This window comes from Pseudophryne corroboree, chromosome 2 (genome assembly GCF_028390025.1).
Source record: "Pseudophryne corroboree isolate aPseCor3 chromosome 2, aPseCor3.hap2, whole genome shotgun sequence".
NCBI classification, from domain to species: Eukaryota; Metazoa; Chordata; class Amphibia; order Anura; family Myobatrachidae; genus Pseudophryne; species Pseudophryne corroboree.
In genome coordinates, this window is record NC_086445.1 from 1,042,298,031 (window position 1) to 1,042,442,209 (window position 144,179).

General features: G+C 50.7%; 1 protein-coding gene and 1 pseudogene across 1 annotated transcript; one reads left to right on the forward strand and one right to left on the reverse strand.

Moving 5' to 3' along the window:
• The first annotated feature begins 53,309 nt into the window (after positions 1–53,309).
• Positions 53,310–119,244, forward strand: LOC135030608 (uncharacterized). The gene is made up of 6 exons (XM_063953946.1): positions 53,310–53,462; positions 89,051–89,279; positions 102,840–103,103; positions 116,201–116,283; positions 116,978–117,066; positions 117,784–119,244. Exons 1-6 carry the CDS (start codon positions 53,310–53,312, stop codon positions 117,827–117,829), a joined length of 864 nt encoding a protein of 287 aa, XP_063810016.1. The 3' UTR covers positions 117,830–119,244.
• Positions 80,804–80,922, reverse strand: LOC135052176 (5S ribosomal RNA; annotated as a pseudogene).
• Positions 119,245–144,179: the final 24,935 nt, after the last annotated feature.

Genomic DNA, 144,179 nt, shown 5'->3' on the forward strand with positions numbered 1-144,179 from the left:
TCCTTTCTCCAGGAGGGTCTTGACAAGGGTTTGAGACTTTCTTCCCTGAAGGGTCAGGTTTCGGCCTTGTCGGTTCTTTTTCAAAAGAAATTAGCAATCATCCCAGAGGTTCAAACATTCCTGCAGGGAGTACTTCGAATTCAACCACCTTTTGTTCCTCCGATTCCTCCCTGGGATTTAAACTTGGTACTTACGGCCCTTCAAAATTCTCCATTTGAAACTATAGAATCTGTGGAACTACGTTATCTAACACAAAAAGTTGTTTTTCTTTTGGCTATTGCCTCAGCTAGACGAGTGTCTGAGTTGGCGGCTCTTTCTTGCAGACCGCCCTTGTTAGTGTTTCATGAAAATCGGGTGGTTCTGCGGACAAAGCCTTCATTTCTTCCAAAGGTTGTTTCAGCATTCCATTTAAATCAGGACATTGTTCTTCCAGCTTTTAATCCGTCATCTTCTCAGGGGGAAAATTCCCATTTGGCCCTCTTGGATGTTGTTCGGGCCTTACGTATTTATTTGTCTCGCACGGAGTCTTTCCGTCGTACGGATTCCTTGTTGGTATTGATTGATGCTCCCAAACGAGGTTGGCCTGCCTCTAAGAACACTGTGGCCTGTTGGGTAACTTCGGCCATCAGACAGGCTTACGTATCCTCAAACGTTTCGGTTCCTGACTCAATTAGGGCTCATTCGACTAGAGCAGTTGGAGCGTCTTGGGCTGTTCGCGGTGGTGCATCTGTTGAGCAACTATGCAGGGCGGCGACCTGGTCGTCAGTCCATACGTTCACAAAGTTTTACCGGTTTCATACTTTTGGTTTGGAGACTGTCTCTGTTGGGCGTCGTATTTTACAGACGGCTATGCCGTCAACGTCTCCCTCCTCTCATTAGCTTGCTTTGGGAAGTCTCACAAGTAACGGCGCAGCGTCCCCCAGATGGAGGACAGAGAAATTGGGATTTTTGTTTACTTACCGTAAAATCTCTTTCTCTGAGTCCATCTGGGGGACGCTGCGATCCCTCCCATAGTTTGTCTGGTTTAATTGGTTAATTTTTTTATTCTGGTCTATCTCCTTTGGCTTGGCTAAACGTTAACTGAATATGGCTGAGCAGGAAGGAGATGGGAGGGGTTAGAGGGGGGGAGGAGTCAGCTTTTGATAGTTCTGTGCCAAACTCCACTACCACACACCTCTAACCCACAAGTAACGGCGCAGCGTCCCCCAGATGGACTCAGAGAAAGAGATTTTACGGTAAGTAAACAAAAATCCCAATTTTTCCAGAAACGGCAGCGTTTTTTCACACACTCCAATAAAACGGCCAGTTTCCGCCCAGAAACACCCACTTCCTGTCAATCACACAACGATCACCAGAACGAAGAAAAAACCTTGTAATGCCGTGAGTAAAATACCAAACTTCTTAGCAAATTTACTTGGCGCAGCCGCAGTGCGAACATTGTGCATGCGCAGTTTGCGGAAAATTGCTGCGATGCGATGAAAGAACGAGCGAACAACTCGGAATGAGGGCCTCTGTGTCATATGCTGCAGAAGAGGTTTCCTCTCAGGAGGGATCCATTCCATGTACAAAGGATTGTAATGCTTTGTCTCAGATCCCTATTGTTGAACCTGAGGGGTTAACATCTATCAAAGGAATGATCTCTCGGATTTTTACTAGGGTAGCTAATACTGAGATTGAAACTCGGGTGTTGAAGAATTCTATGGCTGTTTGGTCAGGCTCTGTTCCTATTCTTGCAAAATCCCCTAGCATGTTCCCAGAGAAACGTGCACTTGCCCAGATTATGCAAGATGATACTGATACCGCTTCTGATACTGCAGACATTGATGGGGATGTGCTGAGGGGGGCGACATCCCTTGCTAAGGGAGTGCTACTCATGATTGAGGCCATTAGAGATGTGTTAAACATTGACACGCCACCTGAGTAGGTTGAGGAGGCTTACTTCACTGACAATAAGAAAGCCTCGCTAACCTTCCCTGCGTCTAAAGAATTAAACGCTATAGTTGAAAAATCCTGGGAAAACCCGGAGAAAAAATTCCAGATCCCAAAAAGGGTTCTGGTTGCGTTTCCCTTCCCTGAGAAGGATAGGAAAAAATGGGAAAACCCACCCATAGTTGACGCATCTGTCTCCAGACTGTCAAAAAAAAGTGGTTTTACCTGTCCCTGGATCACCCGCGTTAAAAGAATCGTAAGATTGACACTACACTCAAATCCATATACACTGCTTCAGGAGTGGCGTTAAGCCCACTATTGCCTGTGTATGGAATTCTAAAGCCATAGTAAAGTGGTCAGGCAAATTACTAGAGGATTTGGATACAATGGACAGAAGTGACATTGAATTGTTTCTACGTAACATACAGGATTCTGCGGGGTTCATAGTGGAATCCATGAAGGACCTGGGTATGCTGACTGCACGGATATCTTCCATGTCTGTCTCCGCTCGCAGGGGACTCTGGCTACGCCAATGGTATGCAGACACGGAATCCAGGAGAAGTGGGAGAACCTACCCTACACAGGGGAAGCGTTGGATGCGTGAATTTCCACGGCAACCGCAGGTTAGTCATCTTTCCTTCCCTCTGCAACACCTTCTACGAGGAAAACATTTTTTTCAGCTGTGTCTCAGTCCTTTCGGACCGCTAAGGCAAAAAAGTCCAAGCCTCCTACAACTTTCTTTAGAGGTGGTCGTGCAAAATCCAAAAAGCCTGCACCCGCAGGCTACTAGGACCAGAAACCTGCTTCTGGTTCCTCAAAATCCCCAGCATGACGGTGGACCGCACAGCCTGGAGGACGGGCTGGTGGGTGCGTGACTCAGACTTTTCAGACACATCTGGGTGTCATCTGGCCTGGATCCCTGGGTACAGGATATTGTGTCCCAGGGGTACAGACTGGAGTTTCAAAAACTTCCGTCTCACTGATTCTTCAAATCAGGCTTGCCAGCTTTGCTGACGGACAGGGCTATCCTACGGGAAGCCATCCTAAAATTGGAAAAGTCACAGGTCATTGTCCCAGTTCCACCTCATATGCAAAACAAGGGTTATTATTGAAACCTTTTCGTGGTACCAAAACCGGATGGTGCGGTCAGACCAATTTTGAACTTGAAATCGTTGAACCCTTACCTTAGGGTGTTCAAATTCAAAATGGAGTCTCTCAGAGCAGTGATTTCAGATCTAGAGGAGGGAGAATTCCTGGTATCCCTGGATATCAAGGATGCATACCTCCACATTCCGATTTGGCCGCGACACCAGGCTTATCTCAGATTTGCACTGTTAGACGTTGTTGCAGTCCATTGTTCTCGCGACTCATCTGCTCAGGGAACGTGGTTGGATCCTGAACCTTCCAAAGTTACATTTGGAGCCGACAAGGAGATTGTCTTTTCTGGGAATGATCCTCGACACGGAAGTGCAGAGGGTGTTTCTGCCGGAGGAGAAAGCGTTGGTGATTCAAACAATGATCCAGGATGTCCTGAAGCCAACCCGGGTATCGGTTCATCAGTGCATCTGCCTTCTTGGGAAGATGGTTGCCTCCTACGAGGCTCTACAGTACGGAAGGTTTCATGCTCTGTCCTTCCAGCTGGATCTCCTAGACAAATTGTCGGGTTCTCACCTACACATGCATCAGAGGATACGTCTGTCGCCAAAAGCCAGGATTTCACTCCACTGGTGGCTGCAAATGCCTCACCTTCTGGAGGGCCGCAGGTTCAGGATTCAGGACTGGGTCCTTCTTACCACGGATGCAAGTCTCCGGGGCTGGGGCACAGTCACTCAGGGGGAAACCTTCCAAGGACGGTGGACAAGCCTGAAATCCAGTCTTCAAATAAATATTCTGGAACTAAGAGCCGTCTACAACGGCCTTCTCCAAGCGACTCATATTCTGCGAGATCGAGCCATTCAAGTGCAGTCGGACAATGTAACGACGGTGGCCTAAATAAACCGACAGGGCGGAACGAAGAGCAGAGCTGCAATGTCAGAGGTAACAAGAATCATCCTCTGGGCAGAAAAGCACGCAGTGGCGTTGTCTGCAATCTTCATTCCGGGAGTAGACAACTGGGAAGCGGACTTCCTCGGCAGACATTATCTCCATCCAGGAGAGTGGGGACTCCATCCGGAGGTGTTCACGGAGGTAACAGATCTTTGGGGTGTACCTCAAATAGACATGATGGCCTCTCGTCTCAACAAGAAGCTTCGGAGGTATTGTTCCAGGTCAAGGGACCTGCAAGCTGTGGCGGTGGACGACCTAGTGACTCCGTGGGTGTTCCAGTCGGTGTATGTGTTTCCTCCACTTCCACTCATTCCAACAGTTCTAAAACTCGTAAGAAGAACAAGAGTTTTCATTGCTCCAGACTGGCCAAGAAGGGCTTGATACGCGGATCTTCTGGATCTACTGCTGGAAGAGCCAAGGCCTCTTCCTCTTCGTGTGGACCTGCTGCAGCAGGGGCCGTTCGCTTATCAAGACTTACCGCGGCTACGTTTGACGGCATGGAGGTTGAACGCCAGATATTTGCTCGGAAGGTTATTCCTACCCTGATACAGCCTAGGAAAGGAGTAACGTCTAAACATTACCATCGTATTTGGAAAAAATATCTCTTGGTGTGGGTCCAAGATGTTTCCTATGGTGGAGTTTCAACTGAGAATGTTTCTCTTCTTGCAAGCAGGTGTTGATATGGGCCTGAGGTTGGGATCGTAAAGGTCCAGATTTCGTCCCTATCCATTTTCTTCCAGAAACAATTGGCTTCCTTCCCTGAGGTTCAGACTTTCTTGAAAGGGGTTCTGTACATCCAGCCTCCCTTTGTGCCGCCTACGGCACCCTAGGATCTTAATGTGGTGTTACAGTTCCTCCAATCGGATTGGTTTGAACCTCTACCGGAGGTTGAGGTCAAGTTTCTCACGTGGAAGGCTGTCACTTTGTTGGCCTTAGCTTCTGCTAGACGTGTGTCGGAGTTGGGGGCTTTGTCTTGTAAAAGCCCCTACTTGATCTTCCATAACGATAGAGCTGAGCTCCACACACGTCAGCAGTTCCTTCTGGAGGTTGTGACGGCATTTCATATCAACCAACCTATTGTGGTGCCAGTGGCTACTGACCCCTCAATTTCATCAAGGTCCTTGGATCTGAAAATCTATGTGAAGAGGACTGCTCGTCACAGAAAATCGGACTCTTTTTGTCCTGTATGATCCCAAGAAAATTGGGTTTCCTGCTTCTAAGTAGACTATCTCTCGCTGGATCAGGGTCACTATCCAGCATGCATATTCTACGGCAGGATTGCCGTGTCCTACGTCTGTTAAGGCCCACTCTACTCGTAAGGTGGGTTCTTCCTGGGTGGCTGACCGGGGTGTGTCTGCTTTACAGATTTGCCGACCGGCTACTTGGCCAAGTCAAACACGTTTGCTAAGTGCTACAAGTTTGATACTTTGTCCACTGATGACCTAAAGTTTGGTCAATCAGTTCTGCAGGATCCTCTGCGCACTTCCTCCTGTTTTGGGAGCTTTGGTACATCCCCATGGTACTAATATGGACCCCAGCATCCTCTAGGACGTTAGATAAGATAGGATTTTCTCTTACGTCCTAGAAGATGCTGGGGTCCACATTAGTACCATGGGTATAGACGGGTCCACCAGGAGCCATTGGCACTATAAGAGATTGAGAGTGTGGGCTGGCTCCTCCCTCTATGCCCCTCCCACCAGACGCCGTTTAGAAAATGTGCCCGGAGGAGCCGGTCACAGCTAGGGGAGCTCTACAGCGCTTCTTTAGAAAGTTTTTTTCAGAGTTTATTATTTTACAGGGAGGCTGCTGCCAACAGCCTCCCTGCTTCGTGGGACTAAGGGGTGGGGTGGGGGGTGGGTAGTGTCTGCCCTGCGGGGTCTGTGCCACTATCTCCGCTGACAGGACACTGAGTTCCTGAGGGAATCGATCGTTCCCCGCCACAGGGGATCGCTCACCCCAGCTGCACGCCGCCACCCCCTTACAGAGCCAGAAGATTGGTGGCGAGTGAGTCACCGACCCCCCTAGCAAGCAGGGAGCCGGTGTAAAGATGGCGGCAACAGGGTATGGAGCGCAGTACTAACTGCGCTCCGGCGGTCATCGGTACGCGGTGCTGTGAGGGGCGCCCTGAGCCAGCGCCTACACTGACCTTTCAGCCTGTAAGGGTCCCTGGATCGCTGCCAGCATAATTCCTCAGGCCAGTATAATCTTATGAAGAGTAGGAAGACAGTGCCATTTTGGGGGCGCAGCTTCTCCTCAGAGTGGACCCAGCAGCGTTCTGCGCCATTTTCCTGCCTGCACAACGCTTTCAGTGAAGAGCAAGTCCCTCCAGAACAACTCCCAGCTATCTCTCACGGTACCAGGGGGTTGTAGAAGAGGGGGGAGGCTGTGTAACCTATTAAGGTGCACATTCAGCGCTGGTTGGGGGTCTCCCTTTACCTAAGAAGCGCTGTGTGTGGGTTGGCTCCAATCTCTGTGTCTCTCTTGCCATTCTTGGGGGTGAAACTCTGTCTGCCCTCCCCTGTGTGTGTGGAGTGTCTGTGGTCTCCATTAAGCTATGTCCAGGGACACTGTGTCATATGCTGCAGAGGATATGTTCTCTCAGGATAATCCCATTCTATATAATCAGGATTGCACTGTTTTAGCACAGATACCAGCAAGGGAGCCTGAGTGGTTATCCTCTATCAAATCTATGATTTCTCAGATTTCTATTAGGGTTGCACAGAATGAGTCTGCAACTCAGGCTTTACAGAACTCTATGGCAGTCTGGCCCAGTTCTGTTACCTCAGGGCCCCTTCTGTATATTCCCAAAAACGTGCTCTTGCACAGATTATGCAAGACGACACGGATACCGATTCTGACACTGCGGACGGTGATGGGGAGGTGTTGAGGGGGGCAGCATCTCTTGCAAAAGGGGTGCAGTTGATGATATGGGCCATTAGAGATGTGTTGAATATTGCTGATACAACACCTGTGCAGGTTGAGGAGGCTTACTTCACTGACAATAAGAAAGCCTCGCTAACCTTCCGTGCGTCAAAAGAATTAAATGCTATTTTTGAAAAAGCCTGGGAAAACCCTGAGAAAAAGTTCCAGATCCCTAAAAAGGTCCTGGTGGCGTTTCCTTTCCCTGAGGAGGATAGGAAAAAATGGGAGAACCCGCCCATTGTTGATGCGTCGGTATCCAGACTCTCAAAAAGGTGGTTTTACCTGTTCCAGGATCTACCGCCTTGAAAGAGCCGGCTGATCGTAAAATTGATAATACGCTCAAATCCATGTACATGGCTTCAGGGGCTATACTACGTCCCATTATTGCCAGTGCTTGGATTGCCAAAGCTATAGTAAAGTGGTCAGGCACGTTACTTGAAGATTTGGATACTGTGGATAAATCTGATGATGAATTGTTTTTGCGTAACATTCAGGATTTCTGGTAGAATCCATGAAAGACCTGGGTTCCATGGCTGCAGGAATTTCTTCCATGTCTGTCTCGGCTCATCGAGGACTGCGGCTGCGACAGTGGTCTACCGACGCGGAATCCAGGAGAAGTATGGAGACCCTACCCTACACAGGTCAGGCTGGTTGGATGCGTGGATCTCCACGGCTACAGTGGGTAAGTCACCCTATCTTCTCTCAGCTGCACCAGCTACGAAGAAACCCTTTTCTTTAACTGCATCACAGTCCTTTCAGGCTGCCAAGCCATGAAAGGCCAGACCGTCCAACACCTTCTTTAGGGGAGGTCAACCCAAATCCAAGAAACCTGTTGCTGCGGGTTCCCAGGAACAGAAACCTGCTTCTGGTACGCCGAAGTCCTCCGCATGACGGTGGACTACACGCCCTGGAGGTGGGGCCGGTGGGAGCGAGACTCAGGCTTTTTTGTCACGTCTGGGTGTCGTCCGGCCTGGATCCCTGGGTTCAAGATATCGTGTCCCAGGGGTACAGGCTGGAATTTCATGATCTCCCTCCTCACCGATTCTTCAAATCAGGCTTGCCAGCTTTGCTGGCAGACAGGACTGTCCTGCAGGCAGCCGTCCAGAAGTTGGTGGAGGCATAGGTTATTGTACCGGTCCCTCCTCATATGCAAAACAAAGGTTATTATTCGAACCTTTTTGTGGTACCGAAACCGGATGGTTCGTTCAGGCCCATTCTGAACCTAACATCGCTAAATCCCTTTCTGAAGGAGTTCAAGTTCAAAATGTAGTCTCTAAGGGCGGTGATACAGGTCTGGAAGAGGGGGAATTCCTGGTATCCCTGGATATCAAGGATGCCGTACCTCCACATTCTGATTTGGCCACCGCATCAGGCTCATCTCCGATTCGCACTGTTGGACTGTCACTATCAGTTCCAGGCCCTGCCATTTGGCCTCTCCACAGCACCGAGAGTATTCACCAAGGTGATGGCGGAAATTATGGTTCTCCGCAGACAGGGGGTGAACATAATTCCATATCTGTACGATCTGCTGATAAAGGCATCATCCAAGGAGAAGCTGTTACAGTCCATTTTTCTCACGACCTGACTGCTCAGGGAACACGGTTGGATCCTGAATCTTCCAAAATCACATTTGGAGCTGACCAGGAGGTTGTCCTTCCTGGGAATGATCCTCGACACGGAGGTGCAGAGGGTGTTTTTTCTAGAGGAAAAAGCGCCGGTGATGCAAACAATGGTCTAGGATGTTCTGAAGCCAGCCCGGGTGTCTGTTCATCAGTGCATTCGCCTTCTGGGAAAGATGTTGGCCTCTTACGAGGCTCTGCAGTATGGGCGGTTTTACACTCTGTCCTTCCAACTGGATCTCCTGGACAAGTGGTTGGGATCCCATCTATACATGCACCAGAGAATACGTCTGTCGCCAAAGGCCAGGATATCACTCCACTGGTGGCTGCAATTACCTCATCTTCTGGAGGGCCGCAAGTTCGAGATTCAGGACTGGGTCCTTCTAACCACGGATACAAGTCTCCGGGGCTGGGGCGCAGTCACTCAAGGGGAAACCTTCCAAGGAAGGTGGTCAAGTCTGGAAGCCGGCCTGCCGATAAACATTCTGGAACTAAGCCTTCTGCAACGGTCTTCTCCAAGCGGCCCATCTTATGAGAAATCAGGCCATTCAAGTGCAGTCGGACAATGTAACGACAATGGCTTACATAAACCAACATGGCGGAACGAAGAGCAGAGCTGCAATGTCAGAGGTAACAAGAATCATCCTCTGGGCAGAAAAACACGTGTTGGCGCTGTCAGCAATCTTCATTCCGGGAGTAGACAACTGGGAAGCGAACTTCCTCAGCAGACACGATCTCCATTCAGAGGAGTGGGGTCTCCATCTGGAGGTGTTCAAGGAGGTAACAGATCTTTGGGGCGTACCCCAAATCGACATGATGGCCTCTCGTCTCAACAAGAAGCTTCGGCGGTATTGTTCCAGGTCGAGGGACCCGCAAGCAGTGGCAGTGGACGCCCTAGTGTCTCCGGGGGTGTTCCAGTCGGTGTACGTGTTTCCTCCACTTCCACTCATTCCAACAGTTCTCAAACTCATAAGAAAAACAAGAGTTCAGGCAATCCTCATTGCTCCGGACTGGCCAAGAAGGGCTTGCTACACGGATCTTCTGGATCTATTGCTAGTAGAGCTGAGGCCTCTTCCTCTTCGGGAGGACCTGCTGCAGCAGGGGCCGTTCGCCTATCAAGACTTACCGCGGCTACGTTTGACGGTATGGAGGTTGAACGCCAGATACTAGCTCGGAAGGGCATTCCGAACAAGGTTATTCCTACCCTGATACAGGCTAGGAAAGGAGTGACGTCAAAACATTACCATCGTATTTGGAAAAAATATGTATCTTGGTGCGAGTCCAAGAAGTTTCCGGTGGTGGAGTTTCAACTGGGACGTTTTCTCCTCTTCTTGTAAACAGGTGTGGATGTGGGCCTGAGGTTAGGATCCATAAAGGTCCAAATTTCGGCCCTATCCATTTTCTTTCAGAAACAGTTGGCTGCCCTCCCTGAGGTTCAGACTTTTTTTTGAAGGGAGTTCTGCACATCCAACCTCCCTTTGTACCGCCTACGGTGCCTTGGGATCTTAACGTGGTGTTGCAGTTCCTCCAGTCGGACTGGTTTGAGCCTCTACAGGAGGTTGAGGTCAAGTTTCTCACGTGGAAGGCTGTTACTTTGTTGGCCTTAGCTTCTGCTAGACGCGTGTCGGAGTTGGGGGCTTTGTCGTTGTAAAAGCCCATACTTGATCTTCCATGAAGACAGAGCTGCGCTTCGGACACGTCAGCAGTTTCTTCCGAAGGTTGTGTAGGCATTTCATGTCAACCAACCTATTGTGGTGCCAGTTGCGACTGACTCCTCAATTTCATCAAAGTCCTTAGATGTTGTATGGGCTCTAAAAATCTGTGAGGTGGACTGCTCGTCACAGAAAGTCGGACTCTCTGTACTGTATGATCCCAAGAAAATTGGGTGTCCTGCTTCTAAGCAGACGATCTCTCGCTGGATTAGGTTCACTATCCAGCATGCGTATTCTACGGCAGGCTTGCCGTGTCCTACGTCTGTTAAGGCCCACTCTACTCGTAAGGTGGGTTCTGCCCGGGGTGTCTCGGCTTTACAGCTTTGCCGAGCGGTTACTTGGTCTGGGTCGAACACGTTTGCAAAGTTCTACAAGTTTGATACTTTGGCCTCTGATGACCTGAAGTTTGGTCAGTCAGTTCTACAGGAGCCTACGCGCTCTCCTTCCCGTTCTGGGAGCTTTGGTACATCCCCATGGTACTAATGTGGACCCCAGCATCCTCTAGGACGTAAGAGAAATAGGATTTTAATTACCTACCGGTAAATCCTTTCTCTGACGTCCCAAGTGGATGCTGGGACTCCGTAAGGACCATGGGGAATAGCGGCTCCGCAGGAGACTGGGCACAACTAAAGAAAGCTTTAGGACTACCTGGTGTGCACTGGCTCCTCCCACTATGACCCTCCTCCAGACCTCAGTTAGATTCTTGTGCCCGGCTGAGCTGGATGCACACTAGGGGCTCTCCAGAGCTCCTAGAAAGAAAGTATATTTAGTTTTTTTATTTTACAGTGAGATCTGCTGGCAACAGACTCACTGCAGCGAGGGACTAAGGGGAGAAGAAGCGAACCTACCTAACTGGTGGTAGCTTGGGCTTCTTAGGCTACTGGACACCATTAGCTCCAGAGGGATCGACCGCAGGACCCGACCTTGGTGTTCGTTCCCGGAGCCGCGCCGCCGGCCCCCTTACAGAGCCAGAAGCAAGAAGTGTTCCGGAAAATCGGCGGCAGAAGACTTCTGTCTTCAACAAGGTAGCGCACAGCACTGCAGCTGTGCGCCATTGCTCCTCATGCACACCTCACACTCCGGTCACTGATGGGTGCAGGGCGCTGGGGGGGAGGGGGCAATATAAGACACCTTGGCTGGCAATTCATCACAATATATAGTCCCAGGGCTATATATGTGATAAATTACCCCTGCCAGAATCCATAAAAAAGCGGGAGAAAAGTCCGCCGAAAATGGGGCGGGGCTATCTCCTTCAGCACACTGGCGCCATTTTTTCTTCACAGTGCAGCTGGAAGACAGCTCCCCAGGCTCTCCTCTGTAGTTTTCAGGCTCAAAGGATTAAAAAGAGAGGGGGGGCACTAAATTTAGGCGCAATATATGTATACAAGCAGCTATTGGGGGGGAAAATCACTCAGTTATAGTGTTAATCCCTGCATTATATAGCGCTCTGGTGTGTGCTGGCATACTCTCTCTCTGTCTCCCCAAAGGACTTTGTGGGGTCCTGTCCTCAGTCAGAGCATTCCCTGTGTGTGTGCGGTGTGTCGGTACGGCTGTGTCGACATGTTGGATGAGGAAGGTTACGTGGAGGCGGAGCAGAGGCCGATAAATGGGATGTCGCCCCCTGTGGGGCCGACACCAGAGTGGATGGATAGGTGGAAGGTATTAACCGACAATGTCAACTCCTTACATAAAAGGCTGAATGACGTAACAGCTGTGGGACAGCCGGCTTCTCAGCCTGCGCCTGCCCAGGCGTCTCAAAGGCCATCAGGGGCTCAAAAAAACGCCCGTTACCTCAGATGGCAGACACAGATGTCGACACGGAGTCTGACTCCAGTGTCGACGAGGTTGAGATATATACACAATCCACTAGGAACATCCGTTACATGATCTCGGCAATGAAAAATGTGTTACACATTTCTGACATGAACCCAAGTACCACATAAAAGGGGTTTTATTTTTGGGGAGAAAAAGCAGCCAGTGTTTTGTTCCCCCATCAGATGAGTGAATGAAGTGTGCAAAGAAGCGTGGGTTCCCACGATAAGAAACTGGTAATTTCTAAAAAGTTACTGATGGCGTACCCTTTCCCGCCAGAGGACAGGTCACGTTGGGAGATATCCCCTAGGGTGGATAAGGCGCTCACACGTTTGTCAAAAAAGGCGGCACTGCCGTCTTAGGATACGGCCACCTTGAAGGAGCCTGCTGATAAAAAGCAGGAGGCTATCCTGAAGTCTGTATATACACACTCAGGTTCTATACTGAGACCTGCAATTGCCTCAGCATAAATAGTGCTGCTGCAGCGTGGTCTGATACCCTGTCAGATAATATTAATACCCTAGACAGGGATAATATTTTGCTAACATAGAGCATATTAAAGACGTCGTCTTATATATGAAGGATGCACAGAGGGATATTTGCCGGCTGGCATCCAGAATTAATGCAATGTCCATTCTGCCAGGAGGGTATTAGAAACCCGGCAGTGGACAGGTGATGCTGCCTGTAAAAGGCACATGGAGATTCTGCCTTATAAGGGTGAGGAATTGTTTGGGGATGGTCTCTGGGACCTCGTATCCACAGCAACAGCTGGGAAGAAATTTTTTTACCTCAGGTTTCCTCACAGCCTAAGAAAGCACCGTATTTTCAGGTACAGTCCTTTCGGCTTCAGAAAAGCAAGCGGGTCAAAGGCGCTTCCTTTCTGCACAGAGACAAGGGAAGAAGGAAAAAGCTGCACCAGCAGCCAGTTCCCAGGATCAAAAATCTTCCCCCGCTTCCTCTGAGTCCACCGCATGACGCTGGGGCTCCACAGGTGGAGACAGGTGCGGTAGGGGCGCGTCTCGGGAACTTCAGGGACCAGTGGGCTTGCCCACAGGTGGATCCCTAGGTTCTGCAAATAGTATCACAGGGATACAGGCTGGAGTTCGAGGCGACTCCCCCTCGCCGTTACCTCACATCAGCCTTGCCTGCTGCCCTCGGAGAAAGGTAATTCACAAGCTGTACTTCCAGCAGGTGAAATCAAGGTACCCCTCCTTCAACAAGGCCGGGGTTACTATTCCAAAATGTTGTGGTACCGAAACCAGACGGTTCGGTGAGACCCATTCTAAAATTGAAAGCCTTGAACACTTATATACGAAGGTTCAAGTACCTGCATCTCCCTATTTACCCTCTTCACCAGGAGTACCTCAAAATTGTGGTACAGGATTGTCATTACCAATTCCAGACGTTGCCGTTGGTCTGTCCCCGGCACCGAGGTATTTACCAAGGTAATGGCCGAAATAATTATCCCGTACTTGGACGATCTCCTTATAAAGGCGAGGTCCAGGGAGCAGTTGTTCGTCGGAGTAGCACTATCTCGGGAAATGCTACAACAGCACGGCTGGATTCTGAATATTCCAAAGTCGCAGCTGGTTCCTACGACGCGTCTACTGTTCCTGGGTATGGTTCTGGACACAGAACAGGATAAAAAGGGTTTCTCCCGGAGGAGAAGTCCAAGAAGTTGTCGTCTCTAGACAGAGACCTCCTAATACAAATACAGGTGTCGGTGCATCAATGCACGCGAGCCCTGGGAAAGATGGTAGCTTCTTACGAAGAAATTCCATTCGCCAGGTCCCATGCAAGGATTTTCCAGTGGGATCTGTTGGACAAGTGGTCCGGGTCGCATCTTCAGATGCATCGGCGGATAACCCTGTCTCCAAGGGCCAGGGTGTCGCTGTTGTGGTGGCTGCAGAGTGCTCATCTTCTAGGGGGCCGCAGATTCGGCATACAGGACCGGGTCCTGGTGACCACGGATGCCAGCCTTCAAGGCTGGGGGGCAGTCACACAGGGAAGAAACTTCCAAGGCTATGGAAAAGTCAGGAGACTTCCCTACACATAAATATTCTGGAACTAAGGGCCATTTACAATGCCCTAAGTCAGGCTAGACCCCTGCTTCAACACCGGCCGGTGCTGATCCAGTCAGACAACATCACGGCGGTCGCTCATGTAAACCGACAGGGCTGCACAAGAAGCAGGATGGCGATGGCAGAAGCCACAAGGATTCTCCGATGGGTGGAAAATCATGTGTTAGCACTGTCAGCAGTGTTCATTCCCGGAGTGGACAACTGAGAAGCAGACTTTCTCAGAAGACACAACCTCCACCCGGGAGAGTGGGGACTTCATCCAGAAGTCTTCCAAATGATTGTACACCGTTGGGAAAGGCCACAGGTGGACATGATGGCGTCCCGCCTCAACAAAAAGCTACAAAGATATTGCGCCAGGTCAAGGGACCCTCAGGCGATAGCTGTGGACGCTCTGGTAACACCGTGGGTGTACCAGTCGGTGTATGTGTTCCCTTCTCTGCCTCTCTTACCCAGGGTAATGAGAATAATAAGAAGGAGAGGAGTAAGAACTATACTAATTGTTCCGGGTTGGCCAAGAAGAGCTTGGTAACCAGAACTCCAAGAAATGATCTCAGAGGACCCATGGCCTCTGCCGCTCAGACAGGACCGGCTGCAGCAGGGGGCCTGTCTGTTCCAAGACGTACCGCGGCTGCGTTTGACGGCATGGCGGTTGAACACCGGATCCTGAAGGAAAAGGGCATTCCGGAGGAAGTTATCCCTACGCTATTTAAAGCTAGGAAAGAAGTGAACGCAAACCATTATCACCGCATATGGCGGAAATATGTTGCGTGCTGTGAGGCCAGGAAGGCCCCAAAGGAGAAATTTCAGCTAGGTCGATTTCTGCACTTTCTACAGTCAGAGGTGACTATGGGCCTAAAATTGGGTTCCATTAAGGTCCAGATTTCGGCTCTATCGATTTTCTTCCAAAATAGAACTGGCTTCACTGCCTGAAGTTCGGACTTTTGTTAAGGGAGTGCTGCATAGTCAGCCCCCGTTTGTGCCTCCAGTGGCACCGTGGGATCTCAACATGGTGTTGGATTTCCTGAAGTCGCATTGGGTTGAGCCACTTAAATCCGTGGAGCTATAATACCTCACGTGGAAAGTGGTCATGCTGTGGGCCTTGGCGTCGGCCAGGTGTGTATCAGAATTGGCGGCTTTGTCATACAATAGCCCTTATCTGTATTTTATATGGATAAGGCGGAATTGAGGACTCGTTCCCAATTCCTTCCTAAGGTGGTATCAGTTTTTCATGTGAACCAACCTATTGTGGTGCCTGCGGCTACTTGGGACTTGGAGGATTCCAAGTTACTGGACGTAGTCAGGGCCCTGAAAAGTATATGTTTCCAGGACAGCTGGAGTCAGGAAAACTGACTCGCTATTTCTCCTGTATGCACCCAACAAGCTGGGTGCTCCTGCTTCTAAGCAGACTATTGCTCGCTGGATCTGTAGCACGATTCAACTTGCACATTCTGCGGCGGGACTGCCGCACCCTGAATCTGTAAAAGCCCATTCCACGAGGAAAGTGGGCTCTTCTTGGGCGGCTGCCCGAGGTCTCGGCTTTACAACTTTGCTGAGCTGTTACTTGGTCGGGTTAAAACATTTTTGTAAGAGTCTACAAGTTTGATACCCTGGCTGAGGAGGACCTAGAGTTTGCTCATTCGGTGCTGCAGAGTCATCCGCACTCTCCCGCCCGTTTGGGAGCTTTGGTATAATCCCCATGGTCCTTACGGAGTCCCAGCATCCACTTAGGACGTCAGAGAAAATAAGATTTTACTCACCGGTAAATCTATTTCTCGTAGTCCGTAGTGGATGCTGGGCGCCCATCCCAAGTGCGGATTGTCTGCAATACTTGTACATAGTTATTGCTTAACTAAAGGGTTATTGTTGAGCCATCTGTTGAGAGGCTCAGTTGTTATCATACTGTTAACTGGGTATAGTATCACGAGTTATACGGTGTGATTGGTGTGGCTGGTATGAGTCTTACCCGGGATTCAAAATCCTTCCTTATTGTGTCAGCTCTTCCGGGCACAGTATCCTAACTGAGGTCTGGAGGAGGGTCATAGTGGGAGGAGCCAGTGCACACCAGGTAGTCCTAAAGCTTTCTTTAGTTGTGCCCAGTCTCCTGCGGAGCCGCTATTCCCCATGGTCCTTACGGAGTCCCAGCATCCACTACGGACTACGAGAAATAGATTTACCGGTGAGTAAAATCTTATTTTTCTCGTAGTCCGTAGAGGATGCTGGGCGCCCGCCCAGTGCTTCGTGATCCTGCAGTCGTTACTTAGTTCAGTACTGCTTAGTTCTTGGTTAAGTACTATTTTATTACTTGGCAGTGCTGGCTCCTCCCCTCTAAGCCCCCTCCCACAGGCAGTTAAACAAAATAGTGCCTGAAGGAGAGAGGACATAACAAACAAAGACTGGTGAGAGTCACACACCAGCACACCATAACATAAAACAACCATCAAACGGCCGGAACGAAACAGCAACAGCTGAACAGGTAACTTTTGGAAAAGAGAAAACCTGCAAAGAAGTCAATGCACTGAGGTGGGCGCCCAGTATCCCTACGAGAAAGGGATTTACCGGTAGGTATTAAAATCCCATTTTCTCTTTCATCCATCTGGGGGACGCTGCGCTGTTACTTGTGGGTTAGAGTGTATGGGTGGGAGTTTGGCACAGAACCTATCAAAACTAACTCCTCCCCCTCTAACCCCTCCCATATCCAGCCTACCACTAGATCACCTCAGTTTTAGTTTTGTTCCTGAGGAGTTCAGGCACAGATTTCCTTATCTATAGATTTTAGTTAGGTTTTATTTATTTTCTTTAGATTTCTTAAAATATACTTAGTCCCTGTCCACAGGTGACAAGTATAACAGGAGTGGGGTTAGTCAGTATGCATTTACTCACTCCTTTTTGCGCCCCTGGGGAGTCACCATACTGAGGTCACTGGGGCTTGCTCATTCCGGACTCAGATCCGAGGAGGCAACAGATCTGTCGGGTAAGACGAAATCCTACCACCCCCGCTAATATGTATGGGGGGGGACTGTGTTCACAGACACTCTAGCGGACGGGATCACTCAGATCACCGCCGCTAGTTTCACTGAACAGAGCGCTAAGGTCCCTTCACCGAAGGGGACGTATAGCGCGGTGCAGGCAGCACTAGCGTGCGGGATCTCTCAGATCACCGCCGCTAGTGTAACAGCGCAGAGAGCTGAAGGTCCCTTCAGGGAAGGGAACGTATGACGCTACGGTCACTGAAGGGGAGCGGTAACCGCGGCGGGAGGCAGGGGGAGATGACGTCTTTCCGCATCGCACTCCCGCCATGCAGCGTCCGCCGTCCTCACTCTGTGGAGGCGGGTCCCAGCTTCAGGCGCCATCTTCTTGCTTGCTGCCGGAGTGGAAGCGGGGGACACTGCGCTGACGCCACACACACATACAACAGGACAGCATCTCACCCTGTATATCTCACAGGCGGGGAGCAGCATAATAGCAAGTATTGCTAGGTTTTTTAATATTGTAAGAAGGATCCTGCATAGCTCGGCAAGGTTTCCCACATGCTCTCTTTACATTATTTTACAGTTGTTTTAGTACTCACACTGTGAGATTTACAGGAGGGGTACACAATTTTTTTCAGCATATTGTATAGGGTGGAAGCCTTATATAGAATTTTCCTTTATTTAATAAGTCACTGATAGAAAAAAAAAAAGAAAAAAAAAACAATGGGCAGTAAGCCAGACAAACCTACTAAAGGGAAGACAGGCTCAGCTGTATATTTTGCCTGTTCTCAGTGTGGTTCAAAGCTGTCAAAGGGTAGCACGGATCCTGGTTCGCTCTGCACGGCATGCTCCGTGACACCTACAGTTGAGCAGCCTAGTGTTTTAGCAGATCAGTCAGTCCCTCTATGGGCCAGGAACATGGCCGACGCTATTGCTGATTTACGTCAATCACAGTCAGGGGTGGATTCTGGTCAGTCTGCTATGGAGCCACCTTGGGCAAGGAACATGGGAAAAAGTATTGCAGACTTGGCACAGTCTATTAACAAGATGGTGTCCGCTTCCAGTTCGGCGGCCGCTAAACGACAGCATCCGTTGGACGCTATCACCTTCCCAGGAGAGGACTTGGATCCGGTATCCGCTCCTCTGGAGTAGGTGAACTGGAGTCTGAGTGGGAGTATTCTTCCGCCTGGGAAGAGGAAGAATTATCTACAAGTTCAGGTGTCAGATTATTGATTGAGGCCATCCGTCAGACTCTTAATATTCAGGATTCGGCGGAGGCGGAGACTTCGTCTGGTTTCTTCAAGCGTCAGAAAAGACAAGTAATAGTCTTTCCGTCTTATACTCATTTTACAGACATTTTGAAGGAACCTTGGCTTAGGCCAGATTCACGATTTCAGGCTCCTAAGAAATTAAAATTTTTGTATCCTTTTGCAGAGGAAGACACAAAATTCTGGGAAACTGCTCCGAAAGTGGATGCTCCTATTTCTCATTTGGCGAAGGCTACGGTAATTCCTTCAGTACAATTAGTGACGTTAAAGGATCCAACAGATCGGAAGCTTGAAGCTATTCTTAAATCCATTTTTGCTTTATCAGGTATTTCTCTGCGCCCACTACTTGCTAGTGCCTGGGTTCTTAAAGCCGTTGATGAATGGTTGGCCCAGGTGGTATCTGGCATGCAGTCGGATGACCCATCAGAAGCTATTCAGCTGGCTGAGCAGATCTCCGAGGCTGTCACCTTTGTTGGTGAGGCCTTACTAGACTCTGTTTCACTACAGTCGCGGGTATCTGTTCAGGCGGTTACAGCAAGGCGTGCGCTATGGCTTTGTGTTTGGAACGCTGACTCTGATTCAAAACAAACATTGACAGCGGTTCCATTTGAAGGAGAGTTCCTCTTTGGTTCAGAGCTTAAAAAGATTATCTCTGATACTACAGGTGGTAAGAGTCCGTTTCTTCCAGTTGCCCCTCAGAAGTCAAGAGCGACTAGGTTTCGGTCCTTCCGTACTCAGAGTAGAGGCGAGTTCCAGTCCTTTCGGGCCTTTTCAAGATTTTCACGTAGAGGCGTGTACCGTGGTAGGGGCGCACAAGCACCTCGCAGAGCGGCAGTCAAACCTGCCGACAAACCTGCAGCATGACGCAAGGACTCCCCTGGAGGGATCCTTGGTAGTGGGAGCGCGGTTACTACAGTTCAAAGAGGTGTGGCTCCTGTCGCATCCGGATCAGTGGGTGTCTGGAGTCATAACCTGAGGTTACATTTTAGATCTCGAAGAACCTGTTCCAAACCGTTTCTTCATCACTCCTATTCGGGGGATCCCTCCAGATGACAAGCAATAATTCAGGCTACTTCCACGCTCTTGAAACAAGGAGTAATTCGTTCAGTTCCCAGAGCTCAACGCGGTCAAGGGTTTTACTCAAGTCTTTTTCTGGTAAACAAACCGGACGGTTCATTTCGACCCATTTTAAATCTAAAGTGCCTGAATCCTTACCTTTCTGTCCAGAAGTTCAAAATGGAATCGATTCGTTCAATCATCGCAGCCATGGAACCAGAGGAGTATTTGGCATCTATCGACATAAAGGACGCTTATCTCCACGGTCCAATTTGGTCGGGTCATCAATGTCTGTTGAGGTTCGCACTAGGGCCCTGGCACTTCCAGTTTCAAGCTCTTCCCTTCGGTCTTTCCACGGCCCCTCGAGTATTTACAAAAATATTGGGTCACGTGGTGGCGGTCCTCAGAGGCCAGGAGATCAACATTACTCCTTAACTGGACGATCTACTTCTAAAAGCTTCCTCGCCGGAACTTCTTCAACTGCCCCTACAGTGCACCACGACCACTTTGCAGTCCTTCGGATGGATTGTGAATTTCCAAAAATCTTCCCTGACTCCCTCTCAGGAGATAGTGTTTCTAGGTCTACTGTTCGACACAAGGAGGCAGAGGGTTTTTCTTCCTCAGGACAAGATTCAGGATCTCAGGTCCAGGATTCGCTCTCTGTTGCAATTGCCGAGGGTGTCGGTTCTCAGATGTATGCAGGTGTTGGGCAAAATGGTAGCAACGTTCAAGGCGGTACCATATGCCAGATTTCATGCTCGTGCCCTTCAGTCACAGATTCTGGGCTCTTGGAGTCAGATGGGTCCGCATCTGGACTTGCAATTATGCCGACTGTCGGTTCAGACTCGACAGTCTCTACTTTGGTGGCTTCACAGTACAAATCTAACCAAAGGAGCACCGTTCACGGTATGGGATTGGATGATGGTCACCACGGACGCCAGCCTCACCGCTTGGGGGGCGGTATTTCAGTCTCAGCATCTCCAGGGGCTCTGGAGCGTTCAGGAATCAAGGCTACCGATCAACATTTTAGAGTTAAGAGCAATTCGGTACTCTCTGGTTCAGATACAGGACAGTGTCAGGGGTCACCCAGTACGCATCCAGTCAGACAACGCGACAGCAGTAGCTTACATAAACAAGCAGGGAGGAACTCGCAGTTGGAGAGCCATGAAGGAAGTCACACATATTCTACAGTGGGCGGAGAAGTGGATTCCGACCATATCCGCAATTCACATTCCAGGGGTAGACAACTGGGAAGCAGATTTCTTAAGCCGCCACACGATACATCCGGGGGAATGGGAACTTCATCAAGAAGTCTTTCTGACCCTGGTGTCTCAGTGGGGAACACCCGGCATCGATCTCATGGCATCCCGCCTAAACCGAAAGTTACTTCGGTACGGCTCTCGCACTCAAGACCCTCAAGCAACGCTAATCGATGCATTGACAGCCCCGTGGCAATTTCGTCTCGGATATGTGTTCCCTCCAATTCCCTTGATACCGCGTCTTCTTCAACGCATCCGCAGAGAGGGTCTACCAGTCATTCTTGTAGCACCGGACTGGCCTTGACGTCAGTGGTACACTCTTCTTCGCAGCATGGTGGTCGGAGAACCGTTCCGTCTTCCTCTACGACCCGATCTCCTCTTACATGGTCCTTGTCACCATCAGGGTTTAGATCGTCTGGCTTTGACGGCTTGGTTCTTGAATCCAACATTTTAAGAGCTAAAGGGTTATCTCGTCCAGTGGTAAAAACTATGCTTCAGGCTAGGAAGCCTGTCACTTCTCGTATTTATCACAGGGTATGGCGTATTTATATTGCTTGGTGTGAAAGGCGTGGGTTGTCCCCGCACCTCTTCCAAATACCTCGTCTGCTCTCTTTCCTCCAGGAGGGTCTGACGAAGGGACTTCGTTTGTCTTCTCTTAAGGGACAGGTTTCAGCACTGTCGGTACTTTTTCAAAAAAGATTGGCTGTCATTCCGGAAGTTCAGACCATCTTTCAGGGTGTACTCAGGATTCAACCTCCCTTTGTACCTCCGGTTCCACCGTGGGATTTAAATCTGGTTCTTCAGGCTCTTCAGAAGCCTCCGTTTGAACCATTAAATTCTGTTGAGTTACGCTTTCTTACTCTTAAAGTGGTTTTTCTCTTGGCCATTGCCTCCGCTAGGCGTGTTTCTGAGTTGGCAGCCCTTTCTTGCAGGCCGCCTTTGTTGGTTTTTCACGACAATCGAGTAGTTTTACGTACAAAGCCTTCTTTTCTGCCTAAAGTTGTGTCGGCTTTCCATATGAATCAGGACATTGTTCTTCCGGCGTTTGTTCCAGAATCTTCTGGAGGGGATTGCCATTTGGCCTCCTTGGATGTTGTTAGAGCTTTACGCATATATTTGTCCCGTACAGAGTCTATTCGACGTACGGATACCTTATTGATTTTGTTTGCTGCGCCCAAGCGTGGCTGGCCGGCCTCTAAAAATACAGTGGCGCGCTGGGTTACCTCTGCTATTAGACAGGCTTATGTTTCTTCAGCGTTACCTATTCCCGATTCTTTGAGGGCTCATTCGACTAGAGCTGTTGGGGCCTCTTGGGCTGTGCGCGGTGGAGTGTCCGTCGAGCAGTTATGTCGAGCGGCAACCTGGTCTTCCGTGCATACCTTCACAAAGTTCTACCGTTTTCATACTTTTGGTTTGGAGTCTGCCTCTGTTGGGCGTCAGATTTTACGGACGGCTATGCCGTCCACGTCTCCTTCCTCTAATTAGCTTGCTTTGGGAAATCCCACAAGTAACAGCGCAGCGTCCCCCAGATGGATGAAAGAGAAATAGGGATTTTTGTTACTTACCGTAAAATCTCTTTCTCTGATTCCATCTGGGGGACGCTGTGATCCCTCCCGTATTTTTTGTCTGGTTTCCTTGGTCAGGTTTTATCTCATCTCCTCCGGGTTTGCTAAACGTTTAACTGAGGTGATCTGGTGGTAGGCTGGAGATGGGAGGGGTTAGAGGGGGGAGGAGTTAGTTTTGATAGGTTCTGTGCCAAACTCCCATCCACACACTCTAACCCACAAGTAACAGCGCAGCGTCCCCCAGATGGAATCAGAGAAAGATTTTACGGTAAGTAACAAAAATCCCTATTTTTCTGGCATGCATAAGGAATACTGGGGTTTACTTAATACAATGGTAACGTCCCAAAGCTTCCAGATCGGGCGGGAACGTGCAGAGACGCCTGCCCAAACTGGGTATCCTCTTTGGCTAGGGTATCAAACTTGTAGAACTTCACAAAGGTGTTCTTTCCTGACCAGGTAGCAGCTCGTCACAGTTGTAAAACAGAGACTCCACGGGCAGCCGCCCAGGAAGACCCCACAGATCTTGTAGAGTGGGCCTGCAGAGACTGTGGAACAGGCAAGGCTGCCGACACATAGGCCTGGTGGATAGTTAACCTAATCCAATGAACATTGAACTGCTTAGAAGCAGGCAACCCTTTTTCTGCGCATCATATAGCACGAACAAGGAATCCGTCTTTCTGATCCGAGCTGTTCTCTTAACATAGACACTCCGGCGGAGCAGATGTACCAGAACTTGACGGGACTGCAATCGGTTGATTCAAGTGGAATGCCAAGACAACTTTTGGCAGGAACTGCTGTCTAGTCCTGAGCTCAGCTCTGTCCTCGTAAAAGATCAGGTAGGGACTTTTACACGTTAAGGCCCCAAATTCGGAAACACGCCTAGCAGAAGCCAGGGCCAGCAACATCACCGTCTTCCACGTGAGGTATTTGTCTTCTACCGTCATCAAGGGTTCAAACCAGGAGGACTGTAGAAATTCCAACACCACATTCAAGTCCCAGGGTGCCGTAGGCAACATTGTCAACTTCTTCTGGAAGAAAATTGAGAGAGCTGAAATCTGGACCTTAAGGGATCCCAGACGTAAGCCCTTATCCACACCAGCCTGCAGGAAGCTTAAGAGATGTCGTAAGTGAAACTCCGCAGGCGGATATGTGCGGTCCTCACACCAGGAGACATATCTCCAAATATGATGATAGGGGTTCGACGTTACCTGTTTTCTGGCCTGAACCATGGTTGCAATAACCTTCTTAGAAAGACCTTTTCGGGCTAGGATGTTCCGCTCAACTTCCAAGCCGTCAAACTAAGACTCCGTAAGTCCGAGTAGACGAACTGTCCTTGTTGCAGAAGATCTTTTCGCAGGGGCCAAGGGTCTGTCACGGACATATCCAGAAGATCTGCGTACCACGCCCTCCAAGGCCAATCCGGGGCAATCTGAGGAAACGGGTAAACCAACTGATAAGGCCAAGGAGATGTCAGCGCGTCTATTGCCCTTGCTTCAGGGTCCCTGGTTCTTGAGCAATACCAGGGAAGCTTCTTGTTAAGTCGAGAAGCCATCAAGTCTATTTCTGGGCAACCCCACAAGTCAATGATCTGTTGAAACACCTGTTGGTGGAGACCTCACTCTCCCGAGTGGTGATCGTGGCGACTCACGAAGTCCGCTTCCCAGTTGTCCACCACCCAGAATGAAGATGGCGGTCAATGCTCATGCGTGTCTTTCTGCCAAGAGGAGTATCTTTGACACCTCTAGCATGCAGGCTCTGCTTTTTGTCCCCACTTGTCGATTTATGTAAGCCACCGCCGTGGCATTGTCTGACTGAACCTGAGCAGAGGGGAGGCCTGATACAGAGCATTGTAGATCGTCTGAAGTTCCAGAATGTTAATTGGAAGTAGGGCCTCGTGGGTTGACCATCTGACCTGGAACTGAGCCCCCTTTGTGACAGCTCCCCATCCCCTCAGACTCGCATCCGTCATGAGGAGGATCCAATCCTGGATCCCGAAACTTTGACCTTCCAGTAGGTTGGAGGACTGTAGCCACCACATGAGGGAAATCCTGGTCTGAGGAGACAGACGTATTATCTGGTGCATCTGCAGATGTGTCCCGGACCACTTGCTAAGGAGATCCAATTGAAACGTTCTGGTATGGAACCGTCCATACGGAATCGCCTCGTATGATGCTACCATCTTCCCCAACCAGTTTATCAAAAGATGGATGTAGGCCGGAGGATCATTCGGACCATCTCCTGAAGTGTTCTCGCTTTGTCCTCCGGGAGGAACACTGTTTGGGCCGCCGTATCCAGTAACATAACCAGGAACAGGCGTTGCGGAGTCTGTTCCAGTTGGGGCTTCTGGAAATTGAGGCTCCACCCATGGCGTGATAGAAGTTGGATAGTGCGGTCCATATGGAGCAACAAAAGCTCCTTGGATCTTGCTTTTATCACAAGATCATCCAGATAAGGGATAACATTAACCCCCTGGACTCAGAGTTGAAACATCATCTCCGCCATCACCTTCATGAAGACCCTCGTAGCTGTGGACAAGCCGAAGGCTAAAGCCTGAAACTGGTAGTGATTGTTCAATAGCGCAAACCTCAGGTAAGCTTGGTGAGGAGGCCAAATGGGGATATGAAGATAAGCGTCCTTTAAATCCATAGACCATGAACTCCCGTTCTTCCAGGCCCGCAATCCCCACTCGCAGGGATTCCATCTTGAACTTGAAAACCTTGAGGTAAGGTTCAAAAATTTGAGATTTAGAATGGCTTACCGAACTGTCCGGTTTCGGAACCACTAACAGGTTGGAGTAGTAACCTTTCCTTTGTTGCAACAGTGGTACTGGAATAATGACCTGGGACTGGACCAATTTTAGGATAGCCTGTTGTAGTGTAACTCTTGAAGCTTCCAAAACTGGTAAGCCGGAATTGAAAAATCGTTGGGGAGGAGCGCTGTCGAACTTCAGCTTTGTAGCTCTGGGAAATGAGGTCTCTGACTCGGGTATCCTGGTAGGAGTCTGCCCAGACATGGCTGAAGTGACGCAGACGAGCTCCCACATCGAGATCCCCTCGGGGTGGGGAGGCACTGTCATGCTGAGGCTTTTGTGGAAGCTGCAGCTGGTTTTCTAGTCTTACCTCTGGTGCCTCGTGCCGCATTGGAGGCACCTCTGGCTCTTGACCTGAATCTAGAGGTCCGAAAGGAATGAGTAGACTGCCCCGGGTAGGAATGCCTACCCAGTGGGACCGCAGAGGGGTGAAAAACGTGGACTTCCCCGCGGTAACCTTAGAAATCCATGTTTCCAACTCAACTCCAAAAAGCCATTCCCCTGATAAAGGGACAGACTCAACACTCCGTGTCAGCAATCCACTGACGCAGCCACAAAGCTCTGCGCGCCGACACTGCCATGGTAGTAGTTCTATCATTAATAGTGCCTATTTCCTTGAGAGAGTCACACAGTACTCGTGCAGTGTCCTGAATGTGTTTAATGAGGGTCACCGTAGTGACCAGGTGCATATCCCACCCAAGGAGCTCTTGAATTTGAGTTGCCCAGGTGTGAGTGGCATGTGTCATCCAGCAACCCACTATCACAGGTCTTTGTGATACGCCAGCCGCTGTGTAAGTAGACTTTAGTGTAGTTTCTATTTTACTATCCCCAGGGTCCTTGAGCTGAAAAGACCCAGGGGTCGGTAACGTCGTCTTAGAGAGGCGGGAGACTGATACATCTATGGCTGGGGGTTCTTTCCAATGTTTTCTACCATCCGGTGTAAATGGGAAAGAACGTAAAAACTTCCTAGTAACCTGAAGTGACGCAGACGAGCTCCCACATCGAGATCCCCTCGGGGTGGGGAGGCACTGTCATGCTGAGGCTTTTGTGGAAGCTGCAGCTGGTTTTCTAGTCTTACCTCTGGTGCCTCGTGCCGCATTGGAGGCACCTCTGGCTCTTGACCTGAATCTAGAGGTCCGAAAGGAATGAGTAGACTGCCCCGGGTAGGAATGCCTACCCAGTGGGACCGCAGAGGGGTGAAAAACGTGGACTTCCCCGCGGTAACCTTAGAAATCCATGTTTCCAACTCAACTCCAAAAAGCCATTCCCCTGATAAAGGGACAGACTCAACACTCCGTGTCAGCAATCCACTGACGCAGCCACAAAGCTCTGCGCGCCGACACTGCCATGGTAGTAGTTCTATCATTAATAGTGCCTATTTCCTTGAGAGAGTCACACAGTACTCGTGCAGTGTCCTGAATGTGTTTAATGAGGGTCACCGTAGTGACCAGGTGCATATCCCACCCAAGGCCCTCTTGAATTTGAGTTGCCCAGGTGTGAGTGGCATGTGTCATCCAGCAACCCACTATCACAGGTCTTTGTGATACGCCAGCCGCTGTGTAAGTAGACTTTAGTGTAGTTTCTATTTTACTATCCCCAGGGTCCTTGAGCTGAAAAGACCCAGGGGTCGGTAACGTCGTCTTAGAGAGGCGGGAGACTGATACATCTATGGCTGGGGGTTCTTTCCAATGTTTTCTACCATCCGGTGTAAATGGGAAAGAACGTAAAAACTTCCTAGTAACCTGATATCTTTTATCAGGAGTTTTCCAGGCTTGTTTAAAAACCTCATCTAATTCTGGAGATTCAGGGAAGGCGATGCTGATTTTTTTTTTCTGTGCAAGTAAAAACGACTGCGCAGTTTCTTCCAAAGGGACTTTCAGTACATCCCTGATAGCAAGAGTAAGGGGCTCAATACCCTTTGCAGGAGTGGAATCTTCTATTTCAGGTTCCACTTCCTCCCCCTCTTCCAGAATATCCTCCTCGGATTCTACTAGAAGAGCAGGCAACCTACGCTTCAGTGGCCTTGAACTATGGAGGGAAGGATGTCTGTCATCAGCCTTTGCTGCAAGGTCTGCAACTGCCTGTTGCAGTTGTTGTGTTTGTTTATTAGCATCAAGCTCATTTGACATATCTGTCATCATAGTCTTCATGGCACTGAGTCAAAAAGGCTCCTGACCCTCTCACCCAGTCTCCATGCTAACTTGAGAAGACTGACTGCATTGGTCACACGATAGGGAACAAGTGGTAGAAGGGAAGAATCTGGTGTGACAAACTTTGCATAATGTGTTTAACCATAGTGACAGTGAAACAACACTCACAAGTACAATACAAGCCTGCCCTTTACTGTGTGTGAGCAGGAGACCCAGAGTGAGAGGAGGACAGCCCCCCCACCTGCAGACAAGAACTGCAAGCTGAATATATTTGTATCTCCCGTGGAGGGTCCCGTATGCTGCCGCGTTGCACTGCACCAAGAACTGGGGGACCCCCCTAGCGCGGCCCCCTGTTTGTACTCACCACGCTTCTCACCTTCAGGCTGTGTGGTGTGCTGCGGTTGTGACCACCAAGGCGCAGTGCCCCGCAGAACAACAACCTCTCAGGACAGCGGTCCTGCAGAGGGGAAGCGGCTCTGACGCCTTACAGAGGCCAATGACAGCAGGATCAGGTGCGATATGAGATTTTGAAATGCCTTTATGCCAGGTTGAACGGCTGATGCAGATAATAGTAACCTAACCAATAATGTGATCGCAATAAAATGGCGACAATTCAGCTGTAATGGCAGAGCATACATGCTGGTCTTCCAGCTTATTAGACTGTAGAAAGAGCCCAGCAATTCAATCCTGCTCATCTAATTAAAAACCAGCTTACCCTTGCTGTGTGGCAGAGAAAGTTCAGCACTGCTAGTTTGCACTGCACTTTACACTGGGGGCCATTCTCTTCAATGGAGCGCGGCTGGAGGTCGCTGCAGGTGATGTGGCTGCCAGTCCTTGTATCCTCTATCTTGCTGTCTGGTTGTGCCTGGTCTCCTTAGCGGGGTGCTCGTCCACTGTCCTGCATTCACTCCAGCACTTGGTGGAACGCAGTCCTTCCGTCCCGACTTCTGGATTCCCAGAGTGCTCCTCTTCTGATCAACAGGATGCGTAGAACTCCTCCACGCGTGGGCTGCCGACAGGTGCCTGAGGGCTGCATGTCAAGCGAGAAGGTTGATGAGGTTCAGGGGGCAGTGGCGGAATTAGTGAGAGGTGGGACTAGGTGCAACAATTTTCTTTGGGCCCCTGCCATCCTATTCCCAACGCCGAACCTCAAATTAGAGACTTTTTTTTAATTTAAATGGGAAGGGTGCGTGGCCGCACTGCATACAGGGTATCAGTATTATTAATGTACAGTGCAAAAGAGTCATCAGTCAAACCAGGGGGTGGTCTTCTGTATGCCGGCGGTCGGGCTCCCGGTGCTCAGTATACCGGCGCCGGGAGCCCGACAGCTGGCATACCGACACTTATTTTCCCTCGTGGGGGTCCACGACCCCCTGGAGGGAGAATAAAATAGTGTGGTGCGCGTAGCGCGCCACCGTGCCCGTAGCGTGGCGAGCGCAGCGAGCCCGCAAGGGGCTCATTTGCGCTCGCCACGCTGTCGGTAAGCCGGCGGTCGGGCTCCCGGCGCCGGGATGCTGGTCGCCGGGAGCCCGACTGCCGGCCAGCCGTAGTGAACCCAAACCAGGATAAGACTCTATTGCATTGTACATGAATAGTACTGATACCCTGTAAGGAGTGAGCGCTGTGTCTTTAGGAAATGGGACAGAAGACACAGCAGAAGTGCAAATGGGGTGGGCTGAGTCGCTGAAGGGTCATTACTAGCCTGGGCACACACCAGAACTCAGCACGTTGAGGGCGGAAAAGAGAGAGAGAGCCAGGGACTTGGAGAAATGAAAGGAAGGGGCTCCTCCTCCTTTTCCTCCTCACCAGGGGTGAAAATATCCTTCCTGGCAAAGTCTCATCATGGCAACCCTTGTCCTAGTGGATAGCAGTCAACCTTTACATATATGGTCACCATATATTACAGACGGCATCAGTAACCCCTATATACTACAGACAGTATTAATAACCCCCATATACTACACACAGCATCGGTAACACCCATATACTACACACAGCATCAGTGATCCCCATATACTACACACAGCATCAGTGATCCCCATATACTACACACAGCATCAGTGACCCCCATATACTACACACAGCATCAGTGACCCCCATATACTACACACAGCATCAGTGATCCTCATATACTACACACAGTATCAGTGACCCCCATATACTACACACAGTATTAATAACCCCCATATACTACACACAGCATCGGTAACACCCATATACTACACACAGCATCAGTGATCCCCATATACTACACACAGCATCAGTGATCCCCATATACTACACACAGCATCAGTGACCCCCATATACTACACACAGCATCAGTGACCCCCATATACTACACACAGCATCAGTGATCCCCATATACTACACACAGCATCAGTGATCCCCATATACTACACACAGCATCGGTGACCCCCATATACTACACACAGCATCGGTGACCCCCATATACAACACACAGCATCAGTGATCCCCATATACTACACACAGCATCAGTGATCCCCATATACTACACACAGTATTAATAACCACCATATACTACAGACATTATCAGTGACAACCATATACTACACACAGCATCAGTGACCCCCATATACTACACACAGCATCAGTGACCCCCATATACTACACACAGCATCAGTGACCCCCATATACTAGACACAGCATCAGTGATCCCCATATACTACACACAGCATCAGTGACCCCCATATACTACACACAGCATCAGTGACCCCCATATACTACACACAGCATCAGTGACCCCCATATACTAGACACAGCATCGGTGATCCCCATATACTAGACACAGCATCGGTGACCCCCATATACTACACACAGCATTGGTGACCCCCATATACTACACACAGCATCAGTGATCCCCATATACTACACACAGCATCAGTGATCCCCATATACTACACACAGTATTAATAACCACCATATACTACAGACATCATCAGTGACAACCATATACTACACACAGCATCAGTGATCCCCATATACTACACACAGCATCGGTAACACCCATATACTACACACAGCATCAGTGATCCCCATATACTACACACAGCATCAGTGATCCCCATATACTACACACAGCATCGGTAACACCCATATACTACACACAGCATCAGTGATCCCCATATACTACACACAGCATCGGTGACCCCCATATACTACACACAGCATCAGTGATCCCCATATACTACACACAGCATCGGTGACCCCCATATACTACACACCGCGTCGGTGACCCCCATATACTACACACAGCATCGGTGATCCCCATATACTACACACAGCATCGGTGACCCCCATATACTACACACAGCATCGGTGACCCCCATATACTACACACAGCATCAGTGACCCCCCATATACTACACACCGCATCAGTGACCCCCATATACTACAGACAGTATTAATGACCCCCCATATACTACAGACCGCAGCAGTGATCCCCATATACTACAGACAGCATCGGTGACCCCCATATACTACAGACAGTATTAATGACCCCCATATACTACAGACCGCAGCAGTGATCCCCATATACTACAGACAGCATCAGTGACCCCCATATACTACAGACAGTATTAATGACCCCCATATACTACAGACCGCAGCAGTGATCCCCATACACTACACACAGCATCGGTGATCCCCATACACTACACACAGCATCGGTGACCCCCATATACTACACACAGCATCAGTGACCCCCATGTACTACACACAGCATCAGTGACCCCCATATACTACACACAGCATCGGTGACCCCCATATACTACACACAGCATCGGTGACCCCCATATACTACACACAGCATCGGTGACCCCCATATACTACACACAGCATCGGTGACCCCCATATACTACAGACCGCAGCAGTGACCCCATATACTACAGACAGCATCGGTGACCCCCATATACTAGAGACAGTATTAATGACCCCCATATACTACAGACCGCAGCAGTGATCCCCATACACTACACACAGCATCGGTGATCCCCATACACTACACACCGCATCGGTGACCCCCATATACTACAGACCGCAGCAGTGACCCCCATATACTACAGACCGCAGCAGTGACCCCCATATACTACAGACAGCTTCGGTGACCCCCATATACTACAGACAGTATTAATGACCCCCATATACTACAGACCGCAGCAGTGACCCCCATACACTACAGACAGCATCAGTGACCACCATACACTACACACAGCATCAGTGACCACCATACACTACACACAGCATCAGTGACCACCATACACTACACACAGCATCAGTGACCACCATACACTACACACAGCATCAGTGACCACCATACACTACACACAGCATCGGTGACCACCATACACTACACACAGCATCGGTGACCCCCATACACTACACACAGCATCGGTGACCACCATACACTACACACAGCATCGGTGACCACCATACACTACACACAGCATCAGTGACCACCATACACTACACACAGCATCAGTGACCACCATACACTACACACAGCATCGGTGACCACCATACACTACACACAGCATCGGTGACCCCCATATACTACAGACCGCAGCAGTGACCCCCATATACTACAGACAGCATCGGTGACCTCCATTTACTACACAGTATTAATGACCCCCATATACTACAGCCCGCAGCAGTGACCCCCATACACTACATACAGCATTGATGATCCCCATACACTACACACAGCATCGGTGACCCCCATATATAACAGACAGCATAAGTGACCACCATATACCACAGGGTATCCTGTCTCTAGGTCGACCACACTTAGGTTGACAATGTCTAAGTCGACAGGGTCTCTAGGTCGACATGGTCTAGGTTGACAGGTCAAAAGGTCGACATGAGTTTTTCTTTTCTTTTCTTTTTTTACTTTTTCATACTTAACGATCCACATGGACTATGATTGGGAATAGTACCTTTTTCCAAAGCATGGCGAGCGAAGCGAGGGGACACAGTGCACTAATTGGGGTTCCTGGTCACTGTATGGAGAAAACGACACCCAAAAAAATAAAACTCATGTTGACCTTTTGACCTGCCAACCTAGACCATGTCGACCTAGAAACCCTGTCGACCTAGTGACTGTCGACCTAAGTGTGGTCGACCCTCCGTACCACAGACCGCATCAGTGACCCCCATTCACTACCCACAGCATAAGTGACCACCATATACTACAAATTGCATCAGTGACCGCCATATACTACAGATTGCATCAGTGACCGCCATATACTACAGATTGCATCGGGGACCCCCATATACTACACACAACATCAGTGAACCTTATATACGACAGAAAGCCTCGATGATCGAGATGCACATACTACTGATTTCATCAAAACCCTGGAGTTCCACCTATTCCTTTCAACAGGGGTGTGAGTGGACGCCTTCAGCCCTCACTGCCAGCACCCTGCGATCACAGAATGGGTTGGGTCACACAGGACCTGGCCAATAGGGAAGTCCCTCTTACCGTCAGTAAGTGCCTCTTACTGACTCCACCCACTGTGCAGTGGGTGGCTATGATGCCGCCACCACCAGACTCCTTATTCCTGTGGCGTCTGGAACCACGGTTCTGCTCAGGCTCCTACCCCCAGCACCTGAAAACCGCTTGCTGCTGTATATGCGTCGACACGCTGCTGACACACCTCCAGGTTGGTGTTGGCTGAACCCCTCTGGTTATTGACCAGGCCTCTGCATTGGGAGCTGGCAGAAGGTGGAGCTTGGAGACACTGAGCTTACCCTGGACAGGCGGAGAACAGGACTGCTTTAGGGCATTCCTGGGTGTCGCAGGATGGAAAGCAATCATCGTTTTGAGACAAGGATGTTTATTGCTCAAATCAAGCCCTGAAAAGGACCCTCCCTGATGCCAGGGGAAACAGTACAAAAAGATGTGCACAGCAAAATAACTTAAGATGGTCTACATTCTGAGGCTCGCAGGCCCCTTCTTTTTTATCACAATTCTACACACCATACCACAGGGGGTAAGCCTGCCCTGGTTTCTTTTCCATCCAATCAAACTATCTTACATGTATAATGTATAAATAAATACATATTACATTTCAAAAGGAGATAACAATTGCATAAATCAATTTCCTCCTTCCACACACACAGTTCTGTGTCGTTTAATCTGCATCCTAAATAGTGCAGCCTAGGAAATCTGAAATCAGATTTTTACACAAACCTACTGGGAAGACCAGAGCCGTCACTAGGTGTGGGCGGATGATGCTTAGCACACAGCGCAGTTGATCTGTGGCTGCACCATCTGCAATCCACACTGATTGGCCGCCACAGCTGCAGCGCTGCTCGCTTTACTGTACAGTATGTTAGTAGTGTTGCGCCTGGCTCCTACTATGCCGGAGGCAATGGCGCTAATATATATTCTAGGCAGCGCTGGGTTGTCTGAATTCCTCCCCCCCCCCCATCTCTCCTGCACTGCTCATCCCGTGAAGTACGTCTGTATCTCTCTCTCCCCCCCTCCCTCCCTTCTTTTCCCCCCTCTCCTCCTGTAGATTTCTAACCAAATGCCAAATGACTGTCTAGTGCAGCCATATTGCGAAGGTCTCAATGTAGCTATAATGTAGGCGTCTGCTTTAAAAAAATGTTTTTGTAAAATAAATAACACTATGGGCCTAATTCAGATCTGTTCGCTCGCTAGCGTTTTTCGCTGCGCAGCGATCACAGCACTACAGCGCATGTGTCTGCAATGCGCAGGCGCATCATATGGGTACAAAGCGGATCGTTGTTGAGTGATAGATTCAACAAAGAATCCATTCACACAGGCGATCGCAAGGAGATTGACAGGAAGAGGGCGTTTGTGGGTGGCAACTGACCGTTTTCTGGGAGTGGTTGGAAAAACGCAGGCGTGTCTGAAAAAATGAGTTTTATGGTAAGAACTTCCCTTTGTTAAAACTCTTTCTGCGAGGTACACTGGGCTCCACAAGGATAGACATAGGGGTGTAGAGTAGGATCTTGATCCGAGGCACCAACAGGCTGAAAAGCTTTGGCTGTTCCCAGAATGCATAGCGCCGCCTCCTCTATAACCCCGCCTCCCTGCACAGGAGCTCAGTTTTTAGTTAACCAGCCCAATGCAGTAGCAGGAAAAGAGACGACAACGGTTAGTAGCCACATACACCACACTCTCACGACAGGAGAAGTGTCAGCGGCTAATGCCATACCAACCCAAAGAAGCTAAGTGTGTCAGGGTGGGCGCCTTGTGGAGCCCAGTGTACCTCGCAGAAAGAGTTTTAACAAAGGTAAGTTCTTACCATAAAACTCGTTTTCTGCTGCGGGGTACACTGGGCTCCACAAGGATAGACATAGGGGATGTCCTAAAGCAGTTCCTTATGGGAGGGGACGCACTGTAGCGGGCACAAGAACCCGGCGTCCAAAGGAAGCATCCTGGGAAGCGGCAGTATCGAAGGCATAGAACCTTATGAACGTGTTCACAGAGGACCACGTAGCCGCCTTGCACAATTGTTCAAGGATCGCACCATGGCGGTCCGCCCAAGAAGGTCCAACAGACTGAGTAGAATGGGCCATAATGTGAGCAGGAGCCGAGAGACCAGCCTTCACATAAGCATGTGCAATCACCATTCTAATCCATCTGGCCAAAGTCTGCTTGTGAGCAGGCCAGCCCCGTTTGTGAACTCCAAACAGTACAAAGAGTGAATCAGATTTTCTAATGGAAGCAGTTCTCTACACATAGATACGGAGAGCCCGTACCACATCCAAAGACCGCTCTTTGGGAGACAGATCAGGAGAAACAAGTGCTGGAACCACAATCTCCTGGTTAAGGTGGAACAAAGAAACCACCTTAGGTAAATTTCCGGGACGAGTCCGGGACGAGTCCTAAGAACCGCACGGTCACGGTGAAATATCACATATGGGGAACTACAGGAAAAGGCACCCAAATCCGACACTCTTCTAGCTGAAGCAATAGCCAGCAGAAACACAACCTTAAGGGAAAGCCACTTAAGGTCAGCTGAACCAAGAGGTTCAAACGGAGACTCTTGTAATGCCTCCAAAACCACTGACAAGTCCCAAGGAGCCACACACCCTGAGTAAAGGTATGCACATTAGGTAAGGTCGCAATTTTTCTCTGAAACCACACCGACAAGGCAGATATTTGAACCTTGAGGGAGGCCAGACGCAGGCTTAAGTCCAGGCCCTGCTGAAGAAAAGCCAACAACTTGGCTATACTAAACTTGGAAGCGTCATAATCGTTAGATGCGCACCAAACAAAGTAAGAATGCCAGACCCTATAGTAAAGCCAAGCCGAAGCCGGTTTCCGGGCCCGCAACATAGTTTGAATGACCGCCTCAGAAAACCCTTTAGCCCTTAAGACGGAAGCTTCAAGAGCCACGACGTCAAAGACAGCCAGGTCCCGGTAGACACAGGGGCCCTGAATGAGGAGGTCTGGGCGTTGTGGAAGTAGAATCGGACGCTCTGACGATAGGCCTTGCAGGTCTGAGAACCAGTGCCGTCTGGGTCACGCTGGAGCTATGAGAAGCAGATTTCCTTTTTCTTGCTTGAACTTCCGAATTACGCTGGGCGGGAGTGACACCGGAGGGAACACGTACGGCAGCCGAAACCTCCACGGCACTGCCAGCGCATCCACGAATACTGCTTGAGGATCCCTTGTCCTTGCCCTGAAGACCGGAACCTTGTGATTGTGTCGAGACGCCATCAGATCTACATCTGGAAAGCCCCACATTTCCACTAGGAGTTGAAACACTTCTGGATGGAGGCCCCACTCGCCGGCATGTACGTGCTGACGACTGAGAAAGTCCGCTTCCCAATTCAGGACTCCCGGAATGAATATTGCCGATATGGCCGGTAGATGGCGTTCTGCCCAATGTGGAATCCGTGAGACTTCCTTCATTGCCAAACGGCTTCGAGTGCCACCTTGATGATTTATGTAAGCCACTGTGACTGTACTTGAACAGAACGGTTCTGAAATAAATGCTGGGCCAGGTTCAACGCATTGAAGACTTCCCGCAATTCCAGAATGTTGATCGAGAGGAGAGATTCCTCCTTGGTCCACCGACCCTGAAGGGAGTGTTGCTCCAGTACCGCGCCCCAACCTCTTAGACTGGCATCTGTCGTCAACAGGACCCAGTTGGCTATCCAGAAGGGACGGCCCCTGCACAATTGTCGGTCCTGGAGCCACCAGAGCAGCGACAGACGGACCTCCGGAGTCAATTAGATCATGTGAGACCTGATCCGGTGATGCAGGCCATCCCACTTGGCTAGAATCCGCTTCTGGAGGGGGCGAGAATGGAATTGAGCATACTCCACCATGTCGAATGCTGATACCATGAGGCCCAGCACCTGCATTGCCGAATGTATCGACACTTGCGGACGAGAAAGGAAGCAACGAATCCTGTCCTGAAGCTTCAGGACTTTCTCCTGAGACAAGAACAACCTCTGGTTGTGGGTGTCCAATAGCGCTCCCAGGTGCACCATGCTCTGAGCAGGGACCAGGGAGGATTTCTTCCAGTTGATGAGTAACCGGTGGGCTTGTAGAAACCGGACAGTCATATCCAGATGACGTAAGAGAAGTTCTGGGGAATTTGCCAGGATTAACAAGTCGTCCAGATACGGCAGTATTCTGACCCCTTGACGGCGGAGTACCACCATAACTTTGGTGAAGACTCTCGGAGCCGTAGTTAAACCAAAAGGTAACGCCCGAAACTGGTAATGGAGATTGCCAATCGCAAACCTCAGGTATTGCTGATGTAACACTGCTATAGGAATATGCAGGTAAGCATCCTGTATGTCAGGTAGGGAAGCCAATCCCGGGCCATTTTTTTCAATCCCGGGTATCGGGATTGAAAAATGGTCAATCCCGGGATACCCGGGATTGGCTTTAGACTGTGTCCGGCCGCCCCCCAGGCCCCGCCCCTCCCGCCCTGCAGACATAAAAAAAACCTGTACCTGCACAGCGAGGTAGCGGGTGATGAGGAGCCGGCGGGTGAGTGCAGCGGAGCCGGCGGGTGAGTGTAGGGGAGCCGGGAGGAGGCAGCGGGTGAGCCGGGAGGAGGCGGCGGGTGAAGTCCGCCGTACTTTCCGGCTCGGCGGCTGCTGAAAGCGCAGCGTGACCTCACAGTCACAGGTCACGCTGCGCAGGGGGAGACAGGAGGAGGGAGCCGGGCAGCGTCTGAGCGTCCTGAGGACACTCAACGCTGATCCCTCAATCCCCGGGATTGGAGATTCCAATCCCGGGATTGAATCCCGGACGTTTTTGGGCCTAAATCCCGGGATCCCGCCGATCCCGGGATTGGCCTTCCTATGTCCAGGGAGACCATGTAGTCCCCAGGTTCCAAGGCCAGGACTATAGAGCGAAGGGTTTCCATACGGAACTTGGAAACCTTCACAAACCTGTTCAATGCCTTGAGGTTGAGAATGGGCCGGGAGGACCCATTCAGTTTCAGGATTAGAAACAGCGGAGAATAGTACCCCCGGCCCCTCTGCGCAAAAGGCACCTGTACTACGACTACTGTATCCAGGAGGGTCTGTACCACTGAATGTAGAGTGTTTGCCTTTGTCTGGTCCAACGGGACGTTTGTCCGGCAAAATCGATGAGGGGGTCGGTTTTTGAAGGCTATGGCGTAACCTCGAGTGACGACTTCCCGTACCCAGGCATCTGAAGTGGTCTTCAACCATTCCTGGGTATACCCTAGAAGCCGGCCACCCACCCTGGGATCACCCAGGGGAAGGCCCGCCCGTCATGCAGCAGGCTTATCGGTCTTGGAAGCTGGCTGACGGGCTGCCCAGGCTCTTTTGGGCTTTGGCTTACCAGGTTTGGAAGTGCGGGCCTGCTTGTTGTACGCCTGACCTTTTGCTTTACCTGAAGGACGAAAGGGGCGAAAGGACGTACCTTTAGCCTTCGACACAGAAGGAGCTGTATTAGGCAGACAGGCAGTTTTGGCAGTAGCCAAGTCAGCGACTATCTTATTTAAGTCCTCCCCAAACAGAATATCTCTCTTGAAAGGGAGTACCTCCATGGTTTTTCTAGAGTCCAGATCCACAGACCAGGATCTCAGCCACAGTATCCGGCGAGCCAGGACTGATGTAGTAGAGGCCTTGGCTGCTAGGATACCGCAGTGCCGTAACTAGGTGTGTGCAAAAGGGGCATTGCCCACAGCGCACACCTAGTTAGAACGCATATTCCCCCTGCGCTCCCACTGCCCGCATACCCGTTCAAGGGGCACAAAGTGTGCAGCATTGTAATGAGTCAGACTGACTCATTACAAGCCGCCTGTGCCCTGTGATGTGCACCGGAGCGAAGGGAGGAGGAGGAGGGAGGGGGACTCTGAAGTCTGCAGACCCCGAGATAGCAAGGCAGAGACCCCGCCTACTTTCTTTCAGGCTGCTCAGCAGGTTATTTACGGCATGCCCCCTGACGTTCAATCACATCGCGTTTGCTTGCTGTGTGCAGGACAGTGAGCTGAAAGTAGATATAAAGCAGTGCTACTGGGCTAGTAGCAGAAACCAGTCACACACAGGATGAAGTAAGCTTGTAACTTGTAACTGCTGCTATAAAGGAGATGACACTGATGTTGTAAATCTTATCAGCAGTCTCGATGACCGCTGACCTCCGGCTCCTCTATTCCATTGATTTCTCCAGCTGCAGTCAGAATGCAGAGCTCATGCTGTAAATAAGTGCCAGTCTGCAATCTACTTGTCACTTTTACAAGTGGATTCAAACACTGTTGACTACAATTGTATAGTGGCAAGTACTTTGCAGACTGGCCCTTGCTCCCTGTATGAGTGCATGATGTGAGATGTGCAGGCAGAGAATGCAAAGTCCTTTGGCTGCTAATGCTAATAGGTTAAATCTGCCCCCCTGGCTGCCGTAATGTGTAAAAAGGAGGGACGCTGTCTGCCGTAATGTGTAAAAAGGGGGACGCTGTCTGCCGTAATGTGTAAAAAGGGGGACGCTGTCTGCCGTAATGTGTAAAAAGGGGACGCTATCTGCCGTAATGTGTAAAAAGGGGGACTGTCTGCTGTAATGTGTAAAAGGAGCTCTACCTGGTGTAGTGGCGCTACTGCGCAGCGTAATTTGAATAATGGAGACTACTGTGCACTGTAGTATGAATTGGTATTATTTTGTGGCCACACCCCTTCCCATGAAGCCACGCCCCTATAAATTTTGCGCGCGCCTACTGCGCGCACTGCCCCTGTCTTCCATGGGGGGGGGGCGCCAATGCCGTTTCTTGCACACAGCGCTAAGATGCCTAGTTACGGCACTGTGATACCGGCATCAGAAGCCGTCTCTTTAATATAGTGAGAAGCTGTGACAATATATGACAAGCATTATATAGCATGGTCAGAAGAGATTTCAGCTTCTAACTCCAAGGCCCACGCTTCAATAGCCTCTGCCGCCCATGTAGCTGCAATAGTGGCCTTTGTGCAGCACCCGTGAGGGTGTAAATCGCTTTGACAACCCTCCACACGTTTATCCGTAGTCTCTTTTAGAGACGAGACGGTAGTGACAGGTAGAGCTGAGGAAGCCACCATCCTAGCCACATGTGAGTCTACTGGAGGAGGCGTTTCCCAATTCTTAGACAGCTCTGGCGCGAGGGGATAGCGAGCCAGCATCTTCTTTTGAGGCACAAACTTCTTAGCCGGGTTTTCCCAGGGTTCCTGACGTATATCCACTAGGTCAGTGTTTCCCAACCACGGTCCTCAAGGCACACTAACAGTCCTGGTTTTAGTGATATCCAGGCTTCAGCACAGGTGACTTAATTAGTACCTCAGTTATTTTGATTTAACAATCTGTGCTGCGGCCTGGATATCACTAAAACCTGCACTGTTGGTGTGCCTTGAGGACCGCGGTTGGGAATGCCTGCACTAGGTGGTCAGAGTGAGCTAAAACTTGTTTGACCACCTTCTGACGCTTGAACCTATCTGGTTTCTTAGGAGGGACGGATGGCTCGGGATCATCCGTAATCTGTAAAATCAACTTAATAGCCTCCAAAAGATCAGGAACATCCACATGTGAACTACCCTCCCCATCAGCCGTATCTGAGTCAGAACCTGTGGGGTCAGTGTATGTGCTGTCTTCATCAGACGAGGTGTCAGTGACAGCAGTGGATTGTGAGGAGACAAGCGCTCGCTTAGAGGACCCCTTGGGCTTGGGCGAGCGAGAGTCAGACTTTTTAGTAGTCAGGGACTGGTTCAACTTCTTCAATTGAGCAGATAAATTGTCCGCCCACGGCGGGTTAGCTGCAGGGACCACATACGGTTGCACCGGCATAGGGGGTACCATAGGGGGTGTTAGTTTATTAACTAGGGTATGCAGAAGCGTGGAAAAAGCAGCCCACGGTGGGTCATTATGTGCCTCCGTTGCCACAGTCCCACTGAACCAGAGCCCACAGCTGCTATATTCTCCTCATATGGATCTGTGGCTTCAGCAACACCTGCAGTGTGTTCCGCCCCAGAACCATTACCCTCAGAAGCAGACATGATATAACTTGCAGTATGAGGTAGCACAGTACAATTGGCAGCAGCACAATACCTCTAGCCCAAACCCCTGCGCAGTGTAGTCAGCACAAGCAGAGATATAGGAGAGATATGGTGACTAAAATCACAGAGAAAAATACGTATTAAAGTATATCTTGTGAAAATCCTATATAATTATAAAACCTGGCCCGCCAAGCCCCCTCAGGTTATAGAATATAGGGATAGCAAGTTGAGTGAGAGACACGAAATGGAAACCACTCAGCTATCAAATGCACACACAAATAGTCACATGTAAACAATGCAAAAGTTATTACTAACAATAATACTGCACTGGACCAGCTTATATAGCTATGTAGTCAATAGATATAACAGTACACAGTAAGAACTGGATGTATATCACAGGGTAATTGTACTATAAACCCCTGACTAAATGCACTCTTTCTTACTAACACTGACTAAAAAGGCAGGTAGAATACTTAAGTGTCATGTAAAGTCACAGCGCTGACAACCAGGCGGCTTTACATAGGAGGATTTGCCCAAGCAGTCCCAGGAACAGTGTAGCTGAGAAAAATGGCGCCCAGACACTGACAGGGAGTGAGGGAGAGACAGATATGCAGCTCCAGGGCGGGAACATTTGCGGGAAATGGCGCCCTGGGGCTGGGGGAGGGGCTTCAGGTCTAAGCCTTATCCCCTCTGCTGGCAAAACCACCGGGTACTGTGGGCTACTATTAAAATGGTTTTAAGGGAAAACCTGACCTGCACCCATGCCCTGGTAATCTAGTGGGATCGCCTGTACTGCCACAGTGTCCACCGCCAGCGCGCGCGGCCCGCCTCCCACTGACCGCGCCGGATCGCGATAAAGACCGGGTCCCGCAAGCAGGACCCACTTACCACCTCCCGAAGCGCGGCCACGCGATCCCGGAAAGCCCCCGTCGTGTGTGCCTGACCATGGACGAAAACCGGAGCCTCCTGCTGTAGTTACCCGGCAACCAGGGCTCGGGAGTGTACAGCGCCGCTGGGGAGAGATGGAGCTGCAGCAGTGAATGTCACAAGACATGTACACACTGCTGCAGCCCTTGAAGTCTTCACTTTTCTCAAAAAGCTCTTCTTAGGGCTGCCTGGAGCAGCCCCTCTGTTATGTGCCTGCTATCTGCGGCACCAACTTCAAAACTGAGCTCTTGTGCACTGGGAGGCGGGGTTATAGAAGAGGCGGCGCTATGCATTCTGGGAACACTCAAAGCTTTTCAGCCTGTTGGTGCCTCGGATCAAGATCCTACTCTACACCCCTATGTCTTTCCTTGTGGAGCCCAGTGTACCCCGCAGCAGAAAATGCAGGCGTGGCTGTGCGTTCGCTGGGCGGGTGTATGACGTCAAATCCGGACACGAATAGGCTGAAGTGATCGCAAGCACTGAGTAGGTTCAGAGCTACTCTGATACTGCACAAACTGTTTTTGCAGCGCTCGGCTGCACAAGAGTTCGCACTTCTGCTAAGCTAAAATACACTCCCAGTAGGCGGCGGCATAGCGTTTGTACGGCTGCTAAAACTAGCCAGCGAGCGATCAACTCGGAATGACCCCCATAGAGAGAGAGAGATAGATTTTTATATATATATATATATATATATGTGTGTGTGTGTGTGTGTGTGTGTGTGTATATACGTCCCGATAGGCAGCACAACCAATACCAGTTCAAGTGAAGTTCCCAGGTGCCTTCTGTAGGTGCTCCTTGCATAGAGCCCAAATTTACTCCACATGTAGCGGCGGAACTCCGGTAATAAGAGCCCACAACAGCAGGGACATGATCAACGTTTCGATGGTCTTTATTCCATCGTCGTCAGGATAAAAAACAAGACACTCACTATTTAAAGTCCATCACCACCCCACGTTTACCGGCTGGATCCGGACGCTGAAGCATAGCGTCCACTGATGACGACATGCCCCGCCGTCTGTTTCCACAGCAACCTGCTAAAAACTAAGAAGTGCAAATATAAACATAGGCATTAGAGCAGAATCCAACCGACTGAGGATAGCATGGAAGTGTTACACTATAAATACACGCAATCATAATTCAATGTAACTGTTTATAATAAACACAGGATACCTTCTTAAATGTATTCCATTTTCTCATTATTTTACATTAATGCAATATAACCGCACTCAAAGACCTCATTTAGACCTCGAGGGGACAAAGGGGGTAATTCCGAGTTGATCGCAGCAGGAAATTTTTTAGCAGTTGGGCAAAACCATGTGCACTGCAGGGGAGGAAGATATAACATGTGCAGAGAGAGTTAGATTTGGGTGGGGTGTGTTCAATCTGCAATCTAAATGGCAGTGTAAAAATAAAGCAGCCAGTATTTACCCTGCACAGAAACAAAATAACCCACCCAAATCTAACTCTCTCTGCACATGTTATATCTGCCCCACCTGCAGTGCACATGGTTTTGCCCAACTGCTAACAAAATTCCTGCTGCGATCAACTCGGAATTACCCCCAAAGCCTCCAATCTATATATCCATCTGGATTCTGCTTTCAATCATTTTAATGACCGATCGCCCCCTCCAAGGTATGTAATGAATGGTTCTGTACCTTAGAGTTGCCAGACTGCGGCCAGCTTGACAGAAATGTTTGGACCCAGGCTGATCACTTTGGATCGTTTCCAATGCAGCTCTAACTGCATGGCGATGTGCTGCCATTCTCTCCCTCAAGGTGCCATCTGTTTTGCCAACGTAACTTGTGCCACATGGGCATGTGATCGTGTAAATGATATACTTAGTAGTACGTTACTTTATGTTTGATTAAATACTTTTTATCACTATGTGGGAGAGAAAAACTGTCACCAGCTCTCATATTCCTACATGTGGTGCAATTTACACATATGAAGCACCCATTTATCTTAGAGAGGAAATGGTCAGGAGGTCGCTGACCCAAATCTGTGACATCAGTTCTGACAACCCAATCTCGTATGTTCTTTCCAAGAGTGTAACAAGGCATAATATTCGTGTCACTTAGATTCAATTCCCAATTCCTTATTCCACCTAACTATGGGCCATAAGTTCTTACTTATACAGTATGTCTGATATTATTCAGCGGGTTCAGTTTTACTCGGATTTACTCGGTTCTCAAAACGGCATCTTATTGGCTATCTAAAACACAAGACATCCGTGAGCCAATAAGATGCCATTTTGAGAACCGAGTAAATCCGAGTAAAACCCGAACCCGCTCATCTCTAATATCACTGGTGCTGTTGAAATGATAAATCCACAGCATACCCTTATTAACATAAGCACCCCCATGTCCGCCGGTACACACCCACCCCCATGTCCGCCGGTACACACGCACCTCCATGTCCTCCGGTACACACCCACGGTCCAGTGCCGTAACTAGACATTTTAGCGCTGTGTGCAAGAAACGGCATCAGCGCCCCCCCAATATAGAAAACATGGTCAGTGCACGCCACGGGCGTGTGCAAAAAACATAGGGTCGTGGCTTCAAGGAGAAGGGGCGTGGTCACAGAGCTCCCTTCTACACATTACAGCAGGCAGAGCTCCCTTTTACACATTACAGCAAGTAGAGCCCCCTTTTACAAATTACGCCAGGTAGAGTCCCCTTTTACATATTACGCCAGGTAGAGTCTCCTTTTACATATTACGGCAGGCAGAGCTCCCTTTTACACATTACAGCAAGTAGAGCCCCCTTTTACACATTACGCCAGGTAAAGTCCCCTTTTACACAGTACGGCAGGCAGAGCTCCCTTTTACACAGTACAGCAGGCAAAGCTCCCTTTTACACAGTACGGCAGCCAAAGCTCCCTTTTACACAGTACGGCAGGCAAAGCTCCCTTTTACACAGTACGGCAGGCTAAGCTCCATTTCTCTGACGTCCTAGTGGATGCTGGGACTCCGTCAGGACCATGGGAATAGCGGCTCCGCAGGAGACAGGGCACAAAAGTAAAAGCTTTAGGATCAGGTGGTGTGCACTGGCTCCTCCCCCTATGACCCTCCTCCAAGCCTCAGTTAGGTTTTTGTGCCCGGCCGAGAAGGGTGCAATCTAGGTGGCTCTCATAAAGAGCTGCTTAGAGTAAAAGTTTTGATAGTTTTCTTATTTTCAGTGAGTCCTGCTGGCAACAGGCTCACTGCAACGAGGGACTTAGGGGAGAAGAAGTGAACTCACCTGCGTGCAGGATGGATTTGCTTCTTAGGCTACTGGACACTAGCTCCAGAGGGACGATCACAGGTACAGCCTGGATGGGTCACCGGAGCCGCGCCGCCGACCCCCTTGCAGATGCCGAAGTAAGAAGAGGTCCAGAAACCGGCGGCTGAAGGCTTTTCAGTCTTCATGAGGTAGCGCACAGCACTGCAGCTGTGCGCCATTGCTCTCAGCACACTTCACACCAACGGTCACTGAGGGTGCAGGGCGCTGGGGGGGGCGCCCTGGGCAGCAATGTTAATACCTTTTCTGGCTAAAAAGAATACATCACATATAGTCCCTGAGGCTATATGGATGTATTTCACCCCTGCCAGGTCTCAGAAAAACCGGGAGAAGAGCCCGCCGGAATAGCACACAGCGCCATTTTCCCTCACAGAACTGCTGGTGGGAAGGCTCCCAGGCTCTCCCCTGCACTGCACTACAGAAACAGGGTTAAAACAGAGAGGGGGGGCACTTATTTGGCGATATGATTATATATTAAGATGCTATAAGGGAAAACACTTATATAAAGGTTGTCCCTGTATAATTATAGCGTTTTGGTGTGTGCTGGCAAACTCTCCCTCTGTCTCCCCAAAGGGCTAGTGGGGTCCTGTCCTCTATCAGAGCATTCCCTGTGTGTGTGCTGTGTGTCGGTACGTGTGTGTCGACATGTATGAGGACGATGTTGGTGAGGAGGCGGAGCAATTGCCTGTAATGGTGATGTCACTCTCTAGGAGTCGACACCGGAATGGATGGCTTATTTAAGGAATTACGTGATAATGTCAACACGCTTCAAGGTCGGTTGACGACATGAGACGGCCGGCAAACAAATTAGTACCTGTCCAGGCGTCTCAAACACCGTCAGGGGCTTTAAAACGCCCATTTACCTCAGTCGGTCGACATAGACACAGACACGGACACTGACTCCAGTGTCGACGGTGAAGAAACAAACGTATTTTCCTTTAGGGCCACACGTTACATGTTAAGGGCAATGAAGGAGGTGTTACATATTTCTGATACTACAAGTACCACAAAAAAGGGTATTATGTGGGTGTGAAAAAACTACATGTAGTTTTTCCTGAATCAGATAAATTAAATGAAGTGTGTGATGATGCGTGGGTTTCCCCCGATAGAAAATTATTGGCGGTATACCCTTTCCCGCCAGAAGTTAGGGCGCGTTGGGAAACACCCCTTAGGGTGGATAAGGCGCTCACACGCTTATCAAAACAAGTGGCGTTACCGTCTCCAGATACGGCCGCCCTCAAGGAGCCAGCTGATAGGAGGCTGGAAAATATCCTAAAAAGTATATACACACATACTGGTGTTATACTGCGACCAGCTATCGCCTCAGCCTGGATGTGCAGCGCTGGGGTGGCTTGGTCGGATTCCCTGACTGAAAATATTGATACCCTTGACAGGGACAGTATTTTATTGATTATAGAGCACAGAGAGATATTTGCACTCTGGCATCAAGAGTAAGTGCGATGTCCATATCTGCCAGAAGATGTTTATGGACACGACAGTGGTCAGGTGATGCAGATTCCAAACGGCACATGGAAGTATTGCCGTATAAAGGGGAGGAGTTATTTGGGGTCGGTCCATCGGACCTGGTGGCCACGGCAACAGCTGGAAAATCCACCTTTTTTACCCTAAGTCACATCTCAGCAAAAAAAGACACCGTCTTTTCAGCCTCAGTCCTTTCGTCCCCATAAGGGCAAGCGGGCAAAAGGCCAGTCATATCTGCCCAGGGATAGAGGAAAGGGAAGAAGACTGCAGCAGGCAGCCCATTCCCAGGAACAGAAGCCCTCCACCGCTTCTGCCAAGTCCTCAGCATGACGCTGGGGACGTACAGGACCCCTGGATCCTACAAGTAGTATCCCAGGGGTACAGATTGGAAATTCGAGACGTCTCCCCCTCGCAGGTTCCTGAAGTCTGCTTTACCAACGTCTCCCTCCGACAGGGAGGCAGTATTGGAAACAATTCACAAGGGCCCTCATTCCGAGTTGATCGCTCGCAAGGCGAATTTAGCAGAGTTGCTCACGCTAAGCCTACGCCTACTGGGAGTGTATCTTAGCTTCTTAAAATTGCGACCGATGTATTCGCAATATTGCGATTACAAACTACTTAGCAGTTTCAGAGTAGCTTCAGACTTACTCGGCATCTGCGTTCAGTTCAGTGCTTGTCGTTCCTGGTTTGACGTCACAAACACACCCAGCGTTCGCCCAGACACTCCCCCGTTTCCCCGGCCACTCCTGCGTTTTTTCCGGAAACGGTAGCGTTTTTTCCCACACGCCCATAAAACGGCCTGTTTCCGCCCAGTAACACCCATTTCCTGTCAATCACATTACGATCGCCGGAGCGATGAAAAAGCAGTGAGTAAAAATACTATCTCCATTGTAAAATTACTTGGCGCAGTCGCAGTGCGAATATTGCGCATGCGTACTAAGCGGAATTTCACTGCGATGCGATGAAAAATACCGAGCGAACGACTCGGAATGAGGGCCAAGCTGTATTCCCAGCAGGTGATAATCAAAGTACTCCTCCTACAACAAGGAAAGGGGTATTATTCCACACTATATTGTGGTACTGAAGCCAGACGGCTCGGTGAGACCTATTCTAAATCTGAAATATTTGAACACTTACATACAAAGGTTCAAATCAAGATGGAGTCACTCAGAGCAGTGATAGCGAACCAGGAAGAAGGGGACTATATGGTGTCCCGGGACATCAGGGATGCTTCCTCCATGTCCCAATTTGCCCTTCTCACCAAGGGTACCTCAGGTTCGTGGTACAGAACTGTCACTATCAGTTTCAGACGATGCCGGTTGGATTGTCCACGGCACCCCGGGTCTTTACCAAGGTAATGGCCGAAATGATGATTCTTCTTCAAAGAAAATGGACGATATCCTGATAAGGGCAAGGTCCAGAGAACAGTTGGAGGTCGGAGTAGCACTATCTCAAGTAGTTCTACGACAGCATGGGTGGATTCTAAATATTCCAAAACCGCAGCTGTTTCCGACGACAATTTGCTGTTCCTAGGGATGATTCTGGACACAGTCCAGAAAAGGGTGTTTCTCCCGGAGAAGAAAGCAAGGGAGTTATCCGAGCTAGTCAGGAACCTCCTAAAACCAGGAAAAGTGTCAGTGCATCATTGCACAAGGGTCCTGGGAAAAATGGTGGCTTCTTACGAAGCGATTCCATTCGGCAGATTTCACGCAAGAACTTTTCAGTGGGATCTGCTGGAAAAATGGTCCGGATCGCATCTTCAGATGCATCAGCGGATAACCCTGTCTCCAAGGACAAGGGTGTTTCTTCTGCGGTGGCTGCAGAGTGCTCATCTACTAAAGGGCCGCAGATTCGGCATTCAGGACTGGGTCCTGGTGACCACGGATGCCAGCCGGAGAGGCTGGGGAGCAGTCACACAGGGAAAAAATTTCCAGGGAGTGTGATCAAGTCTGGAGACTTCTCTCCACATAAAACAATGCTCTAAGCTTAGCAAGACCTCTGCTTCAAGGTCAGCCGGTATTGATCCAGTGGGACAACATCACGGCAGTCGCCCACGTAAACAGACAGGGCGGCACAAGAAGCAGGAGGGAAATGGCAGAAACTGCAAAGATTCTTCGCTGGGCGGAAAATCATGGGATAGCACTGTCAGCAGTGTTCATTCCGGGAGTGGACAACTGGGAAGCAGACTTCCTCAGCAGGCACGGCCTCCACCCGGGAGAGTGGGGACTTCATCGGGAAGTCTTCCACATGATTGTGAACCGTTGGGAAAGACCAAAGGTGGACATGATGGCGTCCCGCCTGAACAAAAAACTGGACAGGTATTGCGCCAGGTCAAGAGACCCTCAGGCAATAGCTGTGGACGTTCTGGTAACACAGTGGGTGTACCAGTCGGTGTATGTGTTCCCTCCTCTGCTTCTCATACCCAAGGTACTGAGAATTATAAGACGTAGAGGAGTAAGAACTATACTCGTGGCTCCGGATTGGCCAAAAAGGACTTGGTACCCGGAACTTCAAGAAATGCTCACAGAGGACTCAGGGCCTCTGCCGCTAAGAAGGGACTTGCTTCAGCAAGTACCATGTCTGTTCCAAGACTTACCGCAGCTGCGTTTGACGGCATGGCGGTGGAACGCCGGATCCTAAGGGAAAAAGGCATTCCGGAAGAGGTCATTCCTACCCTGGTCAAAGCCAGGAAGGAGGTGACCGCACAACATTATCACCACATGTGGCGAAAATATGTTGCGTGGTGTGAGGCCAGGAAGGCCCCACGAAGAAATTTCAACTCGGTCGATTCCTGCATTTCCTGCAAACAGGAGTGTCTATGGGCCTCAGATTGGGGTCCATTAAGGTTCAAATTTCGGCCCTGTCAATTTTCTTCCAGAAAGAATTGGCTTCACTTCCTGAAGTCCAGAAGTTTGTCAAGGGAGTACTGCATATACAACCCCCTTTTGTGCCTCCAGTGGCACTGTGGGATCTCAACGTAGTTCTGGGATTCCTCAAATCACATTTTAAACCGCTCAAATCTGTGGATTTGAAATATCTCACATGAAAAGTGACCATGCGGTTGGCCCTGGCTTCGGCCAGGCGAGTGTCAAATTTGGTGGCTTTGTCTCACAAAAGCCCATATCTGATTGTCCATTCGGACAGGGCAGAGCTGCGGACTCGTCCCCAGTTTCTCCTTAAGGTGGTGTCAGCGTTTCACCTGAACTAGTTTATTGGGGTACCTGCGGCTACTAGGGACTTGGAGGACTCCACGTTGCTAGATGTTGTCAGGGCCCTGAAAATATAGGTTTCCAGGACGGCTGGAGTCAGGAAAACTGACTTGCTGTTATCCTATATGCACCCAACAAACTGGGTGCTATTGCTTCTAAGCAGACGATTGCTAGTTGGATGTGTAGTACAATTCAGCTTGCACATTCTGTGGCAGGCCTGCGACAGCCAAAATATGTAAATGCCCATTTCACAAGGAAGGTGGGCTCATCTTGGGCGGCTGCCCGAGGGGTCTCGGCTTTACAACTTTGCCGAGCTGCTACTTGGTCAGGAGCAAACACGTTTGCAAAATTCTACAAATTTGATACCCTGGCTGAGGAGGACCTGGAGTTCTCTCATTCGGTGCTGCAGAGTCATCCGCACTCTCCCGCCCGTTTGGGAGCTTTGGTATAATCCCTATGGTCCTGACGGAGTCCCAGCATCCACTAGGACGTCAGAGAAAATAAGAATTTACTTACCGAGAATTCTATTTCTCGTAGTCCGTAGTGGATGCTGGGCGCCCATCCCAAGTGCGGATTGTCTGCAATACTTGTACATAGTTATTGTTACAAAAATCGGGTTATTATTGTTGTGAGCCATCTTTTCAGAGGCTCCGCTGTTATCATGCTGTTAACTGGGTTCAGATCACAGGTTGTACAGTGTGATTGGTGTGGCTGGTATGAGTCTTACCCGGGATTCAAAATCCTTCCTTATTGTGTACGCTCGTCCGGGCACAGTATCCTAACTGAGGCTTGGAGGAGGGTCATAGGGGGAGGAGCCAGTGCACACCACCTGATCCTAAAGCTTTTACTTTTGTGCCCTGTCTCCTGCGGAGCCGCTATTCCCATGGTCCTGACGGAGTCCCAGCATCCACTACGGACTACGAGAAATAGAATTATCGGTAAGTAAATTCTTATTTTTACACAGTACGGCAGGCAAAGCTCCATTTTACACATTATGGTATGCAGAGCTCCCTTTTACATAGTACGGCAGGCAAAGCTCACTTTTACACAGTACGGCAGGCAAAGCTCACTTTTACACAGTACGGCAGGCAAAGCTCACTTTTACACAGTACGGCAGGCAAAGCTCACTTTTACACAGTACGGCAGGCAAAGCTCCATTTTACACAGTACGGCAGGCAAAGCTCCCTTTTACACAGTACGGCAGGCAAAGCTCCCTTTTACACAGTACGGCAGGCAAAGCTCCATTTTACACAGTACGGCAGGCAGAACTCCCTTTTACACAGTACGGCAGGCAAAGCTCCCTTTTACACATTACAGTAGGCAGAGCTCCCTTTTACACATTACAGCAGGTAGAGGTCCCTTTTACACAGTACAGCAGGTAGAGTCCCCCTTTTTACACATTAAGCAGCAGAATCCCCCTTTTTACACATTAAGCAGCAGAGTCCCCCTTTTTACACATTAGGCAGCAGAGTCTCCATTTTACACATTACAGTAACAGAATCCCTCTTCTTACACATTAGGCAGGCAGAGTCCTCCTTTTTACACATTACGGCAGCAGAGTCCCCCTTTTTACACATTACGGCAGCAGAGTCACCCTTTTTTTACGCATTAGGCAGGCAGAGTCCCCCTTTTTACACATTAGGCAGGCAGAGTCCCCCTTTTTCACATTAAGTGGGCAGCTAACCCCTTTTTTACATGGAGAGTGATAAAAAGAGAGAGAGGTATATAATCATCATCAGCAGGATGAGGTGCCCAGGAGAGCAGTTACCTGGATATCTCCAGGAGGAAGCTGCGTTGTCTCTCTGGCCAGGCAGCGGCTCTGCCCGGCTCCCGGACCATCACCCACATGTACAGTAGGCAGTGGTTTGTCAAGAAATAGGTGTCTGGGTGGGTGGGTTTTTGGTGGGTTATTGGAAGTAGGGGAGGATAGGCAGTGGCAAGGCGGCTGATTCAGGAAGGTGTGGTCTTGAAAGGGCCCCCCGTCCCCCCTCCCTCCGTTGTCACTATAATTCTTCTTAGTGGAGAGTGAGAGAGAGACAGAGGTTAACAGGGGAAGAGGGAGAGGAGCAAGAAAGAGAGGGGGGGGGGGAATCAGGGATAGAAAGTGAGGGTTTAATTGGAAAAGAGGGAATTAGAGAAAGAGAGAGGGTGTCTGGGAGAAATGGATGAGAGGGGAGAGAGATGCAAGAGAGAGTGTCAGAATAGAGAGAGAGGAGGGTGGGGGAGATGGGAGCCAGCATTAGACAGTTACCAACCACAGCACACAGCCACCAGTCTCTGATGGGGGTGGGCTCTTCACTGCATTAAGCTCCACCCCCTAAATAACCGCGAATCGCGGCACTGGGGGGGGATTGGTTCCAGGATAGAAGTACAGAAGTCGGACCCCCACCCCCTTTCCCCGGCGTGTATAGAGAGGACAGGTCAGCCCACAGCGAAGCACAGAGAGACCAATCATACCCGGGGCAGGATGGGGAAGGGGAAAGGTCCTCTCCTCTGGTGGACCAGACGGCCACCTCACCTCCTCACTAAGGGCTGTAACACACGCGGCGGTTTCTCCCGGATGGCAAAAAGCCGGGCAAACTCTCTCCAGCTTTTTGCCATCCGGGAGAAACTGGCAGAATCTCTCACACACAACGGCTTTGAGCCATGTGTGATGCTGTGCGCATGTGCAGCATTAGACACGGCTTGGAAAAAAAACATTGTGTGTGAAAGCTCCCCTTCACACACACGGTCCACTGCCTACTAAGACGGCCCGGCAGCCGGATCTTCCAGTGGATATTTCCGGCTGCAACCCGGCAGCCGGGCCGGGGCCGTGCAGTGTGAAAGGACCCTACACCTCACACTGTTCATTACAATGCCGGCACGGCAAAAAGCCATGCGGCTTTTTCCCGCCCGGCAAAAGCCGGCGCGTGTTACAGCCCTTATTGTGATGGCCAGTACCGCCGGCCTGCCAGCGTGAGTGTACTGAGTCAGGCCGACTCATTCGTACTTGGCTGCCTTGTATAATGCTGCGGGCACTTAACTGCAGCTTGTTCTGCCTGTGCTGCAGCGCGATCGGAGCTGACCTGAGAGCTCTGATCACAACTGGCAGCCAGAGTGGAGCCGCCGTCCACCATGCAGCTGCGCCACAAACTAACCATATGTCCTCCCGGCTACAACTACGTATCATCAGTGAGAGAGGGAGGGAGTCGGCGCTCCTCTCCTCGGGCAGAGCTGGCAGACGGCAGGTACTGGCCATCCCAATTAGGGAGGAGGTGAGGTGGCCGTCCGGTCCGCCAGTGGAGAGGACCTTCCCCCTTCCCCATCCAGCTACAGTAAATGGCGGCGCTGGCTGGTGGGCGGTAGTGTTGCGTGGCCCGGCGGGTGCCTGCGGAGATTTTTCCGCCTCACAGCGCATTGCGTTGTGTGCAGTGTTGCCAACTATTAAATGAAAAACAAACAACTGATGACTAAAAAATAAGCCCAAAACCATTCCTAAAAAAGCCCCAAAAATCACAACTTAAGTTTTTAGTTTTTCTAATGAAAATACATGTAATTATAAGTGCTGTGTCTGGCTACTGCTCAGTGTTATCTCAGCTGCGCTGGATGGACTGAAGACAAGTTCTGGAACATGAAGTCAGGTGGGCAGCTTTCAGTTTCTTCAACTTTTTCTTCTGGTATCTGGTTCTCCAGTCGGGATGCTAATGATATCCCAGCGGACAGGATGATGGCTGTCAATGTACCAAGAGCGGAATCCCGGCAGCCAGAATACCGGCAGCGATGAGAGCGCAAAGAGTCCGCTTGCGGGCTCGGTGGCTGGCTGCACTCACCACAGGTTTTATTCCCACTCTGTGGGTCTTGTGGACACCCACGAGTGGGAAACCCCCGTGGTGAGTGCTGACGGCATTTGGGTCTGTCAGGATTTCAGCTTTAGGATCCTGAACGCCGGGATCCCGACAGCAGGGTTAACTACATCCTCTCCAGTCTGTAGACATTATGGGCCTTTTTCAGGCCCAGGGCCGGTTCTTGCCCTTGTGGCGCCCCGGGCAAAACGTTAGGAGCGTGGCTTAATACGGGGAGTGGTCAGTTACGCCCCCATTTGTAGCGCCGCTGAAAGAAAAGAAAAAAGTATACTTACGTCCCCGCTCCTGATTCACCGCTGCAGACCTCCGCCGGCGCCGCTCTTCTCCTCGGATGCATAGACACTAGAGGTCAATTATGACCCCTCGCGTCTGTGCCACAATGCTGTGCGGTGCGTGATGACGTCATCGCGCACCGCACAGCAAAGGTCCTCTCCACGAAGGGAAACGTCATTGCGCACCACACAGCAAAGGTCCTCTCCACGAAGGGAAACTAGACGCATAGCGTTTGGTTCCCTTCACAGCGTGGGGGGGGGGGCACAGTGGCGGATCTTGCCATGGTGCGGCGCCCTCCGGAAGGCGGCGCCCATGGGCAAAAGTCCTGCTTGCCCGTGGCAAGATCCGCTACTGTTCAGACCCTGACACAGATGTGCAAAAATAATCGCAAACAACCGATTTTCAGCCATCTGCATATGCTATCATGATGCGATCGCATCATAACTGACAGGCGATGGGTGTCCGGGGGCAGCGTGACGGCATTGTCGGGGAGTGTCACGGTAAATGCAGGTGTGTCATGGCCGTTTTCAGGGCCGGCCAATGATATTGCCTGCGTTTCATGCGATTGGAAACATGGTGGTGGTGCACCTGCATATGCAGTTATGCTGCATAGGCAGGGGGTCAACCTCTTTTTGAATTGTGATGGCATCACGTCGGGTGGCATTGCCCTGGACCAACTCTGAATAATCTTAGTTTGCAGAAAAGAACGCGCTTACTATCATTTTTCCATTGTTTTAGAAAAATGCAGCTCCCTGACACAATTTAAGACCCCCCCCCAAATTCATCCATTCATCCACAGCTCATCACCTATGTGTATGTGGGGATCTGTGTTGAATGAATGGATGAATGACTACCTCTGATGGTCGCTGACATCTGTACCTACAAAAATAAAATAAAAAAAAGCCCAAAAATAAGCAACAAGCAGCCATCAAAATAATAAAGCAACTTAAAAAAAAAAAAAAAAAAAGAACCCCAATGCCGCTTGTTATAAGCTGAATTGGCCACTATGGCTGTGTGCAGCGCCCCTCTCGCCCATACCTAGTGACGGCACTGCCCCACGCCCAGCATTAGCACTTCCCCTCCTCAGTGTTATGTACATCCCCACGTGTTACACTGCTGCCAGAGGTTACTAGTACTGCACAGAGTTTCTGACATGGAACCAGGGGGTTATGGGAAAAGTCCTCTCCACGAAGGGAAACTAAACGCTACCGTGACACAGCCCCAGGACTCGCCTCTCACTTCCAGCCTATCAGTGAGTGACCTGGGAGGTGTCAGGTGACGTCAGTGCGGAAGGCGTGGCGTGACTGAAACTTTTATAGATATTAACTAGAGATGAGCGGGTTCGGTTCCTCGGAATCCGAACCCGCCCGAACTTCAGCTTTTTTTACACGGATCCGAGCGACTCGGATCTTCCCGCCTTGCTCGGTTAACCCGAGCGCGCCCGAACGTCATCATGACGCTGTCGGATTCTCGCGAGGCTCGGATTCTATCGCGAGACTCGGATTCTATATAAGGAGCCGCGCGTCGCCGCCATTTTCACACGTGCATGAGATTGATAGGGAGAGGACGTGGCTGGCGTCCTCTCCATTTAGATTATAAGAGAGAGACATTTACTGGAGCTTAGGACTAGGAGGAGTACTGTAGAAGTGTAGAGAGTGCAGAGAGTTTACTAGTGAGTGACCACCAGACAGTGCAGTTTATTTAATATATCCGTTCTCTGCCTGAAAAAAGCGATACACAGAGTGACTCAGTCACATACCATATCTGTGTGCACTGCTCAGGCTCAGCCCAGTGTGCTGCAGCATCTATATATATTATATATCTGTCTGACTGCTCAGCTCACACAGCTTATAATTGTGGGGGAGACTGGGGAGCACTGCAGTGCCAGTTATAGGTTATAGCAGGAGCCAGGAGTACATAATATTATATAGTGAGTGACCACCAGACAGTGCAGTTTATTTAATATATCCGTTCTCTGCCTGAAAAAAGCGATACACACAGTGACTCAGTCACATACCATATCTGTGTGCACTGCTCAGGCTCAGCCCAGTGTGCTGCATCATCTATATATATTATATATCTGTCTGACTGCTCAGCTCACACAGCTTATAATTGTGGGGGAGACTGGGGAGCACTGCAGTGCCAGTTATAGGTTATAGCAGGAGCCAGGAGTACATAATATTATATTAAAATTAAACAGTGCACACTTTTGCTGCAGGAGTGCCACTGCCAGTGTGACTGACCAGTGACCTGACCACACTGACCACCAGTATAGTTAGTAGTATACTTATATTGTGATTGCCTGAAAAAGTTAAACACTCGTCGTGTGACTTCACTTGTGTGTTGTTGTTTTTTTTATTCTATAAAAATAAAACTCATTCTGCTGACAGACAGTGTCCAGCAGGTCCGTCATTATATAATATATAATATATACCTGTCCGGCTGCAGTAGTGATATATATATATATTTTTTATATCATTTATCATCCAGTCGCAGCAGACACAGTACGGTAGTTCACGGCTGTGGCTACCTCTGTGTCTGCACTCGGCAGGCAGTCCGTCCATAATTGTATACCACCTAACCGTGGTTTTTTTTTCTTTCTTCTTTATACATACATAGTTACATAGACATCTCTTTATCAACCAGTCTATATTAGCAGCAGACACAGTACAGTACGGTAGTTCACGGCTGTGGCTACCTCTGTGTCTGCACTCGGCAGGCAGTCCGTCCATAATTGTATACCACCTAACCGTGGTTTTTTTTTCTTTCTTCTTTATACATACATAGTTACATAGACATCTCTTTATCAACCAGTCTATATTAGCAGCAGACACAGTACAGTACGGTAGTTCACGGCTGTGGCTACCTCTGTGTCTGCACTCGGCAGGCAGTCCGTCCATAATTGTATACCACCTAACCGTGGTTTTTTTTTTCTTTCTTCTTTATACATACATAGTTACATAGACATCTCTTTATCAACCAGTCTATATTAGCAGCAGACACAGTACAGTACGGTAGTTCACGGCTGTGGCTACCTCTGTGTCTGCACTCGGCAGGCAGTCCGTCCATAATTGTATACCACCTAACCGTGGTTTTTTTTTCTTTCTTCTTTATACATACATAGTTACATAGACATCTCTTTATCAACCAGTCTATATTAGCAGCAGACACAGTACAGTACGGTAGTTCACGGCTGTGGCTACCTCTGTGTCTGCACTCGGCAGGCAGTCCGTCCATAATTGTATACCACCTAACCGTGGTTTTTTTTTCTTTCTTCTTTATACATACATAGTTACATAGACATCTCTTTATCAACCAGTCTATATTAGCAGCAGACACAGTACAGTACGGTAGTTCACGGCTGTGGCTACCTCTGTGTCTGCACTCGGCAGGCAGTCCGTCCATAATTGTATACCACCTAACCGTGTTTTTTTTTTCTTTCTTCTTTATACATACATAGTTACATAGACATCTCTTTATCAACCAGTCTATATTATTAGCAGCAGACACAGTACAGTACGGTAGTTCACGGCTGTGGCTACCTCTGTGTCTGCACTCGGCAGGCAGTCCGTCCATAATTGTATACCACCTAACCGTGGTTTTTTTTTCTTTCTTCTTTATACATACATAGTTACATAGACATCTCTTTATCAACCAGTCTATATTAGCAGCAGACACAGTACAGTACGGTAGTTCACGGCTGTGGCTACCTCTGTGTCTGCACTCGGCAGGCAGTCCGTCCATAATTGTATACCACCTAACCGTGGTTTTTTTTTCTTTCTTCTTTATACATACATAGTTACATAGACATCTCTTTATCAACCAGTCTATATTAGCAGCAGACACAGTACAGTACGGTAGTTCACGGCTGTGGCTACCTCTGTGTCTGCACTCGGCAGGCAGTCCGTCCATAATTGTATACCACCTAACCGTGGTTTTTTTTTCTTTCTTCTTTATACATACATAGTTACATAGACATCTCTTTATCAACCAGTCTATATTAGCAGCAGACACAGTACAGTACGGTAGTTCACGGCTGTGGCTACCTCTGTGTCTGCACTCGGCAGGCAGTCCGTCCATAATTGTATACCACCTAACCGTGTTTTTTTTTTCTTTCTTCTTTATACATACATAGTTACATAGACATCTCTTTATCAACCAGTCTATATTAGCAGCAGACACAGTACAGTACGGTAGTTCACGGCTGTGGCTACCTCTGTGTCTGCACTCGGCAGGCAGTCCGTCCATAATTGTATACCACCTAACCGTGGTTTTTGTTTCTTTCTTCTTTATACATACATAGTTACATAGACATCTCTTTATCAACCAGTCTATATTAGCAGCAGACACAGTACAGTACGGTAGTTCACGGCTGTGGCTACCTCTGTGTCTGCACTCGGCAGGCAGTCCGTCCATAATTGTATACCACCTAACCGTGGTTTTTTTTTCTTTCTTCTTTATACATACATACTACTACGACATCTCTTTATCAACCAGTCTATATTATTAGCAGCAGACACAGTACAGTACGGTAGTTCACGGCTGTGGCTACCTCTGTGTCTGCACTCGGCAGGCAGTCCGTCCATAATTGTATACCACCTAACCGTGGTTTTTTTTTCTTTCTTCTTTATACATACATAGTTACATAGACATCTCTTTATCAACCAGTCTATATTAGCAGCAGACACAGTACAGTACGGTAGTTCACGGCTGTGGCTACCTCTGTGTCTGCACTCGGCAGGCAGTCCATAATTGTATACTAGTATCCATCTCCATTGTTTACCTGAGGTGCCTTTTAGTTGTGCCTATTAAAATATGGAGAACAAAAATGTTGAGGTTCCAAAATTAGGGAAAGATCAAGATCCACTTCCACCTCGTGCTGAAGCTGCTGCCACTAGTCATGACCGAGACGATGAAATGCCAGCAACGTCGTCTGCCAAGGCCGATGCCCAATGTCATAGTACAGAGCATGTCAAATCCAAAACACCAAATATCAGAAAAAAAAGGACTCCAAAACCTAAAATAAAATTGTCGGAGGAGAAGCGTAAACTTGCCAATATGCCATTTACGACACGGAGCGGCAAGGAACGGCTGAGGCCCTGGCCTATGTTCATGGCTAGTGGTTCAGCTTCACATGAGGATGGAAGCACTCAGCCTCTCGCTAGAAAAATGAAAAGACTCAAGCTGGCAAAAGCAGCACAGCAAAGAACTGTGCATTCTTCGAAATCCCAAATCCACAAGGAGAGTCCAATTGTGTCGGTTGCGATGCCTGACCTTCCCAACACTGGACGTGAAGAGCATGCGCCTTCCACCATTTGCACGCCCCCTGCAAGTGCTGGAAGGAGCACCCGCAATCCAGTTCCTGATAGTCAGATTGAAGATGTCAGTGTTGAAGTACACCAGGATGAGGAGGATATGGGTGTTGCTGGCGCTGGGGAGGAAATTGACCAGGAGGATTCTGATGGTGAGGTGGTTTGTTTAAGTCAGGCACCCGGGGAGACACCTGTTGTCCGTGGGAGGAATATAGCCGTTGACATGCCAGGTGAAAATACCAAAAAAATCAGCTCTTCGGTGTGGAGGTATTTCACCAGAAATGCGGACAACAGGTGTCAAGCCGTGTGTTCCCTTTGTCAAGCTGTAATAAGTAGGGGTAAGGACGTTAACCACCTCGGAACATCCTCCCTTATACGTCACCTGCAGCGCATTCATAATAAGTCAGTGACAAGTTCAAAAACTTTGGGTGACAGCGGAAGCAGTCCACTGACCAGTAAATCCCTTCCTCTTGTAACCAAGCTCACGCAAACCACCCCACCAACTCCCTCAGTGTCAATTTCCTCCTTCCCCAGGAATGCCAATAGTCCTGCAGGCCATGTCACTGGCAATTCTGACGATTCCTCTCCTGCCTGGGATTCCTCCGATGCATCCTTGCGTGTAACGCCTACTGCTGCTGGCGCTGCTGTTGTTGCTGCTGGGAGTCGATGGTCATCCCAGAGGGGAAGTCGTAAGACCACTTTTACTACTTCCACCAAGCAATTGACTGTCCAACAGTCCTTTGCGAGGAAGATGAAATATCACAGCAGTCATCCTACTGCAAAGCGGATAACTGAGGCCTTGGCATCCTGGGTGGTGAGAAACGTGGTTCCGGTATCCATCATTACTGCAGAGCCAACTAGAGACTTGTTGGAGGTACTGTGTCCCCGGTACCAAATACCATCTAGGTTCCATTTCTCTAGGCAGGCGATACCGAAAATGTACACAGACCTCAGAAAAAGAGTCACCAGTGTCCTAAAAAATGCAGCTGTACCCAATGTCCACTTAACCACGGACATGTGGACAAGTGGAGCAGGGCAGGGTCAGGACTATATGACTGTGACAGCCCACTGGGTAGATGTATGGACTCCCGCCGCAAGAACAGCAGCGGCGGCACCAGTAGCAGCATCTCGCAAACGCCAACTCTTTCCTAGGCAGGCTACGCTTTGTATCACCGCTTTCCAGAATACGCACACAGCTGAAAACCTCTTACGGCAACTGAGGAAGATCATCGCGGAATGGCTTACCCCAATTGGACTCTCCTGTGGATTTGTGGCATCGGACAACGCCAGCAATATTGTGTGTGCATTAAATATGGGCAAATTCCAGCACGTCCCATGTTTTGCACATACCTTGAATTTGGTGGTGCAGAATTTTTTAAAAAACGACAGGGGCGTGCAAGAGATGCTGTCGGTGGCCAGAAGAATTGCGGGACACTTTCGGCGTACAGGCACCACGTACAGAAGACTGGAGCACCACCAAAAACTACTGAACCTGCCCTGCCATCATCTGAAGCAAGAAGTGGTAACGAGGTGGAATTCAACCCTCTATATGCTTCAGAGGTTGGAGGAGCAGCAAAAGGCCATTCAAGCCTATACAATTGAGCACGATATAGTAGGTGGAATGCACCTGTCTCAAGCGCAGTGGAGAATGATTTCAACGTTGTGCAAGGTTCTGATGCCCTTTGAACTTGCCACACGTGAAGTCAGTTCAGACACTGCCAGCCTGAGTCAGGTCATTCCCCTCATCAGGCTTTTGCAGAAGAAGCTGGAGACATTGAAGGAGGAGCTAACACGGAGCGATTCCGCTAGGCATGTGGGACTTGTGGATGGAGCCCTTAATTCGCTTAACAAGGATTCACGGGTGGTCAATCTGTTGAAATCAGAGCACTACATTTTGGCCACCGTGCTCGATCCTAGATTTAAAGCCTACCTTGGATCTCTCTTTCCGGCAGACACAAGTCTGCTGGAGTTGAAAGACCTGCTGGTGACAAAATTGTCAAGTCAAGCGGAACGCGACCTGGAGTGTCAACATCTCCTCCTTCACATTCTCCCTCAACTGGGGGTGCGAGGAAAAGGCTCAGAATTCCGAGCCCACCCGCTGGCGGTGATGCAGGGCAGTCTGGAGCGACTGCTGATGCTGACATCTGGTCCGGACTGAAGGACCTGACAACGATTACGGACATGTCGTCTACTGTCACTGCATATGATTCTCTCAACATTGATAGAATGGTGGAGGATTATATGAGTGACCGCATCCAAGTAGGCACGTCACACAGTCCGTACTTATACTGGCAGGAAAAAGAGGCAATTTGGAGGCCCTTGCACAAACTGGCTTTATTCTACCTAAGTTGCCCTCCCACAAGTGTGTACTCCGAAAGAGTGTTTAGTGCCGCCGCTCACCTTGTCAGCAATCGGCGTACGAGGTTACATCCAGAAAATGTGGAGAAGATGATGTTCATTAAAATGAATTATAATCAATTCCTCCGCGGAGACATTGACCAGCAGCAATTGCCTCCACAAAGTACACAGGGAGCTGAGATGGTGGATTCCAGTGGGGACGAATTGATAATCTGTGAGGAGGGGGATGTACGCGGTGATATATCGGAGGGTGATGATGAGGTGGACATCTTGCCTCTGTAGAGCCAGTTTGTGCAAGGAGAGATTAATTGCTTCTTTTTTGGGGGGGGTCCAAACCAACCCGTCATATCAGTCACAGTCGTGTGGCAGACCCTGTCACTGAAATGATGGGTTGGTTAAAGTGTGCATGTCCTGTTTTGTTTATACAACATAAGGGTGGGTGGGAGGGCCCAAGGACAATTCCATCTTGCACCTCTTTTTTCTTTTCTTTTTCTTTGCATCATGTGCTGATTGGGGAGGGTTTTTTGGAAGGGACATCCTGCGTGACACTGCAGTGCCACTCCTAAATGGGCCCGGTGTTTGTGTCGGCCACTAGGGTCGCTAATCTTACTCACACAGTCAGCTACCTCATTGCGCCTCTTTTTTTCTTTGCGTCATGTGCTGTTTGGGGAGGGTTTTTTGGAAGGGACATCCTGCGTGACACTGCAGTGCCACTCCTAGATGGGCCCGGTGTTTGTGTCGGCCACTAGGGTCGCTAATCTTACTCACACAGCTACCTCATTGCGCCTCTTTTTTTCTTTGCGTCATGTGCTGTTTGGGGAGGGTTTTTTGGAAGGGACATCCTGCGTGACACTGCAGTGCCACTCCTAGATGGGCCCGGTGTTTGTGTCGGCCACTAGGGTCGCTAATCTTACTCACACAGCTACCTCATTGCGCCTCTTTTTTTCTTTGCGTCATGTGCTGTTTGGGGAGGGTTTTTTGGAAGGGCCATCCTGCGTGACACTGCAGTGCCACTCCTAGATGGGCACGGTGTTTGTGTCGGCCACTAGGGTCGCTAATCTTACTCACACAGCTACCTCATTGCGCCTCTTTTTTTCTTTGCGTCATGTGCTGTTTGGGGAGGTTTTTTTGGAAGGGACATCCTGCGTGACACTGCAGTGCCACTCCTAGATGGGCCCGGTGTTTGTGTCGGCCACTAGGGTCGCTTATCTTACTCACACAGCGACCTCGGTGCAAATTTTAGGACTAAAAATAATATTGTGAGGTGTGAGGTATTCAGAATAGACTGAAAATGAGTGTAAATTATGGTTTTTGAGGTTAATAATACTTTGGGATCAAAATGACCCCCAAATTCTATGATTTAAGCTGTTTTTTAGTGTTTTTTGAAAAAAACACCCGAATCCAAAACACACCCGAATCCGACAAAAAAAATTCGGTGAGGTTTTGCCAAAACGCGTTCGAACCCAAAACACGGCCGCGGAACCGAACCCAAAACCAAAACACAAAACCCGAAAAATTTCAGGCGCTCATCTCTAATATTAACAAGAGTCGAGTAGGAGGAGCAGCAGCTCAGCTCCGCCCTTCACAAATCCCTCCACCAATCACAATGTGTGCCGGACGACTGCTGGGAGTGGTAGACTGTGACACCGCTATCTGCCTCTGCTGGCCACTAGTACTTCGGCCGGGACGGGGAGAAGGACGCGGCCGGTGGTCATGTGGCTCCTTGCAGCAGGTGAGTGTCGCTTCACCCCCAGCTCCGTGCCTCGGCTGCTGAATGCTTACCACTGCGTTACATGTCTCCCCTCACCCTGTACCTGCTGTGTGACCCCCCCCTCACCCTGTACCTGCTGTGTGACACCCTCCCCCCTCACCCTGTACCTGCTGTGTGACACCCTCCCCCCTCACCCTGTACCTGCTGTGTGACACCCTCCCCCCTCACCCTGTACCTGCTGTGTGGCACCCCCCTCACCCTGTACCTGCTGTCTGACCCCCCCCCCCTCACCCTGTACCTGTGTGTGACCCCCCCCCTCACCCTGTACCTGCTGTGTGACCCCCTCCCCCCGTGGTGCAAGTGGGTGGGTACGGCGTACCCGTAAGAATTTAGCCGTGGGTACGCCGTACCCACACCGACGGGCCGCCGCTCCTCTTCCTTCCCTCCCTCCCCCACGCCGCACCGCCGCACACGCCGCTGATGTGAGGGCAGGAGAGGCAGGAGAGTGCAGCCTGCGCCTCTCGTTCCCCTCAGTCTCACTCTCCGGTGGGTGTTTCAGTTTACTTCAGCGCCGATCCGTGAGCCAATCAGAGCTCGCACCCGCGAGCTCTGATTGGCTCACGGATCGGCGCTGAATTAAACTGAGACACCCACCGGAGACTGAGGGGAACGAGAGGCGCAGGCTGCACTCTCCTGCCCTCACATGACAGACAGGAGGACAGCGACGGCAGCAGCAGCGGTGAGTAGGGGAGGGGGGCATGTTATACCTGGCACTGGGGGGGCATGTATACCTGGCACTGGGGGCATATCTGGCACAGGGGGGCATATATACCTGGCACTGGGGGATATCTGGCACAGGGGGGCATGTATACCTGGCACTGGGGGCATATCTGGCACAGGGGGGCATATATACCTGGCACTGGGGGCATATCTGGCACAGGGGGGCATATATATATATACCTGGCACTGGGGGCATATCTGGCACAGGGGGGCATATATACCTGGCACTGGGGGCATATCTGGCACAGGGGGGCATATATACCTGGCACTGGGGGATATCTGGCACAGGGGGGCATGTATACCTGGCACTGGGGCATATCTGGCACAGGGGGGCATATATACCTGGCACTGGGGGCATATCTGGCACAGGGGGGCATATATATACCTGGCACTGGGGGCATATCTGGCACAGGGGGGCATATATATACCTGGCACTGGGGGCATATCTGGCACAGGGGGGCATATATACCTGGCACTGGGGGCATATCTGGCACAGGGGGGCATATATACCTGGCACTGGGGGATATCTGGCACAGGGGGGCATGTATACCTGGCACTGGGGGCATATCTGGCACAGGAAGGCATATATACCTGGCACTGGGGGCATATCTGGCACAGGGGGGCATATATACCTGGCACTGGGGGATATCTGGCACAGGGGGGCATGTATACCTGGCACTGGGGGATATCTGGCACTGGGGGGGCATGTTATACCTGGCACTGGGGGATATCTGGCACTGGGGGGGCATGTTATACCTGGCACTGGGGGGCATGTATACCTGGCACTGGGGGCATATCTGGCACAGGGGGGCATATATACCTGGCACTGGGGGCATATCTGGCACAGGGGGGCATATATACCTGGCACTGGGGGATATCTGGCACAGGGGGGCATATATACCTGGCACTGGGGGCATATCTGGCACAGGGGGGCATATATACCTGGCACTGGGGGCATATCTGGCACAGGGGGGCATATATACCTGGCACTGGGGGCATATCTGGCACAGGGGGGCATATATACCTGGCACTGGGGGATATCTGGCACAGGGGGGCATGTATACCTGGCACTGGGGGCATATCTGGCACAGGGGGGCATATATACCTGGCACTGGGGGATATCTGGCACAGGGGGGCATGTATACCTGGCACTGGGGGATATCTGGCACAGGGGGGCATGTATACCTGGCACTGGGGGATATCTGGCACTGGGGGGGCATGTTATACCTGGCACTGGGGGGCATGTATACCTGGCACTGGGGGCATATCTGGCACAGGGGGGCATATATACCTGGCACTGGGGGCATATCTGGCACAGGGGGGCATATATACCTGGCACTGGGGGATATCTGGCACAGGGGGGCATGTATACCTGGCACTGGGGGCATATCTGGCACAGGGGGGCATATATACCTGGCACTGGGGGATATCTGGCACAGGGGGGCATGTATACCTGGCACTGGGGGATATCTGGCACTGGGGGGGCATGTTATACCTGGCACTGGGGGATATCTGGCACTGGGGGGGCATGTTATACCTGGCACTGGGGGGCATGTATACCTGGCACTGGGGGCATATCTGGCACAGGGGGGCATATATACCTGGCACTGGGGGCATATCTGGCACAGGGGGGCATATATACCTGGCACTGGGGGATATCTGGCACAGGGGGGGCATGTATACTTGGCACTGGGGGATATCTGGCACTGGGGGGGCATGTTATACCTGGCACTGGGGGATATCTGGCACTGGGGGGGGCATGTTATACCTGGCACTGGGGGGCATATCTGGCACAGGGGGGCATATATACCTGGCACTGGGGGCATATCTGGCACAGGGGGGCATATATACCTGGCACTGGGGAATATCTGGCACAGGGGGGCATGTATACCTGGCACTGGGGGCATATCTGGCACAGGGGGGCATGTATACCTGGCACTGGGGGCATATCTGGCACAGGGGGGCATATATACCTGGCACTGGGGGATATCTGGCACAGGGGGGCATGTATACCTGGCACTGGGGGATATCTGGCACTGGGGGGGCATGTTATACCTGGCACTGGGGGATATCTGGCACTGGGGGGGCATGTTATACCTGGCACTGGGGGGCATGTATACCTGGCACTGGGGGCATATCTGGCACAGGGGGGCATATATACCTGGCACTGGGGGCATATCTGGCACAGGGGGGCATATATACCTGGCACTGGGGGATATCTGGCACAGGGGGGGGCATGTATACCTGGCACTGGGGGCATATCTGGCACAGGGGGGCATATATACCTGGCACTGGGGGCATATCTGGCACAGGGGGGCATATATACCTGGCACTGGGGGCATATCTGGCACAGGGGGGCATATATACCTGGCACTGGGGGCATATCTGGCACAGGGGGGCATATATACCTGGCACTGGGGGATATCTGGCACAGGGGGGCATGTATACCTGGCACTGGGGGCATATCTGGCACAGGGGGGCATATATACCTGGCACTGGGGGATATCTGGCACAGGGGGGCATGTATACCTGGCACTGGGGGATATCTGGCACTGGGGGGGCATGTTATACCTGGCACTGGGGGGGCATGTTATACCTGGCACTGGGGGGCATGTATACCTGGCACTGGGGGCATATCTGGCACAGGGGGGCATATATACCTGGCACTGGGGGCATATCTGGCACAGGGGGCATATATACCTGGCACTGGGGGATATTTGGCACAGGGGGGCATGTATACCTGGCACTGGGGGCATATCTGGCACAGGGGGGCATATATACCTGGCACTGGGGGATATCTGGCACAGGGGGGCATGTATACCTGGCACTGGGGGCATATCTGGCACAGGGGGGCATATATACCTGGCACTGGGGGCATATCTGGCACAGGGGGGCATATATATACCTGGCACTGGGGGCATATCTGGCACAGGGGGGCATATATACCTGGCACTGGGGGATATCTGGCACAGGGGGGCATGTATACCTGGCACTGGGGGCATATCTGGCACAGGGGGGCATATATACCTGGCACTGGGGGATATCTGGCACAGGGGGGCATGTATACCTGGCACTGGGGGCATATCTGGCACAGGGGGGCATATATACCTGGCACTGGGGGATATCTGGCACAGGGGGGCATGTATACCTGGCACTGGGGGATATCTGGCACAGGGGGGCATGTATACCTGGCACTGGGGGATATCTGGCACTGGGGGGGCATGTTATACCTGGCACTGGGGGGCATGCATACCTGGCACTGGGGGCATATCTGGCACAGGGGGGCATATATACCTGGCACTGGGGGCATATCTGGCACAGGGGGGCATATATACCTGGCACTGGGGGATATCTGGCACAGGGGGGCATGTATACCTGGCACTGGGGGCATATCTGGCACAGGGGGGCATATATACCTGGCACTGGGGGATATCTGGCACAGGGGGGCATGTATACCTGGCACTGGGGGATATCTGGCACTGGGGGGGCATGTTATACCTGGCACTGGGGGATATCTGGCACTGGGGGGGCATGTTATACCTGGCACTGGGGGGCATGTATACCTGGCACTGGGGGCATATCTGGCACAGGGGGGCATATATACCTGGCACTGGGGGCATATCTGGCACAGGGGGGCATATATACCTGGCACTGGGGGATATCTGGCACAGGGGGGCATGTATACTTGGCACTGGGGGATATCTGGCACTGGGGGGGCATGTTATACCTGGCACTGGGGGATATCTGGCACTGGGGGGGGCATGTTATACCTGGCACTGGGGGGCATATCTGGCACAGGGGGGCATATATACCTGGCACTGGGGGCATATCTGGCACAGGGGGGCATATATACCTGGCACTGGGGGATATCTGGCACAGGGGGGCATGTATACCTGGCACTGGGGGCATATCTGGCACAGGGGGGCATGTATACCTGGCACTGGGGGCATATCTGGCACAGGGGGGCATATATACCTGGCACTGGGGGATATCTGGCACAGGGGGGCATGTATACCTGGCACTGGGGGATATCTGGCACTGGGGGGGCATGTTATACCTGGCACTGGGGGATATCTGGCACTGGGGGGGCATGTTATACCTGGCACTGGGGGGCATGTATACCTGGCACTGGGGGCATATCTGGCACAGGGGGGCATATATACCTGGCACTGGGGGCATATCTGGCACAGGGGGGCATATATACCTGGCACTGGGGGATATCTGGCACAGGGGGGCATGTATACCTGGCACTGGGGGCATATCTGGCACAGGGGGGCATATATACCTGGCACTGGGGGCATATCTGGCACAGGGGGGCATATATACCTGGCACTGGGGGCATATCTGGCACTGGGGGGCATATATACCTGGCACTGGGGGCATATCTGGCACAGGGGGGCATATATACCTGGCACTGGGGGATATCTGGCACAGGGGGGCATGTATACCTGGCACTGGGGGCATATCTGGCACAGGGGGGCATATATACCTGGCACTGGGGGATATCTGGCACAGGGGGGCATGTATACCTGGCACTGGGGGATATCTGGCACTGGGGGGGCATGTTATACCTGGCACTGGGGGATATCTGGCACTGGGGGGGCATGTTATACCTGGCACTGGGGGGCATGTATACCTGGCACTGGGGGCATATCTGGCACAGGGGGGCATATATACCTGGCACTGGGGGCATATCTGGCACAGGGGGCATATATACCTGGCACTGGGGGATATTTGGCACAGGGGGGCATATATACCTGGCACTGGGGGCATATCTGGCACAGGGGGGCATATATACCTGGCACTGGGGGATATCTGGCACAGGGGGGCATGTATACCTGGCACTGGGGGCATATCTGGCACAGGGGGGCATATATACCTGGCACTGGGGGCATATCTGGCACAGGGAGGCATATATATACCTGGCACTGGGGGCATATCTGGCACAGGGGGGCATATATACCTGGCACTGGGGGCATATCTGGCACAGGGGGGCATATATACCTGGCACTGGGGGATATCTGGCACAGGGGGGCATGTATACCTGGCACTGGGGGCATATCTGGCACAGGGGGGCATATATACCTGGCACTGGGGGCATATCTGGCACAGGGGGGCATATATATACCTGGCACTGGGGGCATATCTGGCACAGGGGGGCATATATATACCTGGCACTGGGGGCATATCTGGCACAGGGGGGCATATATACCTGGCACTGGGGGCATATCTGGCACAGGGGGGCATATATACCTGGCACTGGGGGATATCTGGCACAGGGGGGCATGTATACCTGGCACTGGGGGCATATCTGGCACAGGGGGGCATATATACCTGGCACTGGGGGATATCTGGCACAGGGGGGCATGTATACCTGGCACTGGGGGATATCTGGCACTGGGGGGGCATGTTATACCTGGCACTGGGGGATATCTGGCACTGGGGGGGCATGTTATACCTGGCACTGGGGGGCATGTATACCTGGCACTGGGGGCATATCTGGCACAGGGGGGCATATATACCTGGCACTGGGGGCATATCTGGCACAGGGGGGCATATATACCTGGCACTGGGGGATATCTGGCACAGGGGGGCATATATACCTGGCACTGGGGGCATATCTGGCACAGGGGGGCATATATACCTGGCACTGGGGGCATATCTGGCACAGGGGGCATATATACCTGGCACTGGGGGCATATCTGGCACAGGGGGGCATATATACCTGGCACTGGGGGCATATCTGGCACAGGGGGGCATATATACCTGGCACTGGGGGCATATCTGGCACAGGGGGGCATATATACCTGGCACTGGGGGATATCTGGCACAGGGGGGCATGTATACCTGGCACTGGGGGCATATCTGGCACAGGGGGGCATATATACCTGGCACTGGGGGATATCTGGCACAGGGGGGCATGTATACCTGGCACTGGGGGATATCTGGCACAGGGGGGCATGTATACCTGGCACTGGGGGATATCTGGCACTGGGGGGGCATGTTATACCTGGCACTGGGGGGCATGTATACCTGGCACTGGGGGCATATCTGGCACAGGGGGGCATATATACCTGGCACTGGGGGCATATCTGGCACAGGGGGGCATATATACCTGGCACTGGGGGATATCTGGCACAGGGGGGCATGTATACCTGGCACTGGGGGCATATCTGGCACAGGGGGGCATATATACCTGGCACTGGGGGATATCTGGCACAGGGGGGCATGTATACCTGGCACTGGGGGATATCTGGCACTGGGGGGGCATGTTATACCTGGCACTGGGGGATATCTGGCACTGGGGGGGCATGTTATACCTGGCACTGGGGGGCATGTATACCTGGCACTGGGGGCATATCTGGCACAGGGGGGCATATATACCTGGCACTGGGGGCATATCTGGCACAGGGGGGCATATATACCTGGCACTGGGGGATATCTGGCACAGGGGGGCATGTATACTTGGCACTGGGGGATATCTGGCACTGGGGGGGCATGTTATACCTGGCACTGGGGGATATCTGGCACTGGGGGGGCATGTTATACCTGGCACTGGGGGGCATATCTGGCACAGGGGGGCATATATACCTGGCACTGGGGGCATATCTGGCACAGGGGGGCATATATACCTGGCACTGGGGGATATCTGGCACAGGGGGGCATGTATACCTGGCACTGGGGGCATATCTGGCACAGGGGGGCATGTATACCTGGCACTGGGGGCATATCTGGCACAGGGGGGCATATATACCTGGCACTGGGGGATATCTGGCACAGGGGGGCATGTATACCTGGCACTGGGGGATATCTGGCACTGGGGGGGCATGTTATACCTGGCACTGGGGGATATCTGGCACTGGGGGGGCATGTTATACCTGGCACTGGGGGGCATGTATACCTGGCACTGGGGGCATATCTGGCACAGGGGGGCATATATACCTGGCACTGGGGGCATATCTGGCACAGGGGGGCATATATACCTGGCACTGGGGGGCATATCTGGCACAGGGGGGCATATATACCTGGCACTGGGGGATATCTGGCACAGGGGGGCATGTATACCTGGCACTGGGGGCATATCTGGCACAGGGGGGCATATATACCTGGCACTGGGGGCATATCTGGCACAGGGGGGCATATATACCTGGCACTGGGGGCATATCTGGCACTGGGGGGCATATATACCTGGCACTGGGGGCATATCTGGCACAGGGGGGCATATATACCTGGCACTGGGGGATATCTGGCACAGGGGGGCATGTATACCTGGCACTGGGGGCATATCTGGCACAGGGGGGCATATATACCTGGCACTGGGGGATATCTGGCACAGGGGGGCATGTATACCTGGCACTGGGGGATATCTGGCACTGGGGGGGCATGTTATACCTGGCACTGGGGGATATCTGGCACTGGGGGGGCATGTTATACCTGGCACTGGGGGGCATGTATACCTGGCACTGGGGGCATATCTGGCACAGGGGGGCATATATACCTGGCACTGGGGGCATATCTGGCACAGGGGGGCATATATACCTGGCACTGGGGGATATTTGGCACAAGGGGGCATGTATACCTGGCACTGGGGGCATATCTGGCACAGGGGGGCATATATACCTGGCACTGGGGGATATCTGGCACAGGGGGGCATGTATACCTGGCACTAGGGGATATCTGGCACTGGGGGGGCATGTTATACCTGGCACTGGGGGATATCTGGCACTGGGGGGGCATGTTATACCTGGCACTGGGGGGCATGTATACCTGGCACTGGGGGCATATCTGGCACAGGGGGGCATATATACCTGGCACAGGGGGGCATATATACCTGGCACTGGGGGATATCTGGCACAGGGGGGCATGTATACCTGGCACTGGGGGGCATATCTGGCACAGGGGGGCATATATACCTGGCACTGGGGGATATCTGGCACAGGGGGGCATGTATACCTGGCACTGGGGGATATCTGGCACTGGGGGGGCATGTTATACCTGGCACTGGGGGATATCTGGCACTGGGGGGGCATGTTATACTTGGCACTGGGGGGCATGTATACCTGGCACTGGGGGCATATCTGGCACAGGGGGGCATATATACCTGGCACTGGGGGCATATCTGGCACAGGGGGGCATATATACCTGGCACTGGGGGATATCTGGCACAGGGGGGCATGTATACCTGGCACTGGGGGCATATCTGGCACAGGGGGGCATATATACCTGGCACTGGGGGATATCTGGCACAGGGGGGCATGTATACCTGGCACTGGGGGATATCTGGCACTGGGGGGGCATGTTATACCTGGCACTGGGGGATATCTGGCACTGGGGGGGCATGTTATACCTGGCACTGGGGGGCATGTATACCTGGCACTGGGGGCATATCTGGCACAGGGGGGCATATATACCTGGCACTGGGGTTATATCTGGCACAGGGGGGCATATATACCTGGCACTGGGGGATATCTGGCACAGGGGGGCATGTATACCTGGCACTGGGGGCATATCTGGCACAGGGGGGCATGTATACCTGGCACTGGGGGATATCTGGCACTGGGGGGGCATGTTATACCTGGCACTGGGGGGGCATGTTATACCTGGCACTGGGGGATATCTGGCCTTGGGGGGGCATGTATACCTGGCACTGGGGGATATCTGGCACTGGGGGGGCATGTATACCTGGCACTGGGGGATATCTGGCACTGGGGGCATATCTAGCACAGGGGGGGCATATATTCCTGGCACTGGGGGATATCTGGCACTGGGGGGGCATGTTATACCTGGCACTGGGGGATATCTGGCACTGGGGGGGGGCATGTATATCTGGCACTGGGGGATATCTGGCACTGGGGGCATATCTGGCACAGGGGGGCATATATACCTGGCACTGGGGGATATCTGGCACAGGGGGGCATATATACCTGGCACTGGGGGATATCTGGCACTGGGGGCATATCTGGCACTGTAGGGGCATTTCTGTATCTGGCACGGGGGGCAATGTATATCTGACACAGTGGGGGCATTTGTGTATCTAGCACTGTGGGGCAATGTGTATCTGACACTGTGAGGCAATGTGTATCTGGCACTCTGGGGACATTTGTGTATCTGGCACTGTGGGGCAATGTGTATCTGGCACTCTGGGGACATTTGTGTATCTGGCACTGTGGGGCAATGTGCATCTGGCACTGTGGGGCAATGTGTATCTGGCACTGTGAGGCAATGTGTATCTGACACTCTGGGGACATTTGTGTATCAGGCACTCTGGGGACATTTGTGTATATGGCACTGTGGGGCAATGTGTATCTGGCACTGTGGGGTTATATGTATCTGGCACTGTGGGGCAATGTATATCTAGCACTGTGGGGCAACGTGTATCTGATACTATTGGGGTCATACGTGTATCTGCCCCTCCCCCATATGTGTATCACGCATTTTCATTGGCCACGCCCCATGTGGCATTTGGCCACACCCATTTTTTTTGCGCGCACACAGTACCCGTAAGACATTTTCTCTACTTGCACCACTGCGGCCCTCATCCTGTACCTGCTGTGTGACACCCCCCCCCCCTCACCCTGTACCTGCTGTGTGACACCCCCCCTCACCCTGTACCTGCTGTGTGACACCTCCCCCCTCACCCTGTACCTGCTGTGTGACACCCCCCCTCACCCTGTACCTGCTGTGTGACACCTCCCCCCTCACCCTGTACCTGCTGTGTGACACCCCCCCTCACCCTGTACCTGCTGTGTGACACCTCCCCCCTCACCCTGTACCTGCTGTGTGACACCACCCCTCACCCTGTACCTGCTGTGTGACACCTCCCCCCTCACCCTGTACCTGCTGTGTGACACCGCCCCTCTCCCTGTACCTGCTGTGTGACACCGCCCCTCACCCTGTACCTGCTGTGTGACACCCCCCTCACCCTGTACCTGCTGTGACACCTCCCCCCTCACCCTGTACCTGCTGTGTGACACCGCCCCTCACCCTGTACCTGCTGTGTGACACCGCCCCTCACCCTGTACCTGCTGTGTGACACCCCCCCTCACCCTGTACCTGCAGTGTGACACCGCCCCTCACCCTGTACCTGCTGTGTGACACCTCCCCCCTCACCCTGTACCTGCTGTGTGACACCGCCCCTCACCCTGTACCTGCTGTGTGACACCGCCCCTCACCCTGTACCTGCTGTGTGACACCCCCCCTCACCCTGTACCTGCTGTGTGACACCCCCCCTCACCCTGTACCTGCTGTGTGACACCCCCCCTCACCCTGTACCTGCTGTGTGACACCCCCCCTCACCCTGTACCTGCTGTGTGACACCCCCCCTCACCCTGTACCTGCTGTGTGACACCCCCCCTCACCCTGTACCTGCTGTGTGACCCCTCACCCTGTACCTGCTGTGTGACCCCCTCACCCTGTACCTGCTGTGTGACCCCCTCACCCTGTACCTGCTGTGTGACCCCCTCACCCTGTACCTGCTGTGTGACCCCCTCACCCTGTACCTGCTGTGTGACACCTCCCCCTGTACCTGCTGTGTGACCCACTCACCCTGTACCTGCTGTGTGACACCTCTCCCCTCACCCTGCACCTGCTGTGACACCTCCCCTCTCACCCTGTACCTGCAGTGTGACACCTCCCCTCTCACCCTGTACCTGCAGTGTGACACCTCCCCTCTCACCCTGTACCTGCAGTGTGACACCTCCCCCCTCGCCCTGTACCTGCTGTGACACCTCCCCCCTCACCCTGTACCTGCTGTGACACCTTCCCCCTCACCCTGTACCTGCTGTGTGACACCCCCCCACCCTCACCCTGTACCTGCTGTGACACCTCCCCCCTCACCCTGTACCTGCTGTGTGACACCCCCCCTCACCCTGTACCTGCTGTGTGACACCCCCCTCACCCTGTACCTGCTGTGTGACACCCCCCACACCCTGTACCTGCTGTGTGACCCCCTCACCCTGTACCTGCTGTGTGACCCCCTCACCCTGCACCTGCTGTGACACCTCTCCCCTCACCCTGTACCTGCTGTGTGACACCTCCCCCTGTACCTGCTGTGTGACACATTCCCCCTCACCCTGTACCTGCTGTGTGACACCCCCCCACCCTCACCCTGTACCTGCTGTGTGACCCCCCCCCCCTCACCCTGCACCTGCTGTGACACCTCCCCCTCACCCTGTACCTGCTGTGACACCTCCCCTCTCACCCTGTACCTGCAGTGTGACACCTCCCCCCTCACCCTGCACTTGCTGTGACACCTCCCCCCTCACCCTGTACCTGCTGTGACACCTCCCCCCTCACCCTGTACCTGCTGTGTGACACCCTCCCCCCTCACCCTGTACCTGCTGTGTGACACCTCCCCTCACCCTGTACCTGCTGTGTGACCCCCTCTCCCCTCACCCTGTACCTGCTGTGTGACCCCCTCCACCCTCACCCTGTACCTGCTGTGTGACACCCCCCTCACCCTGTACCTGCTGTGTGACACCCCCCTCACCCTGTACCTGCTGTGTGACACCCCCCTCACCCTGTACCTGCTGTGTGACACCCTCCTCACCCTGTACCTGCTGTGTGACACCCCCCTCACCCTGTACCTGCTGTGACCCCCTCACCCTGCACCTGCTGTGTGACACCACCCCTCACCCTGTACCTGCTGTGTGACACCCCCCCCTCCCCCTGTACCTGCTGTGACCCCCTCCCCCTGTACCTGCTGTGTGACCCCCTCCCCCTGTACCTGCTGTGAGACACCCCCCTCACCCTGTACCTGCTGTGTGACACCTCCCCCCTCACCCTGTACCTGCTGTGTGACACCCCCCCTGTACCTGCTGTGTGACCCCCCCCCACCCTCACCCTGTACATGCTGTGTGACGCACCTCCCCCCTACCCCCTCACCCTGTACATGCTGTGTGACACACCTCACCCCCTCACCCTGTACCTGCTGTGTGACACCTCACCCTGTACCTGCTGTGTGACACACCTCATCCCTCACCCTGTACCTGCTGTGACACCCGCCCCCACCCTGTACCCGCTGTGTGACACCCGCCCCTCACCCTGTACCCGCTGTGTGACACCCGCCCCTCACCCTGTACCTGCTGTGTAACACCCCCCCTCACCCTGTACTTGCTGTATGACACCCTCCCCCCTCACCCTGTACCCACTGTGTGACACCTCCCCCCTTACCCTGTACTCGCTGTGTGACATCTCCCCCCTCACCCTGTACCTGCTGTGTGACATCTCCCCCCTCACCCTGTACCTGCTGTGTGACACACCTCCCCCCTCACCCTGTACCTGCTGTGTGACACCCCCCCTCACCCTGTACCTGCTGTGTGACACCCCCCCTCACCCTGTACCTGCTGTGACACCTCCCCCCTCACCCTGTACCTGCTGTGTGACACCTCCCCCTCACCCTGTACCTGCTGTGTGACACCTCCCCCCTCACCGTGTACCTGCTGTGTGACACCTCCCCCCCTCACCCTGTACCTGCTGTGTGACACACCTCCCCCCTCACCCTGTACCTGCTGTGTGACACACCTCCCCCCTCACCCTGTACCTGCTGTGTGACACACCTCCCCCCTCACCCTGTACCTGCTTTGTGACACACCTCCCCCCTCACCCTGTACCTGCTGTGTGACACCTCCCCCCTCACCCTGTACCTGCTGTGTGACACCCTCTCCCTTTGCCCGCTCTGTACAGGTGACACTACCCGGTGGTCTATCACAGGTAATGTCCCTCCCCCGGGTGCCCGCTCTGTACAGGTGACACTACCCGGGGTCTGTCACAGGTAATGTCCCTCCCCCGGGAGCCCGCTCTGTACAGGTGACACTACCCGGGGTCTGTCACAGGTAATATCCCTCCCCCGGGTGCCCGCTCTGTACAGGTGACACTACCCGGGGTCTGTCACAGGTAATATCCCTCCCCCGGGTGCCCGCTCTGTACAGGTGACACTACCCGGGGTCTGTCACAGGTAATATCCCTCCCACGGGTGCCCGCTCTGTACAGGTGACACTACCCGGGGTCTGTCACAGGTAATGTCCCTCCCCCGGGTGCCCGCTCTGTACAGGTGACACTACCTGGGCTCTGTCACAGGTAATATCCCTCCCCCGGGTGCCCGCTCTGTACAGGTGACACTACCCGGGCTCTGTCACAGTTAATATCCCTCCCTCGGGTGCCCGCTCTGTACAGGTGACACTACCCGGGGTCTGTCACAGGTAATGTCCCTCCCCCGGGTGCCCGCTCTGTACAGGTGACACTACCCGGGGTCTGTCACAGGTAATATCCCTCCCACGGGTGCCCGCTCTGTACAGGTGACACTACCCGGGGTCTGTCACAGGTAATATCACTCCCCCGGGTGCCCGCTCTGTACAGGTGACACTACCTGGGCTCTGTCACAGGTAATATCCCTCCCCCGGGTGCCCGCTCTGTACAGGTGGCACTACCTGGGCTCTGTCACAGGTAATATCCCTCCCCCGGGTGCCCGCTCTGTACAGGTGGCACTACCTGGGCTCTGTCACAGGTAATATCCCTCCCCCGGGTGCCCGCTCTGTACAGGTGACACTACCTGGGCTCTGTCACAGGTAATATCCCTCCCCCGGGTGCCCGCTCTGTACAGGTGACACTACCTGGGCTCATTCACAGGTAATATCCCTCCCCCGGGTGCCCGCTCTGTACAGGTGACACTACCTGGGCTCTGTCACAGGTAATATCCCTCCCCCGGGTGCCCACTCTGTACAGGTGACACTACCTGGGCTCTGTCACAGTTAATATCCCTCCCTCGGGTGCCCGCTCTGTACAGGTGACACTACCCGGGGTCTGTCACAGGTAATGTCCCTCCCCCGGGTGCCCGCTTTGTATTTGCACATTACATGTTATGTATTTGGTGGTCCTGCTGGTAATTGTATTGAACCCACTGACATTGGGTAAATGGAGCAGTGGGGCAGTAGACAGCGGAGGTACATTGGTCGGGTTGCTCTGGTAATAAGAAGATGAGATCATTATGGGGTAATTAGTCACCTGTTTGAGCATACATTGTAACTTATAATACTGAGTTGTGTTTCTCCGCTACATAAAACCAATGCTGGGATATTACCAAATGATCTTAGTATAATCCTATAAATGTACAGATATTCTTTTGTGGCTACTGAGATGTGTGTTCTACGTACAGCCCCCCATGTGCCCCGTCCCCCACATTTCTATATTCAGATAGGTCATGGATGAGTTGCGACGTCCATACAATCTCCCGAGTCTCATTTGTTCCTTTTATGCCACAATTTTGGGCCAGATAAAAACCCACAAATTCTATTTTTCTCAGGTCTCCTGTCCTCCCTCATCTCTCCGTTACTAACGTCAGAAATGATGTATGTGCAGAGCGGATCGCACATACGTGACTGTAACATGACGTGCCCTGTGTCTTCTAAATACGTGGAACTGTCCAGGACGTGTGGACAGCGGACAGAGCCTCAGCATCTTCTGTTACTTTATTGTGACGACAAGTCGGTGCATAATAACTACAAACGCGTCAGCCTGGACACAAGGAGCGGCTGCTGGACCCTCGTAGATGCTGGGAAACAAGACTCCTGCGTGTATACTATCCACCTTTATGGTACTCCAGAAGATCCTCTGAAATCTACACACGTCTCTGTACTAGGTAACGTCTCAGGGACTGAATCTTATATCTCCTATATAATAGCCCAGATCTGTGACTCTGTGCCTGGGTCTCTAACGCTGAGCGTGGCTAGGAGCTCTCATGGGGTTAGTGGCAGGTCTATCACACCCAGCCCACAGCTGATTGGGCGAGACACGCCCTCCCACACAGGTTACATCCAATGGGAGGCTCTGCCCTTTGGCTGCTGTGTGTTCACAGAGCAGGATTAGCACTGGGGCTGATGGAGCTGCAGCTCCAGGCCCACACCCCAATATAGGCCCACTGCATCTGCAGCAACACACCCTCCAACACTTTACACATAAACAACGCTACAAATGCGGAAAGGGGGTGTGGCCATGGGTAATGGGGGGGTGTGGCCACGTCCCTTTTCCAATACTTTCAGTGGAAGTTTGGAGAGCCAAAAAAACGGTACAGACCATAAAAAAAAGGGACTATACCTGCCAGAAAGGTGCAGCTGGAGGGTATGCCTCTGCATCTGCAGCAAGTCTCAGCGCTGTACATAGGGGGGGAAACCAAATTTTACTGCAGCGTCCTATGGGGATCATTCGAAGCCGTGCGAGCGGGTCAGAACTGCGCATGGGCGGCAATGCGAAGGCGCGTCGCTGCCGGGCGACGGCTGTCGCCAGACAGCCACGACAATAACGAAGAAAGAGTTTGCAGCGGCGAACGCAAGAAGATTGACAGGAAGAGGCCGGCCGGAGGCGTCAACTGACCGTTTTAAGGGAGTGTCTGTCCGAACGCAGGCGTGCCCAGCCGTTTCCAGGGAGGGATCCTGACGTCAGCTCCGTCCTGGATGATCGCAGCGGGTGAATAAGTCCTGAGCTGTGCAGAGACTGAGCTCTCTGCACAAGCATTTGCAGCCCTGCAGAGATTCCCCCCTCCCCTGTAGGCAGCGACTACCTGATCACAGCAGTGCTAAAAGTAGCCGGCTAGCGATCAGGTCCGAATGACCCCCTACCTCCTGCTGCCAGTCCACCTGCCCCCTCCGGCATCAACAATCCCCACTCCCTAGCCGCGCCGCAGGTGGAACAAAAGCTGCTGCGGCCACCGGCACAGATGTGTATGAAAGCGGCGCAGCGGAAGGCTTTCATAGCCCTCCCTGCGCCGCATACTCTCTGAGCCCCGGAGCCTCCTCTGCGCGTGATGTCACAGAAGTGCCTCCCGCCACAGCCGCGCCCAGATCCCCAGAGGCCCTGACTCCGCAACACAGCACCTGGGCTGCCGGCCTGGAAGCTCCGAAATGGCTAATGTAACGGATAGAGAGGGTGATATCGCGGAGGGTAATGTCTGGACGCTGAATCAATGTAAAAGGTGACAGTGCTGTGCAGTGCAGTGGGTGTGCAGGGTCAGCCAGTCAGTCAGTTCTGCCAGCCAGTCACTATTGTTAGCGCCGGTGTCCCAACGCGCCGCATTACAGGGAAGTAGACGCACTAAATAAACTACAACTCCCAGCAGCCCTTAGCGCTGAAGCATTCCGGCCCTTAGGGCTGCTGGGAGCTGTAGTTCATTGAGTGCATGTGTGAGCCAAAGGGAGGACAGCAGCTTAGCTGCTTCCAGGAGGAGAAGCAGGATAAGCATTACCTGCCCCTCCCCCACTCACAGTACCTCCGGGCCCCATCCACAGCACCCCCACACCCCCCCTCCACCACCCGGGATCCGGTCTGAAGATAGACCGTGTCTAGGTTGACAATGTTTAGGTCGACCACTATAGGTCGACAGTCACTAGGTCGACATGGATGGAAGGTCGCTAAAGGATTGATAAATCTGCACAGAATAGGTTTAATGATATTTGTATTACTATTGTAATATATTAAACCAACATAATGCCTACTGCATGGTAAAGTAATTTCAGCAATGGGTTGGTGGTGCTCCCGGAAAATAGTTCAGAAAACTATATGGAAAATGTGGTCTTAGGAAAAGAACGAAAGACAAAGAGCTGCTATATGTCTTTTCCAGGGCACACTTTGAAAAATATATGATTAGTTATAAAAATGTGGGTGAATTAATACGTAACTTTTATTGTGATATACTTACTAAGAGGGAGGAAGCGAATAAACAAATTTGAGGCGAAAAAATGTTTGTTTAGGAGGGCGAAAATATGTTTACTCCCTTTATGTATCAAACAAAGAAAATTTTTCCTTTTGTTTCTGAATTGAATAGATATTAATGGGAGTAAATAGGCTCCATGGGGTTGAGTTATGCCATACCTGAGTATCCAAGTCAAACAGAAGACCCGAAAGTGCACACAGAGCTGGAACGGCTTATTGATATGAGAATAAAATACCTACGGTACCTAGTATTCCCTGGTGGTCTCCCAACCGGGTACTGACCAGGCCCTGCAGTGTATGGCTTCCAAGATCAGACGAGGTTGGGCATACTCAGTGCGGTTTGACCGTAGGTGAGTGAGTCTCAAATTATATGCAGTCAATTCCAGTGTGTGGTTATTTCGGGCAAATATAATAACTGAGATGCTCTAATGATAATTGCTCCCCTAAAAATGTAAGGGGAGATGAGGATGGTACTGTGCAGTGGAAAAATAGACCTTTTTTAATTTGGTATTTGTTTAAACCCTTATAGGGATCTATCATTAGTGATCCCTAAGGGATGGTGTCTCCACTGAGTATTCGTGAAAAGTCACATCACAGCTATGTATTCAAATCGCATAAAATATATCACATTTCTCAAAAAATAATAATAATGACATATGCTGTTAGTTGTGCTTGGTATCAGAATAGCAGTGACACTTACTAGATAAATCAAATAACCCCTTGAAATGAGCACAAATGGTATTTACAGCTACATGCTGATAGTCCGTCTGTGTATAGAAAAAATGTGTTAGCCCCACTGTGTCCTTGAGTTTGCTAAGGCACAGTGGAGGAACACTGTGCTCATATAGGGACCCCCCTGGTGGAAAAATGAAAAAACTGATTGCGGTGTTTAAATTAGCTGGGTACCTCGCTGGGTTGTATATTTCAAACCTTTTGTCCAGATGTCTGTACACATTGGTGGGCAGTGCAAGATCCGAGGCGTCCAGTGGGTATGAGTAGCAGTTTTTCAGCCAGGGAGGATCCGGGTTGTGGAGCCGATGTTCACGGTCCGCGCAACCGGAAGTTCGGGCGCCGGGACCGGAAGTGAACGTACGTTTCGCTCTGGGAGAGTGGATTGGGCTTCTTAGGCTACTGGACATTAGCTCCAGAGGGACGATCACAGGCCCAGCCATGGATGGGTCCCAGAGCCGCGCCGCCGTCCCCCTTACAGAGCCAGAAGAGCAGAAGAGGTCCGGAAAATCGGCGGCAGAAGACGTCCTGTCTTCAATAAGGTAGCGCACAGCACCGCAGCTGTGCGCCATTGCTCTCAGCACACTTCACACTCCGGTCACTGAGGGTGCAGGGCGCTGGGGGGGGGCGCCCTGAGACGCAATAAAAATACCTTAGATGGCAAAACATACATCACATATAGCTCCTGGGCTATATGGATGCATTTAACCCCTGCCAGAATACATAGAAAAACGGGAGATAAGGCCGCCGATAAGGGGGCGGAGCCTATCTCCTCAGCACACTGGCGCCATTTTCCCTCACAGCTCCGTTGGAGGGAAGCTCCCTGGCTCTCCCCTGCAGTCACTACACTACAGAAAGGGTTAAAAAAGAGAGGGGGGGGGGGGGCACTAATTACGCGCAGTATTAAAGATACAGCAGCTATAAGGGGGAAAACACTTATATAAGGTTATCCCTGTGTATATATATAGCGCTCTGGTGTGTGCTGGCAAACTCTCCCTCTGTCTCCCCAAAGGGCTAGTGGGGTCCTGTCCTCTATCAGAGCATTCCCTGTGTGTGTGCTGTATGTCGGTACGTTTGTGTCGACATGTATGAGGAGAAAAATGATGTGGAGACGGAGCAGATTGCCTGTAATAGTGATGTCACCCCCTAGGGGGTCGACACCTGAGTGGATGAACTGTTGGAAGGAATTACGTGACAGTGTCAGCTCTGTACAAGAGACAGTGGTTGACATGAGACAGCCGGCTACTCAGCTTGTGCCTGTCCAGACGTCTCATAGGCCGTCAGGGGCTCTAAAGCGCCCGTTACCTCAGATGGCAGATATAGACGCCGACACGGATACTGACTCCAGTGTCGACGGTGAAGAGACAAATGTGACTTCCAGTAGGGCCACACGTTACATGATTGAGGCAATGAAAAATGTTTTACACATTTCTGATAATACGAGTACCACCAAAAAGGGGTATTATGTTCGGTGAGGAAAAACTACCTGTAGTTTTCCTGAATCTGAGAAATTAAATGAGGTGTGTGATGATGCGTGGGTTTCCCCCGATAACAACTGATAATTGCTAAAATGTTATTGGCATTATATCCTTTCCCGCCAGAGGTTAGGGTGCGTTGGGAAACACCCCCTAGGGTGGATAAAGCGCTCACACGCTTGTAAGGGCTCTACCCTCTCCTGAGATGGCCGCCCTTAAGGATCCTGCTGATAGAAAGCAGGAGGGTATCCTAAAATGTATTTACACACATACTGGTGTTATACTGCGACCAGCAATCGCCTCAGCCTGGATGTGCAGTGCTGGGTTGGCGTGGTCGGATTCCCTGACTGAAAATATTGATACCCTAGATAGGGACAGTATATTTTTGCCTATAGAGCATTTAAAAGATGCATTTCTATATATGCGTGATGCACAGCGGAATATTTGCCGACTGGCATCAAGTCTAAGTGCGTTGTCCATTTCTACCAGTAGAGGGTTATGGACACGACAGTGGTCAGGTGATGCGGATTTCAAACGGCATTTGGAAGTACAGGTTGAGTCTCCCTTATCCAAAATGCTCGGGACCAGAGGTATTTTGGATATGGGATTTTTCCGTATTTTGGAATAATTGCATACCATAATGAGATATCATGGTGATGGGACCTAAATCTAAGCACAGAATGCATTTATGTTACATATACACCTTATATACACAGCCTGAAGGTAATTTTAGCCAATATTTTTTATAACTTTGTCCATTAAACAAAGTGTGTCTACATTCACACAATTCATTTGTTACATATACACCTTATACACACAGCCTGAAGGTCATTTAATACAATATTTTTAATAACTTTGTGTATTAAACAAAGTTTGTGTACATTGAGCCATCAAAAAACAAAGGTTTCACTATCTCACTGTCACTCAAAAAAGTCCGTATTTCGGAATATTCCGTATTTCGGAATATTTGGATATGGGATACTCAACCTGTATTGCCTTATTAAGGGGAGGAGTTATTTGGGGTCGGTCTTTCAGACCTGGTGGCCACGGCAACAGCTGGGAAATCCACGTTTGTACCCCAGGTCGCCTCTCAACATGAGAAGACGCCATATTATCAGGCGCAGTCTTTTCGTGAACAAGCGGGCAAAAGGTTCCTCATTTCTGCCCCGTGACAGAGGGAGAGGAAAAAGGCTGCAGAAATCAGCCAGTTCCCAGGAACAGAAACCCTCTCCCGCCTCTGCCAAGCCCTCAGTATGACGCTGGGGCTTTACAAGCAGAATCAGGCACGGTGGGGGGCCCGTCTCAATGAATTTCAGCGCGCAGTGGGCTCACTCGCAAGTAGACCCCTGGATCCTTCAGGTGATATCTCAGGGGTAAAAATTGGAATTCGAGACGTCTCCCCCTCGTCGTTTCCTAAAGTCGGCTTTACCGATGTCTCCTTCTGACAGGGAGACAGTTTTGGAAGCCATTCACAAGCTGTATTCCCAGCAGGTGATAATCAAGGTACCCCTCCTGCAACAGGGAACGGGGTATTATTCCACACTGTTGTGGTACCGAAGCCGGACGGCTCGGTGAGACCGATTCTAAATCTAAAATCTTTGAACACTTACATACAGAGGTTCAAATTCAAGATTGAGTCACTCAGAGCAGTGATTGCGAACCTGGAAGAAGGGGACTACATGATGTCTCGGGACTTCAAGGATGCTTACCTTCATGTCCAAATTTACCCTTCTCACCAAGGGTACCTCAGGTTTATGGTACAGAACTGTCACTATCAGTTCAGACGCTGCCGTATGGATGGTCCACGGCACCCCGGGTCTTTATCAAGGTAATGGCCGAAATGATGATATTCCTTCGAAGGAAGGGAATTTTAGTTATCCCTTACTTGGACGATTCCCTGATAAGGGTAAGATCCAGAGAACAGTTGGAGGTCGGTGTAGCACTATCTCAGGTAGTGTTGCGGCAGCACGATTGGATTCTCAATATTCCAAAATCGCAGCTGGTTCCGACGACTCGTCTTCTGTTCCTAGGGATGATCCTGGACACAGTCCAGAAAAAGGTGTTTCTCCCGGAGGAGAAAGCCAGGGAGTTATCCGAGCTAGTCAGGAACCTCCTAAAACCGAGCCAAGTGTCAGTGCATCAATGCACAAGGGTTCTGGGTAAAATGGTGGCTTCCTACGAAGCAATCCCATTCGGCAGATTCCACGCAAGAACTTTCCAGTGGGACATGCTGGACAAATGGTCCGGGTCGCATCTTCAGATGCATCAGCGGATAACCCTGTCACCAAGGACAAGGGTGTCCCTCCTGTGGTGGTTGCAGAGTGCTCATCTTCTAGAGGGCTGCAGATTCGGCATTCAGGACTGGGTCCTGGTGACCACGGATGCCAGCCTGCGAGGCTGGGGAGCAGTCACATAGGGAAGGAATTTCCAGGGCTTATGGTCAAGCCTGGAGACATCACTTCACATAAATATCCTGAAGCTAAGGGCCATTTACAATGCTCTAAGCTTAGCAAGACCTCTGCTTCAAGGTCAGCCGGTGTTGATCCAGTCGGACAACATCACGGCAGTCACCCACGTAAACAGACAGGGTGGCACAAGAAGCAGGAGGGCAATGGCAGAAGCTGCAAGGATTCTTCGCTGGGCGGAAAATCATGTGATAGCACTGTCAGCAATTCCGGGAGTGGACAACTGGGAAGCAGACTTCCTCAGCAGACACGACCTCCACCCGGGAGAGTGGGGACTTCACCCAGAAGTCTTCCACATGATTATAAACCGTTGGGAAAAACTCGACAGGTATTGCGCCAGGTTAAGGGACCCTCAGGCAATAGCTGTAGACGCTCTGGTAACACCGTGGGTGTACCAGTCAGTGTATGTGTTCCCTCATCTGCCTCTCATACCCAAGGTACTGAGTTTGATAAGATGGAGAGGAGTAAGCACTATATTCGTGGCTCCGGATTGGCCAAGAAGGACTTGGTAACCGGAACTTCAAAAGATGCTCACGGAGGATCCGTGGCCTCTACCTCTAAGAAGGGACCTGCTTCAGCAAGGACCCTGTCTGTTCCAAGACTTACCGCGACTGCGTTTGACGGCATGGCGGTTGAACGCCGGATCCTGAAGGAAAAAAGGCATTCCGGATGAGGTCATCCCTATCCTGATCAAAGCCAGGAAGGATGTAACCGCAAAACATTATCACCGCATTTGGCGAAAATATGTTGCGTGGTGCGAGGCCAGTAAGGCCCGACGGAGGAAATTCAACTGGGTCAATTCCTACATTTCCTGCAAACAGGAGTGTCTATGGGCCTGAAATTGGGGTCCATTAAGGTTCAAATTTCGGCCCTGTCAATTTTCTTCCAAAAAGAACTAGCTTCAGTCCCTGAAGTTCAGACGTTGTAAAAGGGGTACTGCATATACAGCCTCCTTTTGTGCCTCCAGTGGCACCTTGGGATCTCAATGTAGTTTTTGGGTTCCAAAAAGTCACATTGGTTTGAACCACTTAAATCTGTGGAGTTAAAATATCTCACATGGAAAGTGGTCATGCTGTTGGCCCTGGCCTGGGCCAGGCGCGTGTCAGAATTGGCGGCTTTATCCTGTAAAAGCCCTTATCTGATTTTCCATTCGGACAGGGCGGAATTGAGGACTCGTCCTCAGTTTCTCCCTAAGGTGGTTTCAGCGTTTCACCTGAACCAACCTATTGTGGTGCCTGCGGCTACTAGGGACTTGGAGGACTCCAAGTTGCTAGACGTTGTCAGGGCCCTGAAAATATATGTTTCCAGGACGGCTGGAGTCAGAAAATCTGACTCGCTGTTTATCCTGTATGCACCCAACAAGCTGGGTGCTCCTGCTTCTAAGCAGACTATTGCTCGTTGGATTTGTAGTACAATTCAGCTTGCACATTCTGTGGCAGGCCTGCCACAGCCAAAAATCTGTAAATGCCCACTCCACAAGGAAGATGGGCTCATCTTGGGCGGCTGCCCGAGGGGTCTCGGCTTTACAACTTTGCCGAGCAGCTACTTGGTCAGGAGCAAATACGTTTGTAAAATTCTACAAAATTGATACCCTGGCTGAGGAGGACCTGGAGTTCTCTCAATTGGGGCTGCAGAGTCATCCGCACTCTCCCGCCCGTTTGGGAGCTTTGGTATAATCCCCATGGTCCTTTCGGAGTTCCCAGCATCCACTAGGACGTCAGAGAAAATAAGAATTTACTTACCGATAATTCTATTTCTCATAGTCCGTAGTGGATGCTGGGCGCCCATCCCAAGTGCGGATTGTCTGCAATACTTGTACATAGTTACAAAAATCGGGTTATTATTGTTGTGAGCCATCTTTTCAGAGGCTCCTCTGTTATCATGCTGTTAACTGGGTTCAGATCACAGGTTGTACGGTGTGATTGGTGTGGCTGGTATGAGTCTTACCCGGGATTCAAAATCCTTCCTTATTGTGTACGCTCGTCCGGGCACAGTATCCTAACTGAGGCTTGGAGGAGGGTCATAGGGGGAGGAGCCAGTGCACACCAGCTAGTCCTAAAGCTTTTACTTTTGTGCCCAGTCTCCTGCGGAGCCGCTATTCCCCATGGTCCTTTCGGAGTTCCCAGCATCCACTACGGACTATGAGAAATAGAATTATCGGTAAGTAAATTCTTCTTCTTATTTTTTTTTTTGGATTTTTTCATACTTAACGATCCACGTGGACTACAATTGGAACGGTAAAGTGTGCCAAGCGGTAGCGGAGCGAAGGCACCATGCCCGAAGCATAGCGAGCGGACGCGGTGCACTAATTTGGGATCCCGGTCACTCTACGAAGAAAACGACACCAAAAAAAAAAAATCCTCATGTCGACCTTTAGACCTGTCGACCTAGCACATGTCGACCTAGAAGCCCTGTCGACCTTCCATCCATGTCGACCTAGTGACTGTCGACCTATAGTGGTCGACCTAAACATTGTCAACCTAGACACTGTCGATAAAACGAACCACACCCCACCACCAGCGGTGGCTCCGGATCCCCACATGCAGCACCCCGCATCCGCCCCTCCCCTACCTGCAGCACCCCCGCAACCGCTCCTCCCCTACCCGTGGTGGTTGTGGACACCTACCCGCAGCACCCCCGCACCCGCCTCTTCCCCACACACAGCTCCACCGCACCCATGACACCCCCGCAACCGCTCCTCCCCCAGCCGCGGTGGCTCCGGACCTCCACCCGCACCAGCCCCACCTGCAGCACCACCGCAACTGCCCCTCCCCCACCCGCGGCACCCACTCCCCCATCCGCGGCATCCCTCCCCCATCTGCGCCTCCCCCACACCCACCACTCCCCTAACAACAGCACCTACTACGTGATTCGTCAGGCCCTGCGTGCGCTGTTAACGCCGTTGCAAGATTCTACGACCCCTTAACCATCGCACGCCCTTTTTCCTTGCAATATTTAACCACTCACACTATTATGATTGGATGTAATACTCCATATAATACAAATATTGCACGCCACAAGGCCGTGCAAGGGTTAAGGGGGCGCATCCCCTTTCGACGGTGTGAAGAGCACCCGTAGGGCGCGATGAATCACCTAGTAATATTATAATCTCCACTGAACTCTATGGGGAAAACGGTCCGGTAACCTTGTGTAATACATAATATTCACTGGTGGTTTTATGGGGCTTCAGGTCTCCTGATTAATGATCCAGGGCTGAGGGTCAGAGGGAATGTAAGGGGCAGGCATAGGGTTATTATGATAACAGGGCCCTAGTGTACAGTACAAGAGCTAGCAATCTATTCCACTCATCTGGCTTCATGTCCGTGCGGATGACACATGACTGTTGGTGACTTTTATTTTATTATTACTATTATTAGTTATTTATATGGCATCACAAGGGATCTGCAGCGCCCAGTTACATAAATAATGAAAACAGCAACTTACAGGTGACGACAATATTGGGCAAGTACGGGGTAAATAACATAGTTACATCAGCAGATGACACTGGAATAAGTATCCGGTGGCAGAAGACTGCTGGAGTTGATGCAGTTGAGGATTATTAAATTAAGAAAGGATAAGCACATGAGGGAAGAGGACCCTGCTCGTGAGAGCTTACATTCTAATGGGGAGGGGTAGACAGACAGGGGTGACACAGATGGGGTACATAGAGAGCGTGGAACAGAGGGTTAGGATGAGAGACGGCTGGGTTTGTGCAGTTGAGGATTATTAAAGTAAGAAAAGGATAAGCACATGAGGGAAGAGGGCCCTGCTCGTGAGAGCTTACATTCTGATCTTCTCCTGTTACTTCCAGGCCCAGCTGGGCCAGGACATTGCTCTGAGTGTCCAGGTCTCTGGAGAAGACACCACCGTGACTTGGGAGGTGGACGGGAAGCCTCTCCCTGACAGGTGCCAGCTGGTGAATGACAATACGACGCTGATTATCCCGAACGCGCAGTGGGAAGACCGTGGCAGAAATTTCAGTGTCAGGATCACGAACCCAGTCAGTGTGGAGACCCGAGAGCACCTGCTGCAGATTACTGGTGAGAGGACTGTTACTGGGGTATTAATAAGACACTCACCCTGTATACACTGTGTGCTGGAGTATAATGGTGAGAGGACTGTTACTGGGGTATTAATAAGACACTCACACCCTGTATACACTGTGTGCTGGAGTATAATGGTAAGAGGGCTGTTACTGGAGTATTAATAAGACAATCACACCCTGTATACACTGTGTGCTGGAGTATAATGGTGAGAGGACTGTTACTGGGGTATTAATAAGACACTCACACCCTGTATACACTGTGTGCTGGAGTATAATGGTAAGAGGGCTGTTACTGGAGTATTAATAAGACAATCACACCCTGTATACACTGTGTGCTGGAGTATAATGGTAAGAGGACTGTTACTGAGTTATTAATAAGACACTCGCCCTGTATACACTGTGTGCTGGAGTATAATGGTAAGAGGACTGTTACTGGGGTATTAATAAGACACTCACCCTGTATACACTGTGTGCTGGAGTATAATGGTAAGAGGGCTGTTACTGGGGTATTAATAAGACACTCACCCTGTATACACTGTGTGCTGGAGTATAATGGTAAGAGGACTGTTACTGAGGTATTAATAAGACACTCGCCCTGTATACACTGTGTGCTGGAGTATAATGGTAAGAGGACTGTTACTGGGGTATTAATAAGACACTCACCCTGTATACACTGTGTGCTGGAGTATAATGGTAAGAGGGCTGTTACTGGGGTATTAATAAGACACTCACCCTGTATACACTGTGTGCTGGAGTATAATGGTAAGAGGACTGTTACTGAGGTATTAATAAGACACTCGCCCTGTATACACTGTGTGCTGGAGTATAATGGTAAGAGGACTGTTACTGGGGTATTAATAAGACACTCACCCTGTATACACTGTGTGCTGGAGTATAATGGTAAGAGGACTGTTACTGGGGTATTAATAAGACACTCACCCTGTATACACTGTGTGCTGGAGTATAATGGTAAGAGGACTGTTACTGGGGTATTAATAAGACACTCACCCTGTATACACTGTGTGCTGGAGTATAATGGTAAGAGGGCTGTTACTGGGGTATTAATAAGACACTCACCCTGTATACACTGTGTGCTGGAGTATAATGGTAAGAGGACTGTTACTGAGGTATTAATAAGACACTCACCCTGTATACACTGTGTGCTGGAGTATAATGGTAAGAGGGCTGTTACTGGGGTATTAATAAGACACTCACCCTGTATACACTGTGTGCTGGAGTATAATGGTAAGAGGACTGTTACTGGGGTATTAATAAGACACTCACCCTGTATACACTGTGTGCTGGAGTATAATGGTAAGAGGGCTGTTACTGGGGTATTAATAAGACACTCACCCTGTATACACTGTGTGCTGGAGTATAATGGTAAGAGGACTGTTACTGAGGTATTAATAAGACACTCACCCTGTATACACTGTGTGCTGGAGTATAATGGTAAGAGGACTGTTACTGAGGTATTAATAAGACACTCGCCCTGTATACACTGTGTGCTGGAGTATAATGGTAAGAGGACTGTTACTGGGGTATTAATAAGACACTCACCCTGTATACACTGTGTGCTGGAGTATAATGGTAAGAGGACTGTTACTGAGGTATTAATAAGACACTCACCCTGTATACACTGTGTGCTGGAGTATAATGGTAAGAGGACTGTTACTGGGGTATTAATAAGACACTCACCCTGTATACACTGTGTGCTGGAGTATAATGGTAAGAGGGCTGTTACTGGGGTAATAAGACCATCACCCTATGGGGGTGATCTAGAAGATCCTCTGAATCCTACCCATGCCTCTGTACTAGTAACGTCTCTGGGACTGAATATTATATAATCTTATAATCTTCAATTACCTCTATGGGGAAAACGGTCCTGTAACCTTGTGTAATACATAATATTCACTGGTGGTTTTATGGGGCTTCAGGTCTCCTGATTAATGATCCAGGGCTGAGGGGTCAGACGGAATGTAAGGGGCAGGCATAGGGTTATTATGATAACAGGGCCCTAGTGTACAGTACAAGAGCTAGCAATCTATTCCACTCATCTGGCTTCATGTCCGTGCGGATGACACATGACTGTTGGTGACTTTTATTTTATTATTACTAATATTAGTTATTTTTTTCTGACGTCCTAAGTGGATGCTGGGACTCCGTAAGGACCATGAGGAATAGCGGCTCCGCAGGAGACTGGGCACAACTAAAAGAAAGCTTTTGGTCTAACTGGTGTGCACTGGCTCCTCCCTCTATGACCCTCCTCCAGACTTCAGTTAGAATCTTGTGCCCGGCTGAGCTGGATGCACACTAGGGGCTCTCCTGAGCTCCTAGAAAAGAAAGTATATTTTAGTTTTTTTATTTTCAGTGAGATCTACTGGCAACAGACTCACTGCAACGAGGGACTAAGGGGAGAAGAAGCGAACCTACCTAACTGGTGGTAGCTTGGGCTTCTTAGGCTACTGGACACCATTAGCTCCAGAGGGATCGAACACAGGACCCGACCTCGATCGTTCGGTCCCGGAGCCGCGCCGCCGTCCCCCTTACAGAGCCAGAAGCATGAAGATGGTCCTGGAAATCGGCGGCAGAAGACTTCGGTCTTCAACAAGGTAGCGCACAGCACTGCAGCTGTGCGCCATTGCTTTCCATGCACACCTCACACTCCGGTCACTGATGGGTGCAGGGCGCTGGGGGGGGGGGGCGCCCTGAGCAGCAATATGAATACCTTGGCTGGCAAAAAAATAAGAATTTACTTACCGATAATTCTATTTCTCGGAGTCCGTAGTGGATGCTGGGGTTCCTGAAAGGACCATGGGGAATAGCGGCTCCGCAGGAGACAGGGCACAAAAAGTAAAGCTTTCCGATCAGGTGGTGTGCACTGGCTCCTCCCCCTATGACCCTCCTCCAGACTCCAGTTAGGTACTGTGCCCGGACGAGCGTACACAATAAGGGAGGAATTCTGAATCCCGGGTAAGACTCATACCAGCCACACCAATCACACTGTACAACCTGTGATCTGAACCCAGTTAACAGTATGATAACAGCGGAGCCTCTGAAAAGATGGCTCACAACAACAATAACCCGATTTAGTTAGCAATAACTATGTACAAGTATTGCAGATAATCCGCACTTGGGATGGGCGCCCAGCATCCACTACGGACTCCGAGAAATAGAATTATCGGTAAGTAAATTCTTATTTTCTCTATCGTCCTTGTGGATGCTGGGGTTCCTGAAAGGACCATGGGGATTATACCAAAGCTCCCAAACGGGCGGGAGAGTGCGGATGACTCTGCAGCACCGAATGAGAGAACTCCAGGTCCTCCTTTGCCAGGGTATCAAATTTGTAGAATTTTACAAACGTGTTCTCCCCCGACCACGTAGCTGCTCGGCAAAGTTGTAATGCCGAGACCCCTCGGGCAGCCGCCCAAGATGAGCCCACCTTCCTTGTGGAATGGGCCTTAACAGATTTAGACTGTGGCAGGCCTGCCACAGAATGTGCAAGTTGAATTGTGCTACCAATCCCACGAGCAATCGACTGCTTAGAAGCAGAAGCACCCAGCATTGTTGGGTGCATACAGGATAAACAGCAAGTCAGATTTCCTGACTCCAGCCAACCTGGAAACTATATTTTCAGGGCCCTGATAACATCCAGCAACTTGGAGTCCTCCAAGTCCCTAGTAGCCGCAGGTACCACAATAAGCTGGTTCAGGTGAAACGCTGACACCACCTTAAGGAGAAACTGGGGACGAGTCCGCAGCTTTGCTCTGTCCGAATGGACAATCAGATATGGCTTTGTGAGATAAAGCCGCCAATTCTGACACTCGCCTGGCCGAGGCCAGGACCAACAGCATGGTCATTTTCCATGTGAGATATATCAAATCCACAGATTTGAGTTGTTTAAACCAATGTGATTTTTTTAGGAATCCCAAAACTACGTTGAGATCGCCCAGTGCCACTGGAGACATCAAAGGGGCTGTATATGCAGTACTCCCTTAACAACTTCTGGACTTCAGGAACTGAAGCCAATTTCTTTCTGGAAGAAAATCAACAGGCCAAAATTTGAACCTTAATGGACCCAATTTGAGACCCATAGACACTCCTGTTTGCAGGAAATGTAGAAATTAACCTAGTTGAAATTCTTCCGTGGAGCCTTCCTGGACTCACACCCTGGCACATATTTTCACCTAAGTGGTGATAATGTTGTGCGGTCACCTCCTTCCTGGCTCTGACCAGGGTAGGGATGACCTCTTCCGGAATGCCTCTTTCCCTTAGGATCCGGCGTTCACCCGCCTTGGCGTCAACGCAGTTGCGGTAAGTCCCGGAACAGACACGGTTCTTGCCGAATCAAGACCCTTCTTAGTATCTCTTGAAGTTCCGGGAACCAAGTCCTTCTTGGCCAAACCGGAGCCACGAGTATAGTTCTTACTCCTCTCCTTCCTATCATTTTCAATACATTGGGTATGAAAAGCAGAGGATGGAACACATACACCGACTGGTACACCGACGGTGTTACCAGAGCGTCCCAGCTATTGCCTGAGTGTCTCTTGACCTGGCGCTTCAGGTGGGACGCCATCATAACCACCTTTGGTCTTTCCCAACGGTTTACAATCATGTGGAAACTTCCAGATTAAGTTTCCACTTTTCCGGGTGGAATTCATTTATGCTGAGGAAATCTTCCCAGTTGCCCACTCCCGGAATGAACACTGCTGACAGTGTTATCACATGATTTTCCGCCCAGCGAAGAATCTGTCATTGCCCTCCTGCTTCTTGTGTCGCCCCGTCTGATAACGTGGGCGACCGCCATGATGATGTCCTACTGGATCAGCACCGGTTGACTTTGAAGCAGGAGTCTTCCTAGGCTCAGAGCATTGTAAATTGCCCTTAGCTCCAGTATATTCATGTGGAGAGAAGTCTCCAGACTTGACCACACTTCCTTGGAAATTTTTTCCCTGTGTGACTACTCCCCAGCCTCTCAGGCTGGTATCCGTGGTCCCCAGAACACAGTCCTGAATGCTGAGTGTGCTGCCCTCTAAAAGATGAGCACTCTGCAGCCCCCACAGAAGAGACACCCTTGTCCTTGGAGACAGGATTATCCGCTGATGCATCTGAAAATGCGATCCGGACCATTCGTCCAGCAAATCCCCTGAGATCTGCCCGAATGGAATCGCTTCGTAAGAAGCCACCATTTTTCCCAGGACTCCTGTGCATTGATGCACTGATACTTGGCCTGGTTTTAGGAGGTTTCTGACTAGGTCGAATAACTCCTTGGCTTTTTCCTCCCGGAGGAACACCTTTTTCTGGACTATGCCCAGAATCATTCCTAGGAACAGCAGACGTATCGTCGGAAAACAGCTGCGATTCTTGGAATATTTAGAATCCAGTCGTGCTGTCGTAGAACTACTTTAGATAGTGCTCTTCCGACCTCCAACTGTTCTCTGGAACTTGCCCTTTTCAGGATATCGTCCAAGTAAGGGATAATTTAGATGCCTTTTTTCTTTGAAGAAACATCTTTTCGGCCATTACCTTGGTAAAAGGCCCGGGGTGCCGTGGATAATTCAAACGGCATCGTCTGAAACTGATATTGACAGTTCTGTACCACGAACCAGAGGTACCCTTGTTGAGAAGGGCAAATTTGGACATGGAGGTAATCCTTGATGTCCAGGGACACCATATAGTCCCCTTTTTTCCGGTTCGCTATCACTGCTCTGAGTGACTCCATCTCGATTTGAACCTTTTATGTAAGTGTTCAAAGATTTCAGTTTAGACTATGTCTCACCAAGCCGTCTGGCGTCAGTACCACAATATAGTGTGGAAAAATAATACCCTTTTCCTTGTTGTAGGAGGGGTACTTTGATTATCACCTGCTGGATATACAGCTTGTGAATTGTTTCCAATGCTGCCTCCCTGTCGGAGGGAGCCGTTGGTAAAGCAGACTTCAGAAACCTGCGAGGAGAAGATGTCTCGACTCTCCAATCTGTACCCCTGGGATAATACTTGTACTATCTAGGGGTCAACCTGCGAGTGATCCCACTGCGCGCTGAGACTCTTGAGACTACCCCCCCACCTTGAGTCCGCTTGCATGGCCCCAGCGTCATGCTGAGGACTTGGCAGACGCGGTGGAGGGCTTCTTTTCCTGGGAAGGGGCTGCCTGCTGCAGTCTACTTCCCTTACCTCTATGTCTGGGCAGATATGACTGGCCTTTTGCCTGCATGCCCTCATGGGAAAGGAAGGATTGAGGCTGAAAAGACGGTGTCTTTTTCAGCTGAGATGTAACTTGGGGTAAAAAGGTTGGATTTCCCAGCTGTTGCCGTGGTCCCCAGGTCCGATGGACCGACCCCAACTAACTCCTTCCCTTTATACGGCAATACTTCCATGTGCCGTATGGGATCTGTATCACCTGACCACTGTCGTGTCCATGACATCTTCTGGGTGATATGGACAACGTACTTATCTTGATGCCAGAGAGCAAATATCCCTCTGTGCATCTCACGTACATATATATAGAATGCATCCTATTAAATGCCCTATATGAATAAAATATTTTCAGTCAGGGAATCCGACCAAGCCAACCCAGCACTGCATCTCCAGGCTGATGGCGATCGCTGGTCGCAGTATAACCACCGTATGTGTGTATATACTTTTTAGGATATCTTTCCAGCTTCCTATCAGCTGGCTCCTTGAGGGCGGCCGTATCTGGAGACGGTAACGCCACTTGATAAGCGTGTGAGCGCCTTATCACCCTAAGGGGTGTTTCCCAACGCGCCCTAATTTCTGGCGGGAAAGGGTATAACGCCAATATTTGCTATCGGGGTAACCCCACGCATCATCACACACTTCATTTTATTTTATCTGATTCAGGAAAAACTACAGGTAGTTTTTTCACTCCCACATAATACCCTTTTTTGTGGTACTTGTAGTATCAGAAATATGCAACACCTCCTTCATTGCCCTTAACGTGTGGCCCTAATGAGAAATACGTTTGTTTATTCACCGTCGACACTGGATTCAGTGTCCGTGTCTGTGTCTGTGTCGACCGACTGAGGTAAATGGGCGTTTTTAACGCCCCTGACGGTGTTTCTGAGACGCCTGGACCGGTACTAATAGTTTGTCGGCCGTCTCACGTCGTCAACCGACCTTGCAGCGTGTTGACATTCTCACGTAATTCCCTAAATAAGCCATCCATTCCGGTGTCGACTCCCTAGAGAGTGACATCACCATTACAGGCAATTTCTCCGCCTCCTCACCAACATCGTCCTCAACATGTCGACACACACGTACCGACACACAGCACACACACCGGGAATGCTCTGACAGAGGACAGGACCCACACTAGCCCTTTGGGGAGACAGAGGGAGAGTTTGCCAGCACACACCAAAACGCTATAATTATATAGGGACAACCTTATATAAGTGTTTTCCCTTATAGCATCTTTATATATCTCAATATCGCCAAAATCAGTGCCCCCCCTCTCTGTTTTAACCCTGTTTCTGTAGTGCAGTGCAGGGGAGAGCCTGGGAGCCTTCTCTCCAGGCTTTCTGTGAGAGAAAATGGCGCTGTGTGCTGAGGAGATAGGCCCCGCCCCTTTTTCGGCGGGCTCGTCTCCCGCTATTTAGTGAATCTTGGCAGGGGTTAAATATCTCCATATAGCCTCTGGGGGCTATATGTGAGGTATTTTTCGCCAAAAAAGGTTTTCATTTGCCTCCCAGGGCGCCCCCCTCCCAGCGCCCTGCACCCTCAGTGACTGCCGTGTGAAGTGTGCTGAGAGGAAAATGGCGCACAGCTGCAGTGCTGTGCGCTACCTTTAGAAGACTGCAGGAGTCTTCAGCCGCCGATTCTGGACCTCTTCTTACTTCAGCATCTGCAAGGGGGCCGGCGGCGCGGCTCCGGTGACCATCCAGGCTGTACCTGTGATCGTCCCTCTGGAGCTGATGTCCAGTAGCCAAGAAGCCAATCCATCCTGCACGCAGGTGAGTTCACTCCTTCTCCCCTAAGTCCCTCGTTGCAGTGATCCTGTTGCCAGCAGGACTCACTGTAAAATAAAAAACCTAAGCTAAACTTTCTCTAAGCAGCTCTTTAGGAGAGCCACCTAGATTGCACCCTTCTCGGCCGGGCACAAAAATCTAACTGGAGTCTGGAGGAGGGTCATAGGGGGAGGAGCCAGTGCACACCACCTGATCGGAAAGCTTTACTTTTTGTGCCCTGTCTCCTGCGGAGCCGCTATTCCCCATGGTCCTTTCAGGAACCCCAGCATCCACAAGGACGATAGAGAAATCACAATATATAGTCCCAGAGGCTATATATGTGATAAATACCCCTGCCAGAATCCATAAAAAAAGCGGGAGAAAAGTCTGCCGAAAAAGGGGCGGGGCTATCTCCCTCAGCACACTGGCGCCATTTTTCCCTCACCGCTCCGCTGGAAGGATTGCTCCCTGGCTCTCCCCTGCAGTTTCAAGCTACAGAAGGGTAAAAAAGAGAGGGGGGGCACTAAATTTAGGTGCAGCAATATATATTTATAAGCAACTATAAAGGGAAACACTCAGTTATAGTGTTAATACCTGTGTTATATAGCGCTCTGGTGTGTGCTGGCATACTCTCTCTCTGTCTCCCCAAAGGGCTTTGTGGGGTCCTGTCCTCTGTCAGAGCATTCCCGGTGTGTGTGCGGTGTGTCGGTACGGCTGTGTCGACATGTTTGATGAGGAGGCTTATGTGGAGGCGGAGCAGATGCCGATAAATGTGATGTCACCCCCTGCGGGGCCGACACCTGAGTGGATGGTTATGTGGAAGGAATTACGTGACAGTGTCGACTCCTTACATAAAAGGTTTGACGACATACCAAATATGGGACAGCCGGCTTCTCAGCCTGTGCATGCCCAGGCGTCTCAAAAGCCATCAGGGGCTCTAAAACGCCCGCTACCTCAGATGGCAGACACAGATGTCGACACGGATACTGACTCCAGTGTCGACGACGATGAGACTAATGTAACTTCCAATAGGGCCACACGTTACATGATTGAGGCTATGAAAAATGTGTTGCACATTTCTGATGTTACCCCAGGTACCACAAAAAAGGGTATTATGTTTGGAGAGAAAAAACTACCAGTAGTTTTTCCTCCATCTGAGGAGTTAAATGAAGTGTGTGAAGAAGCGTGGGCTTCCCCCGATAAGAAACTAGTAATTTCTAAAAGGTTACTAATGGCGTACCCTTTCCCGCCAGAGGATAGGTCACGTTGGGAAACATCCCCTAGGGTGGATAAAGCGCTCACACGCTTGTCAAAGAAGGTGGCACTACCGTCTCCGGACACGGCCGCCCTAAAGGAACCTGCTGATAGAAAGCAGGAGGCTATCCTGAAGTCTGTATATACACATACAGGTATTATACTGAGACCAGCTATTGCTTCAGCATGGATGTGCAGTGCTGCAGCTGCGTGGTCAGATTCCCTGTCGAAAATATTGATACCCTAGACAGGGACACTATATTGCTAACCGTAGAGCATATTAAAGACGCAGTCTTATACATGAGAGATGCACAGAGGGATATTTGCCGGCTGGCATCTAAAATAAGTGCAATGTCCATTTCTGCCAGGAGGGGGTTATGGACTCGGCAGTGGACAGGTGATGCAGATTCTAAAAGGCACATGGAAGTTTTGCCTTATAAGGGTGAGGAGTTGTTCGGGGGGATGGTCTCTCGGACCTCGTTTCCACAGCAACAGCTGGGAAGTCTGCATTTTCACCCCATGTTCCCTCACAGCCAAAGAAAGCACCGTATTATCAGGTACAGTCCTTTCGGCCCCATAAGGGCAAGCGGGTTAAAGGCGCGTCCTTTCTGCCCAGAGGTAGAGGGAAAAAGCTGCAGCATACAGCCAGTTCCCAGGAGCAAAAGTCCTCCCCCGCTTCCTCTAAGTCCACCGCATGACGCTGGGGCTCCACAAGCGGAGCCAGGTACAATGGGGGCCCGTCTCAAAAATTTCAGCAATCAGTGGGCTCGCTCACGGGTGGATCCCTGGATCTTTCAAGTAGTATCTCAGGGGTACAAGCTGGAATTCGAGACGTCTCCCCCCCGCCGTTTCCTCAAATCTGCCTTGCCAACAACTCCCTCAGGCAGGGAGGCAGTGCTAGAGGCAATTCACAAGCTGTATTCCCAGCAGGTGATAGTCAAGGTGCCCCTACTTCAACAAGGACGGGGTTACTATTCCACAATGTTTGTGGTACCGAAACCGGACGGTTCGGTGAGACCCATTTTAAATTTGAAATCCTTGAACACATATATAAAAAAATTCAAGTTCAAGATGGAATCGCTCAGGGCGGTTATTGCAAGCCTGGACGAGGGGGATTACATGGTATCACTGGGCATCAAGGATGCTTACCTGCATGTCCCCATTTACCATCCTCACCAGGAGTACCTCAGATTTGTGGTACAGGATTGTCATTACCAATTCCAGACGTTGCCGTTTGGTCTATCCACGGCTCCGAGGGTCTTTACCAAGGTAATGGCCGAAATGATGATACTCCTTCGAAAGAAGGGAGTTTTAATTATCCCGTACTTGGACGATCTCCTGATAAAGGCGAGGTCCAGGGAGCAGTTGTTAGTTGTTAGTCGGGGTAGCACTATCTCGGGAGGTGCTACAACAGCACGGCTGGATTCTAAATATTCCAAAGTCACAGCTGGTCCCTACGACACGTCTACTGTTCCTGGGGATGGTTCTGGACACAGAACAGAAAAAAGTGTTTCTCCCGGAGGAGAAGGCCAAGGAGCTGTCATCTCTTTTCAGAGGCCTCCTAAAACCAAAACAGGTGTCGGTGCATCACTGCACGCGGATCCTGGGAAAGATGGTAGCTTCCTACGAAGCAATTCCATTCAGCAGGTTCCATGCAAGAACCTTTCAGTGGGACCTGTTGGACAAGTGGTCCGGATCGCATCTTCAGATGCATCGGCTGATAACCCTGTCTCCAAGGACCAGGGTGTCTCTGCTGTGGTCCAGGGTGTCTCTGCTGTGGTGGCTGCAAAGTGCTCATCTTCAAGAAGGCCGCAGATTCGGCATACAGGACTGGGTCCTGGTGACCACGGATGCCAGCCTTCGAGGCTGGGGGGGCAGTCACACAGGGAAGAAACTTCCAAGGACTATGGTCAAGTCAGGAGACTTCCCTACACATAAATATTCTGGAACTGAGGGCCATTTTCAATGCCCTAAGTCGGGCAAAACCCCTGCTTCAAAACCAGCCGGTACTGATCCAGTCAGACAACATCACGGCTGTCACCCATGTAAACAGACAGGGCGGCACGAGAAGCAGGACGGCGATGGCAGAAGCCACAAGGATTCTCCGATGGGCGGAAAATCACGTGTTAGCACTGTCAGCAGTGTTTATTCCGGGAGTGGACAACTGGGAAGCAGACTTCCTCAGCAGGCACGACCTCTACCCAGGAGAGTGGGGACTTCATCCAGAAGTCTTCCAACTGATTGTAAACCGTTGGGAAAGGCCACAGGTGGACATGATGGCGTCCCGCCTAAAAAAAAAGCTAGAAAGATATTGCGCCAGGTCAAGAGACCCGCAGGCGATAGCTGTGGACGCTCTAGTGACACCGTGGGTGTACCGGTCGGTTTATGTGTTCCCTCCTCTTCCTCTCATACCAAAGGTACTGAGGATAATAAGGAGAAGAGGAGTAAGAACTATACTCATTGTTCCGGATTGGCCAAGAAGAGCTTGGTACCCAGAACTTCAAGAAATGATCTCAGAGGACCCATGGCCTCTGCCGCTCAGACAGGACCTGCTGCAGCAGGGGCCCTGTCTGTTCCAAGACTTACCGCGGCTGCGTTTGACGGCATGGCGGTTGAACACCGGATCCTCAAGGAAAAGGCCATTCCGGAGGAAGTCATTCCTACGCTGATTAAAGCTAGGAAAGAAGTGACCGCAAACCATTATCACCGCATATGGCGAAAATATGTTGCGTGGTGTGAGGCCAGGAAGGCCCCAACGGAGGAATTTCAGCTGGGCCGTTTTCTGCACTTCCTACAGTCAGGGGTGACTATGGGCCTAAAATTGGGTTCCATTAAGGTCCAGATTTCGGCTCTATCGATTTTCTTCCAGAGAGAACTGGCTTCACTACCTGAAGTTCAGACTTTTGTTAAGGGAGTGCTGCATATTCAGCCCCCTTTTGTGCCTCCAGTGGCACCTTGGGATCTCAACGTGGTGTTGGATTTCCTAAAGTCACATTGGTTTGAACCACTTAAAACCGTGGAATTGAAATATCTCACGTGGAAAGTGGTCATGTTGTTGGCCTTGGCTTCGGCCAGGCGTAAATCAGAATTGGCGGCTTTGTCATGTAAAAGCCCTTATCTGATTTTCCATATGGATAGGGCAGAATTGAGGACTCGTCCCCAATTTCTCCCTAAGGTGGTATCAGCCTTTCATCTGAACCAACCTATCGTGGTGCCTGCGGCTACTACAGACTTGGAGGCTTCCAGGACAGCTGGAGTCAGAAAGACTGACTCGCTATTCATCCTGTATGCGCCCCACAAGTTGGGTGCACCTGCTTCAAAGCAGACTATTGCTCGCTGGATCTGTAGTACGATTCAGCTTGCACATTCTGCGGCTGGACTGCCGCATCCTAAATCGGTGAAAGCCCATTCCACGAGGAAGGTGGGCTCTTCTTGGGCGGCTGCCCGAGGGGTCTCGGCTCTTCAACTTTGCCGAGCAGCTACTTGGTCGGGGTCAAACACATTTGCTAAATTCTACAAGTTTGACACCCTGGCTGAGGAGGACCTAGAGTTTGCCCATTCGGTGCTGCAGAGTCATCCGAACTCTCCCGCCCGTTTGGGAGCTTTGGTATAATCCCCATGGTCCTTACGAAGTCCCAGCATCCACTTAGGACGTCAGAGAAAATAAGAATTTACTCACCGGTAATTCTATTTCTCGTAGTCCGTAGTGGATGCTGGGCGCCCATCCCAAGTGCGGATTGTCTGCAATACTTGTATATAGTTATTGTTTAACTAAAGGGTTATTGTTGAGCCATCTGTTGAGAGGCTCAGTTGTTGTCATACTGTTAACTGGGTATTGTATCACGAGTTATACGGTGTGATTGGTGTGGCTGGTCTGAGTCTTACCCGGGATTCAAAATCCTTCCTTATTGTGTCAGCTCTTCCGGGCACAGTATCCTAACTGAAGTCTGGAGGAGGGTCATAGAGGGAGGAGCCAGTGCACACCAGTTAGACCAAAAGCTTTCTTTTAGTTGTGCCCAGTCTCCTGCGGAGCCGCTATTCCCCATTGTCCTTACGGAGTCCCAGCATCAACTACGGACTACGAGAAATAGAATTACCGGTGAGTAAATTCTTATTATATGGCATCACAAGGGATCTGCAGCGCCCAGTTACATAAATAATGAAAACCGCAACTTACAGGTGACGACAATATAGGACAATACAGGGTAAATTACATAGCTACATCAGCAGATGACACTGACATAAGTATCAGGTGACAGAAGACTGCTGGATGTGGTACAGTTGAGGATTATTAAAGTAAGAAAGCTTACATTCTGATCTTCTCCTGTTACTTCCAGGCCCAGTTGTCGTCTCCAATATAACCTGTAACTCTACCCTGCTGGGCCAGGACATTGCTCTGAGTGTCCAGGTCTCTGGAGAAGACTCCACCGTGACTTGGGAGGTGGATGGGAAGCCTCTCCCTGACAGGTACCGGCTGGTGAATGACAATACGACGCTGATTATCCCGAACGCGCAGTGGGAAGACCGTGGCAGAAATTTCAGTGTCAGGATCACGAACCCAGTCAGTGTGGAGACCCGAGAGCACCTGCTGCAGATTACTGGTGAGAGGACTGTTACTGGGGTATTAATAAGACACTCACCCTGTTTACACTGTGTGCTGGAGTATAATGGTAAGAGGACTGTTACTGGGGTATTAATAAGACACTCACACCCTGTATACACTGTGTGCTGGAGTATACTGGTAAGAGGACTGTTACTGGGGTATTAATAAGACACTCACCCTGTATACACTGTGTGCTGGAGTATAATGGTAAGAGGACTGTTACTGGGGTATTAATAAGACACTCACCCTGTATACACTGTGTGCTGGAGTATAATGGTAAGAGGGCTGTTACTGGGGTATTAATAAGACACTCACACCCTGTATACACTGTGTGCTGGAGTATACTGGTAAGAGGACTGTTACTGGGGTATTAATAAGACACTCACCCTGTATACACTGTGTGCTGGAGTATAATGGTAAGAGGGCTGTTACTTGGGTATTAATAAGACAATCACACCCTGTATACATTGTGTGCTGGAGTATAACGGTAAGAGGATTGTTACTGGGGTATTAATAAGACACTCACACCCTGTATACACTGTGTGCTGGAGTATAATGGTAAGAGGGCTGTTACTGGGGTATTAATAAGACACTCGCACCCCTTATACACTGTGTGCTGGAGTATAATGGTAAGAAGGCTGTTACTGGGGTATTAATAAGACGCTCTCACACCCTGTATACACTGTGTGCTGGAGTATAATGGTAAGAGGACTGTTACTGGGGTATTAATAAGACGCTCTCACACCCTGTATACACTGTGTGCTGGAGTATAATGGTAAGAGGATTGTTACTGGGGTAATAAGACACTCACCGTGTATACACTGTGTGCTGGAGTATAATGGTAAGAGGGCTGTTACTGGGGTATTAATAAGACACTCGCACCCTGTATACACTGTGTGCTGGAGTATAATGGTAAGAGGACTGTTACTGGGGTATTAATAAGACACTCACACCCTGTATACATTGTGTACTGGAGTATAATGGTAACAGGGATGTTACTGGGGTATTAATAAGACTCACCCTGTATACACTGTGTGCTGGAGTATAATGGTAAGAGGGCTGTTACTGGGGTATTAATAAAACACTCACCCTGTATACACTGTGTGATGGAGTATAATGGTGAGACGACTGTTACTGGGGTAATAAGACGCTCTCACACCCTTTATACACTGTGTGCTGGAGTATAATGGTAAGAGGGCTGTTACTGAGGTAAAAAGACACTCACCCTGTGTACACTGTGTGATGGAGTATAATGGTAAGAGGGCTGTTACTGGGGTAATAAGATGCTCTCACACCCTGTATACACTCTGTGCTGGAGTATAATGGTAAGAGGACTGTTACTGGGGTATTAATAATACGCTCTCACACCCTGTATACACTGTGTGCTGGAGTATAATGGTAAGAGGGCTGTTACTGGGGTAATAAGACACTCACCCTGTATACACTGTGTGCTGGAGTATAATGGTAAGAGGACTGTTACTGGGGTATTAATAAGACGCTCTCACACCCTGTATACACTGTGTGCTGGAGTATAATGGTAAGAGGATTGTTACTGGGGTATTAATAAGACACTTGCACCCTTTATACACTGTGTGCTGGAGTATAATGGTAAGAGGGCTGTTACTGGGGTATTAATAAGACGCTCTCACACCCTGTATACACTGTGTGCTGGAGTATAATGGTAAGAGGATTGTTACTGGGGTAATAAGACACTCACCGTGTATACACTGTGTGCTGGAGTATAATGGTAAGAGGGCTGTTTCTGGGGTATTAATAAGACACTCGCACCCTGTATACACTGTGTGCTGGAGTATAATGGTAAGAGGGATGTTACTGGGGTATTAATAAGACACTCACCCTGTATACACTGTGTGCTGGAGTATAATGGTAAGAGGGATGTTACTGGGGTATTAATAAGACACTCACCCTGTATACACTGTGTGCTGGAGTATAATGGTAAGAGGACTGTTACTGGGGTATTAATAAGACACTCACACCCTGTATACACTGTGTGCTGGAGTATGATGGTAAGAGGGCTGTTACTGGGGTATTAATAAGATACTCACCCTGTATACACTGTGTGATGGAGTATAATGGTAAGAGGGCTGTTATTGGGGTAAAAAGATGCTCTGACACCCTGTATACACTGTGTGCTGGAGTATAATGGTAAGAGGGCTGTTACTGGGGTAATAAGACGCTCTCACACCCTGTATACACTGTGTGCTGGAGTATAATGGTAAGTGGACTGTTACTGGGGTATTAATAAGACACTCACACCCTGTATACACTGTGTGCTGGAGTATAATGGTAAGAGGGCTGTTACTGGGGTATTAATAAGACACTCACCCTGTATACACTGTGTGCTGGAGTATAATGGTAAGAGGACTGTTACTGGGGTATTAATAAGACACTCACCCTGTTTACACTGTGTGCTGGAGTAAAATGGTAAGAGGGCTGTTACTGGGTTATTAATAAGACACTCGCACCCTTTATCCACTGTGTGCTGGAGTATAATGGTAAGAGGGCTGTTACTGGGGTATTAATAAGACACTCGCACCCTGTATACACTGTGTGATGGAGTATAATGGTGAGACAACTGTTACTGGGGTAATAAGACGCTCTCACACCCTTTATACACTGTGTGCTGGAGTATAATGGTAAGAGGGCTGTTACTGAGGTAAAAAGACACTCACCATGTATACACTGTGTGCTGGAGTATAATGGTAAGAGGGCTGTTACTGGGGTAATAAGATGCTCTGACACCCTGTATACACTGTGTGCTGGAGTATAATGGTAAGAGGGCTGTTACTGGGGTAATAAGATGCTCTGACACCCTGTATACACTGTGTGCTGGAGTATAATGGTAAGAGGGCTGTTACTGGGGTAATAAGACGCTCTCACACCCTGTATACACTCTGTGCTGGAGTATAATGGTAAGAGGACTGTTACTGGTGTATTAATAAGACGCTCTCACACCCTGTATACACTGTGTGCTGGAGTATAATGGTAAGAGGGCTGTTACTGGGGTAATAAGACGCTCTCACACCCTGTATACACTGTGTGCTGGAGTATAATGGTAAGAGGATTGTTACTGGGGTAATAAGACACTCACCGAGTATACACTGTGTGCTGGAGTATAATGGTAAGAGGGCTGTTTCTGGGGTATTAATAAGACACTCGCACCCTGTATACACTGTGTGCTGGAGTATAATGGTAAGAGGACTGTTACTGGGGTATTAATAAGACACTCACCCTGTATACACTGTGTGCTGGAGTATAATGGTAAGAGGACTGTTACTGGGGTATTAATAAGACAGTCACACCCTGTATACACTGTGTGCTGGAGTATAATGGTAAGAGGGCTGTTACTGGGGTATTAATAAGACACTCACCCTGTATACACTGTGTGCTAGAGTATAATGGTAAGAGGACTGTTACTGGGGTATTAATAAGACACTCACACCCTGTGTGCTGGAGTATAATGGTAAGAGGGCTGTTACTGGGGTATTAATAAGACACTCACCCTGTATACACTGTGTGCTGGAGTAAAATGGTAAGAGGACTGTTACTGGGGTATTAATAAGACACTCACCCTGTATACACTGTGTGCTGGAGTATAATGGTAAGAGGGCTGTTACTGGGGTATTAATAAGAAACTCACCCTGTATACACTGTGTGCTGGAGTATGATGGTAAGAGGGCTGTTACTGGGGTAGTAATAAGACACTCACCCTGTATACACTGTGTGATGGAGTATAATGGTGAGACGACTGTTACTGGGGTAATAAGACGCTCTCACACCCTTTATACACTGTGTGCTGGAGTATAATGGTAAGAGGGCTGTTACTGGGGTAATCAGATGCTCTGACACCCTGTATATACTGTGTGCTGTAGTATAATGGTAAGAGGGCTGTTACTGGGGTAATAAGACGCTCTCACACCCTGTATACACTGTGTGCTGGAGTATAATGGTAAGTGGACTGTTACTGGGGTATTAATAAGACACTCACACCCTGTATACACTGTGTGCTGGAGTATTATGGTAAGAGGGCTGTTACTGGGGTATTAATAAGACACTCACCCTGTATACTGGAGTAAAATGGTAAGATGACTGTTACTGTGGTATTAATAAGACACTCACCCTGTATACACTGTGTGATGGAGTATAATGGTGAGAGGACTGTTACTGGGGTAATAAGACACTCACTCCCTGTATACACTGTGTGCTGGAGTATTATGGTAAGAGGACTGTTACTGGGGTATTAATAAGACACTCACCCTGTATACACTGTGTGCTGGAGTATAATGGTAAGAGGGCTGTTACTGGGGTATTAATAAGACACTCACACCCTGTATACGCTGTGTGCTGGAGTATTATGGTAAGAGGGCTTTCTCTTACGTCCTAGAGGATGCTGGGGTCCACATTAGTACCAAGGGGTATATACAGGTCCACCAGGAGCCATTGGCGAGTTTGAGAGTGTGGGCTGGCTCCTCCCTCTATGCCCCTCCTACCAGACTCCGTTTAGCAAATGTGCCCGGAGGAGTCGGTCACAGCTAGGGGAGCGCCACAGGAGTTCTTTTAGGTTTGTTTTTGTTTTTTTAAGCGTTTTTTAGCGTTTAGGCACAGGGAGGCTGCTGGCAACAGCCTCGTGCTTCGTGGGACTAAGGAGGGGGAGTATTGTCCGCCCTGCGGGGTCTGAGCCACTATCTCCGCTGACAGGACACTGAGCTCCTGAGGGGATCGATCGTTCCCCGCCACAGGGGATCGCTCACCCCAGCAGCATGCCGCCACCCCCTTACAGAGCCGAAGATCAGTGGCAAGTTAGTCACCGCCCCCTCTGGCAAGTGGGGAGCCAGTGTGAAGATGGCGGCAACAGGGTATGGAGCACAGTACTAACTGCGCTCCGGGGCTCAGCGGTACATAGTGCGACACGGTGAGGGGCGCCCTGAGCCAGCGTCTACACCCTACACTGGTCACACAGCCTGTTGGGTCCCCAGGCCGGAATTATCTTATGAAGAGCGCGAAGACAGCGCCATTTTGGGGGCAGAGCTTCTCCTCAGAGTGGACCCAGCAGCGTTCAGCGCCATTTTCCTTCCTGCATAACGCTGTCTGTGAATAGCAAGTCCCTCCAGAACAACTCCAGCTATCTCTCACAGTACCAGGGGTTTTTAGAAAGGGGGGGGGGGGGGGTGAGGCTGTATACTGGTTGTGTAACCTATTAAGGTGCACAGTCAGCGCTGGTTGGGGGTCTCCCTTTACCTAAAAAGCGCTGTGTGTGGGTTGGCTCCAATCTCTGTCTCTCTTGCCATTCTTGGGGGTGAAACTCTGTCTGCCCTCGTGTGTGTGTGTGTGTGTGTGTGTGTGTGTGTGTGTGTGTGTGTGTGTGTGTGTGTGTGTGTGTGTGTGTGTGTGTGTGTGTGTGTGTGTGTGTGTGTGTGTGTGTGTGTGTGTGTGTGTGTGGAGTGTCTGTGGTCTCCATTAAGCTATGTCCAGGGACACTGTGTCATATGCTGCAGAGGATATGTTCTCTCAGGATAATCCCATTCTATGTAATCAGGATTGCACTGTTTTAGCACAGATACCAGCAAGGGAGCCTGAGTGGTTATCCTCTATCAAATCTATGATTTCTCAGATTTCTAATAGGGTTGCACAGAATGAGTCTGCAAATCAGGCTTTACAGAACTCTATGGCAGTCTGGCCCAGTTCTGTTACCTCAGGGCCCCCTGCTGTATATTCCCAAAAACGTGCTCTTGCACAGATTATGCAAGACGACGCGGATACCGATTCTACACTGAGGACGGTGATGGGGAGGTGTTGAGGGGGGCAGCATCTCTTGCAAAAGGGGTGCAGTTGATGATATAGGCCATTAGGGATGTGTTGAATATTACTGATGCAACACCTGAGCAGGTTGAGGAGGCTTACTTCACTGACAATAAGAAAACCTCGCTAACCTTCCCTGCGTCAAAAGAATTAAATGCTATATTTGAAAAAGCTTGGGAAAACCCAGAGAAAAAATTCCAGATCCCTAAAAAGGTCCTGGTGGCGTTTCCTTTCCCTGAGGAGGATAGGAAAAAATGTGAGAACCCGCCCATTGTTGACGCATCGGTATCCAGACTCTCAAAAAAGGTGGTTTTACCTGTTCCAGGATCTACCGCCTTGAAAGAGTCGGCTGATCGTAAAATTGATAATACGCTCAAATCCATGTACATGGCTTCAGGGGCTATACTACGTCCCACTATTGCCAGTGCTTGGATTGCCAAAGCTATAGTAAAGTGGTCAGGCACGTTACTTGAAGATTTGGATACTGTGGATAGATCTGATGTTGACTTGTTTTTGCGTTACATTCAGGATTCTGCAGGATTTCTGGTAGAATCCATGAAAGACCTGGGTTCCACGGCTGCAGGAATTTCTTCCATGTCTGTCTCAGCTTGTCGAGGACTGTGGCTGCGCCAGTGGTCTACCGACGCAGAATCCAGGAGCATTGTGGAGACCCTACCCTACACAGGGGATGTGGTCAAGATGCCGCCGGCCGGAATCCCCCCGGTCGAAATACCGACGCCGGAATCCCGACCGCCACAATCCCGACATATTCTCCCTCCGTGGGTGTCCACGACACCCATAGAGGGAGAATATAATAGTGTGGCGAGCGAAGCGAGCCCGCAAGGGGCTGCTTTCCGCTCGCCACCCCTGTCGGGATTATGTGGTCGGGATTCCGGCGTTGGTATTTCGACCGCCGGGATTCCGGCCGGCGGCATTTAGTACTGATCCCCTACACAGGTCAGGCTCTCTTTTGGAGAAACGTTAGATGCGCGGATCTCCACGGCTACGGCGGGTAAGTCACCTTTTCTTCTCTCAGCTGCACCTACTACGAAGAAACCCTTTTCTTCATCTGCATCACAGCCCTTTCGGGCTGCCAAGCCACGAAAGGCCAGACCGTCCAACACCACCTTTCGGGGAGGCCGGCCCAAATCCAAGAAACCGGCTGCGGCGGGTTCCCGGGAACAGAAACCTGCTTCAGGTACGCCGAAGTCCTCCAAATGACGGTGGACTGCACGCCCTGGAGGTGGGGCCGGTGGGAGTGAGACTCAGGCTTTTCTGGGTGTCGTCCATCCTGAATCCCTGGGTGCAAGATATCATGTCCCAGGGGTACAGGCTGGAATTTGAAGATCTCCCTGCTCACCGATTCTTCAAATCAGGCTTGCCAGCTTTGCTGGCAGACAGGGCTGTCCTGCAGGCAGCCGTCTAGAAGTTTGTGGAGGCACAGCTTATTGTACCGGTCCCTCCTCATCTGCAAAACAAAGGTTACTATTTGAACATTTTCGTGGTACCGAAACCGGATGGTTCGTTCAGGCCCATTCTGAACCTAAAATCGCTAAATCCCTTTCTGAAGGAGTTCAAGTTCAAAATGCAGTCTCTAAGGGCGGTGATTTTAAGTCTGGAAGAGGGGGAATTCCTGGTATCCCTGGATATCAAGGATGCGTACCTCCACATTCCGATTTTGCAGCCGCATCAGGCTTATCTCCGATTTGCACTGTTGGACTGCCACTATCAGTTCCAGGCTCTGCCATTTGGCCTCTCCACAGCACCGAGGGTTTTCACCAAGGTGATGGTGGAAATGATGGTTCTCCGCAGACAGGGGGTGAACATAATTCCATATCTGTACGATCTGCTGATAAAGGCACCATCCAAGGAGAAGCTGTTACAGTCCATCCTTCTCACAACCCACCTGCTCAGGGAAAACTGTTGGATCCTGAATCTTCCAAAATCAAATTTGGAAACAAACAGGAGGTTTCCTTTCTGGGAATGATCCTCGACACGGAAGTGCAGAGGGTGTTTCTTCCAGAGGAAAAAGCATTGGTGATACAAACAATGGTCCGGGATGTCCTGAAGCCAGCCCGGGTGTCTGTTCATCAGTGCATTCGCCTTCTGGGAAAGATGGTGGCCTCTTACGAGGCTCTACAGTATGGGAGGTTTCATGCTCGGTCCTTCCAACTGGACCTCCTGGACAAGTGGTCGGGATCCCATCTACATATGCACCAGAGGATACGTCTGTCACCAAAGGCCAGGATTTCACTCCTCTGGTGGTGGCAACTACCTCATCTTCTGGAGGGCCGCAGGTTCGGGATTCAGGGCTGGATCCTTCTAACCACGGATGTAAATCTCCGAGGCTGGGGCGCAGTCACTCAAGGTGAGACGTTCCAAGGAAGGTGGTCAAGTCTGGACGCCGGCCTGCTGATAAACATTCTAGAACTAAGAGCCGTTTACAACGGCCTTCTCCAAGCGGCCCATCTTCTGAGAAATTGGTCAATTCAAGTGCAGTCGGACAATGTAACGCCAGTGGCTTACATCAACCAACAGGGCGGAACAAAGAGCAGAGCTGCAATGTCAGAGGTAACAAGAATCATCCTCTGGGCAGAAAAACACGCGTTGGCGCAGTCAGCAATCTTTATTCCGGGAGTAGACAACTGGGAAGCGGACTTCCTCAGCAGAAACTATCTCCATCCAGGAGAGTGGGGACTCCATCCGGAGGTGTTCACGGAGGTAACAGATCTTTGGGGTGTACCTCAAATCTACATGATGGCCTCTCGTCTCAACAAGAAGCTTCGGCAATATTGTTCCAGGTCGAGGGACCCGCCAGCGGTGGCGGTAGATGCCCTGGTGACTCCGTGGGTTTTCCAGTCGGTGTACTTGTTTCCACCACTCCCACTCATTCCAAGAGTGGTAAAGCTCATAAGGAGAACAAGGGTTCAAGCGATCCTCATTGCTCAAGACTAGCCAAGAAGGTCTTGGTACGCGGATCTTCTGGATCTACTGCTAGAAGAGCCGAGGCCTCTTCCTCTTCGGGAGGACCTGCTGCAACAGGGGCCATTCACCTATCAAGACTTACCGCAGCTGCGTTTGACGGAATGGGGGTTGAACGCCAGATACTAGCTCGGAAGGGGGTTCTGAACAAGGTTATTCCTACCCTGATACAGGCCAGGAAAGGAGTTACGTCTAAACATTACCATCGCATTTGGAAAAAATATGTATCTTGGTGTGAGTCCAAGAAGTTTCCTACAGTGGAGTTTCAACTGGGACGTTTTCTCCTCTTCCTGTAATCAGGTGTGGTTATGGGCCTGAGGATGGGATCCATAAAGGTCCAAATTTCGGCCCTATCCATTTTCTTCCAGAAACAGTTGGCTGCCCTCCCTGAGGTTCAGACTTTTTTGAAGGGAGTTCTGCACATCCAACTTCCCTTTGTGCCACCTACAGCGCCCTGGGATCTTAACATGGTGTTACAGTTCCTCCAGTCGGACTGGTTTGAGCCTCTACAGGAGTTTGTGGTCAAGTTTCTCACGTGGAAGGCTGTCACTTTGTTGGCCTTAGCTTCTGCTAGACGTGTGTCGGAGTTGGGTGCTTTGTCCTGTAGAAGCCCATACTTGATCTTCCATGAAGATAGGGCTGATCTTCAGACATGTCAGCAGTTTCTTCCGAAGGTTGTGTCGGCATTTCATATCAACCAACCTATTGTGGTGCCAGTTGCTACTGACTCCTCATTTTCATCAAAGTCCTTGGATGTTGTAAGGGCTCTGGAAATCTATGTGAAGAGGACTGCTCGTCACAGAAAGTCGGACTCTTCTTTATGTCCTGTATGATCCCAAGGAACTTGGGTGTCCTGCTTCTAAGCAGACAATATCTCGCTGGATCAGGTTCACTATCCAGCATGCGTATTCTACGGCAGGATTGCTGTGTCCTACATCTGTCAAGGCCCACTCTACTCGTAAGGTGAGTTCTGCCTGGGGTGTCTCGGCTTTACAGCTTTGCCGAGCGGCTACTTGGTCGGGGTCGAACACGTTTGCAAAGTTCTGCAAGTTCAATACTTTGGCCGCTGAGGAGCTGAAGTTCGGTCAATCAGTTCTGCAGGAGCCTCCGCGCTCTCCCTCCCGTTCTGGGAGCTTTGGTACATCCCCATGGTACTAATGTGGACCCCAGCATCCTCTAGGACATAAGAGAAAATAGGATTTTGGTTACCTACCGGTAAATCCTACTCTCGTAGTCCGTAGAGGATGCTGGGCGCCCGCCCAGCGCTTCGTTTGCCTGCTAACGTTCTTTGGTTCAGTACAACTTCGTTTTAGTTGAGTACTACATTGTTACTTGGTAAGTAATGTTTCAGCGGTTGCTGCGTTTCAAGCTACTTAGCTTGATGTGCCTTGTATGTGTTAGCTGGTGTGAATCTCGCCACTATCTGTGTAAAATCCTTCTCTCGAAGATGTCCGTCTCCCCGGGCACAGTTTCTAGACCGAGTCTGGTAGAAGGGGCATAGAGGGAGAAGCCAGCCCACACTCTTAAACTCTTAAAGTGCCAATGGCTCCTGGTGGGCCCGTCTATACCCCATGGTACTAATGTGGACCCCAGCATCCTCTACGGACTACGAGAAAAGGATTTACCGGTAGGTAACCAAAATCCTATTGTTACTGGGGTAATAAGACACTCTCACACCCTGTATACATTGTGTGCTGGAGTATAATGGTAAGAGGGCTGTTACTGTGGTAATAAGACGCTCTCACACCCTGTATACACTGTGTGCTGGAGTATTATGGTAAGAGGACTGTTACTGGGGTAATAAGACGCTCTCACACCCTGTATACACTGTGTGCTGGAGTATTATGGTAAGAGGGCTGTTACTGGGGTAATAAGATGCTCACACCCTGTTTATACTGTGTGCTGGAGTATAATGGTAAGGACAAGATTGATAAGATCCAAAATGAAATGGTATGCTCTTCCTCAGCCAGTGACCTGCTCAATTCCCTTCCTGCGCCCTCTAACACCTTCTCTTCATATGACCCCACAAGTGAAGATAAAGTATCATCACACTTCTCATCCTGCTACTCTGCTACCTCCTCTTGATCCTGTACCCTCACAAATAAGTAAAGCTCTGTCTGCTGTGCTCATCCCAACCCTAACTAACAGCTGTAATCTCTCTGTCTCTCTCTCTCTCTCTCTCTCTCTCTCTCTCCTCGTATCTTTCCTTCTCTATACAAGCATGCAGTGATTACTCCCATTCTGAAAAAAACAAAACTTTGACCCTAACTCTCTCTAACTACCGCCCCATCACTCAGTTCCCGTGTCTCTCTCCCGTCACATCACTCAGCTCCCATGTCTCTCTCCCGTCCCATCTCTCAGCTCCCATGTCTCTCTCCCGTCACATCACTCAGCTCCCATGTCTCTCTCCCGTCACATCACTCAGCTCCCGTGTCTCTCTCTCGTCACATCACTCAGCTCCCATGTCTCTCTCCCGTCCCATCTCTCAACTCCCATGTCTCTCTCCCGTCACATCACTCAGTTCCCATGTCTCTCTCCCGTCACATCACTCAGCTCCCGTGTCTCTCTCCCGTCACATCACTCAGCTCCCGTGTCTCTCTCCCGTCACATCACTCAGCTCCCGTGCCTCTCTCCCGTCACATCACTCAGCTCACGTGTCTCTCTCCCGTCACATCACTCAGCTCCCATGTCTCTCTCCCGTCACATCACTCAGCTCCCATGTCTCTCTCTCGTCACATCACTCAGCTCCCGTGTCTCTCTCCCGTCACATCACTCAGCTCCCGTGCCTCTCTCCCGTCACATCACTCAGCTCCCGTGTCTCTCTCCCGTCACATCACTCAGCTCCCATGCCTCTCTCCCGTCACATCACTCAGCTAGCATGTCTCTCTCCCGTCACATCACTCAGCTCCCGTGCCTCTCTCCCGTCACATCACTCAGCTAGCATGTCTCTCTCCCGTCACATCACTCAGCTCCCGTGCCTCTCTCCCGTCACATCACTCAGCTCCCATGCCTCTCTCCCGTCACATCACTTGGCTCCCATGCCTCTCTCCCGTCACATCACTCAGCTCCCGTGTCTCTCTCCCGTCACATCACTCAGCTCCCATGCCTCTCTCCCGTCACATCACTCAGCTCCCATGTCTCTCTCCCGTCACATCACTCAGCTCCCGTGTCTCTCTCCCGTCACATCACTCAGCTCCCGTGTCTCTCTCCCGTCACATCACTCAGCTCCCGTGTCTCTCTCCCGTCACATCACTCAGCTCCCGTGTCTCTCTCCCGTCACATCACTCAGCTCCCGTGTCTCTCTCCCGTCACATCACTCAGCTCCCGTGCCTCTCTCCCGTCACATCACTCAGCTCCCATGTTTCTCTCCCATCCCATCTCTCAGCTCCCATTTCTTTTTCATCCACTAGGGGTCACTGGAGTACTCTTGGGATATGGACGGTTTCCGCAGGAAACAGGGCACTGAATATTTAAATTTAGAACTCTCCACCCCTCCATATCCCCGAGTACCTCAGTGTTTTTTCTGTGCTCACAGCACTAACAAGGCTTGTGTGGAGTTCCCACACTTAGTTGAATATTTTATTAATTTTTCATTTTTCCTTTTGCACTTAGCACATCCCTTCCCAGTTTCTGTAAAAACATGGGTCCGGGATAGTGCCGCTGCACGGAGAGCATGGCGTGTCAGTCCTCACAAAGAGCACCCTCACAGCCACACGCAGCCCACTGCCTACTGCAAAAGCTGGACGGAGCTTACAGATAGAAGCCCCAACGCAGCCATGAACTGAAAAGCTAAACGGAGCTTACAGATAGAAGCCCCGTCGCAGCCCTCCCTACAACAAGGTATGCTGGGGGGAACGGGGCGGTTAGCGCAGGCTGCCGCCCCGCTGTGTGGGGTCCGTGTTGTCATGCCACCCGCACCCGCCGCTCATACAGCCGCCCGCCCCAGCCGCTCCGTCCGGCCGCCCCAGCCGCTCCGTCAGCGCAGTATTGCAAGATGCCAGCGCTGAGAGGGGAACCAGCCGACCTCCGCTGCTCTGCAATAAGTGTCCTTCGCCTCCCTGCAATGAGCGATCAACTCGGAATGACCACCCATGTTACATGCATCTAAGAAACATTTCCAAAATACGACCATATCTCACACAAGACACAGCAAAAACTAATCCACGCTCTCATCATCTCCCGCATTGATTATTGTAATAGTCTCCTTAACATCGGAGCAATAGCAGTAATATACTGTACAGTGATCACACGGATATTATACATGTTATTTCCCCTGTGTTTATGTTCTGACAGATCCTGGAAGATCACATCTTGGCGTCATATTCGCCATTGTGGCATGTGTGATAGTTGTTGCGGTGGCTGTCGGAATCTATTGCGTGAGTAACATCGGCCTCTCTCCCTGTATTCTTCCCCTCGGGCCCATAATCACCCCAGATCTAGAATCCTCCAATACATTCCAGCATAGGGGCTGATACTTACACCATAAAGAGCTTTCCTCGCATATTATATATTGTGAAGTGAGTGGACCGCTGCTCATCTCAGTCCTGAGACACTGAGGACTTGTCCGGCAGCTGTTGTACTTGGTGCTGATGAGGAAGCGATGGTGTAACCCTTAGCAACCAGCCGTCTGCATTCATTTTCTGATCTGCTAGGTACATGACGGTTACACCCCAATTGGCTGCTGAGGGACACACCTCCCACAGGGTTACCTGTACAGCAGATTTCAGATAAGTCCCCATTGCAGTTAATATAAACCCTGAGACTGTGAGCGAGAACATCGATGTCCCCTTTACTTCCTGTTTCTAGTCCTGAGAGGGGTCACAATATAACAGAATGATGCCAGTCATTTCATTCTGGAAAATATCTGTGCATTGTTACGTTGTATAGATCTGTGTTACTGTCCCTCCTTCTGTGCAGCATTGTAATTATTAACTATAGAATAATTATTCACATAACCACGTGGAAATATAACGCCACGCTAGGGCCACCGTCTGTGGGCATGCGGCGTGTGCCGTGCCTTGGGGCACTCCGTAGTCACATGACCTTTAATGATGTATTTTATGTTCCCAGATATGTAACAAGAAGAGAGGAACCAAACATAGGGAGAAAAATGGCTCCACCCAGAATGGATCTCTAGCCCAGCGAGTGCCGTATACTAGGTACGTGATGCTTATAATGGAAGAATCTGGCTATAGGAGGGGGCACAGTATGCGGAGCCGGGGGGGGCATAAGATTGCAGCTCCGAAAAAAAACTATTTTCAAATAAGATTCTCTACAGTCCACCTGGGACAATATTCCTCCTTGTGTACTAATGGGAGTACTAGCTAGCGCTGCGTACATATACATCTACTAACACATAATGTAGGTGCAAGCAGGGAGGAGACAGCCAATGGGCTGCAGAAGTAGATCTGCAATCATCCAATCAGTAGCGTGCCGCTGGTGTAGGCAGGCATTGCTAGGTGACGGAGGCACCGGCCCTGACTTGTGTGGTAAAATTTTCATTAATGGGTAATGAAGCAACTTCGGGGTCTAAGTACTAAAGTCTTGGAGCGAGAGAAAGTGGGGGGGAGGTAAAGGGGTCTATTTACTAAGCCGCGGAGAGAGAGAAACTGCCAACCAATCGGCTCCGAAAGCTGGGCACCCACTTATACAACGGTCTGGCCGATCCGTCATCCTATCTGATGATTGGTTAAGTGCATACACAATCGTCTCCCCAATGTGTCGTGCCTGGTGTCACAACTGGGCGGGCATTTACATATGCCCGCCCAGTTGTGATGTCATTCACCGGGGGCCTGAGAAAAAAAAAAGGTATGTGTTTTTTTTATTTTTTTCTCTCTCAATATTATATTTTCATGAGCACTTTTGTGATGTTTCAGGGCCTCTGACATAGAATTGGCTGAAGGAGAGGGGGGTGCGTGTTGACTTTGGAATTTTTAGAGAATCAAGAAATATGAAGCAAATCTGCCAGTGTATTATCTCCATACGTGAAACTACCTCCAAGTGGCAGCGTCGCACATTTCACAGGACCGTCTGTATAAACGTTTACCTGCTGTAACTCATGTTTACATGTAACTGTCTGGAGCTGTATATGTTTCTTCCATTAGGAACCAGATCAATGGTGCTGGTGCCTCATGCCGCTATGCGGTGCCTCATGCTGTTAGTCACACTGATCCCACCCACCAGAACCTGATGTCTCCGGCACTGGGACTCGCTTAAACTGTGCCTCAATATTGCCACCCAGACACGTGCAGAATTTGTAGCCGTACGTAGGAAATATGTGCGCCAGTCGGAAGCAGTGGATCATGGTTTTTGTCTTCTGCACATACATCCGGCTAGCGTGCGCACAGTGTTGGAATTGCGTTTGTGTGCGCGGGAGACGCACCGTTTCACAAATATCTTCAAAATGTATTTGGCGTTCCTGGGCGGTGAAACTCACAAGATGGTCTGTGTTATGGGAATGGCGTTTGTTCATGTGCCACGTGGGTAGTTGTGTTTTGCCTCTGGAAATTGAGCTACTGGGGGTGATTCAGACCGGATCGCTGCTGTGCGTTTTTGCACATCAGGCGATCGGGTAGTAACTGCACATGCACCGCAATGCGCACGCACGACGGACAACAACGGCCATCGGCGGTCAGCGACAGGATGGTGCGAAAAATCCGATCACACAGGAGTTGATTGACAGGAAGAGGCCGTTTGTGGTTGGTAACTGTTTACTGGGAGAGTCTGGGAAAATACAGGCGTTCCAAGCGTTATCAGGGAGGGTGGGTGACATCCGCTCCGGCCCCGATCAGCCTGTTCTCATCGCACTGTAGAAGTAAGTCCTGGGCTGCGCACACACTGTACACAGTGGAGTTTTGCAGTTCGGCGCACACATGCGACCAATATTTAAATATTTAATAAATCCTGATCCCCTGGTCTCGATTGTTTTCTGTCAGAATCGGGCATTTTTAACATGCTTAATTTCCCCGATTCCCATACGGATCGATGGTCGGCTGTGCCGGCGAGCCAGGGGGTCAGGGAATCGTGGTGCCAGATATATGGGGGGCCTTTACCCTCATGTATAATATCCCCATTCCCCTATAGATTTTAAGCTCCCAGATAACCTGTTTTTACTTGAAATTGCAATTTTTTTTATTATGAGATGATATTTGTAATGAATTTGAAGGGTAGTTACCTGGAGAATGATGACATGGCCAGCGTTTACTAATACCTCAGTGACTGCTACATAAGATGCTGTTCTTATAATACGATTTGTATTTTATGATGTGTAAATCTCCTATGGAGAAATCAGCATTTCTCTGACGTCCTAGTGGATGCTGGGTACCCCGTAAGGACCATGGGGAATAGACTGGCTCCGCAGGAGACTGGGCACTTTTAAAAGAAAGATTAGGTACTATATCTGGTGTGCACTGGCTCCTCCCTCTATGCCCCTCCTCCAGACCCCAGTTAGAATCTGTGCCCGGCCAGAGCTGGATGCACCTAGTGGGCTCTCCTGAGCTTACTAGAAAAGAAAGTATTTGTTAGGTTTTTTATTTTCAGTGAGATCTGCTGGCAATAGACTCACTGCTACGAGGGACTGAGGGGAGAGAAGCAAACCTACCTGCTTGCAGCTAGCTTGTGCTTCTAAGGCTACTGGACACCATTAGCTCCAGAGGGATCGAACACAGGGCCCGACCTCGATCGTTCGTTCCCGGAGCCGCGCCGCCGTCCCCCTTGCAGAGCCAGAAGACGGAAGAACCAGGAGAAAATCGGCGGCTGAAGACTCCGGTCTTCAATAAGGTAGCGCACAGCACTGCAGCTGTGCGCCATTGCTCCCACAGCACACCACACGCTCCGGTCACTGGTGGGTGCAGGGCGCTGGGGGGGGCACCCTGGGCTGCAATATGTATACCTTTTTGGCAAAATGCACATAATACAGTTATAAACTGTATATGTGCCTAATCCCCCGCCATAAATATTATTAAAAAAGCGGGAGAAGCCCGCAGCTGAAGGGGCGGGGCTATCTTCCTCAGCACACCGGCGCCATTTTCTCTTCACAGCTCCGCTGGAAGGACGCTCCCCAGGCTCTCCCCTGTAGTATACACTACGAGAAGGGTAAAAAAGAGAGGGGGGGCACATAAATTTAGGCGCAAAAGGTGATATAAGTAGCTATTGGGGGAAAATTCACTTTGTGTTAGTGTAAATCCCTCTGTTATATAGCGCTCTGGTGTGTGCTGGCATACTCTCTCTCTCTGTCTCCCCAAAGGACATTGTGGGGTCCTGTCCTCAGTCAGAGCATTCCCTGTGTGTGTGTGTGTGTGTGTGTGTGTGTGTGTGTGTGTGTGTGTGTGTGTGTGTGTGTGTGTGTGTGTGTGTGTGTGTGCGGTGTGTCGGTACGGCTGTGTCGACATGTTTGATGAGGACGCTTACGTGGAGGCGGAGCAGGAGCCGATAAGTGTGATGTCGCCCCCTGCGGGGCCGACACCAGAGTGGATGGATATGTGGAAGGTATTAACCGACAGTGTCAACTCCTTGCATAAAAGGTTCGATGACGTAACAGCTTTGGGACAACCGGCATCTCAGCCCGCGCCTGCCCAGGCGTCTCAGAGGCCATCAGGGGCTCAAAAACTCCCGCTACCTCAGATGGCAGACACAGATGTCGACACGGAGTCTGACTCCAGTGTAGACGAGGATGAGACAAATGTACAATCCACAAGGGCCATCCGATGCATGATTACGGCAATGAAAAATGTGTTGCACATTTCTGACATTAACCCAGTTACCACTAAAAAGGGTATTATGTTTGGGGAGAAAAAGCAGCCAGTGACTTTTCCCCCATCTGATGAGTTAAATGAATTGTGTGAAGAAGCGTGGTGTTCCCCAGATAAGAAATTAGTGATTTCTAAGAGGTTACTAATGGCGTACCCTTTCCCGCCAACGGACAGGTTGCGTTGGGAAACATCCCCTAGGGTGGACAAGGCGCTCACACGCTTATCAAAAAAGGTGGCACTGCCGTCTCAGGATACGGCCGCCTTAAAGGAGCCTGCAGATAGAAAGCAGGAGGCTATCCTGAAGTCTGTGTATACACACTCAGGTACTATACTGAGACCTGCTATTGCTTCAGCATGGATGTGTAGTGCTGCAGCAGCATGGTCTGATACCCTGTCAGATAACATTGATTCCCTTGACAGGGATATCATAGAGCATATTAAAGACGTAGTCTTATATATGAGGGATGCACAGAGGGACATTTGCCGGCTGGCATCTAGAATTAATGCAATGTCCATTTCTGCCAGGAGAGTATTATGGACTCGGCAGTGGACAGGTGATGCTGATTCTAAAAGGCACATGGAGGTTTTGCCTTATAAAGGTGAGGAATTGTTTGGGGACGGTCTATCGGACCTCGTATCCACAGCAACAGCTGGGAAGTCGACTTTTTTTACCTCAGGTTCCCTCACAGCCTAAGAAAGCACCGTATTATCAAGTACAGTCCTTTCGGCCTCAGAAAGGCAAGCGGGTCAGAGGCGCGTCCTTTCTGCCCAGAGGCAGGGGTAGAGGGAAAAAGCTGCACCAGACAGCCAGTTCCCAGGAACAAAAATCCTCCCCTGCTTCCACTAAGTCCACCGCATGACGCTGGGGCTCCACAAGTGGAGCCAGGTGCGGTGGGGGCCCGTCTCCGGAACTTCAGCGACCAGTGGGTTCGCTCACAGGTGGATCTCTGGGTTCTACAAGTGGTATCTCAGGGATACAAGCTGGAGTTTGAGGCGTCTCCCCCTCGCCGTTACCTCAAATCAGCCTTGCCAGCTACTCCCAAGGAAAGGGAGGTAGTTCTGGCGGCAATTCACAAGCTGTACCTTCAGCAGGTGATAATCAAAGTTCCCCTCCTTCAACAGGGACGGGGTTACTATTCCACAATGTTTGTGGTACCGAAACCAGACGGTTCGGTGAGACCCATTATAAATTTGAAATCCTTGAACACTTATATAGGGAAGTTCAAGTTCAAAATGGAATCGCTCAGGGCGGTTATTGCAAGCCTGGAAGAGGGGGATTTTATGGTGTCACTGGACATCAAGGATGCTTACCTACATGTCCCCATTTACCCACCTCACCAGGAGTACCTCAGGTTTGTGGTACAGGACTGCCATTACTAATTCTAGACGTTGCCGTTTGGTCTGTCCACGGCACCGAGGGTATTTACCAAGGTAATGGCCGAAATGATGATACTCCTTCGAAAGAAGGGAGTTATAATTATCCCGTACTTGGACGATCTCCTTATAAAGGCAAGGTCCAAGGAGCAGTTGTTAGTCGGAGTAGCACTATCTCGGGAAGTGCTACAACAGCACGGCTGGATTCTGAATATCCCAAAGTCGCAGCTGGTTCCTACGACGCGTCTGCTGTTCTTGGGCATGATTCTGGACACAGAACAGAAGAAGGTGTTTCTCCCGGAGGAGAAGGCCAAGGAGTTGTCATCTCTGGTCAGAGACCTCCTGAAACCAAAACAGGTGTCGGTGCATCACTGCACGCGAGTCCTGGGAAAGATGGTAGCTTCTTACGAAGCAATTCCCTTCGGCAGGTTCCATGCAAGGATCTTTCAGTGGGATCTGTTAGACAAGTGGTCCGGATCGCATCTTCAGATGCATCGGCTGATCACCCTGTCCCCGAGGGCCAGGGTGTCTCTGCTGTGGTGGCTGCAGAGTGCTCATCTTCTCGAGGGCCGCAGATTCTGCATTCAGGACTGGGTCGTGGTGACCACGGATGCAAGCCTCCGAGGTTGGGGGGCAGTCACACAGGGAAGAAACTTCCAAGGACAATGGTCGAGTCAGGAGACTTCCCTACACATAAATATTCTGGAACTAAGGGCCATTTACAATGCCCTAAGTCAAGCAGAACCCCTGCTTCAAAACCAGCCGGTGCTGATTCAGTCAGACAACATCACGGCGGTCGCCCATGTAAACCGACAGGGCGGCACAAGAAGCAGGATGGCGATGGCAGAAGCCACAAGGATTCTCCGATGGGCGGAGAATCACGTGCTAGCACTGTCAGCGGTGTTCATTCCGGGAGTGGACAACTGGGAAGCAGACTTCCTCAGCAGGCACGACCTCCACCCGGGAGAGTGGGGACTTCATCCAGAAGTCTTCCAGCTGATTGTAAATCGTTGGGAAAGGCCACAGGTGGACATGATGGCGTCCCGCCTCAACAAAAAGCTAAAAAGATATTGCGCCAGGTCAAGGGACCCTCAGGCGATAGCTGTGGACGCTCTAGTGACACCGTGGGTGTACCAGTCGGTTTATGTGTTCCCTCCTCTTCCTCTCATACCAAAGGTACTGAGGATAATAAGAAAGAGAGGAGTAAGAACTATACTCATCGTTCCGGATTGGCCAAGAAGAACTTGGTACCCGGAACTACAAGAAATTATCTCAGAGGACCCTTGGCCTCTGCCGCTCCGACAGGACCTGCTACAGCAGGGGCCCTGTCTGTTCCAATACTTACCGCGGCTGCGTTTGACGGCATGGCGGTTGAACGCCGTATCCTAATGGAAAAGGGCATTCCAGTTGAAGTCATTCCTACGCTGATAAAAGCTAGGAAGGATGTGACAGCAAAACTTTATCACCGCATATGGCGAAAATATGTTGCTTGGTGTGAGGCCATGAAGGCCCCAGCAGAGGAATTTCAGCTGGGTCGATTTCTGCACTTCCTACAGTCAGGAGTGACTATGGGCCTAAAATTGGGATCCATTAAAGTCCAGATTTTGGCCCTGTCTATTTTCTTTCAAAAAGAACTGGCTTCACTGCCTGAAGTTCAGACGTTTGTTAAGGGAGTGCTGCATATTCAGCCCCCTTTTGTGCCTCCAGTGGTACCTTGGGATCTCAACGTAGTGTTGGATTTCCTAAAATCACATTGGTTTGAGCCACTTCAGACCGTGGAGTTGAAGTATCTCACGTAGAAGGTAGTCATGCTGTTGGCCTTGGCCTCAGCTAGGCGTGTGTCAGAATTGGCGGCTTTGTCCTGTAAAAGCCCATATCTGATTTTCCATATGGACAGGGCAGAATTGTGGACTCGTCCCCAATTTCTCCCAAAGGTGGTATCAGCGTTTCATTTGAACCAACCTATTGTGGTGCCTGCGGCTACTCGGGACTTGGAGGATTCCAAGTTGCTGGACGTAGTCCGGGCCCTGAAAATCTATGTTTCCAGGACGGCTAGAGTCAGAAAAACTGACTCGCTGTTTATCCTGCATGCACCCAACAAGCTGGGTGCTCCTGCTTCAAAGCAGACTATTGCTCGCTGGATCTGTAGCACGATTCAACTTGCACATTCTGCGGCTGGATTGCCGCATCCTAAATCAGTAAAAGCCCATTCCACTAGGAAGGTGGGCTCTTCTTGGGCGGCTGCCCGAGGGGTCTCGGCTTTACAACTTTGCCGAGCTGTTACTTGGTCGGGTTCAAACACTTTTGCAAAATTCTACAAGTTTGATACCCTGGCTGAGGAGGACCTGGAGTTCTCTCATTCGGTACTGCAGAGTCATCCGCACTCTCCCGCCCGTTTGGGAGCTTTGGTATAATCCCCATGGTCCTTACGGAGTCCCAGCATCCACTAGGACGTCAGAGAAAATAAGAATTTACTCACCGGTAATTCTATTTCTCGTAGTCCGTAGTGGATGCTGGGCGCCCATCCCAAGTGCGGACTTTCTGCAATACATGTATATAGTTATTGCTTAACTAAAGGGTTATTGTTCTGAGCCATCTGTTGAATGAGGCTCAGTTATCGTTCATACTGTTAACTGGGTATAGTATCACGAGTTATACAGTGTGATTGGTGTGGCTGGTATGAGTCTTACCCCGGATTCCAAATCCTTTCCTTGTTGTGTCAGCTCTTCCGGGCACAGTTTCCCTAACTGAGGTCTGTAGGAGGGGCATAGAGGGAGGAGCCAGTGCACACCAGATAGTACCTAATCTTTCATTTAAGAGTACCCAGTCTCCTGCGGAGCCCGTCTATTCCCCATGGTCCTTACGGAGTACCCAGCATCCACTACGGACTACGAGAAATAGAATTACCGGTGAGTAAATTCTTATTTTCTAGGTGACCGTCTCCTAAGGATATCTGTAATACAATCTGTTACATCTGTACCTAGTACTTGTTCAATAAAAAGTTTTAAGTAATAATGTTCCTGTTATTTCCCGCTCTCGCCGCATCTCTTGTACAGTTACATACATTGCACCTGTAATAAGCCCCACAAATCATCACCGGAGCATGGGGAAACCTTATAGGATAGAATATCAGGATTCAGCTGAGAGTATACAAGTACCTGATAGGGCAGGTGCGTCATATGGTCAGTATTGCCCAATGTAATAAGATACTGCTGCCATAATATGTGTTCAGTGGGGGTTGGGATTGATTTTCCGGCGGTCAGAATACCAACCGCAGCATCCTTACCTTCCCCTCCTGGCCCCCTAACCCTCCCTTCCTGCAGCCTGACCCTCTTCCCCCTTTCCCCACCCGCAGCCTAACTCTCAGCGGTGGAGCCTAAACCTAAGCCACCCCCCCTATTCCCGCAACCTAACCCTTCCTAGGGGGTACCTAACTCTAACCCCCCCCCCCCCCCTCAGCCTAACCCTACCCTTCCCACAGCCTAACCTTAATCCCCATCCCTCCCTGCAGTCTAACCCTCCCCAGGGGGGGTGCCTAACCCTAACCTCCCCCCCCCCCCCCCCACACACACACACAGCCCAACCCTACCCTTTCCACAGCCTAAACCTAATCCCCCGTTCCTGCAGCCTAACCCTCCCTGGGGGTTGCCTAACACTAAACTCCCCCTCCCTGCAGCCTAAACCTAACAGCCCCCTCCTGCAGCCTAATCTTCCCTAGGGGGGTGCCTAACCCCACCTCTCCACAGCCTAAACTGACCCCCCCCCCCCCCCCCCAGGGTGCAGCCTAACACCCGCACCCACCACCACCCCCGCAGCCTGACCTTCCCTAGGGGGGTGCCTAACCCCATCTCTCCGCAGCCTAAACTGACCCCCCCCCAGGGTGCAGCCTAACACCCGCACCCACCCCCACCGCCTAACCTTCCCTAGGGGGGTGCCTAACCCCATCTCTCCACAGCCTGAACTGACCCCCACCCCCGGGGTGCAGCCTAACACCCGCACCCACCACCACCCCCGCAGCCTAAACCTAACTGCCCTCCCCCCCACACACGCAGCTTACCTCTCCGGCGCGGCGGTGGATGAGCATTCGAGATAATGGCTGTCAGAATTACAGCGCCGGGCTGGAGAACCTGGGGCAGATGTATTAAGCCTGGAGAAGTGATAAGTGGAAGGTGACAACGCACCAGCCAATCAGCTACTGTCATTTTTCAAACACAATGATTGGCTGGTGCATTATCACCTTCCACTTATCACTGTTTTATCCCTTCTCCAGGCTTAGTACATCTGCACCCCTATTCAGGATGCCTGTGCCGGCATTCCGAATAGTGTCAGGATTCCGGTGTCGGTATTCTGACAGCCGAGATCCTAACCGGATCCCGTTCAATGGATATTCCCTGTATATAATAGTCACACACGTACAGTTATATGTTTTATGACTTAGGGTTTGGTTGTGGGGGAAACCTTTTTGTACATGGACACCAGACCTCATGACTGTAAGCTGTCATCAGTCTTATTATAAAGGGTTGCAACATTTGCCTTTATTTCAGTGCACCAACATTTGTATACTGTATATCCTCCTTGCGGCACATCAGGCGAGACATGAGTGTGCGATCTGTACAGCAGCGGTTCAGTAATGGGTGGTAAATGGGGCTCAGGGACGGAGGGTATGGAATGGCCTTTAAAGGGACACATACGCATGTAGCTACCATACCACCCGTGCAGGAGCGCAACGTCACTGGAGACTGGTACGCCAACCCCTCTCTGCCGCAAGTGCTGGAAGCCATTTCCAGGAGCTGTCGTGGTGCCCTCCTCCATCATGACAATGCACCTGCCCTCAAGTCCAGGGAACTGGTGGAGTTTCTGGCCCATGAACACATCCAGGAGGTTGGCCATCCACCGTACAGTCCAGACCTGGCCCCCGGAAACTTCTTTGTCTTCCCACAAATCAAGCGCAAGATGTGTGGGATTAGTTTTGAGTCACCGGGAGCTGCAGAGGAGATCTTCATCCGGCATGTAGAAGACATGTCTGCTTTGGACTGGTCCAGCTGCTTCACCAAGTGGTTTGAGTGCATGTAACGTTCCATAGATTCGTCTGGCCAATATTTTGAAAAAATATAACATTCACTACGTTTGTAAATATAATACTTGTTGTGCATCCGGAAACTTATTACACACCCCTCGTACCCACCCATTATTCATCTGCCCCTGGTCCTATGCTATACCTCACACCAGGAGGCAACAAATACATAGCGACTTTTACTGATGACTATTCAAGGCACAGAAGATGAATTATTGTATATATTAAAAGACTGTAACAATGACGGGTATCTAGTCTCTGCAATTATACTCCCATTTCCAAGTGACTATGAAGGTAAATTTACAGCACATACAGGGGCGTTAGAATGATTTCACGCTGGGGGGGGGGGCAAGTTTGAATTTCATTCTGGCGCCCCCTGCTCTGGTGCCAATCTCCTCTCCTTCAAGCACCCCCTCCCCCTCACTCCCTCCACTGTGATGCTGGTCGCTCTCCTTCAAAACCCCCGCCCCCCATCAGTGCGGGGGAGTGCTTACCTCTGCATCCCTGTGGGCGGCTTCCAAAGCAGGGTGCAGTGTCCCCTTTTCTGTAATACCCGGCTGTCCCCTCACTGGTGATGCATTACCGGGAGAAGGTGTGGCATTCCTGGCCCACAGCCACGCCTCCTCCCAGTAATACATCACCAGTTAAGAGACAGTCGGCTAGTACAGAAAGGGGCGACGTACCCTGCCTGCACCCTCCCTGTAATTCCCCCTCAGTGTCCCTGCCTGTACCCTCCCCGTAATTCACCCTCAGTGTCCCTGCCTACACCCTCCTGTAATTCCCCCTTAGTGTCCCTGCCCGTACCGTCCCCGTAATTCCCCCTCAGTGTCCCTGCCCACACCCTCCTGTAATTCCCCCTCAGTGTCCCTGCCCGTACCCTCCCCGTAATTCCCTCTGTGTCCCTGCCCACACCCTCCTGTAATTCCCCCTCAGTGTCCCTGCCCGTACCCTCCCCGTAATTCCCTCTCAGTGTCCCTGCCCACACCCTCCTGTAATTCCCCCTCAGTGTCCCTGCCCGTTCCCTCCCCGTAATTCCCCCTCAGTGTCCCTACCCGTACCCTCCCCGTAATTCCCCCTCAGTGTCCCTGCCCACACCCTCCTGTAATTCCCCCTCGGTGTCCCTGCCTGTACCCTCCCCGTAATTCCCTCAGTGTCCCTGCCCGCACCCTCCCTGTAATTCCCCCTCAGTGTCCCTGCCCACACCCTCCTGTAATTCCCCCTCGGTGTCCCTGCCCGTACCCTCCCCGTAATTCCCCCTCAGTGTCCCTGCCCACACCCTCCTGTAATTCCCCCTCAGTGTTCCTGCCCGTATCCTCCTCGTAATTTCCTCTGTGTCCCTGCCCGCACCCTCCTTGTAATTCCCCCTCAGTGTCCCTGCCCACACCCTCCTGTAATTCCCCCTCGGTGTCCCTGCCCGTACCCTCCCCGTAATTCCCCCTCGGTGTCCCTGCCCACACCCTCCTGTAATTCCCCCTCAGTGTCCCTGCCCACACCCTCCTGTAATTCCCCCTCGGTGTCCCTGCCCGTTCCCTCCCCGTAATTCCCCCTCAGTGTCCCTGCCCACACCCTCCTGTAATTCCCCCTCAGTGTCCCTGCCCGTACCCTCCCCCTCAGTGTCCCTGCCCGTACCCTCCCCGTAATTCCCTCTCAGTGTCCCTGCCCACACCCTCCTGTAATTCCCCCTCAGTGTCCCTGCCCGTTCCCTCCCCGTAATTCCCCCTCAGTGTCCCTGCCCGTACCCTCCCCGTAATTCCCCCTCAGTGTCCCTGCCCACACCCTCCTGGTTTTCCCCCTCGGTGTCCCTGCCTGTACCCTCCCCGTAATTCCCTCAGTGTCCCTGCCCGCACCCTCCCTGTAATTCCCCCTCAGTGTCCCTGCCCACACCCTCCTGTAATTCCCCCTCGGTATCCCTGCCCGTACCCTCCCCGTAATTCCCCCTCAGTGTCCCTGCCCACACCCTCCTGTAATTCCCCCTCAGTGTCCCTGCCCGTACCCTCCCCGTAATTCCCCCTCGGTGTCCCTGCCTACACCCTCCTGTAATTCCCCCTCAGTGTCCCTGCCCGTACCCTCCTGTAATTCCCCCTCAGTATCCCTGCCCGTACCCTCCCCGTAATTCCCTCTCAGTGTCCCTGCCCACACCCTCCTGTAATTCCCCCTCAGTGTCCCTGCCTGTACCCTCCCCATAATTCCCCCTCAGTCGCCCTGCCCGTACCCTCCCCGTAATTCCCCCTCAGTGTCCCTGCCCACACCCTCCTGTAATTCCCCCTCAGTGTCCCTGCCTGTACCCTCCCCATAGCCAGATTAAAGAGGGGACGTAGGGCATACTATACCCCAGACCCCCCATTATCAGCCCCCCCCCCCCCTCCCCCCGGCCAGAGCACACTGGCATCCTTAACTTTTTCTCTTATGCAACAGCAAAACCAGGCAGCCAGAATGCAAGCAGGACAGTATGCAGTGCAGGCAGAGACACAGGAGAATTAGGTTTCATGAGATACCGACCAGAGGAGAGTTAGGAGGGTGGAGAGAGCTGTAAGAGCACAGGGATCCCAGCTTCTCCTCCTCCCTGCCTGGGATTCTGGGTCCTATGTAACCTGCAGTCTAATGAGGGTCTAGACCAGGCCTGGCCAACCTGTGACTCTCCAGCTGTTGTGAAACTACACCTCCCAGCTTGCTCTACCACAGTTTTAGCATTCCCTAATAGCACAACTGTGGCAAAGCATGCTGGGAATTGTAGTTTTATAACAGCTGGAGAGCCACAGGTTGGCCAGGCCTGGTCTAGACAGAGACACACACACAGTCCTCCTGCGTCCTGTCCCAGTGTGCAAGTAGCACAGAGGATACTGCTATTCTTGCACATGACAAGATAAACTATAGATTTTATTTTTCTATGTGTGTGTGTCTATGTTTCCAGGTTGTTTAAGTTGCCTTAGTTGTTCTACAAGTACAGTATATTTTATAAAATATTTGTGTCTCAATTCGTGGAACTATAAACAGTACCCAGGCATTATTAAACTATTAGTTTAAATCTAATATATACCATTGGCATAAATTTAATATACACAATCCAGACATCCCAACATGACCTATTCCAGGAGGGACAAAATGCTCTCTACCTGGACATTCTTCTTAAATTATGATTGCAATCACCTGTGTTGAAACACTTCCTTATCAATGAAGTAGTTTAACACAGGTGACACCAGTCATATATGCACAATCTAATATACACCCTGCCTCCACCAGGGCCCCCCTGTTTTAAGTGCCCCGGGCACCCCCAAGGCTTAATCCGGCCCTGACCCTCCCCGTAATTCCCTCAGTGTCCCTGCCCACACCCTCCTCTAATTCCCCCTCAGTGTCCCTGCTCGCACCCTCCCTGTAATTCCCCCTCAGTGTCCCTGCCCATACCCTCCCCAAAATTGCCCCTCAGTGTCCCTGCCCACACCCTCCTGTAATTCCCCCTCATTGTCCCTACCCACACCCTCCTGTAATTCCCCCTCAGTGTCCCTGCCCGTACCCTCCTGTAATTCCCCCTCAGTATCCCTGCCCGTACCCTCCCCGTAATTCCCTCTCAGTGTCCCTGCCCACACCCTCCTGTAATTCCCCCTCAGTATCCCTGCCCACACCCTCCTGTAATTCCCCCCTCAGTGGTCCTGCCCGTATCCTCCTCGTAATTCCCTCTGTGTCCCTGCCCGTACCCTCCCCGTAATTCCCCCTCAGTGTCCCTGCCCGTACCCTCCCCGTAATTCCCCCTCAGTGTCCCTGCCCGTACCCTCCCCGTAATTCCCCCTCAGTGTCCCTGCCCGTACCCTCCCCGTAATTCCCCCTCAGTGTCCCTGCCCGTACCCTCTCCGTAATTCCCTCTCAGTGTCCCTGCCCACACCCTCCTGTAATTCCCCCTCAGTGTCCCTGCCCGTACCCTCTCCGTAATTCCCTCTGTGTCCCTGCCCACACCCTCCTGTAATTCCCCCTCAGTGTCCCTGCCCGTACCCTCTCCGTAATTCCCTCTCAGTGTCCCTGCCCACACCCTCCTGTAATTCCCCCTCAGTGTCCCTGCCCATTCCCTCCCCGTAATTCCCCCTCAGTCGCCCTGCCCGTACCCTCCCCGTAATTCCCCCTCAGTGTCCCTGCCCACACCCTCCTGTAATTCCCCCTCAGTGTCCCTGCCCGTACCCTCCCCGTAATTCCCTCTCAGTGTCCCTGCCCACACCCTCCTGTAATTCCCCCTCAGTGTCCCTGCCTGTACCCTCCCCATAATTCCCCCTCAGTCGCCCTGCCCGTACCCTCCCCGTAATTCCCCCTCAGTGTCCCTGCCCACACCCTCCTGTAATTCCCCCTCAGTGTCCCTGCCTGTACCCTCCCCATAGCCAGATTAAAGAGGGGACGTAGGGCATACTATACCCCAGACCCCCCTTTATCAGCCCCCCCCCCGACCAGAGCACACTGGCATCCTTAACTTTTTCTCTTATGCAACAGCAAAACCAGGCAGCCAGAATGCAAGCAGGACAGTATGCAGTGCAGGCAGAGACACAGGAGAATTAGGTTTCATGAGATACCGACCAGAGGAGAGTTAGGAGGGTGGAGAGAGCTGTAAGAGCACAGGGATCCCAGCTTCTCCTCCTCCCTGCCTGGGATTCTGGGTCCTATGTAACCTGCAGTCTAATGAGGGTCTAGACAGAGACACACACACAGAGTCCTCCTGCGTCCTGTCCCAGTGTGCAAGTAGCACAGAGGATACTGCTATTCTTGCACATGACAAGATAAACTATAGATTTTATTTTTCTATGTGTGTGTGTCTATGTTTCCAGGTTGTTTAAGTTGCCTTAGTTGTTCTACAAGTACAGTATATTTTATAAAATATTTGTGTCTCAATTCGTGGAACTATAAACAGTACCCAGGCATTATTAAACTATTAGTTTAAATCTAATATATACCATTGGCATAAATTTAATATACACAATCCAGACATCCCAACATGACCTATTCCAGGAGGGACAAAATGCTCTCTACCTGGACATTCTTCTTAAATTATGATTGCAATCACCTGTGTTGAAACACTTCCTTATCAATGAAGTAGTTTAACACAGGTGACACCAGTCATATATGCACAATCTAATATACACCCTGCCTCCACCAGGGCCCCCCTGTTTTAAGTGCCCCGGGCACTCCCAAGGCTTAATCCGGCCCTGACCCTCCCCGTAATTCCCTCAGTGTCCCTGCCCACACCCTCCTCTAATTCCCCCTCAGTGTCCCTGCTCGCACCCTCCCTGTAATTCCCCCTCAGTGTCCCTGCCCATACCCTCCCCAAAATTGCCCCTCAGTGTCCCTGCCCACACCCTCCTGTAATTCCCCCTCATTGTCCCTACCCACACCCTCCTGTAATTCCCCCTCAGTGTCCCTGCCCGTACCCTCCCCGTAATTGCCCCTCAGTGTCTCTGCCCGCACACTCCTGTAATTCCCCCTCAGTGTCCCTGACCTCAGCCTATCTGTAACTCCCCCCTCTGAGGTGGGGGGCGCCAGTTCCTTTCTTTGCCAGGGGAGCTCAGACCCCTAGATACACCCCTGATCTGAAAGGAGGAACGGAACCCTGGGTGGATGTTACCAGACTCTGGATTATAGAAAAATATTGGGGTGATGCAGCAATGACAGCTACTCACAGAACAGATTATGCCCCAGATGGTGAAGGAAGTCCATATGGACTTAGACATGCAGCCAAGCCTAACGTAAAGCACAACAGAGATTTTGGGTACAAAGCTTTTGTTTTTATATTCATGAAGAAAGTAATTTTCTCTAACGTCCTAGTGGATGCTAGGAACTCCGTAAGGACCATGGGGAATAGACTGGCTCCGCAGGAGACAGGGCACTCTAAAAAAGAATTAGGAATACTGGTGTGCACTGGCTCCTCCCTCTATGTCCCTCCTCCAGACCTCAGTTTGAATCTGTGCCCGGACGAGCTGGGTGCACCTTAGTGAGCTCTCCTGAGCTTGCTAAATAGAAAGTATTTTGTTAGGATTTTTTTTTATTTTCAGAGAGATCTGGCAACAGACTCCCTGCATCGTGGGACTAAGGGGAGAGAAGCAAACCTACTCACTGCGGATAGGTCATGCTTCTTAGGCTACTGGACACCATTAGCTCCAGAGGGATCGAACACAGGAACGCACTCTTGGTCGTCCGATCCCAGAGCCGCGCCGCCGTCCCCCTCGCAGAGCCAGAAGCCGGCGTGAGAAGCAAGAAGACGTCAAAAGCGGCGGCAGAAGACTCCAGTCTTCATATGAGGTAGCGCACAGCACTGCAGCTGTGCGCCATTGCTCCCACATTAAACCCACACACTTCGGTCACTGTAGGGTGTAGGGCGCAGGGGGGGGGGCGCCCTGGGCAGCAATTAGGTACCTCTTGGCAAAAGCAGCATATATACAGTTGGGCACTGTATATATGCATGAGCCCCCGCCATTATTTTTCACAAAATCGTGGGACAGAAGCCCGCCGCTGAGGGGGCGGGGCTTCTTCCTCAGCACTTACCAGCGCCATTTTCTCTCCACAGCTCAGCTGAGAGGACGCTCCCCAGGCTCTCCCCTGCAGACTCACGGTAGAAAGAGGGTAAAAAGAGAGGGGGGGCACATAAATTTAGCACAAAATCAGTGTATACAGCAGCTACTGGGTAAACACTAAGTTACTGTGTAATTCCTGGGTCATATAGCGCTGGGGTGTGTGCTGGCATACTCTCTCTCTGTCTCTCCAAAAGGCCTTGTGGGGGTTCTGTCCTCAAATAGAGCATCCCCTGTGTGTGTGGTGTGTCGGTACGCTTATGTCGGCATGTTTGACGAGGAAGGCTATGTGGAAGCAGAGCAGGTACAAATGAATGTGGGACCGCCGTCGACGCCCGATTGGATGGATATGTGGAAGGTTTTAAATGATAATGTTACCTCCTTGCATAAAAGGTTGGATAAAGCTGAAGCCTTGGGACAGTCAGGGTCTCAGCCCATGCCTGATCCTACAGCGCAGAGGCCGTCAGGGTCTCAGAAACGCCCACTATCCAAAATTGTTGACACAGATATCGACACGGATTCTGACTCCAGTGTCGATGGCGATGATGCAAAGTTGCAGCCTAAAATGGCTAAAGCCATCCACTACATGATTATAGCAATGAAGGATGTATTGCACATCTCAGAGGAAAACCCAGTCCCTGACAAGAGGGTTTATATGTTTGGGGGAAAAAGGCATGAGGTGACCTTTCCCCCTTCACATGAGTTAAATGAGTTATGTGAAAAAGCTTGGGAATCTCCAGATAGGAAAATGCAGATTTCCAAACGGTTGCTTATGGCGTATCCTTTCCCGCCAGCGGACAGGTTACGCTGGGAATCCTCCCCTAGGGTAGACAAAGCTTTGACACGCTTATCTAAGAAGGTAGCCCTGCCGTCACAGGATACGGCCACCCTAAAAGATCCTGCGGATAGAAAGCAGGAAGGTATCCTGAAGTCCGTTTATACACATTCAGGTACCATACTAAGGCCGGCAATTGCGTCGGCCTGGATGTGTAGTGCTGTAGCAGCATGGACAGATACTTTATCTGAGGAACTTGATACCTTGGACAAGGATACTATATTACTGACCCTGGGGCATAGAAAAGACGCTGTCCTATATATGAGAGATGCCCAGAGAGACATTAGCCTACTAGGCTCTAGAATAAATGCAATGTCGATTTCTGCCAGAAGGGTCCTGTGGACTCGGCAATGGACAGGTGATGCCGACTCAAAAAGGCACATGGAGGTTTTACCTTATAAGGGTGAGGAATTGTTTGGGGACGGTCTCTCGGACCTAGTTTCCACAGCTACGGCTGGGAAGTCAAATTTTTTGCCATATATTCCCTCACAGCCTAAGAAAGCGCCGTATTACCAAATGCAGTCCTTTCGATCACAAAGAGGCAAGAAAGTCCCAGGTGCGTCCTTTCTTGCCAGAGGCAGGGGTAGAGGAAAGAAGCTGCACAATACAGCTAGTTCCCAGGAACAGAAGTCCTCCCCGGCTTCCACTAAATCCACCGCATGACGCTGGGGCTCCACAGGTGGAGCCAGGATCGGTGGGGGCACGTCTCCGAAATTTCAGCCACCAGTGGGTTCGCTCACGGGTGGATCCCTGGGCTATACAGATTGTATCTCAGGGATGCAAGCTGGAATTCCAAGTGATGCCCCCTCACCGTTACCTCAAATCGGCCCTGCCAGCTTCCCCCATAGAGAGGGAAATAGTGTTAGCGGCAATTCACAAATTATTTCTCCAGCAGGTGGTGGTAAAGGTTCCCCTCCTGCAACAGGGAAGGGGTTACTATTCCACAATGTTTGTGTTACCGAAACCGAACGGTTCGGTCAGACCCATATTGAATTTAAAATCCCTGAACATTTACCTGAAAAGGTTCAAGTTCAAGATGGAATCGCTCAGAGCGGTCATTGCAAGCCTGGAAGAGGGGGATTTTATGGTGTCTCTGGACATAAAGGATGCTTACCTGCATGTCCCCATTTATCCACCTCATCAGGAGTACCTCAGATTTGTGGTACAGGACTGTCATTACCAATTCCAGACGTTGCCGTTTGGTCTGTCCACGGCACCGAGAATATTTACCAAGGTAATGGCAGAAATGATGGTGCTTCTGCGAAAGCAAGGAGTCACAATTATCCCATACTTGGACGATCTCCTCATAAAGGCGAGGTCCAGAGAGCAGTTGCTGATCAGCGTAGCACACTCTCGGGAAGTGTTGCAACAGCACGGATGGATTCTAAATATTCCAAAGTCGCAGCTGATTCCTACGACGCGTCTGCCCTTCCTGGGCATGATTCTGGACACAGACCAGAAGAAGGTTTTTCTCCCGGTGGAGAAGGCTCAGGAGCTCATGACTCTGGTCAGAGACCTCTTAAAACCAAAACAGGTGTCGGTGCATCAATGCACGCGAGTTCTGGGAAAGATGGTGGCGTCATACGAAGCCATTCCCTTCGGCAGGTTCCATGCGAGGACCTTTCAGTGGGATCTGTTGGACAAGTGGTCCGGATCGCATCTTCACCCAGGGCCAGGGTGTCTCTTCTGTGGTGGCTGCAGAGTGCTCACCTTCTCGAGGGTCGCAGGTTCAGCATTCAGGACTGGGTCCTGGTGACCACGGATGCAAGCCTCCGAGGGTGGGGGGCAGTCACACAGGGAAGAAATTTCCAGGGTCTGTGGTCAAGTCAGGAGACTTGTCTGCACATCAATATCCTGGAACTAAGGGCCATATACAACGCCCTAAGTGAAGCGGAGCCTCTGCTTCGCAACCAACCGGTGCTGATTCAGTCAGACAACATCACCGCAGTGGCTCATGTAAACCGCCAAGGCGGCACAAGGAGCAGGGTGGCGATGGCGGAAGCCACCAGAATTATTCGCTGGGCGGAGAATCACGTAAAAGCACTGTCAGCAGTGTTCATTCCGGGAGTGGACAACTGGGAAGCAGACTTCCTCAGCAGGCACGACCTCCACCCGGGAGAGTGGGGACTTCGTCAAGAAGTCTTCACACAGATTACAAGTCGTTGGGAACTGCCACAGGTGGACATGATGGCATCCCGCCTCAACAAAAAGCTACAAATGTATTGCGCCAGGTCAAGAGACCCACAGGCGATAGCTGTGGACGCACTAGTGACACCGTGGGTGTTCCAGTCGGTTTATGTGTTTCCTCCTCTTCCTCTCATACACAAGGTGCTTAGAATCGTAAGAAAAAGAGGAGTGAGAACAATACTCATTGTTCCGGATTGGCCAAGAGGGACTTGGTATCCGGAACTGCAAGAAATGCTCACAGAGGACCCATGGCCTCTGCCTCTCAGACAGGATCTGTTGCAACAGGGGCCCTGTCTGTTCCAAGACTTACCGCGGCTGCGTTTGACGGCATGGCGGTTGAACGCCGGATCCTAGCAGAAAAAGGCATTCCGGATGACGTTATTCCTACGCTAATAAAGGCTAGGAAGGACGTGACAGCAAAACATTATCACCGTATATGGCGAAAATATGTTGCTTGGTGTGAGGCCAGGAATGCCCCCACGGAGGAATTCCAGCTGGGCCGTTTCCTTCACTTCCTACAGTCGGGAGTGACTTTGGGCCTAAAATTGGGGTCCATTAAGGTCCAGATTTCGGCCCTATCTATTTTCTTTCAAAAAGAACTGGCTTCTCTTCCTGAAGTTCAGACTTTTGTAAAGGGAGTGCTGCATATTCAGCCCCCGTTTGTGCCTCCAGTGGCACCTTTGGATCTTAACGTGGTGTTGAGTTTCCTGAAATCACACTGGTTTGAGCCACTTAAAACCGTGGAGTTAAAATATCTCACGTGGAAGGTGGTCATGCTATTGGCCTTGGCTTCGGCTAGGCGTGTCAGAATTGGCGGCTTTGTCACATAAAAGCCCCTATCTGGTTTTCCATATGGACAGGGCAGAATTGCGGACTCATCCGCAATTTCTGCCAAAAGTGGTGTCATCTTTTCATATGAACCAACCTATTGTGGTGCCTGTGGCTACTCGTGACTTGGAGGATTCTGAGTTACTAGATGTAGTCAGGGCTTTGAAGGTTTATGTAGCCAGAACGGCTAGAGTCAGGAAAACGGAGTCGCTGTTTATCCTGCATGCACCCAACAAGCTGGGTGCTCCTGCTTCAAAGCAAACTATTGCTCGCTGGATCTGTAACACGATTCAGCAGGCTCATTCTGCGGCTGGATTGCTGCTTCCAAAATCAGTAAAAGCCCACTCCACAAGGAAGGTGGGCTCTTCTTGGGCGGCTGCCCGAGGGGTCTCGGCATTACAGCTTTGCCGAGCGGCTACTTGGTCAGGTTCAAACACTTTTGCAAAGTTCTACAAGTTTGATACCCTGGCTGAGGAGGACCTTGTGTTTGCTCATTCGGTGCTGCAGAGTCATCCGCACTCTCCCGCCCGTTTGGGAGCTTTGGTATAATCCCCATGGTCCTTACGGAGTTCCCAGCATCCACTAGGACGTTAGAGAAAATAAGATTTTACTTACCGGTAAATCTATTTCTTGTAGTCTGTAGTGGATGCTGGGCGCCCGTCCCAAGTGCGGACTTCTTCTGCAATACTTGTATATAGTTATTGCTTAAATAAGGGTTATGTTATGGTTGCATCAGGTTTATCTGATGCTCTGTTGTTGTTCATACTGTTAACTGGGTAAGTTTTTTTCACGAGTTATACGGTGTGATTGGTGTGGCTGGTATGAGTGTTACCCTGGATTCCAAAATCCTTTCCTTGGACTGTCAGCTCTTCCGGGCACAGTTTTCTTAACTGAGGTCTGGAGGAGGGACATAGAGGGAGGAGCCAGTGCACACCAGTATTCCTAATTCTTTCTTAGCGTGCACTGTCTCCTGCGGAGCCTGTCTATTCCCCATGGTCCTTACGGAGCTCCCAGCATCTACTGCGGACTACGAGAAATAGATTTACCGGTAAGTAAAATCTTATTTTAATGGACTAAGCCGCAACTGTTGAGAATGGGTGTTGGAGTATAGCAATAGTATAAGTATACTCGAGAAGCTACACTTCCAGGACAGTAGATGGCGCTGCGTCTTAAACTGTCACTGTGTGGTCTCTCGTTATTGGGCAATGTACTCTCCCACATCTATGTTTTTGTAAGCCTCCATATTATGTTATTAAATGTACCTGTTCTGGTCACAGTAAGACCAGGTGGCTTGCCCGGAACTGCTCCAAGACCTCATGCCGGTTTACCAGGAGGAACTCACCGATCTGGTAGAATGTACCCCTACATTTTATGTCCTGCCCCAATGCATACTTACCGACTTCTGGGCTGCTCTCTCCGGGAGAGAGCAGCCCGTCGGCTCAACAGGGGGGGCTGGCAGTCAGGTGACGCGCAAGGGGGGGCAGAGGGGGCAGAGGCGGAACGGGGCAGGCCGGATGTGGAATGGGGTGTGGCTTCCGGAACGCGTCATTTAAGCCCCCCCCCCGCTGTGTAATGCCGCGATTACCGGCATTGTACAGCAGGGGGCGTGGTTACGATGACGCGATTCAACAAGAATCGCGTCATCGCCTGCCCGGACCGCCCACTTTACTCGTTAAGTGGGCGGCGGGCAGGGGGTGACCCCCGTAAATCGGGAGACTTGCCTGCTCTTCCGGGGGGCCGGGAGGGTCACCCTTTTTTCGGGAGCCTCCCGGCCATTCCGGGAGGGTAGGCAAGTATGCCCCAATGTAAGTCTATGAAATTACCAAAGTAATCCGCTAAACAATGGTCTGTTAAGATGCTGGCCAACCTTTCTTGTGGGTAAACAAACATAAAACAATCAGGCCCTACCCTCCTAGGTTATAGGCAAATGCAAGGGAGGGGTTCCAGTTGCCAGGAAACCCTTCTTCCCCACAGCCTGGCCAGGGCCCACTACAGTACGTGCAGAATGGAGCTGCTGCACATGCCCAGTGACAGCATATGGTCCTATCAAGTCTGCTGCGTGTGGATCTGAGTGCTCAGTCATCGCACCAGCAAGAGAACCTGGTAAGTGGCTTCCCGTGATCACTGGGCCTGCATACGCCTATGTCTGAAGTCTCTAACATTATACATTTGGAAACCCGTCTCCAGATATCCTGAGCTTGCCCCTGTAGGTGAATGATAATTAAAAATGTTAATATTAAAATGTGATTTGACTGCAGCTCTAAAACAGTGTGGAAAATCCTAATATCCCACAACATGCGCAACCAAACAATAAGTAAGGACGTACAAATCTGTGTTACTGCGTGCACAGACACTAATAGTGGGCGTCTCAATCCTTGCACAGTCGGCCACACTGCATAAAGTCGCCGACGGGCGACCGTCAATGGCCGCTGCAGCGTGAGAATCTGCATATTTACTAAAGATCAATTATTTTTTATTGATTTAAGAACGATTAAAATCTACCTTAATCAATGTTGGGCTTCTGCGGCTAAAACACATATTTACTAAAATTTAAACAGTAATACAAAACATCATCTGTTAGTAAATGTGTGTTTTAACCCTGGAAGCAACATCAATTATGATCAATTTTATTCAGTCTGAAATCAAATAAAATAGACTTTTAGTAAATATATTCCTCACAGTCAGGCTTTCAATGAAAAGCAAAATCTACAATAAGTGCTGTAACTAATGTCAGCCACTAGATGGCACCGCAACACACTAGTAATGTGCCTGTAGGATGAGCAATAATGTGACACCAGGGGGGGAAATTTACTAAGATGGGAGTTCTATTTAAGATGGGATATTGCCCATAGCAACCAATCAGATTCCAGGTATTATCTTCTAGAACAGGGGCGGCCAGACTTTTGGAGTCGGTGATCTACTGTGAAAGCTAAAAAGCTTTTGTGATCTACCTATGAGGAATAATAGCGCGCGTGCAAAAAAAGGGGCGTGGCATAACAAAAAGTGGGCGTGGTATAACTAAAAAAAGGGACGTAGCCTTGCTGCGCAGAGTGTAATGACTGCCTCACACGAAATAACACATTGGCCTCCACAGGTAAAAACCTCAAACACATGCCCCCACAGTGCCAGATACACATGCCCCCACAGTGCCATGTGCCCACAGTGCCAGATACAGATATGCCCCCACAGTGCCATGTGCCCACAGTGCCAGATATGCCCCCACAGTGCCAGATACACATGCCCCTACAGTGCCATGTGCCCACAGTGCCAGATACAGATATGCCCCCACAGTGCCATGTGCCCACAGTAGAGATGAGCGGGTTCGGTTTCTCTGAATCCGAACCCGCCCGAACTTCATGGTTTTTTTTCACGGGTCCGAGCAGACTCGGATCCTCCCGCCTTGCTCGGTTAACCCGAGTGCGCCCGAACGTCATCATGACGCTGTCGGATTCTCGCGAGACTCGGATTCTATATAAGGAGCTGCGCGTCGCCGCCATTTTCACACGTGCATTGAGATTGATAGGGAGAGGACGTGGCTGGCGTCCTCTCCATTTAGATTAGAAGAGAGAGAGAGAGAGAGAGATTGACCTGATTTACTGGAGCTTAGGAGTACTGTAGAAGTGTAGAGAGTGCAGAGTTTACTAGTGACTGACCACAGTGACCACCAGACAGTGCAGTTTTGTTTTATTTAATATATCCGTTCTCTGCCTGAAAAAAACGATACACACAGTGACTCAGTCACATACCATATCTGTGTGCACTGCTCAGCCCAGTGTGCTGCATCATCTATGTATATATATCTGACTGTGCTCAGCTCACACAGCTTATAATTGTGGGGGAGACTGGGGAGCACTGCAGTGCCAGTTATAGGTTATAGCAGGAGCCAGGAGTACATATTATATTAAAATTAAACAGTGCACACTTTTGCTGCAGGAGTGCCACTGCCAGTGTGACTGACCAGTGACCTGACCACACTGACCACCAGTATAGTTAGTAGTATACTATATTGTGATTGCCTGAAAAAGTTAAACACTCGTCGTGTGACTTCACTTGTGTGGTGTTTTTTTTTTTTATTCTATAAAAAACTCATTCTGCTGACAGACAGTGTCCAGCAGGTCCGTCATTATATAATATATACCTGTCCGGCTGCAGTAGTGATATATATATATTTTTTATATCATTATTTATCATCCAGTCGCAGCAGACACAGTACGGTAGTTCACGGCTGTAGCTACCTCTGTGTCGGCACTCGGCAGTCCATCCATAATTGTATACCACCTACCCGTGTTTTTTTTTTCTTTCTTCTTTATACATACATACTACTACATCTCTTTATCAACCAGTCTATATTAGCAGCAGACACAGTACAGTACGGTAGTTCACGGCTGTAGCTACCTCTGTGTCGGCACTCGGCAGTCCATCCATAATTGTATACCACCTACCCGTGGTTTTTTTTTCTTTCTTCTTTATACATACATACTACTACATCTCTTTATCAACCAGTCTATATTAGCAGCAGACACAGTACAGTACGGTAGTCCACGGCTGTAGCTACCTCTGTGTCGGCACTCGGCAGTCCGTCCATAATTGTATACCACCTACCCGAGGTTTTTTTTTCTTTCTTCTTTATACATACATACTACTACATCTCTTTATCAACCAGTCTATATTAGCAGCAGACACAGTACAGTACGGTAGTCCACGGCTGTAGCTACCTCTGTGTCGGCACTCGGCAGTCCGTCCATAATTGTATACCACCTACCCGTGGTTTTTTTTTCTTTCTTCTTTATACATACATACTACTACATCTCTTTATTAACCAGTCTATATTAGCAGCAGACACAGTACAGTACGGTAGTTCACGGCTGTAGCTACCTCTGTGTCGGCACTCGGCAGTCCGTCCATAATTGTATACCACCTACCCGTGGTTTTTTTTTCTTTCTTCTTTATACATACATACTACTACATCTCTTTATCAACCAGTCTATATTAGCAGCAGACACAGTACAGTACGGTAGTCCACGGCTGTAGCTACCTCTGTGTCGGCACTCGGCAGTCCGTCCATAATTGTATACCACCTACCCGTGGTTTTTTTTTCTTTCTTCTTTATACATACATACTACTACATCTCTTTATCAACCAGTCTATATTAGCAGCAGACACAGTACAGTACGGTAGTCCACGGCTGTAGCTACCTCTGTGTCGGCACTCGGCAGTCCGTCCATAATTGTATACCACCTACCCGTGGTTTTTTTTTTCTTTCTTCTTTATACATACATACTACTACATCTCTTTATCAACCAGTCTATATTAGCAGCAGACACAGTACAGTACGGTAGTCCACGGCTGTAGCTACCTCTGTGTCGGCACTCGGCAGTCCGTCCATAATTGTATACCACCTACCCGAGGTTTTTTTTTCTTTCTTCTTTATACATACATACTACTACATCTCTTTATCAACCAGTCTATATTAGCAGCAGACACAGTACAGTACGGTAGTCCACGGCTGTAGCTACCTCTGTGTCGGCACTCGGCAGTCCGTCCATAATTGTATACCACCTACCCGTGGTTTTTTTTTCTTTCTTCTTTATACATACATACTACTACATCTCTTTATCAACCAGTCTATATTAGCAGCAGACACAGTACAGTACGGTAGTTCATGGCTGTAGCTACCTCTGTGTCGGCACTCGGCAGTCCGTCCATAATTGTATACCACCTACCCGTGGTTTTTTTTTCTTTCTTCTTTATACATACATACTACTACATCTCTTTATCAACCAGTCTATATTAGCAGCAGACACAGTACAGTACGGTAGTCCACGGCTGTAGCTACCTCTGTGTCGGCACTCGGCAGTCCGTCCATAATTGTATACTAGTATCCATCCATCTCCATTGTTTACCTGAGGTGCCTTTTAGTTGTGCCTATTAAAATATGGAGAACAAAAATGTTGAGGTTCCAAAATTAGGGAAAGATCAAGATCCACTTCCACCTCGTGCTGAAGCTGCTGCCACTAGTCATGGCCGAGACGATGAAATGCCAGCAACGTCGTCTGCCAAGGCCGATGCCCAATGTCATAGTACAGAGCATGTCAAATCCAAAACACCAAATATCAGTAAAAAAAGGACTCCAAAACCTAAAATAAAATTGTCGGAGGAGAAGCGTAAACTTGCCAATATGCCATTTACCACACGGAGTGGCAAGGAACGGCTGAGGCCCTGGCCTATGTTCATGGCTAGTGGTTCAGCTTCACATGAGGATGGAGGCACTCAGCCTCTCGCTAGAAAAATGAAAAGACTCAAGCTGGCAAAAGCAGTAGCACCGCAAAGAACTGTGCGTTCTTCGAAATCCCAAATCCACAAGGAGAGTCCAATTGTGTCGGTTGCGATGCCTGACCTTCCCAACACTGGACGTGAAGAGCATGCGCCTTCCACCATTTGCACGCCCCCTGCAAGTGCTGGAAGGAGCACCCGCAGTCCAGTTCCTGATAGTCAGATTGAAGATGTCAGTGTTGAAGTACACCAGGATGAGGAGGATATGGGTGTTGCTGGCGCTGGGGAGGAAATTGACAATGCTAAATTCCTTTGTCGTATAAACAACCCTTTATGAAGCTAAGAACACTGTACGCTGTTTACTTAAGAAGTACCGTAATGGTACGCTATCTGCGTAGCGATCGCTCAGCCG

Excerpts from the sequence above, each read along its gene's own strand:
- LOC135030608 (XM_063953946.1), top strand. The coding sequence starts at position 53,310 with ATGTACCAAGAGCGGAATCCCGGCAGCCAGAATACCGGCAGCGATGAG. Across the intron at positions 89,280-102,839 it reads GCACCTGCTGCAGATTACTG|GCCCAGTTGTCGTCTCCAAT; the intron begins GTGAGAGGACTG and ends TGTTACTTCCAG. Across the intron at positions 103,104-116,200 it reads GCACCTGCTGCAGATTACTG|ATCCTGGAAGATCACATCTT; the intron begins GTGAGAGGACTG and ends ATGTTCTGACAG.